This window comes from Hydra viridissima, unplaced genomic scaffold, assembly GCF_058129835.1.
Source record: "Hydra viridissima isolate aposymbiotic clone 2 unplaced genomic scaffold, HvirCarnegie_v1 scaffold_14, whole genome shotgun sequence".
NCBI lineage: Eukaryota > Metazoa > Cnidaria > Hydrozoa > Anthoathecata > Hydridae > Hydra > Hydra viridissima.
Genome location: NW_028324313.1, coordinates 2,069,480 through 2,194,854, shown reverse-complemented (window position 1 = coordinate 2,194,854; position 125,375 = coordinate 2,069,480). Strand labels below are relative to the sequence as shown.

The 125,375-nt window shown below is 29.1% G+C and overlaps 10 protein-coding genes, 2 long non-coding RNA genes and 4 pseudogenes across 25 annotated transcripts; 5 read left to right on the top strand and 11 right to left on the bottom strand.

Annotated features, from left to right (window-relative positions):
• Positions 1–5,895: 5,895 nt before the first annotated feature.
• Positions 5,896–9,774, bottom strand: LOC145192905 (uncharacterized). Of its 3 annotated transcripts, XM_090072289.1 has the most exons (9): positions 9,636–9,774; positions 9,388–9,462; positions 9,154–9,219; positions 8,014–8,107; positions 7,707–7,739; positions 7,374–7,436; positions 6,890–7,146; positions 6,222–6,444; positions 5,896–6,126 (listed from the first exon to the last, which is right to left on the bottom strand). In XM_090072289.1, the coding sequence occupies exons 1-9, from the start codon at positions 9,684–9,686 to the stop codon at positions 6,011–6,013; spliced, it is 978 nt and encodes a 325-aa protein (XP_089928415.1). In that variant the 5' UTR covers positions 9,687–9,774; the 3' UTR covers positions 5,896–6,010. The 3 variants fall into 3 exon arrangements, with proteins under 3 accessions (XP_089928415.1, XP_089928416.1, XP_089928417.1); XM_090072290.1 differs by lacking the exon at positions 9,388–9,462 and having other exon boundaries at positions 9,636–9,723; XM_090072291.1 differs by lacking the exons at positions 9,154–9,219; positions 9,388–9,462 and having other exon boundaries at positions 9,636–9,734.
• Positions 9,775–11,980: 2,206 nt separating this feature from the next.
• On the top strand, positions 11,981–14,270 carry LOC149878782 (uncharacterized; annotated as a pseudogene).
• A 41-nt stretch (positions 14,271–14,311) lies between these two features.
• On the top strand, positions 14,312–18,483 carry LOC149878781 (uncharacterized). Of its 3 annotated transcripts, XR_016447081.1 has the most exons (6): positions 14,312–14,505; positions 14,979–15,084; positions 15,285–15,385; positions 15,732–15,856; positions 16,963–17,172; positions 17,285–18,483. It is a non-coding gene; the product is annotated as an uncharacterized LOC149878781 (long non-coding RNA). The 3 variants fall into 3 exon arrangements; XR_016447084.1 differs by lacking the exon at positions 14,979–15,084 and having other exon boundaries at positions 17,285–17,729; XR_016447082.1 differs by having other exon boundaries at positions 14,982–15,385; positions 17,285–17,729.
• A 2,370-nt stretch (positions 18,484–20,853) lies between these two features.
• Positions 20,854–23,430, bottom strand: LOC145191935 (uncharacterized). The gene is made up of 2 exons (XM_080069070.2): positions 23,241–23,430; positions 20,854–22,662 (listed from the first exon to the last, which is right to left on the bottom strand). Exons 1-2 carry the CDS (start codon positions 23,428–23,430, stop codon positions 22,196–22,198), a joined length of 657 nt encoding a protein of 218 aa, XP_079925196.2. The 3' UTR covers positions 20,854–22,195.
• A 3,850-nt stretch (positions 23,431–27,280) lies between these two features.
• Positions 27,281–28,778, top strand: LOC149878780 (endonuclease V-like). Its single transcript, XM_090071722.1, has one exon. It carries the CDS (start codon positions 27,339–27,341, stop codon positions 28,236–28,238), a length of 900 nt encoding a protein of 299 aa, XP_089927848.1. The 5' UTR covers positions 27,281–27,338; the 3' UTR covers positions 28,239–28,778.
• Positions 28,779–35,027: 6,249 nt separating this feature from the next.
• LOC145193528 (uncharacterized) lies at positions 35,028–42,703 on the top strand. 4 transcript variants are annotated; one of them, XR_016446970.1, is made up of 10 exons: positions 35,028–35,467; positions 36,043–36,091; positions 36,273–36,376; positions 36,578–36,677; positions 36,786–36,862; positions 38,622–38,721; positions 39,479–39,554; positions 39,768–39,843; positions 41,043–41,114; positions 41,284–41,351. XR_016446970.1 is itself a non-coding variant. In XM_090072054.1 (9 exons), exons 1-9 carry the CDS (start codon positions 35,190–35,192, stop codon positions 42,209–42,211), a joined length of 1,347 nt encoding a protein of 448 aa, XP_089928180.1. In that variant the 5' UTR covers positions 35,030–35,189; the 3' UTR covers positions 42,212–42,703. The 4 variants fall into 4 exon arrangements, 3 of the variants coding, with proteins under 3 accessions (XP_089928180.1, XP_089928182.1, XP_089928181.1); XM_090072054.1 differs by lacking the exons at positions 39,479–39,554; positions 39,768–39,843 and adding an exon at positions 41,714–42,703 and having other exon boundaries at positions 35,030–35,467; positions 41,284–41,352; XM_090072056.1 differs by lacking the exons at positions 35,028–35,467; positions 36,043–36,091; positions 36,273–36,376; positions 36,578–36,677; positions 36,786–36,862 and adding an exon at positions 41,714–42,703 and having other exon boundaries at positions 41,284–41,352.
• Positions 42,704–46,396: 3,693 nt separating this feature from the next.
• On the bottom strand, positions 46,397–48,556 carry LOC149878779 (sodium/potassium/calcium exchanger 5 pseudogene; annotated as a pseudogene). Its single transcript, XR_016446981.1, has one exon. The product of XR_016446981.1 is annotated as a sodium/potassium/calcium exchanger 5 pseudogene (transcript).
• Positions 48,557–53,228: 4,672 nt separating this feature from the next.
• On the bottom strand, positions 53,229–59,786 carry LOC145192910 (neurexin-1-like). 2 transcript variants are annotated; one of them, XM_090071780.1, is made up of 8 exons: positions 59,227–59,786; positions 58,436–58,662; positions 57,813–58,019; positions 56,009–56,114; positions 55,306–55,456; positions 54,936–55,053; positions 54,474–54,577; positions 53,229–53,863 (listed from the first exon to the last, which is right to left on the bottom strand). In XM_090071780.1, exons 1-8 carry the CDS (start codon positions 59,736–59,738, stop codon positions 53,600–53,602), a joined length of 1,689 nt encoding a protein of 562 aa, XP_089927906.1. In that variant the 5' UTR covers positions 59,739–59,786; the 3' UTR covers positions 53,229–53,599. The 2 variants fall into 2 exon arrangements, with proteins under 2 accessions (XP_089927906.1, XP_089927907.1); XM_090071781.1 differs by having other exon boundaries at positions 58,436–58,659.
• A 2,937-nt stretch (positions 59,787–62,723) lies between these two features.
• On the bottom strand, positions 62,724–68,366 carry LOC149878778 (uncharacterized). Of its 2 annotated transcripts, none has more exons than XR_016446908.1 (3): positions 68,217–68,366; positions 65,125–65,234; positions 62,724–64,579 (listed from the first exon to the last, which is right to left on the bottom strand). It is a non-coding gene; the product is annotated as an uncharacterized LOC149878778 (long non-coding RNA). The 2 variants fall into 2 exon arrangements; XR_016446909.1 differs by having other exon boundaries at positions 62,724–63,684.
• Positions 68,367–70,668: 2,302 nt separating this feature from the next.
• LOC149878777 (uncharacterized) lies at positions 70,669–84,726 on the bottom strand. Its single transcript, XM_090071726.1, has 13 exons — positions 84,404–84,726; positions 84,073–84,227; positions 79,072–79,165; positions 77,990–78,076; positions 77,586–77,832; positions 76,877–76,968; positions 76,417–76,578; positions 76,034–76,204; positions 75,347–75,508; positions 72,137–72,295; positions 71,776–71,955; positions 71,515–71,678; positions 70,669–70,931 (listed from the first exon to the last, which is right to left on the bottom strand). The coding sequence occupies exons 1-13, from the start codon at positions 84,431–84,433 to the stop codon at positions 70,853–70,855; spliced, it is 1,782 nt and encodes a 593-aa protein (XP_089927852.1). The 5' UTR covers positions 84,434–84,726; the 3' UTR covers positions 70,669–70,852.
• A 2,712-nt stretch (positions 84,727–87,438) lies between these two features.
• Positions 87,439–106,174, bottom strand: LOC149878775 (intraflagellar transport protein 140 homolog). 2 transcript variants are annotated; one of them, XM_090071219.1, is made up of 34 exons: positions 106,084–106,174; positions 105,379–105,539; positions 104,457–104,678; positions 104,079–104,209; positions 100,290–100,417; positions 99,983–100,158; positions 99,420–99,508; positions 98,955–99,061; positions 98,586–98,713; positions 98,412–98,504; positions 98,087–98,197; positions 97,903–97,981; positions 97,612–97,703; positions 97,406–97,533; positions 97,162–97,303; positions 96,706–96,853; positions 95,610–95,737; positions 95,319–95,406; positions 94,974–95,017; positions 93,691–93,851; positions 92,285–92,362; positions 91,266–91,446; positions 91,056–91,139; positions 90,865–90,971; positions 90,699–90,794; positions 90,091–90,367; positions 89,849–89,922; positions 89,588–89,642; positions 89,245–89,427; positions 88,961–89,161; positions 88,602–88,814; positions 88,272–88,438; positions 88,030–88,171; positions 87,439–87,845 (listed from the first exon to the last, which is right to left on the bottom strand). In XM_090071219.1, exons 2-34 carry the CDS (start codon positions 105,520–105,522, stop codon positions 87,660–87,662), a joined length of 4,383 nt encoding a protein of 1,460 aa, XP_089927345.1. In that variant the 5' UTR covers positions 105,523–105,539; positions 106,084–106,174; the 3' UTR covers positions 87,439–87,659. The 2 variants fall into 2 exon arrangements, with proteins under 2 accessions (XP_089927345.1, XP_089927344.1); XM_090071218.1 differs by lacking the exon at positions 92,285–92,362.
• Positions 101,017–103,374, bottom strand: LOC149878776 (uncharacterized). Its single transcript, XM_090071220.1, has 3 exons — positions 102,840–103,374; positions 101,352–102,742; positions 101,017–101,041 (listed from the first exon to the last, which is right to left on the bottom strand). The coding sequence occupies exons 1-2, from the start codon at positions 103,366–103,368 to the stop codon at positions 101,352–101,354; spliced, it is 1,920 nt and encodes a 639-aa protein (XP_089927346.1). The 5' UTR covers positions 103,369–103,374; the 3' UTR covers positions 101,017–101,041.
• Positions 106,175–107,114: 940 nt separating the features above from the next.
• On the bottom strand, positions 107,115–108,729 carry LOC149878774 (uncharacterized; annotated as a pseudogene). The gene is made up of 3 exons (XR_016446801.1): positions 107,921–108,729; positions 107,555–107,791; positions 107,115–107,411 (listed from the first exon to the last, which is right to left on the bottom strand). The product of XR_016446801.1 is annotated as an uncharacterized LOC149878774 (transcript).
• A 200-nt stretch (positions 108,730–108,929) lies between these two features.
• LOC149878773 (uncharacterized) lies at positions 108,930–110,610 on the bottom strand. The gene is made up of 2 exons (XM_090071217.1): positions 110,454–110,610; positions 108,930–109,601 (listed from the first exon to the last, which is right to left on the bottom strand). Exon 2 carries the CDS (start codon positions 109,371–109,373, stop codon positions 108,930–108,932), a length of 444 nt encoding a protein of 147 aa, XP_089927343.1. The 5' UTR covers positions 109,374–109,601; positions 110,454–110,610.
• On the bottom strand, positions 110,602–119,909 carry LOC149878771 (uncharacterized; annotated as a pseudogene). The gene is made up of 3 exons (XR_016446800.1): positions 119,599–119,909; positions 111,073–114,965; positions 110,602–110,966 (listed from the first exon to the last, which is right to left on the bottom strand). The product of XR_016446800.1 is annotated as an uncharacterized LOC149878771 (transcript).
• On the top strand, positions 116,068–119,056 carry LOC149878772 (uncharacterized). The gene is made up of 3 exons (XM_090071216.1): positions 116,068–116,693; positions 116,849–116,912; positions 117,002–119,056. Exons 1-3 carry the CDS (start codon positions 116,251–116,253, stop codon positions 118,835–118,837), a joined length of 2,343 nt encoding a protein of 780 aa, XP_089927342.1. The 5' UTR covers positions 116,068–116,250; the 3' UTR covers positions 118,838–119,056.
• Positions 119,910–125,375: the final 5,466 nt, after the last annotated feature.

Genomic DNA, 125,375 nt, shown 5'->3' with positions numbered 1-125,375 from the left:
GAAATATATTTTTGCTCTGAAATTATTTAAACCGATAATAATAATTAAATTAGAAAATATTTTGTACAAATCAATGGTATATAAAGTTTCTAACCTTAACCCTAACTATCCCATGTAAATAACATACAACTGAAAAAAAATGTGACTAACTCAAAATAATACTGATAATTCATGTTATTTTTCTTTGTTTACTACAAAAAACATTTAAATAGAGTAAAAATATAATGATTATGGCGATAGATGCAATTAAAGACACGGCCTTAGGTACAAGGATATTGAATGGCGATTTGTATAAGATCAGATAACTTTATACAAAAAAAGATCAACTAAAAAGCTCAAGAAGATTTCAGAAGTTTTCTTACAATACATAAGAAATCTGTAAAGATAAGTCCAAACAGTGTATGATTTTTTTTAGCAACAAAATTATGGTCAAAGAAACAACACATCGGTAAAAGGTACAAAATATAAAGTACTTTTTGAATACGCTAAAAAATAATGTTTTTGTTTGAATGACAATAAAAGTTTAATTTACGCGCAAAATATGAGAGTAACAAAAATGTTGAATGGTTTAAATTGAATAGTCGAGTCAAAAAACGCTCGGAAGCAAAATGTGGTCAGAACGGCCTTAATCTCTCTCTGAAATTTGTTTCATACGTTTGCACTGGAAATTTTTTTTTTTTTTCAGCTTTTCGACTAGTTGTATTTTAACATATTCACTCATTTTGTCTACTCTTCTGCTAACTGTAAAATTGTAAGGAAGTATAATCATTATGTTTAAGAGTACGATTGAGAGCTGTAGTATGAGCAGTAAATAGAGACCTTTATATTGCTCTTTATTCAATATTTTCCTTTAAAGTTTTAAACTTTTTAAATTTGAACTAACTTATGCACTAAGTTTCATGTTCAAATGCGCCTCAAGAGGATCTCATTTCATTGATTCGTTAGTCAAAGATTCCCAGTGAGCACGCCACGAACTATAAACGTTTTATTCACGTATTTTATTCGTGTTTCCAAATAAAATACGTGAATAAAACGTTTATATTTCGTGGCGTGCTCACTGGGTTTTTTGCATAATAGACAAAAGGTGATCGTTCATCGTGGATTGCTAGTATAAAACTAAATATTAAACATTCCTTCTAGTACTGACGAGTTTTTCTTCCTCGCACCGCTTTTTTTGTTAAAGGAATAGATTCAAGATTTAAAATTAATCTTAAAATTAAAAACTTAAATTGAAATATGAGTTAAAAATATTTATACATTTCTCCAATCAAACTTCCCTTTAGCAACCAAACTTCCCCTCCCCTTCATCTGTTAGACATGCGTCTCACATTGGGAACCACTGATTTAGACTGCCTATTAGAGATAGAGAATTTGGTAATCAGTGGTGAGGTGGAGCTTATAAACAATCTTGAGCCTACTTTTTGATGAAAATTTAATGATACAAAAAAGCGATTAGTTATTTGATCATTAAGCTCCCTTCATACCATGGGTATGGGAAACGAAAATCCAACTTTACGTTTGTGAAGCCAGTCACTCAATTTACTAGAACAGCTCGTGCAAATATTATGTCTTACTTGTTTTATCTTGACATCCAAGGTACGATTTATAGACTTTGGATAGATATTCTGTAATTTTACGCCGTTGACCAAGTAAATAAGCCGCATACAATGATTCTTTCATTTTCTTAGTTTATTGATAAATAAAATTTATCAACAAGCCAAGAAAATGCAAGAATTATTGTGCTGAACAAGATAAATAAACTGCATATAATAATTCTTACATTTTCTTACTCAAAAACTCAAATCTGAAATGAGGAATAATATTATAAATTGCTACTAATCTTAAAAATTGTTGCATGTCATCTTAGAGGATATATTTGAAATTAGTTTAAAAACTTGTATCTGGGCCACACAAAATTAAGCCTGATGAAAAACTGTTGTTGACCAATATTTTTAAGACTCGTTTTGCATACTTTTAAGTATTTAACTTACTTTTAATACAATTAAAAATAAAGGCTTTTAAAAATACCCGAACTCATTATTGTGACGTCACTTCTAAAGAGAAGTTAATTACCTTCTGAGAAACTAAGTTGTAGTGTGTGTATAAACTGCTGTTGTTTTTGTTGTTGTTTTTTTTTTTTTTTATGGGGGTGGGATTGGGAGGTTAACTGCTGATTAACTTCTGGCTTCAAGCGAGGTATTGGTGTGATACGGTCTGAGATGAAGATATTTTTAAAACCAAAACAAAAGCCGTGAAAAATATTTTGTTGTTATTCATAAGAATTATCAGCCATTTTTTTTCTTTTTAATCTTTTGAACTTGTTTTTTGGAGATCCAACATTAACTGTTTCACCGCTTTGTATATCAGCTTTGTATTGCTGTAGGTCAGCTTTGTTGAAGTCCACTGTTTCATAGTTGATCTTTTTAACATCTTCATGGTTATAACTTTCTACAACTTCCTCGCAGTTGTCCGCTTTTTCACCTCCCTTACAATTACATAAGCAACATTTCGTTGAGTAGAAGTATTTTACGGTATATCCCAGTATGAAGCATGATGTCAAGCATGCGCTCGCCCAAATTAGAAATTGTTTGTCCATACGTAGACGCGCTTCATGAAGAAATTTATATTGGTTTAGTAATATTCTATATTTTGATGACGTCAAATAAATCACAAAGTACACAACGATTTGAATATGAAATTGCTTCTATTAAAATTTCTTTCAATAAATGCTTTCTTTTTGCTGAGAACTTTTCATATATTTTGTATTGGAAAAATATTTTAACGGTTCATGATAAAATTAAAGCTAGGTGCCAACCAACCTAAACATCCTTGAGAATTAGATCCACTTTGCTCCCAGACCACTACGCCACTTACCATATCCACATAAAAATTTTAACATATTTTATCACATAAAACGAAGCACAGTTTTTCACTTTCCTCAATATGATTTGAGAATAATGTCAATGCGATTACTCTTCATTTTTGAAAGTTATTTAAGTAAATCTTTTTAAAGTTTGAGAACGAGAATCTTTGTGAAAATAATAGTTTATCGTTGAGGTAGCAAAATATCATATATGTGTGTGTGTGTGTGTGTGTGTGTGTGTGTGTGTGTGTGTGTGTATGCATGTATGCATGCATGTATGCATGTATGCATGCATGCATGCATGTATGCATGTCGCATGCATGCATGGGTTCCCAGGTGGATTTCAATTTTTGAAAAAATTTAACAAAATTTTAACCTTCAAATTTTAAGCAATAAAAAACATAAAGCTGAAATATTAATCGGGCTACAGTTAGATGATCCCATGTTCATACTGTTCATAATGTGCTGGAGAATTTTGAAATGTTTCACCAGGAAAATAGTGGAGGAGAGATCAGAGGTGTTTTAATTCAATATGATGGAGAGATTAGCTAAATTTTTAATAAGAAACAGCGTCCTGTAACAAGCGCAAAAGCAAAATGCTTGAAATATTTCTGATTACATCTAAGTGCATCTTCATGATTTTTATACTTCACAAAATATGAAACTAACTAAACTATTATACCTATACAAAGGTCAACACGCTTTTCAGCTTCGTTTTATTAATGTTGAAATACCCATGAAAATTTATTTTACCAATAATGTTATCTTTATCAAAATTTTTGTCTACAACTTTAGAGTCTGACGTACAAGCAAAATTTTGACAAGATTTGAAATCAGAGCACAGTTGATTTAGTCAAGAAATAAATATGTCGGAGCCTAAATATGTCGGAGAAGCATACAGCCTTTTTTTACTTGTTGTCCATCGTAAATTTAATAACGACTGATCAATTTTAGCAATTGTATTTACGGATTGTAAAATGAAAGTCTATTATTTCAAAATCTTGTGGGCATTTCTTAATATTTAAATCAAATGCTCATGAATCAAAATCAATATATTTTGTATTGAATTTTACGAAAGAATTGTGTTTGTGATTGGAAAATAAAATGCAATGATCACAGTATAGAATAATAAAGAAAAATTTCGAAAAATTTTTTTTAAAAAAAGAAGCCACTGTATGTTTAAAACAAAGTTTGTTTGAATATGTAACTATTTCAAAATATAAAAAAAAAAAAAAAAAAAAACATTTAATAAATTAAAAACAATCAATAAAACTTAATTTTTGGTCAACTTTCTTAATTTTTAAACGTTTTCTAAATTTCATTTCTTAATTTTGATTTATTTATAATATTTTGACAACGTTTAACAAAGCGTTGGAATTTTTTTTTTCGGTTTGTTTTAGATTAAAACCAAACAAAACATTGAAAAGAGCATTCCATATTGGAAATTTCAAATGCAGTAGCAAACAAATGGGAAAATGTGGTATTAAGTTGTCAACAATAATTTTTAGGTAGAAATATGTGGTAAATATTTACTCATGTAAATATAAGAACTTGTATTTATACGGAAAAAGACCATCATTTTTAACCATGAAGCTATAAAAATTTCTTATTTGAAACTTATTATCTAAAGCATGACCGCAAAAATATTATTTTTGAATGAATCATGATGATAGGGAATAAAGTATGCTCCAGCTTACATCCAAATTTACAAATTGTATGATATAAAGAACTCTATAATTTTGTTATTATTACTGCATCTGGAATTACTCTATATTTATTTATTTATAGAAAATTGTTTCAAACTCCTGATTCAAACTCCGAATATAAGAGTTTGAACCAGGAGATTGAACCTGAAGGTTCTTTAAGAGACAACCTATTGCTAAAAGACAACTAGCTCTCCATAAGGAAAAAGTTTTATGTACAAAATCTCATAGAATCTCAAGTCTGTTGAAGTGCAATAAATTTTTTTCCTGTGTTGTTGTTTGTACACAAGAATTTTTTTTCTATATGCAGGTTACAAAAGTTTATTTCCTTTAAAGAAAAAAAATAATTAAACTCTTAAATCTCCACAATACTTACGGAAAAAATCGTTTTGATAACCCAACCCTTAACCAGTGGTTGATTAAATATATATTTTAATCTTCCGTTTAAAACAGAGATGTAATGAGGAATGATTATTTTGGACCCTTACCTTACCACATTCTACAGAATTTTTATAGACATTTGGGATTCTATTAGTCTTATAAAACATCGTTAGGATATGATCAGAATTGAATTTTTTATCCTGGATAACAACGTTCTTATTGAAAATAGAACTGACGCTGACTACAAAAATTCTACGAAAAAAACCCTGTTTGCAAATTTGATTTACAAATAAGAGAAAGTTGTTTTTAGTAAATTTCGTTAACGCATCGCAGCAATCCCTATTAAACTCAATAACGTTACAAAAACCATTACAACTTCCGGCTCTTTTATCTGCACCATTACAAAGAAAACCAATTGTTAAATACTTCTTATGCAACCGTCAGTTGCGACTGATGTTATTTAGTCTTACAAGATTCATATCATCCAATGAATTTTAATTTCAACAGATGTAATCTCGCGTTTAAATTTCAGCAGATTTAATTTCGCATTTGTTAAAAGGTCAGAAAGGTCTTGAGTAAGAGAATCTGCAGTAAACGAAAAGTAATAAGTAGAGAATCAGAAATGAAAATCGATAGAAAAGAAAGCTATACATACGCTTCATACTAAATACACCAAGTTTTTGAGAAATTGGAATACATTTAAAGGGAATTATTTCATGCAACAGCCAACTATTCCAGGATAAAATTGGAATTTTTACATAAAAAGCTTCACAGAACTATTGAAACATATGGCTTATAAAAAGAATTCTTTAAAAACTTTGTTAAGTCTATAGAATTTATATATATAGATTCTATTGAGTTTCTTTAGCCATTTTACGAACTTCAAAGAAAAACTATTCTTTATTATAGTTTTTCTTTAAAACCAGATGCGCAAAATGTTAAATTCAATTTTATGGTAAAAGCACAAGTGCCCTCAACATAACATTTTTCAAATGTTTATATTAATTACAATAATGTTTATATTTATGTCAATGCTGATTATTTGAAAATTTAATAAAATCAGTCAAAGTTGCTTTTTAATCTTCTTCATCTTCTCAATTTTAGAAGCAATATTCAACTTTGACATGATAGCTGTTCGCACTTCCTTTGATGAAACATCCATTATCTGAGAGGCACAAGCTAAATACAAAAAAACAAAAAAAAATAATAATAAGTTTTACATTAAAAAAAAAAAAAAAAAGTTAAAAAGAATTTTAAATACTACAATCAAATACCAATTACAGCATCAACTAAATCTTCACAAATTTTTGGTTTTGCTTGTTTGTCTGAGTGAGCATTACTCTGTTTGCCAGATAGACTCACACTGCTGAGGTAGCTTGAATCACCCACTAACGATATCAACAGATCACTCACATATCTATTTATTCCATGCTTTCTATTGCATGCACTGAACTTTACATGATCAATGTATATATTGTGACCAGGCACTAATTGTTTCTAAATTACAAATCAAATACAAATATTGTTTCTAAATTACAAATCAAATACAAATATTGTTTCTAAATTACAAATCAAATATATATATATATATATATACACACACACACATATATATTTTAAGAGCTTGCAAAAATTATTGATTAAAAAATATATCAAAGGAATGGTGTCCTAACAACTATCTTTTAAAATCCAAACTTAAGTAACCAATACAGTGTTCTAAAATACAGTGTTCCAAAAATAATTGATGACAAAATTGTCAAGATATTGTTTTTCAACAGGTATAAATTTTAACAAAAAACATTTTTAAAAAAATGTTGCTTTTAAATACATTTTAGATCACTTTTAAAGAAGTTAAAGTAATTTTAATTTAAAAAATATATATGCCTTTATTTTGATTAACAAATAACTGATTGAATTGAGTCATAATTAAAAGATGTCTTACTCTACTAGATCCATCTGGGTATGTGGGTCTTTTCCATTTAGGAATGGATAAAGAAGTAGGTGTTTGAGTGTCCCTTGATTGAGGGATTGTATTTAATTTAACAAAGGAATCATTGAGCTGATCTGAAACTGGTGATGAATTAAGAGTGTGACTTTTTGAAATATGATGTGATGTGGAAGAACAATCATGCAACTGTTTAATTGCATTAGCCAAGTCCTGTGTTGATCTTTTCAACAAACTTAATGAACGAACAATTCCTAAAAAGAATTACTTGAATAGAGCTCATACTATAGTTTGTCATTAGGTAACATAACATGAAATACATTTTTTCATACTTCAATGTTAAATCATAGGATTAAAATATGAAACACAAAATTTCAGAAAATATTTTTAAAATAATAAAATATTAATATGTTCCAGTAGTACATTAGTTGTAAAAACTAATGTGTTAGTACTATGCTAGTTGTAAAAATTTTGAACCTACGTTTTTCATAATCGCGTGGCTTTTTTATTGACGCATCAATGGAAGTGAGAAGATTAACAATTTCTAAATAATTAAACATTCAAGAGATTAAACATTCAAGAGCGTTCTAATGAGATCATTACTTTAGCCTACACATTGCTAAGAATACAATTTTTAAGTCATTTCTTCAATAATATGAATCAAATCAGTTCTCCAAATTATAAAAAAAATGATTTAAATCTTAACATGTAAAATGTATTAAGAACTCTTAGAAACTCAATATATGCAATCAATTAATAACTGTGCTACAACCTTTTGAGTTCATACAAAACAAGAAAAAAAGATTTAACTTACTACTTTCATTACATTCATGCATCTTTAAATCACCTGAATGATATAAGCACATACATGCATATACATGTATTTGTACAAATATTGTATGTATGTATGTATGTATGTATGTATGTATGTATGTATGTATGTATGTATGTATGTATGTATGTATGTATGTATGTGTGTGTGTGTGTGTATGTATGTATGTATGTATGTATGTATGTATGTATGTATGCATGTATGTATGCATGTAGGTGCATACTTTAACTGTAACTTTTTAAAATAAAGATGACTAACAATTAAAAATTTAAAGAAAGTATAAAAGAACCTGCAGTTTTTTCTTGCAATTGTGCTCTTAAATTTTTATTTTCATTTCGCAGTACCTCAAGATCATTTTCTAATTTAGCTATCTTTTCATCGTTCTAAATGTAACAATTAGAAAAATTAAATAAAAAAAATATAACAATTTTTTTTTTCTTTGAAAGAATACCAGTTAATTATACTGTCATATGAGCAAAATTTAAAACTATTACTTATTTTTACCGGCGCTACTCGACTTTCTCCCCCCCCCCCCTAATTTTATGATTGATTCTGATAGAGAATTTTATGCTGATTAAGAATCGTATAAAAACATGGGTCTCAAAATCAATGGAAAGTGCTCTAATTCGAAGTCAAAGTTGTAAAAAATCCCACTAAAAACCCTAATATTCGCCATTTTTTTTCAAAACGCTTTCATTTTTAACGAAAATTAATTACCGTTACATTGCGCAATAAACAGACCTGGTTTCCATAAGCCTTAGCATTATTATTTTAAAGTATTGTAACGAAAGTGTTATAACGAAATGAAATTAATGGAAGATTTCAAATAAAGGTTGAACGTAGAATGTGAGAATGTAGAAAAATTGATGAATAATTATTATTGTATCCTACGCTGGTTTTTTTCATTAAAAAAACGGTTTGAAGGTTACATTTTCTAAATTTTACATGTGATAGAACAACTATGTACTAAGTTTCATAAGTTCTTCTTTTAGGAAACAAAACTGTTGAATTTTTTTTTTAAATTTATTACAAAAGTACATTACTTGCAATATAGTTTATTCTCTAATAAATCAAAAAACGGCTATTTTCATTGCCACAAAAAATTGTGCAAGATAAACATACTTTAACGAATTTTTTAACGTAAAAACCATGCTATTAATGTTTTGCTTTTGTCAGCTAAAAGATCATTAACTTAGTATTTTCAAAATGGCGAATATTAGGGTTTTTAGTGGGATTTTTTACAACTTTGACTTCGAATTAGAGCACTTTCCATTGATTTTGAGACCCATGTTTTTATACGATTCTTAATCAGCATAAAATTCTCTATCAGAATCAATCATAAAATTAGGGGGGGGGGGAGAGAAAGTCGAGTAGCGCCATTTTTACCTATACTTTGATTCAAAACATTAACCTATTTTAATTAACATACTATATTTCTGATCACTTCCTCAACACGAAGCCGTTTGGTTTTTATACCATTTTTGCCATCAGATTTCTAAAATGGGTTTCAATGAATTGTTAAATTATACTTTGACAATAGAGATAAATTTTTAAATTTCTACATCTTAAGAGCATTTTCCTTGATTATGAGTGAATTTATATCTCACTGTAAGTTTAGAAAGCGTGGATGTATTAGCTGTTACCGGTACGTTAAATCACAGACCTGAATTGCTTTTTGTAACGACGGAACTATTTTTGCAGAGGCATTTGCTTGACTATTTATCGCGTCCAAATCATCCTCAAAATATATTTCAATCAAATATAATTTTTCATTTTTTATTATGATCAGTAAGTTTGTGTGAAGTTACTAAAAACAGTCATATACACATGTAATTTAAGTATTTTATTAAAAAATTTGGTTTGAATATTTAAAAAAAAATTTTTTTTAAGTTACACAAAATAAATCCATACCTGAATAGAATTATGCATAGCAAAGTTATAAATTGAATATTCAAAATCCATTACCAAGTAAGACTTTTTCTAAGAGATTTTCTATAAAAGTACTAAAAAACAGTAAACCCAACATCATTATTAACATAATTGTAGAACCCAATATCACACACACACACACACACACACACACACACACACACACACACACACACACACACACACACACACACACACACACACACACACACACACACACACACACACACACACACACACATACACACACGCACACACACACACACACACAGAGATACAAGTACACACACAGATACACATATATATAAATGTATACATATATATATATACATATATACATACATACATACATACATACATACATACATACATACATACATACATACATACATACATACATACATACATACATACATACATACATACATACATACATACATACATACATACATACATACATACATACATACATCTCTTTCTCTCTCTTTATTTATATGTATATATATAAATATAATATATATATATATATATATATATATATATATATATATATATATATATATATATATATATATATATATATATATATAAGAGAGAGAGAATTCTCTATCTGTGTGCGTGTGTGTAAAACTCAAAGTTAAGTTAAAAAGTTAAAGTTATATAACTATTCTAAAGCAAAATTCTAATGGATTATTCAACATTATTATATAAAATGCTCTACAGAATTTCTATAGAATATTATTCTATGGATCCTCTTTAACAAAACTGCTATAGAATTATCTTTACCAATACAATAACCATTCAATAGAAATTTCTTTATTCAATTCTATACAAACTTCTATATAGAATATTCTTCTAAAGAAGTTCTATAGTAATGTTCTAAAGAATTTCAATAGAAATTTTATAGCAATTCTATAGCAATTTTACTCAGCACAGAAGTTTCAAAAAACTTTAGATGATAATTAGTTTTATTAATAATCTGTAAAACCATTTCTTTTTTTTTTTTTTTTTCTTTTTTCTTCTTCTTTTTCTACTTGTTTTTAGTCTCTCAGTTTATTCAAATTGTGAAAAGTGTTTTTAAAAAATATATTTGTCTTATTTTGTACATTTACAATTTTTTTAATGTTTTAAAACAACTTTGCTAATGATATTTTTGATTGATAACGAACTCTTAAATTGATAAAAAAAAAAACTCTCTCAAAAATCTAAACGAATATTTTAATAAAGAAATTGTCAATCTCGTTCAGTGGCTTCGACCAAATAAAATCTCATTTGATATTTAGTGAACAGAATTGTGGTATATAAGACGCAACTTTATCAAAGAAACAAGAGTCTTCCAAAATTCTTTAACTTCAGAATAAATGGTCAAAAACTGTGTTTGTCTAGTAACTTTTCTTGGTGTTTTGGTAGAGGAGAAAAGCACGTAAGTCACCTTACTCTCAGTCAAGCCGCTCCAACGGCATGTTAGCCAAAGTTCAACACTATGTTAACTTTGAAACGTGACTATCCATATAAAAATCAATTTTCGGGTCACAGATGCAATATGCATGACAAGTACTGGGTACAGTCCAAAACCGTCTGTACTACTAAAACTGTTTCACTTCATAATAGAGCAATACGTTCATTTTTACCAAGAAAATTCTTAAGTGACATCCCGTATTTTACATCCAATATTTTTCGTTTCTATAACTTAATTCAGTTTTTAAATTGTTTTTTTTTTTTGTTTGATTTCAACAACACGGTCTCCATCAAACCGTATTTCGGAACTAGTTTGATAATAAGATCAACCTCCCTCTAAAAAAATAAAGCATTGATTTGATGACGATCACTGTTAACATTGTGTAGATATTAACGATCAACATTGATCAACCATACATGGATGTTACTTCAACGGCAATTTCTTTAACAACGGATCAATGTTTACTTCTAAACACTGTATGATTACTGTTTACTGCTATTTTAAAAAAAAAAGCTATTGGTTGCGTGTTGAATCAACATGCCGTTTACATAAACCGACAGACGGCTATTAGACGGACTTGATTTAGGAAAATTCATCGGATTTTCTTCTCTGTGTCTTAAATATTAATGGCAAAAGATATTAGCAAGGAAAAATTTAAAAGTTATATTTATACGTATTGTATGCAATGAAAGTAAGATTTGTTTTATGAAAAATACGATCATTGAGAAATCTCAGTTACTACAGTACTTGCAATCACAGTTCAATAAAAAAGGTGATCAAACCCAATTGTTGGTTAAATACAATTAATATGTAAATTATGCCGGTAATAAAAAAAAACGTTGGAAAATAAGTTGATTACATATTTAAGCATGACAAACAGTGTGCTTTTCTGTTTTTCATAACAATCTTTGTTTGTTTTTTCAAGTATTGACATATCATGTGTACAACATGTGTAATTTCAGAACATTACGGGGCCACTCATGCTGTGTAAACGGGAAAAAGACATTTAATACATGTTGTATTTTAAATAAATGATATATTTCACATTTTTATCCAAATGGGCAACAAAGTTTTTACCTCATGTTTACTATTAAGTTTCCATTACAGTACTATGTAAATGCATTACATAATTTTGTTTAATGTGATGCATAAATTTTGTTTAGTGTGATGCATAAGTTTAATGCATAAGTGTGAACGACAGAAAAGTATGTTTTTCTCACATTCACAATTATTCATTAAAATTGCGGCTAAATTAACTAAATTAACTCGAATAAATATGATTGTCTATTTTTTGATCAAATCAGATGTTTAATTATAGTGAAGATATATCAGATATCAGCAAGAAGCAGAAGATGCTTCAACGCTGAAAGGTTTTATTCTCATAGTTTTTCTTCCTTATAATTTTGTTGTTACTTTAAAGAAATTTCCATCTGTTATGAACCACTTCATTTCATTTTGAAGGCATTAGTTCCATATCTGCATTTCACTAGTTGGAGTTAATAAGTTTCTTCAGTGTCCATAGTGCTGTTCCATTTGCTGCTATTTCATTTCCAAATAACGCTGGGGTTGAAAAGTATATATAACTTACAGATAAAACATATTTTAAACTATTAACTTAATCGAGAATAAAATAATTTCAGACTTATCAAATACTTTCAAAATATGTAACTAGTAAGTTTCCACTAATTATATTCTAAATGTATTAACTTTAGTTTAAAGAGGAAAACTTGTGTATTCATTTTAATCTAACTTTTCTTTGTCTAAAAATCCATATTTGTTTTTATAATGTCTTTGTAAGTAAATATTATTGTTTTTGTCTTTATAATTTTGTGGAACACAAGTTTCTATATTATGAGGTTTCATGTATATTGCTTAAAAGAATTATAGACGTATTGTCCTAATAATATTATTTAAACTAAATTTATTCTGCAATGATTATTTTGTATTAAGATATTATTTAGAAATGACATTTATGTCTAATAAAATGATGGTGTTATAGTTGTATGGGGGACTGTATATTGACAAATTCAAAAGAAAAGTAAATCAAGACTTGATTACTATAAAAATCATCTACAGATAGAAATCTTTTTTAAGTGAAATGTTATTGGAACTCTCTCAAATACTGATGTGCTTTATGTTTTTTCTTTATGCTATGTATATTATTGAGTTTGTATAAAAATAGTGATCCTCAAACTTCTACAAAAGATTTTCATATGAGTTTTCATAAAAATGCTGTATAAAAGGATAATGCCTTAAACAATCTTTTAAATTACTTCAGCAAAATTACTCCATTTCTACTAAGATGCAGACATTACAAAAGTCTCTTCAAAAAGTTGATGTACTGTGTTAGTAAAGGTGATTATATGTATTTTGGAGTTAAGAATTCAATTGAATATTTTACCTCTGAATCAGTCGAAATAAAGGAACCTAGGAAGGACCTTAATGATTTTGTTCTTCAATTAAAAGAATTGCAAACTGTTGGATGTAAACACATGACTACTGAAGATTTTATTTATGCAAATGCAAGAGTATTTGTAAAGTGAATTATAGAGCATAGTGGCTTTCATAACCATGAAAATTGCATTTTATTGGAAACAACTGCTTCTCTTTGTACTGCTGTGGCTTTTAAAAATAATTTGCAAAAAGGTCACCAAGTATGAGCATCTTTTTCCACTTGCAATTAAGTTTTCCAATCATGAGTAGGTTCCCACTGGAATATATGTACCTTAAATGTCTAGGGGTGGTTAAAAAACTTCTAATGAACTGATGTAAAGACTCTGATGTATTAGAGTAAGTCAATTTGCTAAAGGAAGTATTTCAAATGAATTGATAAATTTACAAAGTTGTACATCATCCAATATTCAATACAGAACATACTCTTTAAATGAGTTTGACAAGTGGAAAGTAACAGAGTTTGAATTCTCCCTTCAGTATGCTGGACCTCCTGGGTTAAAAGCAAAAGTAAAAGAAGTAATTACGTATTCTTTGTTTCTCATTCAATTTTTATACACATGCTGCTTTCTGAATGGTACAAAATGAAGTACTACTGGCCTATGCTAAATAATTACTCAGTTGGTCTCTTCGAGTTGTGTGAATTTTGTATGAAGAAATCTTTGACATACAATTTTCATAGCATGATTCATTTAGCAGATTGTTATGTTAACTTCGTCCAGTTTTTTAACTAATTGGGTTAAGACTTTAACCCAATTAGTTAAAAAACTGGACGAGAGAAAAAAATTTAATATTTTTCTCAAACAAAAGAATGGTAAAGAAGTTCCTTGCAGAGTGACAAATAGCAGAATTAAATCAAATATGCAAGAAAGTCTATTTTATTCAAGATAAAAAGTTTGTATGAAGAAGAGGAATGGAGATAGACACATTTGTCTCATCAGGGTAAATAAATTCTTAAGAATGTGCAGTTTTTCAATGTTTTAAATGACGTTCCATATATTTCTCACAAAAAAATTCATGATATACTTGTAGATTTTCGAAAAGCTGCTTTGAGTTGGAGGTAAAGATAGATAAAAAAGCATGATAACTCTTGCTATTTTTTTTAATATTAAAAATAACAACTGTTGCTAATTTTCAACTAATTTAAAAAAAAAAACAAAAACAAATTTGTTTCCAATTGGTCTGAAAGCGCACAGTGTCAGGAGTTACTCAATCACCTGATTTTATTAGATAGTTTAGGCTCATTCATTAACTTTGAACCATAAACAAATCGCAATTAGTTGGTTGAAGTAATTTACCTAAATAATATTTATTATTTATACTATGTGAAAAATATATTTATTACCTTTTGTTGGTAAAAGTTATTGCAGAAGCAATTCACAGCAACATGAATTTATTAATATAATATATATTAGCAGTCATTTGTTAACCAACCCCATTTTGAAAGGCGCTTAATAAAGTGTGATATTGATTTACTTGAAAGAAAAAGTCAAGGCGAGCAATATTTTCAGAGGTAGAGTGGTGAGTTGATATTTGATTGGTAATAATTTAACCTTTATGGACTTAAAACAAATATTGATCAGTGAAGCAATTTTTTGCAACTTGAATGTTAAATTGATATTTGTTCTTTAACCTTTTTTTGTGATATACACATCTGTTTTTTCTTTTATAGACTAATTGAATATTCTTAGGTGATGTGGATAAATTGGTTTTTGCTTTAGGAAAAATGTTGTTGAAAAATAAGCTGTGGCCCGTGTTAATGTCTCTCTTGTTTTGTCGAAAACAGATTTTAAAATATACACATTTTGTCGTATGGCAGAGGGTAAGAAAAGTTTATGCATATTTTCTAAACATCTGTTTGACTTTAACTTTGCACTATGTATAAAATAAGAATGAGATACAAGGAATTTCAAGGATTCTTGCATTTGTGATGCAAGTATATATATAGCTATATATATACTTGCTATATAGCTCTATAGCTATATAGCTATATGTATACTTGCTATATAGCTATATAGCAAGTCTTGCCCTATAGCTCTTTCACAAATTCTTAATATCTGAATCGAGTTTATAGCTTAAAATTCACTTACACTTAATAATTTTGCTTATCGCAGTCTGCCATTTAAATTATATAATTGTTTAAAATAATTCTTGTAATTTGAATTTAGATGCGATTTATGAGACAGCATCACGGAACGAAAATCATTGAATGCTATTTGGGAGTTGTAGAATTCTTAAGACAATGTAGAATTCTTAAGACTTTCGGTACGCAGTGCAGCTAAAAGTTTTAATGGTAAGACACTTTGCAAATGCTAAGCCAAATTCTTTATCTCTATTCCATATGTAAAAAAAGAACAAAAAATCTAAAATTGAAATGCAAAATTTTGTTGTTTTTCACGGTTTGTCAAGAAACAAGCTCTATATCTATGCAATGCCCCCTTTTTTTTACTTGCCTTTTGAGTTTGTTTTGACTTACTAGATGTCCTATTAACAGTTTGTTTAAATTGACTAGTCAAAAGTTTTTACTATCATTTAGAAAAATAAGCTGTTTTTAAAAACTTACGCAATATATAAAAAAAATGATGAGTTGACTTTGAGAACCCTGTTCATAAAATTAATCCATTATTTCTACCTAAATAGTTACACTTAATTTCATTCTTAACTGTAGTTGCGTCATTGTGTAATTCATTGTGCACAATGAATATGTAGTTCAATGACTATATATGGCTCGTTGTGCATAATTCATTGTGCACAATGAATTTAGAAATGATATTTAAATTGTAAAAGCGGGTGAACATGATGAGAAAATATACAGCAAACATAGAATTTAGTTGTCTCGATATTACATTAACCTCTACTATTTTTTCCTTGTGCATAAGTCCATGTCTTATTATCATAATTACTATAGAGTTTAACTGATATTTATTAAGTATAATTGAATTTATAAATAAATTAATCAAATATTTTGAACTCTAGTAATTTTGAAATTATTTTAAATAACTTTAATATTTTTAAACATCCTAGATTAGCTCTAGGACAAGACAACCACGAATGTTTTCACTGGGACGTATTTATACTTACTCTACAAGTGAAATGCAAATTTAAAACATTATCTTGATAATGCAATAGGAAAAGTACTTTTAAAAAATTAGCCTGTAAAGATTTTATATTAGTATAGCATTATGCTAATGCTATAAGAATGACAATCCGTGTTGCAAAACTGTGCATTAAGTGCCATTCTGATAAGTAATATTTAATCAAAATATTTCTGATGGTATTAACCAGGTGAGAAAAAACCATTAAAGTATGTTCATTAAATGTAACTAAGGCATATAAACAAATGGTCTTTTTATTTATTTTTATATCTATTTTCTAATATTATTTTTTTCTGTAATCCAGGAGCAATCTTGCAAATGGATACCAACAGTGACAGTGCCTAACGATAGCAATCCAAGCATCACTTTCCGGCATCTTTACAACTAAAATGATGTTTGTTAAATTTAAAATTTACTTATGTAATATAAAAAAATGCACTTAAATCTCAGAACCCATTACAGATGCAATCGTCAAGCTGTACCCTTTTGTCTGACATACCACACTTGTTTACAGGTAATTAACTATTTTAAATATATACTAGAACATTTGTGCAAAAAACTTATTGTACTGGTAACTAATAAACAATATTTTACTTCTAGATTCTAAAATTCTGTTATCATCTTAGATTGACTGAAGGAATGTACTGGTGAACTCAGCAGAATATAGAACTTTTGTTAAATTTTTTAAAAGACCAACCGCTTGGTTTACAGCAAGCGAAACGAGACCAATTATTTGGTGGTAGGGATAACTTTCATCTCAAGCTTCGGTCAACATTTGGGATAATTCACACTAAGACTAGAAATAGGCTTCATGACAGTAGAGTTAAAAAATTAGTTGCAATGGCCTTTTTTGGGAGAGCATTACCATATCAAAATAATTCCTAAAGCGATGTTCATCTATGTTGTTCAACATAGATGAACAACATAGATTTTCTAAAGTTGAAGGAGGTGCATATTTAGAGATTAAATCAATTTCTATATAAAAAGAATTAATTTAGAATAAAAAACAAAATGATGCATTTTTTATTTCTTTAAATTTGGAAGAGAAAGAAACCAATTCTCCCTAACAAAGTTTTTGTTTTTGTTTTTTCAACAAGTAGTCATAAGTCCAATCCTACTTTTGATAGTTTTGAGTCTAATACTGTGGAAACAAGAGATGAAGAGAAATACACATACACTTACATAAAGGTAAGCAAGAAGTCCAGTTTGACTAAGTAAAAGAAAATAAGACCAACTTTTCTAGCAGAGATAGATTCAGTAACCACCTTCAATGTCATTACCAACTAATTGAACCCATAGACTACAGAGAGTGGCTCTACTTACAAAAAGTTAAATAAAAAGTTTGAGTTTCAGCTAAAAAGTTCGGAAAGGGGTTGAAACCTGATAGGCTTCTATCCAGAGGATTTGTAATATGCTTAGGGAACGATTGTCTGCAACTACAAGCTAATAAATATTCAGCTGATGCTTCAGGTTGAAAGAGCTTATAATAATTAAAGCTAAACAAATTTCTCCTGTAAGAAGGCCTTATTTACATTTATCCAAAATTAGGGTTTTGTTTAAAGTCAAATTTACTCTGCAAATGTTGTTGGTTACACCAGTGCGTAACTGTTCGGAGGAAAGATCGTTTTCAGTTCTAAAGAAAGTAAAGAACTATTTAAGATCAGAAGGGAACAGGTATAATTCATTATCTCTGTTGTACATAGAGTCAAAAGTAATTCAATCTGAGACTATAGATTGACTTCCTTTGTAGAGAAGTAAGTTCTTGGCCTGGCAAAAAATCTTATAATTGTAAATGTAAGAGTTATATATAAAAAATTGTAGTTGGTACTTTTTTCATATTTCATTTCCTTTGTCATGTCTCGTTTTTGTTTAAATCTGCTTGCATATTTTCTGAAGTAGATGAAAAACAAAACTTAAGTTTGTTTTTTGTTAAATACCAAAAAAGGGGCCCAATACTTGTCACTCCTGAGAGGCCATGCATTTCTAAGTCTGGGCCTGAACGACCAAGGAAAAAAATAATAATTTAAGCGTAGCAGTCGAATAAGTAATCAGATTTAATGAAATGCGCAACAGCAAACTTAATAAAAAATTATTTGAAGATAATTTCCTTTATATTTATATTTTCGTTTAATTATTCGAGCTGAGCAACAATAAATATCAGTCTAATAATAATTCCTCTGAACCTCAAAACATAATTTCTTTATAACTTAACTAATTTAAAACTCCCTCATTTTTATATTTTTGAATTGGTTAATAGCATCTTGTTAACGAATTTCGAAAATTTTATGTCAATATGTTTTTCAACTTTTAATTTCTGTTTCAAAATAAGGCCGCGGCAGTTTCAAATTGATACTTTTTGGAACTTAATTCCGAGTATGCGAGCCAACAATTGTCAATTATGAGAAAAAGTACAGCTTTTTCTATAGTCATAATAACAGATAGTCTGGCCAGTTAAGTTTTTTTTTACAAGACTCGATTGTTTTCAAACAATAGAAGTTAAAATTTTGAATTTATGTTAAAATAGTTAATTTATCGTGCCCAGTCTACTAACTGGCGCACAAAAATCTAAAAAATTGCAAACTTTGGAGAGAAACATTCCACTGATTCTCTTATATTAGATCTAGAATCAGACGTTTTTTTTTTGAAAAAAGTAAATTTCTTAATGATGTCGATGCTTTTGTTACAGAAATTGAGAATGGAAGCGTTTCAAACAACTTAAACTGCCAGCAATTCGTGAAAAAATGCAAATCAGAGAAAGGACCCAAACGCCACATAACAACACATCACTCTAAGATTGACTCTTCAACACTGCTAACAAATGCAACAACTGATATTAAGCGTGCGTGCACTGCGGAGCAGTTCATAACTTTCATTAAAAAAAGCATTAAATTTGTGGAAAACGATCTTTGCTACCCTCCATATATCAGAGATGAGCTTTCAAGGAACAGTTTCTCTGAAGATGATGCAAAGCATTCATTTGATCTAATAAGGAAGTTATTGAAAATTTTAATGGTGGTGCAGAAGTTTTTTATCCAAAATTTTACAAAGTTGTTGGTCAGAAAGGTTTTATGAGAAATTTCACAGATAAAACCTCAACTCTTGTAGGATATGACCTTGCAAATCACATTTTAGCTCACTTAACTATGTCTAAAAATGCCACCTCAGTTTTAGTAATTGATGATGAAATTAAGTTTACATATAAAGAATTTTTAATTGAATAAAGAAATTTAATTGAGTATTTGGGTTGGTATGTTTTTAGTACTTTTTATTGAAGGATACATTATTCAAAATGTTGGCAAACCAGATTTTGTCAAGAAACACTCTTAATTTTGTTGGCTGGTAAAATTGTAGAAAATGATTCTAATTATTTTGATGAGTGTAATCATGATACTAATAAAAAATTTACTAGTTTAAAAAATTGAGGTGGTCTTTGGTCTATATCTTCTGATGCTTTGTCACTATTTAAAATAGCAGAAATAGCATTCAGAAAATTAACAAAATTTTTAAGTAAAAATATTGACTGCAGCAAATTGACTGCAGAGTTGCTTCAAGATGTTGGGGTTTTATCTCACTTCTAAAAAATTTGCAATGTTTCTTCTACCAAAGTATTTAAAGAAATGTCTTCTAGACCATCTTTTAACTCTTTGTATTTGTGTTTACTCATTTTCCTATTCAAAGGACCTTGTAAACTTGCATAAATTCAAGTCTAAGAACAAAAGAACAAATTCATTAAGAAAAGAAATCAAGAAAGGAACTTTGAACTCCACTAAATAGTTTAGATAAAAAATAGACATTAGAAAAGGTTATTTTCATAGCCACAAATGTCATTAAAAACGTATTGTTGCATAGGAACTATATTGCAGCATGATGGAGAGATGCAATTATTAATAAAGTGAAAACCAAATGAAATTAAAAAGTTTTTATATTAAGTATCAAATGTTATATAATTAAAACATGTAGTTTAATAGTTACATAGCTTTATTATTCTATTAAAATAATTTTATTAAAATAATTTTGCAATAAATAATGTTAAGAATTTTATTTTAGTCTCCTAGAGAATTTTAAAGATTAACAATGTACCTTTTGGTGCCTCAATTACCACTTACCTTTAGTTTCCACAAGCAAATTACTCTAATTGTCACATATTATCCACATTGTAAGACATGGTGGAAACAAGAAATTAAGTCAAAAAATCTTTTTATCTCACTATTTTATTTCTTAACAAAAAATAGTATTCAAGACTTGGAAACCCTTCTTGCAAATACTAAGGACAAATGTGTGTGTGTGTGTGTGTGTCTACACACAAACACACAATTATTTTATACAAATAATGCCTTCATAAGGTTTGTGACTATGAAAATAGCCATTTTTAATTTGCTTCTTTTGATGAGTTCATTTTTTGTTCCAATTTCGACGTGGTAATTTCTCTTTGGTAAAGGTCTTTGGTTCAGGATTATCATCAAGACTATTAGTTCCTATAATTGGTTTGAAAGTACATTGGTTTCTTATCATATTGTCATTATAGCCAATATCATGTAAAGATGGGTTATCCTTTCTTCTTCCAAAGGCTCAATGTTCGCCAAAATAACTGAGTGAACAGTAATACTGATCCCTTCATATGTTTGCCAAGATAAAAACATATTCCCCCGATCAGCCTTAGTGAGATTTCTAGGTCTTTGATCTATAGACAATTTTCAATCTTCAAAATATTTTAAAAGACTTCAGTCAACCATATTAACCTTTCATCATTTATCAAAGAAAATGTCTTGAAAAATCGATTTTAATTTCAGTGCAATCTGTAATATTTTTCACACAATCAAAAAAATCATTTAGCATCTATCAATATTCAGCAGTTCTAGAGGTTTCAGCTGGACAAAATGCCTTTAAAGCAGTGCTAATAGATGAGCTTAGTATTTGAGCTGCTAATCTTACATTCATTTTGGAAAATGGGCTTAACCTAATGTGTTCTAAGGAGAGATTTGGGCAAGTGTGAAGGCTACAGTTTAGATCTTCATAAAATAATTCAGATATGTGGTTCCACAAAATGTGATTATCAGTATTCCACATATATTTTCCTTTACCTGATGCAGAATGAAGGCAATTTCGAGCAGTCTTTATCAAATGTGGAGAATCAGCTATAAAATATATATAACGATCATCATCAGCAAATTTATTTTTGATGCGATAGGTAAAGTTAATGTTTGTGTTAATATCTTGTTCTTCTGTCATATGAAAATGCATGCTAAAAAATTTGCGATTGCATGAGGCACCATCACTTGTTGTAGCAATTACTTTAAGATTACATAAAAGTTCTAAAGTACTGACAGCCTCCCAAAATAAGAGAAATAATTGAATAGCTTGGATGTTTGTAGTAGCAAAGTTTGCAAAACTATATTTAAAAGGGTTTACAATACCTCTCACAAGAAAACCAAGGATATGTGTTGCAACTTTATCAACTTAGTTAAGAGTTGCATAGTTAATATTAGTGTCACCAAGATCAACAAATCTAATAAGATCACCAGAATTCTTATCCCAAATCAAATTTTCTGAATTTTCATTTCATCAAATAAAAGAGTGATAAACCATTCTTGCTCAGAAAAATCCTTTACCTTTAAACTTAATTTATTGGCAATTTCATGGTTAAATCCTCTTTGTGGTTGGATATAGTTTTTGTAGTCTCTTAAATGCTTATGACTTGGTAAAATTACAAATCTAGAATCTGTTTTTTCATTAAAACGAATTTCCTCATAAGCTGCAGGAGACTTTGCAACAAGACCTAAACAATAGCGAATAATCATTGGGGGTCGATAATGAATTGCCTGTTTTGAAGTATTTAAGTATTTTTGCTGCTCATCCCAAAATAGCTTCATAAATGGAGTGACTGTCCTATAATTCTTTGATATGATTGAAACCAAGTCTTTGTGTAGATCATCACTGACAAGATGAGAGGATTTACTTAATTCCTGTTGCATTTCTTTTATGTTCTCTTTTAGCAAAGTATTTTCTAAACAAGAACTTTGTAGGGTTAATTTTAAACATTCTGGTGCAGTTTTAGAAATTGGAGTTCTAAGTTTAGCTGGAATAAGTAATTTATCACTATTTTTTTAAAAAGATATTTTTTCTTGAGACTGAAGACATTGGCATGCCTTACGAATTTCATTCTTAGTAATAATAACTTCACATGAAAGAGATCGGATATGTTCTGCTTGATTTAAAGGTAAAGAATAACTATTAAATTATTCAAACTTTTTAGTATAACATGAAGAAAATATCCACTAATTTATTTATAATACCAGGGCATACCATTAATGATAACAAAATTGAAATAAGGTTAGAAATAGTTGTATTAAACATTGATCTTTTTAAATGCAAGTATATTTCATGATTATATGGTAGAAGCCAAAAAATATATACGAATAGTAAATAACAGACTATCATCAATCTAAATTTTGTACTTCGGAACAGTGTGCACATTATCCATCTTACTCAATTTTAAAAAGGTTTCACTAGCATTTATATACCAGTCAAGTTTTTGAAAGCTAATACGTTTAACCAATTCCTTAAAAGACTTATATGACTTACTATTAACTGCTTCATCTGATATATAAGGAAAAGCTGATCTCTTTAGGGTTGTAGAAGAAGCTGATCCTCGTGCTTTGGGAATAAACAAACATGAAGAAGGGCATGGCAATAAAAAGTTTTTAACTGGAAGATTTAATGTAGGTAGTGAACCAGTCTTGAGAGTAGTTTTATTTGGATTGACAATTAACATGCTAGCCTCGTAATACTTCTCGCAAATAAACTATTTTTTTTTATTTGGGTCTTTAGGCTCTCGTCAATTACTCTATCTTTAGTTATAATGTATATAAGTTTTTTTCTCCATTCTTTGTTGAAATCATCATCGATGGATGGTATCTTAAAAACTGAAACACATTTATTTCTTCGAGAAATACCACAACCGAAAATGGAACTATTAGCACCAGATATTTGCAAAAACCAAGGATAAATCAACAACCTTTTTGTAAATATTATTCTTAAACGAGTCTTTGTTTACAGTGTGCACTAGTTAGTAGACTGGGTTCTAAAAAAAACGCTTACAATATGATAAGCTCTTCAACTGGCCAAACTATGTATTTTATGACAGCTTTTTCCTTTTTTTTTTTTGAAGTTCAACTACCCTAACTTGGATTTTTTTATATTTGATATTTCAAATTTTTTCTAAACCGTAGCGATTTGTTTCAAAGTTGACAGATACAGCCTTGTATAATATATTTTATTGTTACAATTAAGATTTTTAACTACAGCTTTTAAATGAAAAGGTAAAATACTTTTCTTGAAATGTTACGTTTTTTAATTAGCTATATTTCAATGAAACGAATTATCTGTAAATTTTTCTGTTTTCTTTATTTTATTGTTCTTATTATAAAGTTAATTCTAGAGACCAGTTATTATTTTATCTTTTTTCGCTCATTTTTTATTCATTCAGAAATTTTGTAAACATGAGCAATTCAACCAAGTTAAATTTTATTTTTTGAAAATGTGGAGAAGATATAATGAAAGACTCAGTTGATGTAAATAAATATTCTGAAAGAATTAAGAATTCATTTTATGTAAACACCTGTATTGACAATAAAAAAGTTCACCTACCAAATATGTGTAGAAGATGCTCCACCATGCTCCACCAATCAAAAATAGCTTAATTGATAATATACCAAAACTAATGTTGCATTTAAACGCAGTTGACATAAATCCTGTTTCAAATCTTCATTAAAACTTATGGAAAGTTGAAGCATTTTTAGTTGTTTGTTTGTTTTATAATATAATATCAAATAACAGAACAAACTTTATTTTGAAATGAATTATTTTTAGTGGAAAAAAGAGTTTTATTTTTGGTTATTGAAAATTTTTGTGCTCAACATAGAATCACACTTTCAAGGAGAAAAAACTTATTGCTATATATTGTGGGAAAAAAAACAACAGTAATTCATTAAGCAATTGCAATATAAGTTCTACATTCTTTTGAAAATAAGAAAATATCTGTGCATTTTTTCAGCCCAGAGCCTTCTAAAATTATAAGTTCTTAAATACATAGTTTGTTAAACTCTAATTTGGTAAAAATGCTCTAAAATTATCCTAGATCTGTGCATTTTAATGCCTAAGATGAGTGATCTTGGATTGGTACAGATATTCATGATAAGGCAAAGGTGTTGAGTGAGAACATTGTTGTTTTGTTCTGCAGATATGCAACATGCTGCAACTATGAATTCAAGTGAAACCATTATTAGAATTTATTAGCAGATTTAGTTGAAATTACATTTTTTAAAAATTTATTGTCTTGTTTTATGAAATTTACTCTCATTTATATTACTCTTGCAAGGGTTATTATAGCTATTATTTTCTTTTATTTATTGTTATTGGAAATGGAATGGGCTATTGAAGAATTCATGTGTTACTTTCATTAAAAATATCATGAGTCCATTGCGTCAAAATTCATTTGTTGGAAAGTCATTGTGTTAATTTTATAGAAAATTGAAGGTTTGGGTCTTGATATTTTTGGAGAACAAGGTGTAGAAACCATGCATCCTGAGTTTAACAGTAGAAGGAGCAAAAGAGCCTCTTGCCATCTGAAAGAAATACAGTGACTAAAAAGTATTCTGTCCAAACACTACATCAAAAACTCCCCAGAAGCTTTGAAAATCAGCCCAATTTTTAAAAAAGGATAAAAATCATGACACTTTTTTAAATTTATTGTCTTTTACTATGAAAAGTGATAAAGTTCCATTTAGAAACTGCTATGATGGCTTAAATGGTTAGTTAGTTACAAATTTCTAAAACAATGCAAAGATTTTTTTAATGATTGCAATTGACATGAGCTACTAAAAATGCTTCTTTTCTAATGATTACAACCTGCCAATTTCCAATTATTTTAGGTTTTAGAAATGAAAAATGAATTGTGTAAAAAGTAGCAATCAAATATGCTTACTACTTTTTACACAAAGAAAAAGCTTACATTTTTCGACTACAGGTATTAGGTAAAGTTAAGACGTTTATATTTTTACTGGTTATCAAAATTAAGTTAAATTTTATTAGAAACAGTGAATACATGAAACTACCTATTGTATATGTTCATCAAGAAAAACTAATTTAGTAAACAAATTCAAAACGTACAAAATTTTCTCATTAATCTTGTCAACAATGTCCCTTCTGCTTTTCTAAACTATTCTTTTTTATTCAAGAAAAAGATGTTTTAAACAATTTTAAAGCATCAGCATACATGCATTGATGGACTTTGTTTACCTGCTCTGCAGTTTAAAGGAAAGAAATTTAGTTGAGAGTGTAGAAATTGAATTTGTAAGTACCATTGATGCAAGCAAGATGTTTGGAGCCCTGCATAAGTTTTTCTTCTACTTTTTTACAGTTAGCTTCTTTGTTCTTTCCAAGAAAGTTTGATGTTGTTGCATTAATGCTATCCACACAGTCTTTTCCTTGCCATGCAACAATCACATAGGAAACACCAATCACGCAGGAAGTAACAATACAAAGTGTATTGACTCTAAAGACAGAAACCACTTTTAGTGGTCAAAGAATTTTTTTACATTTGATTTATAAGATGTGGTTCAGCGCATTAATGGCAAATTTGAGTTATGTAAGGCTATAGCCTTACATGACTCAGATCTTGAGAAAGAAACTCAGGATGCTTGTAGTAACAATCTAATAGCTATTAGTGAGTTTTTTTCTCACTGGATTCAACTACGAAAAATTCAGACACTTCTGGAATTGATTGTTCTTCATCAGATACCTGATGCATTGTAGTTGAAATGTTTGGATACTGCTTAACCAATTTTTTTCTTTTAGTAAGACTTTTGTTAAATAATAATTACTAACATGACCTGTTGGTTCTCTCTGAATGAATAATACAAAACTTATTTCTGTTCAACCATTGGTTAGTCTTGATCAATATCAAATATTTATATGTTTGGTGTCCAAAAATTTTGAAATACAGCAAAAATTATTTGCCTTTTTTTACACAGATCAAAAAGTGTTGAAGTTAAATATGGAATACAGTATTTTATTTCATTTCAGCCAAGGAACTTTCCATATCTGAAAAAAAAAAAAAATGGATTGGGAAGGGATGTGCAACCCCAGACATTTGTCATTTTTCTATAGTCCTTTTATCTTCTAATGGTATAGACAAAAGTGGAGCAACAAGTTGCTAAGCATCATTACTCAAAGTAGGGTTAGTAGATGCTTCACTTAAAGAAGACATTAAAAATCTTTACTATTTAAAAGAAAAATGAACATATTGATGTTCATTAGTTAACATGTGGCTTGTATTTTTTCTGCTAATGCAATTGAAATGTCTTAGAATTAAAAATAGATATTGATTACAACCAAGTTATAAAGTTTTTGAAGATCGCTTTTAGTTAAGTGTATTTGGATGGGTTTATCGATCATGAAATTTGTAAATATAGCTCATTTTTAAATGTTAACTCTATTTTAGATGTTACCTTAATTTTATTTTGCAATTGATGCATCAATAAATAAAATAATAAAACTTAAAAGTTAATTTATTTTAGATATATTTTTTTTATATGTAAATGTTTTTCTTTTTTTTTTTTAGAGCATATAATACTTAAAAAAATGTTTTGAAAATTTCTAAAAAATTTTTAATCCATAAGTATGGATGTAGAGGATGTTTTTACTGAAAGATGTTTTAATGGAGATCTCTCAATCAAGAACCAATCATATGCTGATCAGCTAAGTTCTGTTGATCCAAAATTTAAATTATTAATAAGTGAATGGATTAAAGAAAGAGACTGCTTAAAAGAAAAATTCAAAGATTATGGATTCAAAAACTTCCCAGAAAAGAATGCATATATTGGAGGTGTAGATATTTCCTTTCCTACAGAAAAAAAAGATTTAGTTCATGCTTGTGCGTCTATTGTCATCTTAAGCTATCCAGATTTGAAAATTGTGTATGAAAATACTGAGATCGTTCACCTTACTTCAATTTATATTCCTCAGTTTTTAGCCTTCAGGGAGTTTGAACCAATTAAAAACCTTTTTAATCAGTTAAGTAAGTCAGCACCTCAATTTTTCCCGCATTTAGTTTTAGTTGATGGTAATGGGGTACTTCACCCACAAAAGTTTGGTTTTGCCTGCCATCTTGGTGTTTCATTGGATATACCATCAATTGGTGTGGCAAAAAAGCTTTTTTGTGTTGAAGATTTGCAAAACGATGACAATTTTAAAAAAAAGATTAAGTTACTTCACAAAAAAGGAGACACATTTGAACTTGTCAGTAAAGGCTTTACTTATGGAAAAGTTTTACGAAGTACTGAGAAGAGTACAAATCCAATTTTTGTATCTATAGGCAATAGTATTTCATTGAATACTGCAGTAGAAATTGTTAACAATTGTTGCAAGTTTCGTGTACCTGAACCTATTAGACATGCAGATCAGATTTCAAAGGAATACTTGAGGAAAAATTATGCTGACCATGTTAAGACCTGTAATAGTTATGATGAATTAAATAAATATTTTAATGAAATAAGTTTAAAATTAAGTAAAGAAAAGTAGTAGATATTTTTTAAATTATAAACTGCATATGTTAAATTGTATATGTACAGCTTTTTGATCTTCTTTTCTTTTAAATTCTTAAAGTTTTTTTAGTTTTTTTTTTAGTGTTTTTATTTTTCAGTTCTTGCATTTGCTTGGATTTATTTTACTATCAGGTTCTTGCATTTTTTAACTTTTTTTTAAAGTCAGTTAACTTAAATAATAAATGTAACAGTAAAATGTTAAAATGTTTGTTTAAAAGATTACAATAATTATTGTAAATAAAAGATTACAGTAATTATCGTAAATAAAAGATTACAGTAATTATCGTAAATAAAATTTAAGAAACTAGTACACTTTAATAATTTTTTTTTTTACATTCTTTTTCTAACTTTTTTAGTTGTAAATGTAGTATTATTGATTTTTTTGAAAAAATATCTGAAGATTTTTTCTTAAGTTAAACGCTCAGTATGGTGATACAGCCACCGTACTCTAGTTCGCTTTTGCTCTTTTTACTTCAATCAATATTCTTCCCCACTCACTTTCGTCGTAGGTATTTGATTTGTCCCTTGATTAACTCTTATACCTTTGTTTGATCATAGAAAAAAAGTTGAATTATTTTAAAATTTTACTTTGTAAATGTAAGTTACTTTTACAAAGTAAAATTTTAAAATAATTCAACTTTTTAACTATGATCAGTTTTGTTCATCAGTTAAAGTTCTTTCTAAAACCATTCTAAAGCCTCTTAGTATGTCGCGTAATTTTATTTCTGCAATTTTCATTTATGTCGCTTTCATATCACTGAATAGATGCATGTATTATGACCGAAGGTGTTTTAAAAGAGTAAGGAAGAGGGTGTTATATTGTCATATTTGGATTTAGTTTTTTTCTTATGTGTTAAAGAACCAAATTTTTTTTGGTTCTTTAAAACGTAAAATTGATTTAGCTTTAACATTTTAGTCGCGGCGCTAAAAGCTATTGTACCATTCTCCCTCCTTAAATAAAGCCCAATGGGTCAAAGGTAAAAAAAAAAAAAAAAACAGTCTTTCATATATGTAATTAATTTCATATATGTAATTAATTTCATATATGTAATAGACTTTCATATATGTAATTAATGCGAAACGTTAATCGTTGGCTTACTTGTAAAACCTATTTCTATGTCCAAAAAAATTTCTTTTAAACAAAAATTAGAAAGTTTATAGATTGTTTATACAGTTATGATTTAAATATTATTGAACATTAAGTATTAATAAAAAAAACTGCGATTAACAAAGTTAGTATTTAAAATATCCCTGGCGTACTTTTAAGCAAGCTATACTATGCGAGCCATATCTTGTTAAACTGCTACCATTTGTTTCGATCATCCACCATCTAGAGAATTACACGGTCTACAAATGGTATCGTGTAATTCTCTAGTGTCTCTATACAGGTGTGTTGATTGATTTGACTTTTATAGATACAAGCTACTCACACACTAGCGTCTCTATACAGGTGTGTTGGTTGAATTGACTTTAATAGATGCAAGCTATATTGAAATAAAGAGCCTCAAATACTAACACTTCTTCCACCACGTTGCAATCTCAGAGCGATAGTAACTTTAATTGATACATTTGATTTAAATGGTTTAAATATTTAAATGATAACATTGATCTATAAAGTTTATGACCTTAAGGTTTCTGGATGACATCAGATGCTGCCATTTTAAATTTTCAGAGCGTTTCTGACGCAATACTCTAAAATTAACAATTTACTGCGGTATTTCTCTGCTGCAGATTCCGGAGCCATTTTTCTAACATGCTATCTGCCCCTTTGTTGCTCCGCTTATTGCTTTTTAAACCATTATAACAAAATGTAAAAAAAAATTTTACTGACAGCATTTGGTTTTAACAAAAAGCTAAAGCACAAAGGTGAAGAGATTAAAAAACTTGTTGAATGCGAGTACTGTAAAAAAAAAATTTCAAAAGCCAACAAGGACACACTGTGCAAAGACTTGCTTTTCATGGTAAAATTATACACAGTATAAGCAAAGAAGATTGTAAAACTCTAGAGCTACGAGTGATGTAAAGTAACGAAGAACTTTACTGTTCGTGAGTGAAAAATATGGTCGATAACTAACCAACAATATTGCTTCTGCAAGACCAAAAAGTGAAGGGGGGTAGTAAATTACCTGGTAAGGCGCGCCATCAATATACTGTTGTTTTTAAAGCTGAAGTAATTAACGCCTCCGAAAATGCGTCAAATCAAGAAAATATTGTAGGATCGTTTGGTATAACAAAGGGCCAGATTTTTAGGTGGCTTAAAAAGAGAAAATCTATCTTTGAAGATGCTGCATTGTCCCATCGCATATTATTTCTTAAAGGAAGGCTTTCGACGAAATATCTACTGCAATTATCAAGGAGTTTTTATAAACGGTATTAAAACAGGATATTGTTAACTTTTTCTGCTTTAAAGTAAAGCTAGAAGGCTACAATTGAACATTCCTCCGAAAGTGAAAGTGAAGTATCATGTGCTATTCCATTTTTTACAGAATAAAGAGTTAAGAATGAGATCGAAGCAAAGGAATAAATGGAAACTTAAGAAAAGCAGGATGTTAAGAACCTTTTCTGACACTATTACTATTTGTATGTCGCATAGAGATGCGACATACAGATGAAAGTGCGTAAGAAAAGGTTTTAATGAGTTAAGCTATGACAGAAAATGGGGACGCTACAATCAGTGCAAAGATGATGAAACGGTCTTGCCATTTATCGAAAGAAAATTTGATAAATATTTCGTTTTGCTAGACAACATAAAGGGAAAGATGCAGGATATAATTTTAAAGGTACTGTGGCTAATGCAAAGGGACTGATTTAATATGGTCTATCTAAAGCCGCTGATCTTAGGCAGCCAGTTGATGCAAGATACACTGCCACTCTAAAGGCGCTGATTGCCATTGATAGTGGTTGGATACAGATAATCATTCAAATTGATGGTTCTGTAATGGTAAGCCCTAAACTGCAAAAGAGCGACGGATTTTGATTTCACATTTGGCAGGTGAAGCTTAAAAGTCTTTAAACTCTGCCAAGTATTATAAGCAAAGATGGAAATACTGAACAATATCTGGGTGTTTGATTACTTATGATGGCTCAGAAGAGTCCATTATTAAACTGGATATCCTCAACAATTATAATGTGCTCCTACCATCCATTATCAATCCTACCAGTGAACAACCTAAAGAAAATCACGCTGATGTTCAACCGGCAGAGGTAGATCCCATTGCTATTGATGACAATGTCAATGAAACTTTTCCAGATGATCCCTTTTTTGGTTATATCATAAGCATATTGTAAGCCTCTTTGTTCCTTGAATAAAACATATCATAACCATATTATGAGACTTTATTATTTTTTTGCAAATTTCACAATGCTTATATAAAGAAAAAACATAAGGTTTTCCTCAAATATTTTTACTTTTTTTTGATGTTTTGAAAAATGGAAATAAATAATCTTAAAACGTTTTTTTTTTTTGAAAGCGCTGTATATCATATTAAAATCATATTAAATGAAGACAAATGCTTTATTCAAAGTGTTTTTCCTTCGGCTTTAAACGATCATCAGTAGCAACATGTAGGACATCCACAGAAAAACTTTTTTTATTGATTATTTTAAACTGGAAAAAAGAGTTTGTAATACAATGTTGATTGCGTACAAGTGAATAAATTACTTAGCTTTGGTCTGCTGATGTTCCTTAAAGATGGAGTAAGCAAATGTCTAGTTTTAAAGAGTTCGGTAAAGATCAGAAGAAAATCATGGAAATTGTCTTTTTAAAGAATACTAACAAACATACTTTTTATTTCTATAGTAGATAAATTTTGGACTTTGGAAATAACATTTAACTGTTCCCAAAATGATGTTATTGATCATGTTTTTTCAAAAGTTTTCTTTAGTTAAATTAACTCATTAAAATTAATGAGTTAATTTAACTAAAGAAAACTTTTTTGGAAAAAACATTTGAAAAAGTTCTTTCCGCAGTGTTTTTATCTAAGTACAATAAACCTTAATGTGAGGTTAAACCTTGGTAACCTCTTATTAGGATTTAGTGCATTTTTAATACACTAAATCTGAAATTCTGGAAAAATACATAAAACAAAGTTAGTCTATATTCCACAATGTTCTTAGTTACTGGCATTAAGGTAACTCTTCCCTTCACAATGAAGACCTTCATAATTGCAAGAATAACTTGGAAGCCCAAAAACGCTTTTTTACACATTTAAAATCTTATGTCAGAATGAACTTCAGTTCTTCATGTTTGAGGGGTGCTGATAAATTTTGAATACTATCATTTGCTTCTTAGACATCTTCTACAATAGAAGGAATGAAACATCTTTTCACACTAAATACCTCATACAAGTCCGAAGAAATTTAATGAAGTGAAACCTATAAATGCAAAATAACAAAGCTAATTATGCAAAAAAAAGAAGTCAAACTATGTTCAATTTTTAAAGCTTTATGTACTGATGTATTTGTTTTAAAAACAGTTGACTGTAAGCTTAGGTATCATTGTTGAGGTACCAACTAGATTGGGGTAAAAATTTAAATGTGCTAGTTTTGAACTTCTTTTTGAGATGCTCGAAAAAATTGAAAACTTTTTCCTGTTGACTGAAAATATGGACTTTATCTGGAATTACATTATGCAATTTAGATAAAGTTTTAGCTGTTCGAGAAGATTTGAACTTTTCCGGGATTTGACCGACAATTTGAAACTAACTAATACAAATATTGCATCATCAAAAATCTGCATCATAAAGCAATCAATCTCATCTGAATATTCCTTTCCATTGGTTTCCATAGGTACAAATATTTTGATTACATACTTGTGGTAGAGTAAATTTGCATCCACTTCACCTTGTGCACTTATTTTAAAAATACACTTGTGCACATCTGCCATTTCACCGACGATATTTTTTGATATGTACTGTGTCTTTAAATACTTCCTTTAATTTTCGCTAACTTTTATTAGTGTATTCTGGCCCACTGTGTCACTCTAAAAATATAATTTGCACAAAAATAATCTCAGACAGTTGTAAAAAAAAACCTCTCATCACCAATTTCTTGAAGCATGCTGATCCTAGAGAATTTTCAGAAAATGTTAAGTCGTTTTATTTTATATTTCATATAAAGAATACTGTTTTGACTAATGTTCCTATAGAAATTTCAGGAAACATCAGATTATTTTCTTTTATACTTCATTTTTTTAATGCATTTTGTTTTGGGTAATCCTGCAGTTAAGCGGCGTAAAATCAATATATTACTAAGCTTTAAGCGCTTAAATAGCTCTTAAAATGTTTATAAAAACCAAAGTAGATAAATTTCAAAGTAGTTATTTACTTGTTTATGTTTTCTTAATACGTTTTTGTTTTCTATTATTATTATTATTATTTGTTTTTATCGTTAATATTTAATTATTTTATCATTTATGTTGTTATTATTGATCTATTTTATTTTTGTTTATATAGAAATATTTGGCGCTACTCGACTTTCTCCCCCCCCCTAATTTTATGATTGATTCTGATAGAGAATTTTATGCTGATTAAGAATCGTATAAAAACATGGGTCTCAAAATCAATGGAAAGTGCTCTAATTCGAAGTCAAAGTTGTAAAAAATCCCACTAAAAACCCTAATATTCGCCATTTTGAAAATATTAAGTTAATGATCTTTTAGCTGACAAAAGCAAATTATTAATAGCATGGTTTTTACGTTAAAAAATTCGTTAAAGTATGTTTATCTTGCACAATTTTTTGTGGCAAAGAAAATAACCGTTTTTTGATTTATTAGAGAATAAACTATATTGCAAGTAATGTACTTTTGTAATAAAATTTAAAAAAGAATTCAACAGTTTAGTTTCCTAAAAGAAGAACTTTTGAAACTCAGTTCATTGTTGTTCTATCACATGTAAAGTTAAGAAAACGTAACCTTCAAACCGTTTTTTTTAATAAAAAAAACCAGCGTAGGATACAATAATAATTATTCATCAATTTTTCTACATTATCACATTCTACGTTCAACCTTTATTTGAAATCTTCTATTAATTTCATTTCGTTATAACACTTTCGTTACAATACTTTAAAAAAAATAATTATAAGGCTTATGGAAACCAGGTCTGTTTATTGCGCAATGTAACGGTAATTAATTTTCGTTAAAAATGAAAGCGTTTTGAAAAAAAATGGCGAATATTAGGGTTTTTAGTGGGATTTTCTACAACTTTGACTTCGAATTAGAGCACTTTCCATTGATTTTGAGACCCATGTTTTTATACGATTCTTAATCAGCATAAAATTCTCTATCAGAATCAATCATAAAATTAGGGGGGGGGGGAGAAAAAAAAAGTAGCGCTGAAATATTTTAACTTTTTAATTTTAAGATAGTTGATAGTTTAATTTTAAATTGTTTTAGATTAATTACTTATTAAAGTTATAGAATTTAGGACACTGCAGTTGTTGAGGTTGCTAATATGTTTTTAAAAGATATGTGGCTATGGAAGTAGCCGTTTTATTCGTTAACTTAATGTTAAGAGGAACACTTATATAGACGAATATAGACGAATTGTTCAATGCAAAATAAACCAATAAAACTAGTTTGTATATATATATATATATATATATATATATATATATATATATATATATATATATATATATATATATATATATCTGTGTGTGTTTTAATTTAGATATTTATGAGATATTATTTAAATGAAAAAATAAAAAAAATTACCAATGATTATAACTTTTACTTTTTTATTGTATCATGCTTTACTTTTGAATTTAGTTGTTTTTTTTTTACATTTCATAGGGCTATTTAGAGATTAATTGTTTTCATTTTCACTACCAAAGTTTATTCAAGCAAAAAAATTACTTTGTTTATGCCACTTAGCTTCAGGATTACCATTACTTTGTGCTATTTTTTGTCAAACTTCTATAAATTATCAAGATGAGTAACAAGCATAAATACACCAGCAATAATTCTGAAGAAAAAATTAACAAATTAAATGCTGGTGCAATGTTCAAAAAATACAAAGAGGATATTAAAAAATCAGAGGGAGCTCTGGCATCAGAAAAAAGTAATTCTAGTCTATCAAAACAAGAAAGTATTAAAGAAAATGTGAAGAATGAAATCCCAGTGGTAGTTGGCAAATCCTTTGCTGAAACATTTTCTTTTTTAAAAAAGACAGATTTGTATGAATTGCCACCTCAGCCAAAACCAGCTGAGTAAGCTGCTTTTACTATATTTTTGCTTAGTTTTGCTTTAGATATTTTGGGTAGTTATTATGCAAAATATGATGAAGTTAAAATGTTAACTTAAGATAATGTCATAGTAAAGTCTTTCCATTGTTTATAGTCAATTTTTAAAATTTTTAAGGTAATATCCTATAGCTATTAAATTTTTTTGTAGTATAGATAAAATCTTTTGCATTAAGTATAAATGGCACTTGCAACAAGTATAACAGTTGTTTATTCCATGATGTGTTGTTAAAGTAGGCTTATGAATTTCATAGTTTGCACCAATAAGTGTCTCTTATAAGTTACTGATTTACCATAATATCTTTCATTCTTGTTAAAATCTGACTTTATAATAAATTTTGGTTTTTAAAAATATTTTTTAAATCTAAATCTAAAAATTTAAAATTCTAAATCTAAAATTTTTTTGCCAAAAAATATTTATAAAAATGTTGGGATTTTTCATTTTCACTGTTAACAATTTTTAACAGTTTGTATAATAAAAGTTACTTGAAACTTATTCCAAACCTTTTAAGTAAACATTAACTTTTTTGATTTTTATTTAGAGCACATGTAGCTAAAAACAGCAATGCAATAATTGTAAATCCAAAGCAGGTTTTTGTTGTTGTTGTTATTTTTGACTTATAGTTCTAAAGTTACAGGTTTTTTGTAAATGGAAATTCAGATGAATTTCAAATCAATAGTAGTTCAAAAATAGTATAATATTTTTTTTGAATAAAATTTGTATATTTTATGCTACATAGGATCTAATCATAATGTACATTTTATGTTGTAGAGAGGTAATCCTATTTTAAAACATGTTCATAATATCCCATGGGAATATGGTGAAATTGTGGCTGATTATGAAATTGGGAAAACAGCTTGTGCTCTTTTTTTAAGGTAAGTTTTTTTAAAAGTTTTGTGAATAGTGTTTAAGTATAAAAGATTTTGAAAAAAAAAATCTCAACATAAAAATTTTCAAATTCATGTGGTCTTTGTTTAATATACATTGTTTTAGAATTTTAAATATTACAGAATGGACTTTTTTAAATTGCCTAATTATTACTTATTTCTTACTTTTTTTTCTCTCTCTCTTTTTAGTTTGAGATATCACAATCTAAATCCAGATTACATTCATGAAAGATTAAAGTTGCTTGGCAACAGATACACTCTACGTGTCTTACTTGTTCAAGTTGATGTGGTACATTTTTAAAACACTACCAAATCAATTTAAGCATTTTCAAAAGTTTGTTTTTCTGACCTTCTTGCTTCTTAATTCCCCATGTTTAACATCAGGGTTTTTTTGCAGGAAAACTCAAAGTCAAGTTTGAAGCAAATGGCAAAGATAGCTATACTGGCTAACTGTACATTAATTCTTGCATGGAGGTGAATATTTTAGCAGATTTTCTTTCCAATTTTTGATTGTTCAGTTGCATAGTATTGTAAAATAGGGTGACTTGAGACAAATTATTCTTACCTTTTGTGTTTTAAAAAATTGTGGTTTGTCCCAAAGATAAGCCAAATTGATATTTTTTAAAAGAAAAAAAAAATTATATACATAATAAATAGTTGAAAACAACAAGCCTTCATATATACAGAAAAACATAACAGAGTATAGTTAATAAATAAGAAGCCATCTTTATATTACATACTTATTTTACAAGTCACACTGTTTTAAAATTGTATTTCTGTTTATTGGAACAAGTACACATGCATTGAAACTTGAGGTTAAGTTTGCTTGACTAAAATTATTCCAGATTTTGTTCATCAACTGTGCAAAACTATCTTTTTCTGGAGCTTTTTCTGGTCTTCTGCTCTGTCAATATCACATGCCACAGTTTCTTTAGTGGTCCAGAAAAATAGAACTTTTAGAGCTTGGCAAAGGGAGTGCTGGGGAAGGCAAACAAATTTATTATCATTTTCAAATTATTGAATATTTTCAATTGAAAAGTGTAATAAAAGGTTATCTATGATAATAACCTTAGTCCTTTCATGTTCTCTTTACAATGGAATAGCTATAGAATTGAAATCAACCAATTGTGAAAGTATTTTTGATCAAACCATTTGTTTTTGAAGCGATTAATTGAATGCCCTTTTGGCCCACCACAATACCAAGTTGACCATATATGTTGTGCCTTGTAAACAATGCAGACAGGAAGAAGTTCTTCATTTGCCATTCCTGCAAATATTACTGGTGTACTGCTTTTTGTGTAATTTAGAATATTTTCTTTCCACGCTTAAACATTAACTTTTGGTTACATGGTTCATCTATCATGTTGGTCTCATCATAACTCAGTAGATTGCTAGGTGGCATGGATTGTCAAAGTATGGATTGATAACTTCCACACTGACACTTGCTCTATTACTCTTGATATTCTGACTATGTCTTTGTCTTAGCATTTAGCTGTGTCTGATCAGGAAATCTTGGCCCCAGTCATGTTCAGGTTTATAGTTGAAATTGTACTTTCTCCTTATTTGTTCTGTCTAAGTAAAATTACACAACAATGTGCAAGACAATTGTTGAAAATGGAAATCTTCACTCAGATACAGCAAGTAAGTATTCAACAAGAGCTGCTTCTTCAGTTTCTAAAAGGATTGCTTGGTCTCCTGGTATCAACATGTTGTATTTTTCAGTTTATTCCAAGTCACCTCATATTATCTCAAAACTATTAACATAGTGCAGTTGTCAAAAGGTTTTAATTGAGTTATAAAAGTTAAGTATTTACTGATAAACAGTAACCTCATAGTGCAGATCAAGTGATACAGGAGACTGAACTGATTTTGCTCAGTTTATTTTACTTTTTTTTTTTTTCAAATCACTCAAATACAATTTGTTTTGAATTTTTAAAAATTGATTGGCTATAATTTCATGATATTTATTGATTGTAAGCTTCATTAAACTATTTTTTTTTTGTTTACTTTTTACTATACAAATATTGTTTTATGATTAGTATTTTTACTTTAAGAATAAAGAATTTAAATAAGCATCATTAAAGATTTATTATATAATAAAATTAAAAAAAAGATTTTAGATTTTCAAAATTTTGATCTTATTTTATCTTTTCATTTTTTTTATTTAACGTTGCTTTTCTCTTTTTTTTTTAATGCAATTGAGTGTGATTAATCTAGTTTAAAAAAATTATAGTGCAGAAGAAGCAGGGAGATACTTGGAAACCTACAAGACGTATGAGAATAAACCAGCTGATATTCTCCAAGAGAGAGTTGAGCAAGATTATTTATCTAAGGTTAATTTTAAAAGTTATGTTTCTTAAATAAACATGCAAGTATAGATGTTAAATGCACTCATACACAAACATACCTGGTATTTTTAAAAAAATGGCGACTTTGTTTTTCTTAAAGATTTTTTACTTAATCATCAATATTCATTTTTCCCCTTTAAAGTAATCCCAATCAATTATAATGCACTTGTGCCATTGCTTTTTTTAATGATCAAAACCCTTAAGATACAAGTTTTTTTGTATGGCCTTCAGCTCTTTCACCAAAGTTGTCTTACATACATACATACATACATACATACATACATACATCCATCCATCCATCCATCCATCCATCCATCCATGCATGCATGCATGCATGCATGCATGCATACATCCATACATTATCAGGAACTATTCATACTATTTATAATTTCTGGGGCACTTAATAATCTATTTCTTTTACTGGTAGTAATTCTTCTGTCTTCAGTAGCAGAGGTAATTCACTGCTATCCTGATCCTGATTGATCACACTTCCGGTTTCTTGCTTCTTTAATGTAATACTCCATACAATTGATTTTTTTTACTGTCAATCTAGTTATTGCTGTCATGTTTTTACTGGCAATTCACATTTTTTGCCATCTTTTATTTTAAAATATCAACTTAAAATACAACAGTAAAAACAACAAAATTGCAATTGTTATTAAGCTTCACTCTGGCAAAACTATACCATTACTAACCCTTTTGAAACGTAATATGAAGGAATAGTTAAATGTTTGTTTCCTAGCATCTATATCCTTAACATGAACATTGGTCTTGGTAAATGCGGAAGTTGGCATGGTTTATTTAAAGAGGATATTTAGGTAAAGAAACTGTAAACACCAACTTGAGATAGTATTTGTTAAAGTTATAATTTGTTTTTGGAAGTTTGAGAAGTTTCCCACTAAGGCATGTTAACTTTTTTTTTCTGATTCCATGATTTTTTCAAAATGCTTTCCCTTAACTACTTGTGATTACGTCCTATCTTACTTCCACTTGTCAATCAAAATATTATTGATGATGACATCATTTCTTAGGAGAGATTTGATGTCATTTAGTAAACCATTCACAAGAGTTTTGATGAAAACTTCGGCGAATTCCATTGAAAATCTGGTAAGTTTAATTAAGTTCTAGTCTCTTAGAGACTTTTTTTTTGCTTACCATTCAGTTTCTTGAAAGAAAATGCAGAGGCTGCTTATTAGCCTGAATTGCATAAAAAACACCCTTTTCTATATGAGTGTACCTAAAATATTTAAATAAAATTACAGTAAATCATCTTCAGTTTTTCTAGACAACATTTTATTGCCTATGGGGGATCTGTAACATCAAAATCTTCTTCAGTTAGTTCTTGCTGCTCATGATCAATCTTCTTGTTTCAATTGACAGCAACTCTATCCACTGAAAAAAAAAATGATATGCTTCATTTAGACTGAATTTGCATATAGATTTGGCACATATGCTAGCAATCAATGTCAATCAATGTCTCTCAATGCCAATCTTGTGAGAAGATCTTATGCTTTTCTTTTTATAGAGAAGTCTGTTATTTGATTTCAACTTACGAATTCAACTTAAAATTTATATCTTATGGTTGCAGGATCCACTGCAACCATAAGATTTTAAATCAATATTAATTTGCTGTGAAACGACTTTGGTATCTGCACTTTGAACTAGCATAAATGAGATAATAGTAGTACTGAATAACTTTAGGTCAGTCATTAATAATTCACAAGGACCACTGCCATTTTTCTTTTACCTCAATTTCATGTCATATAAATACTTAAATTTTGGAATTTTTTTTACACTATTTGGTTATCTATAAAGTAAGCGTATCAAATTATTACGAGATTGTAAATTCTAACTTTGGTGTAGCATTTTGATGTGTATCAATTATAATCTAGCTGCTTTTGATTGACTGCTGTTTCACTATAATCATTTTATTTAATGCTGTATATATTCAAAATGAGATATTTTGAAAGAAGATATGTAATGATGACTTTAGAATTTTAGGTTAAAGTTAAATTAGTTGATTAGTTTAACAAAATTAGTTCTTAATTAAGACTTAAATTTTCAATTCGTGAGCAAATTTTCATGAAGCATACCTAAAAGTTGGTGGTGCTATTGCTCAGCCTTACTTGCTATAAAAATTAATCATACTTTTTGTTTGATATAAAACAAAAGTATGATTAACTCACCCAGACGCACATACTTAAGATTGGTTCAATGTTTATTTATATCTTTTTTTACCGAATTAAATGAACTTTTTTTAAGCTGGTTTTTACCACATTTTTTTATACATTTCTTTATTTTTTTAGATGCAAGATGTTTTGACTACTGTCAAATCAGTTAATAAAACAGATGTCATCTCTCTACTATCAACATTTAAGGTTTATTTGCTAGAACACAAAATTTCTTAGAATTCTACACACTTTTTTGTATTAACTGGTTTTTTGATTTCACTGTTTACATAAAAGTAACTCTAAAGTAACAACAGGATAAAATTACCATAGCAAACATTCGTTGATTTTTTTTTTTTTCATTTTATTGTGTTTTCAGTCGCTGAAAAAAGTTGCAAACGCAACCATCGATGAAATTAAGCTTTCCCCAGGTTTCGGTCCGCAGAAGGTAATGTTTGTTTTTGATGTTTGTTAAATTTTCTAATATTTATATTCCTACTCAGTTGATTTTAACTATTTAACTGTAATTACTATTGTTTGGCTAACAAAATTAATTGTCTGGCTGACGAAAAAAAATTGTCTTGTTTAAGAAAAAAACTGACCCGGTGTGGCTATTTCCTTTCCTTCCAAAATGTGACTAGGATTGCAGGCGTTTTTAATTTCTGTTGACTTAAGTCTATGAAAACCTTTTTTTTTTTTTTTTTTTTTTTTTTTTGTTGAAATTCAGATTTCATAAACTAAATATTTAGAAAGATAATTTTGGCGCATTTTTGTTAAATTTCTCAAAGAATTATTTATTTGTATTTAAGGCTCAACGTCTTTATAATGCGATTCATGAACCATTTAAACGTGATCCGAAAAAAATTATCTTAAAATCACCGAATAAGCAAAAGAATGTACTCACTGAAAAATCACCCTGTAAGTTGATAAAACCTGGATTGACAGAAGATCTCGTGGAAAGTTGTAATAATAGTGCGGAAGATATTGATCTTGTAATCGAAACTGTCGATAACTCTATACTTAATAACAACGCTAATATTCCTCAAGCTCAGCCCAAAAAATATTCCTATGAGTCAAAGAAGACAGTTGAAATAAAGAAAATAGATGATGTAAAGAAGACAGAAGATATAAAGAAAACAGACGGTGTAAAGAAAACAGACGGTGTAAAGAAAACAGATGATACAAAGAAAATGGACGATGTAAAGAAGATGGACTTACTGAAAGGAAACGCGTCAAAAATCACACATACCACTGTTATTACAGATGAGGATTATCAAGAATTGGTTGCTGATTCCGATGATGAATAAATTTCAGGGAAATCTCTGCTAATCGAAGTTATCGTAAAGATAACGAAAAAAAAAATGCTTCAATCGAAAGAGCAAAGTTGGAATAGACTTTATCGGGGTGCAACAAATGAGAATTTCGAAATCTGGTTTCAAAACGAAATTCTAAAAGATTAAAATTTAAAATGCGAAATCCAATTTTAGGCGAACTGTTATAATTTTCTTAAATTGTTGATGACTCTAATCTTCCAATTACGCGTCAAGATCAAAAAATTAAGGTAATTGAAGATTCTTTCGTTGCACTAGTGCCTCTACATTCTTTCCTAAAAACAGAAAAATTTTAATTGTTTTTGACCTCCTAGAGATGCTATTTGTAGAAAGGTAATGATATTGTTAGCTTTGAATATTAATCGAAGATAGGTTTTTTAAAGTGATTCTTCACGACAAATACCTAAGAAGCCTTTGCTTCATTTGTAAGTATTTAATATGAAAATTTTGAAATATTTCTTTTTTTTTTTTTTTTTTTTTTTTTTTTTTGCCTTCTACCCAATGAAACTCTTGCGTTTTTTAGAATCAAACGTCATGTAATATGCTCTATCAGAAAGATTATTAATAGTGTGTTTTTATTATCAACACAGTGTTATTGAAAAAAAAAATTTTTTTGATTAAAAAAAAAGCTTAACAATTTTAAACATGAACGCTGAAAATTAGTTGAGCCTTCAAATGGTGACAAACTATTTTCCCTTCACTTTAATTGTCCAAAATGTTCTGCTAATCGTTAGATAAGGCATACTTTTTTCTTTGAGTTTTTCATACTATTTGCTTCCTAATGTTGCTCAATCGAGCAATCAACCATAAATTATTTACAGCAAACACCTTTTTTTTTATATATATATATATATATTTTATTATATTGAATTGACGATCGTGTTTCCGAGCAAGTGCTGTTAACTGCCGTTTATTTAGGACTTCAAAGTTGTGTATCTTTATAGAGACATGCTAAAAGATGTTTAAAATTTTACTGTAAATGATTCCATTTTTGTTAAAAGTGATCAATTCAAATACGTTCTTCGAGCGATCTACGTTTAAAGCACTTGAGATGTCTTCCTCACTCAATTCCAAGTACTTTGCATGACTTTTCCTAAATTTTCTAGCTGGCTGTTTTTGTTTGTTTTGTTTTTTTATAAGTAACTCCATTCTTTGCCATATATAAACAGAAACCTGAGTGAAAATGTAACCAAATCTGTAGAAAATGTAAAAGCAACCTTCTATTATATGAATGTAATTTAATTGCAGCTCTAAATTGAGATTTAAAGTAGTCTATATTTGTTTATATGTGGTCTAAATTTATAAAAATGGCTGTCAAAATTCAGAATTTATAGCATTTTAACTCTTAATATTTACTTAATTTTATTCGGCAAATTATTTTGATTCAATATATAACAGAATTATAGCTTAATTATCTGAGATTGCAGCTTTTTCGATCCAGATGATTCCGCAGGTGAATAATTGAGTTCCTTTCTGGAAATTGAGCTGGCTATTCAAGAATTTCTTTGAAACTTTATGAGAACGATTTTACTCATATATCACTGCACAGGCCAGAAAACTCCGCCCTCACAATATAAAAGCGGGATTGAGTTCTTATAGTTTAAATCTTTAACATAGTATTTTGAAATAAAAATATTCAAAATTTTAAAAAAGACCATAAAAACAATAAAATAAATACTTTAAGGCTTATAAAATTATGAGAAATTATTTATAAGTGAATATCCTCAAAAGTGATTTGAACGAAAGAAAATCGAAGAACGAATTGTAAGAACTGCTTCCAAACCGCAGTTAAGAGTTTATTCATAAGCCATTGGGGCGACCATTAAAATAAAATCGACGATTTCTGACGCGACAATGGCGGGTTTTACAGCATGACGACTACCCTAAGCACATTGCAAGAAATGTTAAGCGCAGAGAGTGAGAGGGTTGTGTAACATTTCAATAAAAATATTAAAATTTCTTCTTCGCAACTTCGTACTATAAAAAGTAGTACAAGTTACGAAGATGAAATATGCTCTTTTGTGGAGATATGCTCTTTTGTGGAGATATTAAACGCGTAAGCCATTCTTAGAACTTTTAAAGTCTACTAAAGAGGCTACCACGTGTTTTGATACTTGTTCATCGCACACAAAAAGTATTGTTGTTCTTGTGGCACGAGGCAACGAAATTCACTTTCAACTCATAAATTGCAGCATCTTGATGTTGGTTCTTTTAAGCCTCTACAAACATACTATCATCGATAGTATGATAAATGGCAAGGAAATCATCCTGGGAGAATCTTTATGGAATATCAGTTGTCAATAGTTTTCAAGAATACGCATATAAAAAAAATGTGACAGTAGAAATAGCTGTATCTGCTTTCAACAATGTGCCATTTGGTCTTCAACAAAAATTTCCGGAATCTGATTATACAATCGCAGAAACAATTGATGGACCACTGAGTATGTTGTATTATAGTATAGAAATTTTTTAAAAAATTTTATTGACAAAAAAAGAACAAATTAATATTATTTGTAACATGCCAAAATAAGGAATTATCAACGCAAATAAGTAAATACACAAATTATTAAAATTATTAAATATAACTGGTACATGGTCAAACATAACAATAGATATATCTTAACATAAATTACAACATCGATTTCGAACAACTTACTCCTGCCTGGAAAAGGAATCATCTACTCCTGGTGCATGTGAATTATCTACTGATTAGTTTTATTTTCTACTTTTTAGTTTTAACACTCTATTCAAAAGCACCAGTTAGGACTGGGGTTAAGAGAAAACGCTTTTTAGAGTTTTCTGGTATTCTTAGGAAAAAACAGGTTAAAAAAAAAGTGGAAAAATGGGCCAAAAAAGTAAAACTATTAAAAATAACTAAAAATTGCCCTTTTACCCTTTTCTTCATTTTTTTTCAAACATTTTAAATTCCTTTTAACTTTATGTTAAGAATTAAAAAATGTTTAAAAAATTGCTGATTCTAAAAGTACTAACCTAATTCATATTATAAGATCAATTTAAAATTTTACCTAAACAAATATGCAAATTTGTGCCCAACATTTTTACGTAAATTAAATGTAATTTGATTGGCAATTAATGGTAAATATTATTCATAAGTTTACAAATGGTGAAATTGATTGTAGATGTAATATCAATTGATATTAATTCAAAAGATAAACACCTTAAAATTTTAAACTTTTTCATCTTTGAAAACCTGCTGTTCTGTCTTGACTTATTGCCTAAAATGGAATAAATTAGGTGGCTATATTTATTTGTGTTTCTTTAAAAATTGATTTTATAAATTTTACTCTTTTGGATACTGAAGACATAATGTTATTGATAGGCATTTCTTGGGAATTAAAGAAAAAATCATTTTTAGAAGAAAAAAAGCTTTTGGTATATAAATTTGGGTATGTCTGAGTCCAATTCATAAAAAAAGGCGTGATTCATTTTATGTGAGTATGTCTATAAGAAATTTTGTAATTTTGGTGCTAGTCCGTACTCGGTGTATGTCTACGGATATATATCAATAAAAATTCGAAATTTAAGTCAAAAATAGCCATAAAAGCTTGGTAGAGTTAAATAAAATTCATTTAACGCAACCTACCCTATTATTAGTCTATCATTTGTCAACCTATTGTTTGTTAAGAGTTTGTTAAAGATCCAAGAGTTTATTGAAGATCTAAGAGAGATTGTTTTATAATATAGATGATATGTTATCAATAATTGTGATCAATGATCATAAAAGGAGTCAAATGGTACCAGGTTTTTGAAACATATTTACTGACATCATTAATATTAATTTACCTGTCATTGACATCCCAAAAGTAAGGAGAGTTCCAGAAACAGTTTCCAGTGCCCCTACAAAAAATATATTAGCCCTTAAAGCGCTCAGTTACACTAAAAACACTCAGTCTTTACTGAGTGACCGTAGATGTACGAAGCCACTATTCTGGCCATACGCAATATAAATTTTGGGAACATGAAAACACTACTCTCAGGAAAAATATCTTTTGATAAAAACCAGTTCGTTTAAGATTTCTATTTCTAGTTATGAGAATGAGACCGTAATGAGTTAAAACACTTCAAACTTGAGTTAAAACACTTTAAAATGAGAAATCACTAGGATCAAGTATGAAATAATATGATTGAATAAGCTAAATATGATTTGAGTATGACTTATTTTAAATTTCATGAAGTTTAAAATAATAATGCTGTGAGGGGCTTTACATAACTAAATAAATTTAAAAAAAAAAGTTTCAAAAATATAGCTAACAAAATATTTAAAACAATTTCACTAAATATATATTTTTTCAGAAACGCACAGAATTGAAAAATATATCACTCTTTTATTATTTTGTTAATAGAAATTTTGTTCTAAAAAAAATTGAGCAAGTTTTGATTTGTCATCGGTTGAGCATCAAGCATTTTAAAAAACAGCTGAGTAATCTCTGACTTCTGCAAACACATCTTGAACCTTCAGGAGTAAATAGATACCAATGAAACCTTTTCAAATTTTTTGTTCATTAGTGGTAAATCTGGTTCGTATAGATTTACTAGATTTCAGGACTAGAATAATTACTGGAACCTTATTTTTTCAAAGGGTTCCTTGTTTTATTAGATTAGACGGGAAGGAAATCTTCAATCTGACACGGGCATGCTAAAAATTCGATAAGAGTTGCAAGTGATATAAAGACTATGTATATAATTAGAAATATAATTCCTATTTTCAATTCTAATCTCCAATTGTTCAAATGGATTGCCACAATTGTGAACACGATGGAGCCGATTAAAAGGAGAGTTGAAATCATAATACTCTGAGATTGGATGACTATAAAACTGCCTGGATCCATGATTGTAGTTTTTAGTAACCATGGTAAACCCAAACAAAGCATATCAAATACGTTCGATCCAATAGCGTTTGATAAGGCCATATCAGCCATTCCTTGACGAGCAACAATAACTGATGCCATGACATCTGGTATGCTTGAGCCAGCAGCTAAAAACGTCATACCCATAATGCAATCAGGTATATCGAATGTGTCTCCAATTATAACAACCATCCAAACAAGAATATAAGAGAGAAATCCCATCCACATTACGGACATCGCAAAAGTTACTAAAAACCATTCAGACCAGCGCTTCTTGCAGCATGGTGGTATCGTGATATAGAATAAGATCATAACAGGAAAGCCTAACAACCACACAATTTTTGCAATGCAACCCTCTGGTATTTGCAACGGGGACTCTTGTTTATGCTCAAACTGTCCGAGATCGTCTATCACTGAGTTGTTACTTGATGCATCATGATTTTTTGGTGCGCCATCATTCTCCGGTGGCTTTAGTAAATCATCCATGGTTGTTTTTGAAGTCATTGTCATCATTTCTGAGTCTTCGTCCTCTAACTCACCACATAACTGTTTTGTAGTGTTATTAAAGACAGTTCCGAGTTCTTTGTTGAAATAGATAATTACTATGTAAAACATGTAAACCAATACGAACAAACACGCTTCATACCAATAAACGCGCCTATCGCGAATTGTTACTGCGAGCGATATTGTCCCGAGAATATAAACAAATGAATCTCTTAAGAGCGGCCATGGGGAAACCCGTGCGGGAATAGTTGTAACCATGGCACATATTGAAACAATAAACAACGTGTTAAATATTGTCGAACCAACCACAGTGCCCAACCCAACATCTCCAGCACTATCAGTGAAAAAAATCGAAACAATGGATATAAATAACGTTGGGGCTGACGATCCGATGGCCATAAAAGTTGCACCGGCGACATCTTTATCCATTTGAAGCCGCAAGCAAATGTGGTATAATGAAAGTACAAAATAGTCGTCACATACCACTGCTAATAGACCAAACATGTAAAACGTTACGGTTACATGAAAAATAATGCCACCTTTGTATCGTTGTTCCTGGGTCATAAAATCTGGAGGAAACTCATCCACCGCTCCTTTTGCTGGTTTGCATTTTTCTTTTAGACTAGGCTCGGTCTCGGATTTTTCGGTCTCGGATTCGGTTTCAGAAAGCTTTCTTGTAAGAAAACCTTGTTCTCCACCATTTTCTGTCAGGGAATGATTGTAGCGAATCAAGGCATAAACGCAGAATAAGAAAGCAATGAAAAGTTTTGCACCGAAATTTTGGTTGATCTTTAGTCGCAACCTCATGATGATAGCTCTGGAATTAGGTATTTAAACGTTGTGTGTTTTAATCCTCGTTACGATCATCCTCTTTAGATTCACCTTCTGGCCCCAAGCAAAAAATAAATAATCTAGAAAAAACACCAAATCTTCTTCGGCATTTTAAATGTTTGTTTTCTACCGAATTCGTTTAAAACTCACGCTTCAATGAGCGTGTACGCCTAACCCGAATCTATTCAACTCGATAATTACTAATTTGGTGAGTCTTCAGGAGTTGCTTGACTATAATGATTTATTCGCCACTATTTGCGCATCAGAAAATTGTCGTGTGTTTTCCTGTTTTTCTATTTAACGTCTGCTTTATTAATCGAAAGGGCCGTTTATAAATATATCATTTAAGATACAAATCACTTTGGAATCACTTCTTATTGTAATAATTCTCAAATCACAGTTCTTTAAAAATTAACCACTAAAACGTGCATAACGAAGCTGTTTTTCTGCAGAATTAATTTGTTTAAAATATTTTGTTTGGATTTTTGTCATATTTTTTTACAGCTACAATTACAGTTATATTGAGCATTCCCCGTTTCAAAAATTGAAACAGTGGCCGTGTGTTTTACAAACTCACCACTAACAAAATTTAACACGCGCAACTAATGGGTTTAATTTATTCCACGAAGCACAAAGTGTATTAAACAGGATTTCGGCTTGCGCTTTTCCCTATTAAAATATCATTTTAACTGAAAATTTGTTGAAATCTTTAGCTGCAGAGGACGTTATAAATTCACCATCACGGCTAATTAGTCTCTAATAGCTAAACACCAGAAACTACCTTAATATATGTCTATTCGAAGACGTTCAGTGAAATCGATCCCGAAAATAAAAATTTTTTTTCTTCTCTTTGTTTAATCCTAAAAAAGCAAGTTCTAAACAAATTTTAAAATGATCTTTTTATAGCAACAATACACGTTCAAAGTTTGTCCTTTGCCATCCGTTTGCTAGCAAGTTATTTACCTCATTTAACTATGCCTCGTTTATCTTCACAGAAAGATTACAGTCAGAAACCAAAGCTAAACTGAATATGTTTTGTATCATTAATTTATCCTAAAGTTCTGTTTTCCGATTGACTTTTAAACTGACTGGTGCGCTGTGAGCTTCTTTGCAAAAACCACAAAACTTTAAGGAAAAAAAGCATTTTAAACTACAAAAGTGAGAATAACCGATAGAGTTTTAGAATAATCAGAATATAAAAAATGCAAACATGCTGGTAAAGCATGGTGATATAGTACGAAATTTATTAGTTGCATTATCAGCAATAAAATTTCAAATCAATTTTAGCACCTTTAAACATATGATCCTGAAGGGACAAATTATTTGTGATGTCAGAGGCATTTCTTTAAAAATTGAGTGATATGTCGATTTCAATAACAATTTGCTGAAAAATCAAATGTGATATTTGAGGTTAAAAATCAAATTTAGTTCAACATTAAGGAGGATGAAGGTAAAGTTTTTCATTGCGGAATCTCTAATAAGCCAATCCCTAATATTGGATAATTTTATATCAGTAAACAGTGCAAGGTCTCTTTTCTTAATTTATAAAGTTAATAATTTGTTATAATATTTATTGTCAAAATTATAATCATAATTATCATAATTATCATAATTTTATTAGTAATTTCCAGTTCTTTTTTTTTTTTTTTGATTATTTGTTTTATATTTGTTTTATATTATTTTTGCATCTTTAAATTTTTTGGTCTTTCTGCCATTTAGCTGTTGTATAAAATTCCTGAGAGGAATATGTTTTAACAATTTTGTCTTCTTTCTTATTCTCTGTTCATGATGGTGCTTCTCAAAGTTTTTAATTGGGCCTTCCACTTTGGTTTTAATTAGCGATATTCTGAAAAAAAATTGCTATTCTAACACATTTTATTGTTGGATTAAAATCTTTTTCTAATTTGTACTTCTCCATTTGTTATGTAGCTGCATTTTCCTATGCAATATTTTCAGAAGAAAAACTTTAATATTAATTAGTTTCTAAGATAAATATCGTAAAATAAAGATTTTACAATGTCAATAAAAAGGCAAAACCTTTTTATACGAGAGATATTGTTGTTTTACTGAGGCTATTTTCGACATTTTTAAAGCAAATGACAAGCCGAAATTCGATTGTTAATTTAAAATTGCTTTTTAATGTGCGAAACTACCATTCAAGAAATTCTCCATCAAAATCAATTAATTATTTGTTGGTTTGATGAGTGTAAACGCAGACGTATGGCCACAGATGAGACTGAACACAAGGGAAGTTCAAATGAGATAACTACGCCAGAGAATATCTAAAAATGGCTCAAAATTTTATGTACAACTGTATAGTGCAGTTAGAGGGGATAGCTGAAACTCATTTTAAAATATCCAAAGACAGTGTATGCAGTATTTTGCAGGAATGGGCACGCGTGTGACAAAATAAAAAGGATTGATTGCGCTGGTGTGTCAAATGAATGAAACATGGATCCAACATTACTTTCTAGAATAAAGTCAGTAGTCAGCTGAGTTGAAAGCAGCGAGTGATAGACATCTAAAGTGGCCAAAGACAATGCTCTTGTTTTTTAGAATATTTGAGCCTTAATAATTATCAGTTCTTAGAATCTTAGATTAACCTGGGAAAAAGGAAAATCTATCCTTTACTTATTGAACTGATTGAAGGATAAATTCAAAAATAAACAGTTCTCTTTCATCAAGACAATGTTTACGATGGTAAAACTAAACGAATTAAAGTTCTGATTGCTTCCCACCCACCTTCTTCTCTGAATTCGTCCCCCAGCAACTATTTAGCATTTGCAAATCTCAAAAGAAGGCTTCAGGAAAAAAATTTGTTACTAAAAATGAAGTTTATTAGAAACATCGCGTTTTTTGGAGGTCTTGGCAAATAGTTCTACAAGAAAACCATGGAATGTTAGAAAAGTTTTGGAATGAATTAATCATTCTTCAAGGAGACTCTTGATTAAATAAAGTCAAACTTTGTAAAGAAAAAAATCGTTTTAGAAGGTCTTTCCCAGGACTTTTGACCAACAGAAAAAGTAATAACAAAGTTTAAACTTTTCCCCAAAGCTCACCACATTTTGCTTCTCGACTTTAAAAGATACAGATGGGTTGAATTAAACGTAATTACTAAAAAGTGGTGAACAAAATTTATTAGATACAAAGATAGTATCTAACAAATTTATTTAAAGTATATCCTGAAATAGGGACAGAGACTACAAAAACCAAAATCCTATATATTATGATTATTATTATTTTTATTATCTCTCTCTCTCTCTCTCTCTCTCTCTCTCTCTATATATATATATATATATATATATATATATATATATATATATATATATATATATATATATATATATATATATATATATATACATGATAAAATTTTTTTTAGGTTTTTGATTCCCTGTTTTACTTTAAAGTGGCTGTTTTTACGAGTTTCAAACCTTTGCAAATTTTTATTTAAAAAAATCTACTATTATTCCTTATTAATCTCTAGTTGTTTTTACATGTGACTCTACACGACAAAACCAGACAGCTTGCTTAATTTATAAAATGGATTTAAATCGGGTTAAAAGCCAGACAATCTTTTATTTATCAATTTTGGCTTTTTTTTTCAGAAACATCAATAAAATTATTATTCTATAAGTTTGCTATAAATAATTTTTAAAGAAATAAGTTAAATATGTAAAAAACTATATTTAAAATACATATAAAGAATTAAAACATTGTGTTATCGACCTCCGTTATTGACAAATTCATATAATTGAGCTTTGTCGTTGTCGTTTTATTTTTAAAAAAAACCGCTAAAAAAAGAACTTTTTATAAGCTAAAATTATTTGATCAGTATGTATATATGTATGTATGTATGTATGTATGTATGTATGTATGTATGTATGTATGTATGTATGTATGTATATATATATATATATATATATATATATTGCGATGTATAAAAATAGTAAAAAATAATAACTAAAATAACCTAATGCTTCCGCAAACAGTTACCCGAATATTTTTATTTTCAAAAATTACAAAGCGACGGATTTTTAAATAATTTTAAGGGGGTGAATTATAAAAAGAAACAACGCAATCGTTAATTAGTTTTATTGCTTTTTAAACGAAAACCAACTTAAAATGCTTATGATTACTGATTGGAAAAACTTTTCTTATAAGTTGTTACTGTTTTAAAAAGCTTAGAAATAACTTTTTCTAATTATATAATTTGAATTAGTTTTTTGATAATTCGTCTGGTTTTGTTGTAAAGGCTCACATAAAAAAATGAATGTTTATCATAAAATTCCGTCGAAAATCCTTAAGAAGTTATTTAAAAAGTGACTAAAAAAATTGTTTTGTGCGCCACTTTTTTAACGTGTTTTCTCTTGAATAACAAAGGAAAACGACTTAATAATTTCTTATTTTGCGCGACAGGTTTTCGGAGCGTGATACATTTATAGAAAACTTCGCGAGCATTCGTTTTTCACGAGGAGCAAACATCGTCAGGTTAAGAATTTATTATGTTCTATGTCCCATTTTAAATTTTAGGGAGAAATTTTAGTAATACTTTTTATAGTAATAATAAGTTATAATAAAAAATAAGTTGTATTTTAAAACAGTTTCTAGAAATAAATTTAAAAAATAAAGTGTTTATCAAAAGTCATCATAACTTATTACAATCAATAGCTAATTTCCTCCGAACGTTTAAAATGGGAGACAGACAAAATAATTCTAAATTGACGACTTGTCACAAGACGGAAAGCGTTTAAATGAAGGATTTGTAAAAATAAAAAAAGAATCTTGAGTAACATTTACAAATAGTATTCGCACGAAAACGTCTATTGACGATTCCTGAAAAAATTCATTTTTATAAAAATATACATTACAAAAATGTAGATATAATTTCATTGAACAAAAGATCTGTTTTAATGTTCACTTAATTGAAGGCAGGTAGCCTGTACCTAAAAATTATTCAACTCCTAATATGGAATGAAAACTCTTTTTTTTCTTTGTTGAACGGTTCAGCTCTGTTGACGAGCATTCCAACTTTTAACGCATGCGCACAAGTTACCTGTTCCTCTTTAAAACTTTACATGACAATTTCTGATGTGGGAAGAAGTGCAGTTCTCTCCATAAGAATCTAGTTGATCTCTATCACATTATTAGCTCTTCGAAATTACACTAAACGAGGCTGAATAAATCCTTGTTTATGATTTGCTTTATAAATGACTACAGTTTCTTGACTAGACTTATGATTGTTGAGTAAATTATTGTTTCCATGGTGCTTTGATAAAATTATCTCGCTATATCGTTTCTTGAAGCTATGTACAATTAAAGCCATAGCCACAATTAGGGCTATGGATCCCACTATTATCCCGATGATAATCCAAGTTATTATTTGCTTGCTTAACTTTGTGGATGTTTTCTGATGAATGAATTTCTAAATAAAGTTTGAAAATTAGAAATGGTACCAAAAAAAAAATCTTGAAAAATGATCAACGAAGAGTGTATGTGGAAATAATCTTAGCAAAACTGAAAATTTACAAAACAACTTTTTATAATCATATCAAAGTAAAAAAGTCATTGTCAAAGTTGTTTAAAAATTCAATATATAGGTACTCATGAATTCAGAGTTAAAGTCACTACCAAGTGATAGTCAAGTAATCATAAACTCATTATCAAAGTAATACTCAAAAAGCTGTCATTAATTAGTTCAAGTTAACTGACAATCCAGTTGCTGTGGTAACCAATAAACTATTGTCAGTGTCTATGCTTTTTAATCTTCTTGGTTCATATATAATACATATACATATATATGACTATATAATATATAATTACTCATCATAATTATAGAATAAATATATATATTTCATATATATAATTATGTAATATAAAATTATTTAATATTTATTAATAAATCTACATAACTTTAACATATATAATTATAATGTAATTTATAATCATTTAGCATGTATATAAACAGATTAATAAAATGGTGTAAAGCCTTAAATATAATTACATATTAACAAGCTTGGTGACAATACACTTACTGGAGCATACTGTGCTGTTAATTGTTCAGTTGCTTCAAATGGTTTAATAGGAGTAACATTTGGTTGGTATGGTACAGCTGATCCACTTTTACTAAGTACGGGACCTTAATAAGAATAAAAAATCTCGTTATACGAAGTTGGGATTGACAAAAAAAAAAATTAAATAACAAAATAAAAGCATGGGGAAGGAACTCAAAAAAGAAAGATTGATCCAAATAAAGTTGTCATGTTTTCTATAACATAAAATAGAAAATATTCCTAATAAAAACAAAACGTAAAAACTAATCAAGAATAGAAAATATATTTATCATTAGTGTAAAACTTGTGGTCAGATAAATTGTCTCTAGGATATTTTAGACTTTTTAACAGACAGTTTGATGTCTGACTTTTCTTTTAAATTTGTTATTTTATTATTTTATTGTTATTTAAAGTTGGTTACTTTAAATAGAATAAACAAAGCACCTGCACTGTCTCTGGTTTGAATTACTTTAGTCTTGACCACATCACATCCACTCTTGATATTACCAGACATTTGAAATCGACTACTCTCTGTATTTAGAGATTTGTAAACAATATCTAGCTGATTTGGAGAGAAAAAAAAACAAAGTAAAAGTATATTATTTAATAATAAGTTTAATTTTATCTATTATTTTATTTTTTGACTACATTTAAAATACCTTAACATTAATTCATTTTTTGACTACATTTAAAATACCTATATTTACAAAATTTTTATTTTTATGGATGGTTATTTTTTGCACAAATGTAAAACCTAAATGAACCTGATTACTTTACGATATTTGTAAAGTTATAAAATATTTGGGATGAATACCTCATTAAACAAGACCTCTTGTAAACAACCAGTGAAATTTGTTTGGCTTTTGGAATTCATCATCACAACAGACATAGGTAGACCACCAATGTAAAGATCTTGGATGTTAAACTTACTAAACATTCCTGGAGTTTCACTTTGAAGCGAATATCTAAACATAAAAAAAAAATTGCCAGATATATTTTAGAGTAGAAGATCTAAAACATGAACTAATACTGCATACATTAGAATTGCAATTAACAACTACTATAATAATTATTATTATATAATAATAATTGTAATATTAACAACTATAATAATAATAATTATATAATAATAATTCAGTATGTTTATTTATAATAAATACTTAGTAATATAAACTGCTAATAATACAAAGTAAAAATTTGAGTAAAACAGGCTGAAAATTTGCAAGATATTTAATTTTGAAGTGTTTTAATGTTTTTGTTATCATATTTATGCTTTAAATTTCCAATTTTGATGAATTATTTGATGCAAGAATTTTATGCTGATGCCAAATCAATTTGTTTAAATAAGTATATGTATGTATGTATGTATGTATGTATGTATGTATGTATGTATGTATGTATGTATGTATGTATGTATGTATGTATGTATGTATGTATGTATGTATGTATGTATGTATGTATGTATGTATGTGTGTATGTATGTATCTATGCAAGTATACAGAAACTAGTTTTTATACCTATTATCAACAGTTAAGGAAAATTGTCTTCCATTTCTTTTTACGTATACCAAATGCCATTTACCATCATTAAATGATATATCTGCAATTTCGAGTATGAAGTAGCCTAAATAAATAAAAGGTTTATTTATTTCAATTCACAATAAAAATAGCGACAATATTCAAAGTAATAACAAAACTATCGATTGATGGACTATGATCTTGAGTAAAGAAGCTGCCTAAATACTAAATATTGAATTCAAATCAAGTTTAGTACTCCAAAATTTATAGAATTAATTGAATTTTCTCAAGAAAGTTTTACTTTCAAAATCATGAACCTTTATTTTATCTTTAAAAGCAAAAATCAGGTTATAATTTATCTGTTAGTACCGCGTGTTCAAAAATGTTTTTTCGGAAAAAAGTTAAAATTACATCTTTTTAAGGATGCAGCATTAGTTGTTAATGTCAAGGAAACAATATCTCACTACGGGGGAAAAGGTTCTTTTTCCGCAAATATTCGTCACGGTCCTCTCCAACAAAAATGTAACATTTTTTATTAAGGGTTATTACGACTTAAAAAAAGTAAATAAATATATTATATTTTACTTTCAATTTTATGTTTAAAGTAACCTTTTAGCAACTTACAAAAACAAAGTTTTATCTAATTAAAAAAATTTTTTTTTGGTACAACAATCACGCTTTTCATACTTTTTTTAAAAGTTTAATAAAATCTTAAAATTTCTTATTTGTTAGGTTTTTTTTTGCGATTAGAATGTAGTTTTAGTCCTATTACCTTAATGTTTGAAGGGAACTCAAAGTGGATTGTGATGTGTCACGTTTAAATTCGTTGTTGACGTAATATTAGGCTCGCTCCTTCTGTGCGAATCAAAGCGGTGTCAAAATGTCTAATACCATTATATAAGATTACAAATTGCTTGAGCTGGCTGAGACTTTCGATCCAATTTTTCCAAAAAATAATTAATTTCTTATAGAATTATTTTTATTGCTCTAAAATTAAACACTTACTTTATAAATTACTTTGTTCAAAACCATCTTGAATCATCTTGACTCATCCTTTTAGATGGTTTTGAACAAAGTAAATATTTGAATCAAAATGATATCTTCAGATATCTATTTTGATATCTATGATATTTTTAGATCTCTTTTATTTACAAATACGCAGCGATAAATACTCTTAGATAATGGCTAAGACAAAAAAGCTACCTAAGTGATTAACACAGTCGATTACAATAACAAAAGCATCCGATCCAATAAACAATAGGACATCTAACTCTCAAGTTGAGGACTGCATTAGTAATTTTGTGTCAAAACTTGTGAAAGCAAGGTGTTTGTATTAATCATCATAGTTATTGTGTTTGATCGCACAGATAGCAATTAGTTTTTAGCGAAAAAAACGATTAATCAATTCTTAGAATTCTTTTTTAAAAAAGAACGGATATCGACTGCTGCCAGGTGAAGTTTGATAAAAGAGCAGAAATAGACTGTTGCCAGGTGAATTTTGATAAACACGGTTTAACAGCGCAAGAAATATTTAAATTGATAATAATTAAATAGTTTTAAATAAGATTTGGATTCAAACAAAAAAGTGAAGCTGAAAAAAATTCATATAACAATAAAAAAAAAAGTGCGCAAAGAAAAACCTTGTTCTTCTTAATTACATTTATCTATTTTAATCCCGCCCCCGAATGTAAATATCATGGATGTCGCTATAAAAAAAAGTAAACAAAAAGCAAATGTGTAAATGACAGATTGATAGGGAAAAAAAATCAAGCATAAAATAGATAAACAAAAATGGCTGGCTCACCTCCTCCTAAATCCATACTCATCCTCACCAAACCACAATACAACTCAATCATCATATGATCACTTCTGCTATATGCAGCAAATAGTAGGCCATCGGCAAACTTTGTCCTAAATCTCATTGTAACTATGTTGTCAGTGGTGGATTTAAGCGGGTCAGCTAAGTCCACATCAATGAAGCTCTGACCATCAAACTGTATCGATTCACGTTCTAATAAATAATATAGTTTGTATAATCAATATAATTATATAATAAATTAATATGATCATTGAAATTAATATAAGCTTATATAGCATGAATGTATACATATGTAAATACTAAACCTAAACGCGTGTGCAAAAAAAAAAAAAGAAAAGGAAGAAAATGAGTAATATTTGTGTCAAAACGGTTGGTAGACTTCAAAAATTTTTTTGAAGTCTACCAACCGTCTTAATCTTTGAATACAAAATTTTACAACTTAATTTCCTATCGACCGAGTTTATTTTACTGCTAAATTTTCAATACCAATATAAAAAATTTTCGTAATATTAATGTAAATTTTGAGCACATTCATAGGAGTAGCCTAAATTTTGAGTTAAAAATCGGTTATTGCACAAACCAGAGATAAAAAAACTTCAAAAACTGACCTTTGCTGCAGTTACTGTCATAATACCCGGTTCCAATGCAATTGCATTTTGCAGTCGTAAAATAATTAATACACTGCCCATTGTTTGCGCACGCAAACTCCGCGCATGCATCTAGACAACCATCTTTCACACCAACAGACGATAAAAGGGGATCATCAAACTCTTCCCAAACATCATAACTATTTTTGCCTTTGAATTTAAAGTCCTCAACACACCCAATAAATCTGCTTCACATAAATAGTAAAGACAAAAGTCAGCATTTAATAAATTTGCACAATTGTTAGTCGATTGATTAGTAGCTTAATCTTTTATTTTTATTTTTATTATTATTTTTATTAGTTGATTTTTTTAGGTAGTTCAGGTAAATAAGTGGTATATATAAGTATTATTAGTATATGAGTTGTATTGGTATATATGTATGATGGTATATATGTATTATTAGTATTTGTAAATTGTGTGTGTATTAGTGTATATAGATTATTAGTAAGATTAATAATAACTTCTGTTAATTAAAAATCAAGATTAGCACATCAGATCACTAAGTTAAATCATAATTATGGATACCCTTTCTAAAAATCTCTAGTCAAACTACATATTTATTATTAAATACATACTTACATGTAGTTTGCATATATATGTACATACAAACATATATATGTGCATATTTGTATATTATTTATACTTTTATATTATATATACATCATACAAATATAAATTTTTTGTATAAAGTGTAAAGGCTAACTAATTTTTTTTTAAACAAATCTAAGCAAAGCATTTCAATAAAACTTTACCTCGGCATAGCTAAAACAGCTCCATCAACTAAACTGGTTGCTATCTGATCAGATACTCCTCCAACGTAAATATCGGAATTCAAATCTAATTCATCGTGTTCTCCATCATTTATCAAAATTTTCTCAATTGATTTATTCAATAAAATGATTGTCTCCCGATCGTTTCTCGTTATATTAACTTCGTGCCATTTCAGGTCATTTAAATTTTTACCGATCGAAACGGTTTTTTTCGATTTGTAATCTTCGGAACCAGTCTGCACAGTAAATTCTAAGTCTCCTTTTGAGAGCTGCAGTTTTATAAAACTTTGTGAAGTGGAAAGTTTTGTTTTACTATTATCACTATAAAGAAGAAGCCCGTGTGGGCTGCTAGTTTTGAATCTAAACGTTAAGGTCCCAAAACGATTCGCTGGCCATTGTTTATATTTTATGTAGGATGTCTTTAAATCAATAAAGGTATATCCCTTTACTAAAGTCCATATTGATGCCACAAATAATATTGTTAGTGAATGCATTTTTTTTTTTTTTTTTTCTAAAGTTTTAAAAAAACCAACATCAAACTAAAAAAATATAAAAAATGGTTAAAAATCTTAAAATTTAAATAATATTCAATTTTTTAAAATTTGTTCTAAATACTCAACGTCATACAGTGTGAATACCATATACATAAACACCTATCATTAAAAATGTGTTAATGGTTGCTAATTTCATGAGCGAGAAGTTCATGAGGAACTTTTAAACATTACGTAGAAAACGGTATGTAATGTTGTCTTACGGGGGTATTGATATTCGCAACAACCGTTAAAGATACGTCTTGGTTTCATCGATTGGACCTCATGGGAATACCAATACTCAACTCTAATTTTCTTCAAATGACGCGTTCATTGAAATAGAAAAATGTAAAACACTTGCAAAAAAAAATGCTTGAAAGATAAAAGAACGCAAAAAAAAAAAAACAACAAAAAAACATGAAGTCATCCAAAACCTTCAAACATAATGGCTTCGTAAGCTGCGTGAAATATTTGGGTTATGCATTTATAAAAAGATAAAATAAGTAGAGAGTTTATTTAAACATGAAAAAGATAAAAAAAAAAAAAAAAAAAAAAAAAAAAACTTAAAATAATTTACCGAGCTTTAGAAAACCGCTTTTTACAATTCGAAAGTCTTTACTTACTTACGGTTACCTAGAAGTTAAGGTAACTCTTGTATTAAAAAATAAATTATTAAAATACTGAATTCGCTACATGGAACGAATTTATAAAAAGGATGTTTAGGAACAGCAGAAACTGATAAAATTTGAATCAACTTGTTTTAAAAAAATCTGATATATCCTGGGAGGTTGAAAGTCCCTGGACTATTTTAACTGCACCTGAATCTCAAAGATATGAGCCAAATTTTACTTGATTAATAGTTTCACGGAACATAACTTGTGTCAGATCAAAATTTTATTCGTGTAACTTTATCGAATACAAAGTAGTCGGCTCATCAATCAAAATATTTTATTCCATAAAACAGAATCAAGAAACCAACAGATGTTTCAAGTCGACTATAAATTTCGTTTGTCAAGATGTTTCCACCTGCTAATTTTTTCTCGTTCTCTCTCCTCTTTCTCTCTAGTTCACCTGAAGTTCTTAGCAACCAGATATATAAAAGAAATTTCATCAAGTTTTTGTTGAATGGAAAATCTTGTCCAACACGTCATATAAGATATATATATATATATATATATATATATATATATATATATATATATATATATATATATATATATATATATATATATATATATATATAATATCATATCATATATGACATATAAAGTTAAATAGTTATATACACTTTCATTCATAAAAAAGATAGAAACTAGTTCAAAAAGAATACTAAAGATCAATTTTGTAATAATATATTAATTCTCTAATTTTCACCGAAACGTTATTTAACTAAATAAACATTAGAACGTGATACTTTATGCATCTGTTACACGAGATTAAAAATAAAAAGAGTAACACCGCGGGTGGTTTATTTCAAGAATTTTAAATAGGGAGAACCCCCCTTTGATTTTTTCAAATTTATCTGCCATTTATAATTGTATTAAATGAAACTGAGTTTTAGAAACAAAATTAAAATATTAATGTGTTTACATCTTATGTTAATATCATCATAAAATTTTAAAGTATAATAAAGATAAAACTTACGCGTTGAAAGTCATCAACTAAGCGTGCATTTCAAAGAAAGTTCACTTTTAGTCCGAAGTAACTTGAAAAAATCAACTCCACTTATCAGTAGGTGACAAGTTATTTTAAAAACTGATAAAGGACAGAAAATCTTCTAATCGTAGGCCCGTATGCGAATGTTAATTGCCAAGGGGAAACATCTTGACGAAGGAAAGTTATAGGTCGACTTGAAATATGTTGGTTTTCTTGGTTCTTTTTCATAGAAAAAATTGTTTTGATTGATGAGCGACTACTTTGTATTTGATAAAGTTACACGAATAAAATTTTGATAGCACGTGATCATCAAGAAGATAGAACGTAATCATTAAGAAGATAGCTCGTGATCACCAGATAAAAGAGAAGAAAAGTGGTATCCGTAAAACTAGGCGTCTCCGCGTGCAAATTTTAAAATACAAAAAACTTTTTAACTTCATTTTTTCATACTTTAATGAAATAAAATGATCTGTTTTTCTTAAAATTTATTATTTCAAAAAAATAATTTCTTTTTCTATATTAGCGATTACTTTTTATCTAGCATTTAAAAAAAGACTCGTTTTTTTGATCTGAAATAATGATCCAAAAGTACGTCAAAGCTCGAAATGAAACCATCAACTCACCATCACTAGTTGCGTCGTATAAATAAGCAATATTTAAGATTGAAGTAACGATGAAGGGACAGATAAAATTCACTTAAAATTTAACACATACTGTACTGCATCAATATTATAAGTATCAATCAAAACATCTACTCTTATAAGTTGACATTATTTTCAAATTGGACACTCACAATAACATGAGTTCACCTTGTCAAGAGTCCGTCAGGCGGCAAAAGAAAAACTGTCTTTTAAAATAGCGTCAACCAAATCGTAACTACAGGACATATGCGATATACAAACGTAATATCATCTCTGTCTTATCCGGTCATAACGAAGTTTAATATCTATTCAAACGAGTCACTTCAGTTCAAATCAGTAATTTTTATAAACATTTAATACATAAGCCTTTAAAAGAGATTAAATGAAATATGCATAGAGGAATTCAAAATGTTTGTATCTAAGTCTTTAAAATTACATATCTTGGTGATAAGTAATAACAGCAATGGTAATTAACAAAAAAAAAAAAAAAAAAAAAAAAAAAAAAAAAACAGGACTGTTTAATAACAACAAATTTTAAATTAATACATAGATTTCCGAAGTCCCTCCACCCCCCCCTCCTTCTCAATCAACAACTTATCTACACGTTTACAATCTCCCTTACCTTTATATCTCCCTTACTTTTAAACCGTGATAATTACTTTATTGATCAAATCAGCTTTGCAAGTTTGAAGTTAAAATCTTTTGGCGTTGCAAAACCATAAACCGTCTGATAATTTTTTTAGATTTAGCAACGATATGAAAACAATGCAACATAAAATGTTGTTGTTTGCTCGTTTCAGCATCGCAAAATAAAAAAGGCAAATCTGAATTACTAAAGCAAACTTGAGCCTTTTTTAAAAACTAGTTTTGATACAGGAAAATAAATAACAAACCATTAATTTTTTTTAAAACGAAGCAATTAAAAGCATTATTAATGTAATTTAAATTTTTTTTCAAAAACCCTAACAAATATCAGCGCAAAAAAAAGATAAAAAATATTGATGGAAATATGCAAAACTCTGATATAACCGAAGATTAAAAATCAACCAATCGTTTTTCATACACGTGATCCTAATTAATTACAAACGCTCAATACACAAGCTTTAACTTCTAGTTATATATGCAGCTTTCATCCTATAAACTTCCTTTTAAAAATGTAAGAAATATTGTTAATCATATTTATGTATTCAAAATACTAAAGGTATTAAAAAAATTTTATTTTAAAAAATGAAATCAATCAAAAATCTTAAATCTTACGTCATTTGAAATTAGAAATCGTTTATAAAAGTTGCTGATGCATCAAAATTTACCTGCAAAACAAGGTTTTTAAAATTTGTGCTAAAGATGAGATTAGAACTAAGCTAAAGAATAACAAAGCTTCATTTTTCATATTTAAGTCGAAATCTTTTACAATTCTTTGCTCGCAAATATCTAATTTGTATACGATTATTGTTTTGTATTGGTATATAAGATCATCTTAAGCATCGAAGATCTTGTTTTAGCTGAGAACTTAAGAAAAATGTTCACAATGCATACACTGCTGGTGACTTCCACATCACTCTTTGTTATAGGTTGCAACTAAAGGGTTTGCCTAATTCCTTGAATTAGATACCCTGAGTTAAAACAAGCTTTATATTAATTAAACAATAAGAAAGAAAATCAAAACAGAGCAATAATAGAACTTTTTAATTTGTAAATGAACACCGTTAAAAGTGCGATGCAAAAAAATCTTCGCTCGCCTTTCAGATTTTAATAATTAACGTTTGTTTAAATATTACAAACATTATCATTCATTTAGATAGATATTTTAAATTAAAAAAAAGGATTCAAAAAAATTAGGAAACGACAATGATGACTCTTACATTGACGACCGATGATGACGACGATGATGAATAATATTGAAAAACTTTATAATTAGTTTTAAGAACGCGCATAATTAATATAGTTAATATATTTAATATAATTAGACTGAATCTAGCCTCTTTGTAGTCTATGAAAACAGCCGCTGGTTTTTTGTAGAAATTAATGAAGATCCACTGTGCTTGAAAGACGCGCTTATTAATCACGTTTTTAAAGTATGGGCGACTATGAAAAGCAAATGCCGACGGATATAGAATATCTCATTTTCATTGAATAACTATTAATAAAAATTGTCATTAAATTACTAGAATTAAGTATTATTACTATTAATAAAAAATGGCTGATGAAAATGAGAAATTCTTCTCAACTTTTGTTCTTGTTCTTTAGTATCGGTGTAGTTGACTTAACTTTTCGCGAAGCATTTAAAGAGTTTTTTAAAAATTGTAATCCTCAGTCATAATTATCATCATGATTACCAATTTAATCATCGTGATAATCTTTATGATCAAAATCATTCCCCAAACCACTGTCATCATCATCATTTTCTTCAGTATCATTTTTATCTTTCACCTCACGTATTCAATTTTGCAATAGCCTTTAATTTTTAATTTTACGGTTCACCGAAATCGCCGATAAATATCAAACGAACTACCGATAATAAGAAAATTTTTATTCAAAGAAAATAGCTATTGAAATAAAGGTTAAAAAGAAAACAATTGATGCTCTCAATGAATATAGATAAAAATCTGATAGATACTCAGTCAACACAGGAAATGAAACAAAAAGCAGCGCGTGGACATGTGAGGCGTGCAAAAAATAGAAGAATTCTTTGAATTTTAAAAATAATTTTTAAGTCAAACATTCCTAAAAAAGAATGAAGAATGAAGAAATTAATACTTACGACAAAAAAAAAACAACAAAAAAACAAAAAACAAATACAAAAAAGTTTTAAAATATTGTAAATAAAATATCATAAAAGGTTCCAAAATAACTAAAAAAAAAAGATAACTATAAATGAAAACAAATTATAAATTAAAATAAGAAATAATACTAATAATTTTTAATATTTTTTTCACTCGTTTGTCTTTTCATTTATTTCTCAAATTATTTATATAAAATTTAACCTCCTCACTTACGATTTCCAGCCCGCTAAATAAATACTAAAAAAAGAAGCAAATATGTTGATATTTTACCTTCTCAGATGCCGCAGGTCAATTCGTCATTTACAAAGCCGTATTTCTCTTTTAAAGTACTAATTTACGTTTAAATCGTAGTTTAGTGTGAATATTAGCGTATACGTGATCTAAAAATGTTGTGGTTGCTTCAAATATCTGAGTAACAAATTAAGCAAAACTGAATATGAAACAAAAACCCATTCTATCTGCGACTATCAGCAGTTGCGCATTTAGCTAAGCAGCTTTTAGATTTTGCGCTGACCTGCTTTACGGTTATAATAGCGAATTAAATTTTACCGCATTTACAAGCCAGCAAGAGCTTAGATAGATGGCGTTCTAAAGATTAGGGACGTTGAATTCCGACTGAGTGTTATGACTCTTGCTCATTCAATATTTTCATGATCACGTTTCATCATGAGCATGTGAAATTTTATCTAAACATTTTATTTGCTGTTTTTATGGTTATTATAACCTTGTAGGCACTGTGATGACCTTGTTTGTTATTGATTACTTGTCCAATATCCGCATTCCGTATTAGCGCGATTATAATCAGTGTAACTTATGCCTTAATGTAACTAGATTACTACATAATAATCTTGATTGGTATAATTATGATACTTTTAGTGATTATCGATGCATCATTATTTTAGCAATTAAAACATCAAACTATGAATGAGCTCGTCATTTTATCATAGTAAATCTTCTACATATAGTTATCATCATTAATCTACCAATATAAAGTTATCGTTATTACATCATAATTTTTTCTTAGCTAAAATTGGAATTTAGGAACAAATTTAGAAAATCAACTGAAGTTTTTTTTTGTTAAAATTCGTTCAATCTTTCCCTATAAACTCGTTAATTCTATTTTTTTTTTAATTTCTTTTTCTCTATTGTGAACTTGAAATGTATTTGATTTCGCTCAGAAACATAACGCTTACAAAACAATGGAAATAACAAGAGTTGCAACATACAAGAGATCTTACAAAGCTTACAAAACAATGGGAATAGCAAGAGTTGCAACTCTTCACATACAAGAGATGTATATTTAACTTGAAAGGCTACTTTTAAAATGATTTCTCGCTCGACAGCTCAATAAAGTTATCCTTTGAAACTACCTATTGCTTTATGATAATTCTAGAAAATTTTAATAATTGTTTTAAGGACATTATTGTACAAATGCTGAATATTAAATTGCTGCAACAATGTATATCGACAGTATACAGCGTCAGCATACATCGACAGCATACAGGGCAATTTTTTAACGAAATGACATCTTTAACCTATTTTTAATTTTCTGTCAATGAACCCATTTTGTTCACAAACCAATTTATCTGCTTACATTAGTTGCTTTCTAAAGTCTGCAGACTGATAGATTTTCTCATCCATTAACAGTTGGTGTTTAGTTGTCCGATTTCCGTACGCAATTAGTTCTAATTTTTGTATGAATAGAATTACACACCCAAGATTACTTGTTGAACGCAAACCACTCATCGTTATATAGGCCGATGAAGATTTTTTACGACGATAAAGATTTTTTTAAATTTTAATTTGAAACTTGATTAAACCATTTAGAAATTAGAAGGGATTGAAACTGACCCTGTGGATTACAAATGGTACCATTACAGGTGTATTCTTTCTTTCTTTCTTTCATTCTTACTCTTTCTTTCTTTCTCTCTCTCTCTCTCTCTCTTTATATATATATATATATATATATATATATATATATATATATATATATATATATATATATATATATATATATATATATATATATATATATATATATATATATATACAAACACACACACACACACACACACACACACATGCACACACACACACGCACACGCACACACATATAAAAATTATAAAATTAGTTAACAAATATATTGCATCCTTTTGGTAGATATAAAACAAATTATTGTGTCGTCGATAATTTAAGTCAGAAAATGATATTTATAAGAGTTCTGCGAAATGTCTCGTCAACAAATCAAATTTTTAATTCTCAAGTTTTTAAATTTAGTTATTACATCTTTTTCTAGTGTTACAATGTAGATAAGCGAGACAAGGAAGTTAACATAGAGAAGAGAAAATTGAGAGATAAACAGTTGACTTTCATAAAGGAGACTCAACTTTTGTTTGCTACTAAAGAGACTTTTGAATGCGAGTTTATATATAGTCGCATATTTATAACTTCTCCACTTCTTAATCGAATCATTTTTAACTCGATTATTTATAATCTGCAATAACTTTATTAAAGGGATTATAAATTCCGAAACTGAGAAACTATTCAAAATAAGTTCATTGCATACTTCAATTGTTAATTTAACGTTTTGGCAAATCTCTATTAAATTTTTAGCAAGATTTTTATATCAGTTCTAAGCAGAATTCCGAAATGGACACGCTGTTCATAAATTTTTGCGTAATAATCTTAAGTAATTGGCTTGTGAATCTTCAATGAAATTCAGATTAAAAATGCTTTGTTTTCACAAAATTTTATTTGCTGGAGCTTAACATTACAAAATGTCAATTATACCTACAAAAAAATGTTGTCAGCCGCTCATCATTTCTTTTTGATATTATTAGGACCCTAAAAATCAACTAAACACAATCAGTTTTAAACCTAACAATATAACTTTCCTATAGTACCATTAGAACGGTTCCTTTCGCAATATTCTTTTCTAGAAGCAATGAGATTTCTGACGATTCCTGAGTTACGTCAACCGAGGATTAAATGAAACTCTTCTTAAAAAAATTTAAAAACCATTTTTATTTAGGTATTTAAAATTGACAGCGGAAAAAAAGTTTACTGTTAAACAAGTTTACAAGTTCCCCCTCCCCCCACACCCATGTCACACTTATCAACATTTTCCCCACCCCACCCCACCCCATTTTGCGTCCACCAAAGTTTTCTAAATTATCCAGATAAATTTTTGTACACTTAAAATATGAATTTCAGTAATAAATTTAAATAATGAGTTTGTATGTGGGTTTCAAACCCTTAGCACGAATTTCTGGTTTATAAATCGCTAACACCTTTTTTGGTTTATCAACCGTAACCACCCAAACAAAAAAATTTACAATAATGACATCTGAATAGAGTTTACCTGTTTAAGAGCGTTGATCCAGTTAAAAGGTTTTAGCAAGCTATCACCTCCACCATCGTATTTTTGCATTAAGAAGGAAAAATAATGCCGACGCTTATTTTAAATCTTTTCTCTTCCCCCTGATAAAAGATTAATTTTTACTTTACAAAAACGAACATTTTTGCTTAGAAATTATTAAAATAAGAAAATCAAGTTTTAAAGCATTTTTTTGATACTATGCCTATTAATTATGTGCATAATTAATGACATCAATAATTAATGATTTTTTTTGTGCACAAAATCTTCGAAATTGATAAGAAATCGCATCAATTTACAAAGAGAGGGCGATAAATTAAATGACTTCAATTAGATTATATGAATTGCGTTTGCTTTGCATTCTCGTTAGATTCTTGAGAAACGATACACCAATATTTATAAATACTAAAAATTTTCATTAAAACCATCTTGGTTTTAGGTAATGATATAAATTTGGCAATGATTTTGAAATGTTGAAATTTTTAAAATATCCGCAATATTTTACATTACAATACTCTTATTTGGAAACCTTTATTTTTATCCTTTCTTAGTCTTGCAATTTGATTTTTCTTGTTTCAATCGCAGAAGATAAAGTTCACTAAAAAGGTCACGCAGATTCTATTTTATCCTTTCTTAATCTTGCAATTTGCTTTTTCTTGTTTCAATCGCAGAAGATAAAGTCCACTAAAAAGGTCGCGCACATACTATTTTATCCTTTCTTAATCTTGCAATTCGCTTTTTCTTGTTTCAATCGCAGAAGATAAAGTCCACTAAAAAGGTCGCGCACATACTATTTTATCCTTTCTTAATCTTGCAATTCGCTTTTTCTTGTTTCAATCGCAGAAGATAAAGTCCACTAAAAAGGTCACGCACATTCTATATTTTCTATAATTGTTTGCTTGTTATGATCAAGATTAGATTTTGCAAAGTTTTTCTCCAACGACCAATATGTCTTCTCTGATAATAAACCAGCTCTTCAATCGCAATATGACCAAACAGCATTATTGACGCAGAAGAGGTAATTTTGAATGGTTCAGATTTTTTGTGACTAATTATCTTGATAAAAAATAATGACAAAGTTGCATGGAGATAATTAGTTGAATATTGACTTGCCAGTAGATTGCACATTCAATTTATAGATAACGCATACACAATCTGAAAAAATGCAAATTGTGCACGAGTTTAGTATAAATAAATAATATTCAACTAATTAACCAAAATAATAAAAAACCTAATAACAAAAATGATTTAAAAAAAAATTGCTATCCACTAACCAGTCAACACTGATAAAAATACATAATATTCAAACTACAGCTAATTGAAAATCATTTGTGCATTTCTCCGCAAGCTAGTTCTTGAGTTTTTGTTTTGCGATAATATTTAGTTTGATATTTTTTTTAAACTTTGAAATTATTAAAAACACAACTCTGTTTTTTTTTTTTAAAAAATACATAAGTATTTGGTACTATTCAAGGGCGTACAAAAGCTCTTGAATAGTACCAAATACTTATGTTTTTTTTTAAAAAATACATAAGTATTTGGTACTATTCAAAAGCATGCAAAAAGCTCTTGAATAGTACCAAATAGAATCTAATGATAAAGTTAAAGTAGCAGACATAGATCGCTCTCAGTTGGTCACTCAAACAGTAACAGTAAATGAGCATAACTTTTTAAAGATTGCATGAGTGGTTTACCAGTCCATTCCACATTTCTATATATTCTTGAAAAATTTGCTTCATGTTACCTCCCAAGCTCCCATTGCTCACCTCGAACCTTTCACAAATAATAATATATGAACTACACTTTTCTTTATCATAGAAACATTCCAAAATTATTTTAAAAATTTATTCCAGTTCTCCCTATTTTACGACGATTCACGGTATGAACAATTTTGCGAACGACGAAATTTCCATTTTTTTAAAACCGTTCGAAAGACTCGTTCATCCAATTTTACGACGATTCTTGGTTTGAACAATTTTACGAACGATGAAATTTCCATTTTTTAAAACCGTTCAAAAAAGTCATTCATCCAATTTAAACCTTTTTTTTTTCAAAAAATACATTATTAACTTAGCCCTTCATCTACTTTGTTGTTGTTGGATTGAAGCTAGATCATGTCTTGGAAGAATTTCGGATAGATCAATTCAAAAGATCAACAAGAAACCATCAAAGATTTTTTCAAAAAGAATTTCTTACACCAAAACAAATATTATGATTTTATCTGAACTTTTAGCCTCTTCATCACGAATATTCAAAACCAATTTTTTTTTTTTTTTTTTTTTACTGTTCACAAACTCAACCTGGATTTATATTCCTTATCACGTGACTTGGTTTAGTGCTCTTTGTTTTAAATGCGAAGCAAGAGCCAAAAAAAAAAAAAACATTTCTCATGAATTTTTTCAAAAAAATTTTGAAATTTTTTCATAAAAAATGCAGGTTTTTTTTTTTTTTTTACAAATTTTATTTTTTTACATTTTTATAAACAAATACAATTTAGAAAGAAAAAAAAAAAAGATTCGGTTTATTTGAAGTCTTAAATTATCCCTGAAATTCGTTTTTCTTTATCGTCCGTTCGTTTTTCCTAACTATCTACAATGCGGTTGGTCAAAACAATTAATTCACTACTCTTCTAGATCATAATCCACATCGTCAACTCGCTCCATTCGACTTCGAGAGCGCGATGAAGCCTTTGATCCGAACCTAAATTTCAGAAAATAATGAAAGATGTTGTAATCACAAGTCCTTTACACACTGAAATACCTTTTCACACATTTACGTTCCATAAATTATTAATGCGAGATGTGTTAATCGCAATGACGTAATTAAAAGCAAGAACATACGTTACTATCAGCCAGCATAAAATCAGGGTTTCTTTAAAAAATAATTTTTAGATAAATTTTTTATTTTCATGTTAAGCAATACATCAAATGTGATTTTTTTTTTAAATTTTATTTCCAACAAAATGTTGCCTAGACGAGCTGCAACTATTTTATAACCAGTTTTTGCATTTTTTCTAACAAAACCCCTCAAACAAAATGAAGAACATTCTGAAATGAAGAACATTCTTTACAAAACCTTTACATTACAAAAGTTTAATTTAGATTATCAGAAAGATAAACATCTAATAAAATTAAAGTAATCCAATATTGGATTTGATGATCATTGAGAATTTGATGATCATTGAGGAGGAAAAGTTCTATGCGATTGAGTTTAAATTTTTTTTTTATTTTTCTCAAAATAAAAAAAAATTTTTTTTTAATTTTAAACATTTCGAGTTACATACGCGTCCTTTCGAGTTAAGTCTCTTCTAAATTGGTCCAGTTGTTCTTCCTTTTCATCGACTTCACTTTGCAAAGAAGACTTAGCGTGTGTGAGACGAGTAATAGTATCAGCTTGCTCTTCATTTTCTCGTCTCAAATTTTCATATTTCTTTAAAACTTTTTCTAACTAAAACAAACAAACCAACAAGCGATTAAAATTCGAAAGGCAAAGTTTAAGCAAAATAAGATGAAAAGAAAAATTTAAATTATCAAAGCAGAAAAACCTGGCTTTTAGCAGCTTCCTCTCCATCTTTTGTTTCCAACAAGTCTGCCTCAACATCTCCAAGGGTCTTTTCTGCTTTTTTAAGCTGCTTGAACAGACTCTCTCTCTCCTTCATTTCACTCTCTAAAGCCAGCTCTAACTTAATCAATCTTTGCTCTAACGTAACAGCATTCTCCCGTAACTGTAGTGACGGAAGCAAAATGAAAAATCAATGAAAGAAGATATTTATAACGGCTTATTTCATACATATTAAAAAACGTTGCAGTACAAAACCCAAAACTTTAAAGTAATAAATCGCTGTTAATTATTTCAACGCTCTTAATTTTTTATTTTTATTTTAGGTGACGAAAGAATATTCAAACCTTTTCGCGATAAGTTGAATCCAGCATTTCTTTGCTTGTTTCTAAATCTTTGTTTAGCTTTTCAAGACGACTTTTGGCTGCTTCATTATTCCTGATCAACTCTTTTTGCTCTGAGAGCTTGCTATTTGCAGTTTCTAGATCTTTAGTTAACTTCTTGATCTGATGTTTAAAAAATATCAGATAAAAAAACTCGAATTGATACAGGAGGATAAAGTAAATTTTTAAAAAGGCCAGGGGGATTGAATCACTTAAAGCATTTTCGTAATCATAAAAAGAGCATCAAACAATACTTATGCTTGATTTTTTAAATACAATCAACTCAAATCAGTTGAAGCCACATGAAATCACATGAAGCCAAAGGTTCATCATCAAATAGAAATAGAAAATCAAATAGAAATGGTTCACTGACTAATTAAATCCTTTATTATATTTTTTAGTGTTACTGGCTAAGGTAGCGCTTGTCTACAATTATGGTGGCCACAAATTACACTATTGCATAAATCAATCGGTAAATAGGAAACATGATTATCTAGCCAAGTAAATACAAATTTTAATTGTAGATTTTACATGCTTTTACTAAATGATGCATCGATGTAACAAAAGAAGTTTGTCAAGGCTTAAGGATTTTCCATGTCAATACATCCTGAAGACATGAAAAATCCTTCAGCCTTGAAAATCCTTCAGCCTTGAAAACCATAAGAAATGAAGCGTTCCTAAAGTTTACCTAGGGAAACACAAACATAGCTGTAATCAATGTACCTTGTTCTCATAATATCTTCCCTTACAAGATTGGTGCTGATTTTTTTACAGCTTTATCTGCAACTCTCTTTTCAGGTTTACAGTTACATGTCTCATCAATACTATAGATGTTTTGGCACTCAAAATTATAATACTTCATAACTTCAGTTTATCAAGGAATAAATTGATAATGACAATATTTATTCTTTACCAAAATGTAACTTTCAAGAAAAATTGAACATCAGGAGTTGGAGGGAGTAAAATCTGTTGCATAGATAAAAATGTTACAGGAGATGCAAAGACATGGAGTAAGCTTAAACATTGAGTGTTTATGTTTAGAAATTATTTTAAAGACCTTTTGTTACTATTTACTACCCTTTTCTTATGGAGTGGCAAAAAATATTTTACCATTCCATAAAAAAACCATTTCAGGAGAATTTAATTGACTCGAACCATTTTTGTAGCTTTTTTTCATCAACTGCTAGAAAACTTGCAAAAGTAATTTTATATTTACTAACATTACTTAAAAACATTCATCATAAACTTTTATAAAATCAAACCAAAGGATTTTTTTAAAACATATCTTAAGAATAGATATAGAAAAAAAAGCTTAAATGTCTAAAGTGTAATAAAATTAGTGGGTTGGACAGAACTTCACCAGGTTTTTTAAAAGATAACACCTCTATTTTAGCTAGGCATTTAACCATTTATAATCATAAATGTATCTCTGAAAACAGGTTAAATGCCTGCTGTTATCCCAATACACGAATCAAAACAATCAAATGATCCAAACAATGAACAACATCTATCCTACCTATATTTTCTAAAATAATATAGTGATCAGTGCATTTCCAACTGAAGGTATATTTCGAACAAATTATTCTATTATACTATGTCCAGTTTTTTTTTCTTAAAAGAAGATTGTCTGAATTAGCTGCAGCCGTACTTATAGACCCATATAAAAAACAAGTTGATCAAAATAAAGTATTCAAATCTGTCTTTTTTGATTTGTCTAAATCTTTTTACTCTATTTTAATCTATTTGTCTGATCACAAAAAAATCATAGATAAACTTTATGCTTGCAGATAAAGAGCAAACAAACTTGACTATTTACTTAACCTTAAGCAATGTTTCTTTACTATTTATTTAACCATAGAGATCAATGGCGATTTGCCAGATGAATGGTCAATAACTTGTGGTGTACCTCAAGGATTTATCTTTAATTCTTTTGCTATTCTCAACTAATCCTTAAATCCATTCTTTTTATAAGTAAATGTTGCTGACAAGAGCTTTATTTAGATTTCTGAAGATGATTATATAAAAATTGTAAAAAAAGTTAATTGAAGATTTAATTTCCATAGCTTATTATTTTGAGATCAACAATTTTTTAACTAAAAAAAAAAAAAGAAAAACTGAAAGTATAGTTTTTGGAACAACTAAAAAATTAACTTAAAGATCTTGACTTGTTTTACAAAACGCAAAATATAAATTCCATAAACCAATACAACATACTGCGCTACCTCAAACCTCATTTTAAATGAACTTAGATTCAAAAGGTCAAACCCTCAGAAAGCAGAACATTTCAAATAATTAGGCAATGGAATTTAAATGGAAAAAATATCAAGCCAAAGTTAATAATTAAAATGATAAAGAAAAAAGAGCATGAATTCTTGTTCATGATTGTTTAACTGATAATTTATGCAATAAATTGTTTAACTGATAATTTATACGATAAATTGTTTAACTGATATTTTATGCAAAAAAATTTGTTTAACTGATAATTTATGCAATAAAAATTCTATAACTATTTTTCTTGTGTTAATCATACCAAGACCACACAAAATAATAAATCAATATCAATTTAAACCAAAGTAAGACTTAAATATTCTCAAAACGGTTTTTACTGCAAGGGAGCAAAGTTTTTTAACTATTTACCCACAAATGTATAGATAATAAAACAACAGGAAAAAATTTTAAAAAGTGATTCTTTTATTTTACCCTTAGTTTTTAAGTTATTTTTTTCTTTTTTTTTTTAAACACTATTCTATTTGATTTTTAACATTTTTATCTATTTTGGGTTTGTTAGAATTTTCCTTTTATTGTTTATCTTGTCTATACATATTCTAAGTTTTTAACTAATTGTTTTTATCTTGATTTTAAACTATTATTTAATTTATTATTGTATTTTAACAGGACATTTACAGAAAGCAGTTATCTCTACTGATAAGCTTACTCTATAAATATTCATGAATAATAATAATAACATTTGTATAATTAAAACTAGTAGTTCTTGATGACCTTGTTGGATTTCTGATACTAAGATTTCAGTACCTCTTCAAAAAATATGAATACCAGTCATGTCCAAAAGAAAATTACCTCCTTCTTATTTTGCAGAGAGCCCATAATACAGTTTTTATGTTTTTTCATAACATTCTGATAAAAGATAAACATACAAGTTTTAAAAATTCTTACATATTGCTCATTATCATTTGCAATTGCTTTTTCTTCTGACAGTTCTTCCTGTAACTCTGCTAACTTAGCTTCAAAATTCTTTCTCTCTGCAGCAATAGCAGTTTGATGCTGATTTTTTAATGCAACCAATTCACTTCTAACTTCTTTCACCTCCTCTTCAACCTGATGAAGATAGCAAAGATAATAGAAGATAATAGAAGATAACAGAACTTAACAACCTTTTTGTGCTCCTATTTACATATGATTACTGATGAATAGAAATCAGTTTTAGAAATAAGTTCTATAAAATCTTTTTTCTTTTCAAAGGCAAAATTTAAAAAATATATTTAATTTCAGAAACTGATTATTAACAACAAAATAATTTTATTTAGTGTAGTCATTACAAAATGGTAGAAACACTTTAAAGCATCACTTGTGTGACTATGATTACAGTTTGTATTAGGAAAAAACTTGAACTGACGTATGTACAACTTTATGTAGGAACATTTCAAGCATTAAACTAATAATTTTTTTGGAATGAGATTGATCAACTGATTGTTTCATTTTACAAACTATTCACAACATTTTGTTGCTCTGAAAATTTACTTATCAACATAAATTATGAGAATAACATCTTACATGCAAGTTTGACCGTTGTAAGTTTGACCATTTAATGTACAACAAAAGTTAAAAAATTAAAACACTTACAGCTCTCTTCAGTCTTTCAAGAGACTGAACTTGTTCAACCAATACAGTGTTCTCTGCTTCAGCACTCTTCATCCGCTTTTCATTTTCTAATGATTTTTTGAGCAAATTGTTTTTCACTTCGTTCATCTCAGCTAGTTCAGCTTGTACTTCCTTTAACTGGCTTAATTGACCCTGTCAATTTGATAAAATTAAGAAAAGAAAAGGATTATCAAAAATAAAAAATACTGTTAAGTAACCAAATAACTAAGTAACAAGGTTATACCAAGTAACTGTTTAGGAATAATTATTTTAAATAGATTAAAATATATTAAAAAAAAAAAAAAAGATTACAACAATGAAGAAAGAACCAAATTAAACTATGTTTAAGCTATGAATTAATTTACTTGGAGTTTTCGAATTAATTTTTGTTGTTCTTCTCCCCTGTTGTTAGCTTCATCACATTCTGCAGACAGAATGGCAACTCTGCTTTCCAAATTCTTTTTGGCAGTTGCCAACTGTTCAGAACGTTTCTTTTCTTCCTCTAAGGATAATTTCGAATCTCTCTCCTAAAACAATTTAATTGAAGCTTTTTTTAGTTTGGTCAAAACTTTTATTTATTACAGTTTTAAAAGCTTACAAATAAAATTATAAATCAATTTATTTAAACTTAATATAATTTTTATATATATTAATTTTATGTTATTGGCAGATAAGAAATTGCAACATGCAAGTTTCTACTTAATGAAGTAAACTAGAAATTTATCTTTTTTATCTAACTATATTTATATAATATGCTGAGTATATTTAATTATTTACACATATATAATCTACATATTTTACATAATATATGTAGAATTAATATACCAATTTAGAAAGACTGCTCTTGGCTGCTTCCAATTTTTCATCTCTGGCTGCCACATCACGGGTATACTGCTCTTTACTAACCCTTGATGCCTCTGGAAAAAAAATTCAACAACACATCAATAACAAAAAAAGGATACTACTAATGACTCAAAATATGAATAACAAACCTGATTTTTATTTATTGAACTTTGATTTTTGCTAAATTAAAAATTTTTATGTAAAATCACTTTACTTATCACAAATAACTTTATCTATTAAAGCTAATTTACTATAACTTTATTTTAACTGTTTAATTTACTATAAAAAAAAAAAATATAAATCATTATAAAGGTGCATTTAATAATAAAGCATTCCCAAATGCATCATCAACAAAACTGCCAACCTTGAATTTTTTTTCACATTCTTTTATCATGCAATTACAGAAAGAAACTCTGCCTAGCTCAGGTTTGGTTTTAATTGAAAAGTTACTCAGTTACTCACTTTATCCATTTCAACCCAGGGGTGCCTTTTTATCCACTTTTATTGATACTGAAGTAACTGACATGGATACCTAGGGAATAGTTTTTGGAACTGTTTCCTGGTTACTGATGTCTTATGTCCATATTGCTATTAGATTTTTTTTTTTTTTCATATTTCTAGGATTTTAGTTTTTTTTAGAAAAAACTTTGAGGCTTAATTCACAAAATATTTTTAAAAAAAGTTTCTTTACCAGTAACTGCTGCAAGATTTGCCTCCAGTTTATGAATTTCATCTTCCAACTCAGAAACAAGATTTCTTGACTCGTTGAGTTGATTCTGCAAAGAACTTTTTTCTTTTTCTGAAGCAGCATGCAAATTACGAGCATTGTCTCGACTATTTGTCAAAGTTTCAATACTACCCTGCAAAACCTTTTTAGATAGCTCCAAATCTGCTACTTGCTTTTCATTTGCTCTTTTATCAGCTAAAACTGCTTCTAACTATAAGAAAGTAATTAAAAAAGAACTTTATCAATAAAAATTGCATTGATTGTTTACATGAATATAGAAATAAAAATAATAATAATTTTTATATTTATACAAAGATCAAATTTTTTTTTTTAAAAAAAGTAATTTTTAAAAATATAAATGGTCATACTTTTAGTTCTATTGCATCATATTTTTTCTGAAAATCTTGTTTCTCTTCTTCAAGTTGTGTAGAATATTTCCTTTCTTCTGCTACTGCCTTTTTAATAATAAAAACATATATGCAAATATGTGCAAATAAAACTAGTCATAAAGTTAATCCTGCATAGAGAGCATAAGTCAAACAACATCTACAAAAAACATTTTTACTTTTGTTAAATCATTCTCAAACAACTTTACATTAATCTCTTCTCATTTCTTTTTAAGTTATCAGACATTAACTATGTGTAGTTACTTTTAAAACTCTAAATCAACTTAAACCTGCCTGGCACTATGACTGCACATGTATATTCCAGGTTATATTTGATAAATTACTGAATTCTTTTGAGACTTTATATAGGATAATTCTCAAAAGAATTCAGTAATTTATTAAATATAAGTGGGAAGGTGCATGTACAGTTATAGTACTTTTCATGTAGTAGTGGCCTTTTGTCTCACATAACTCTCTAAGATAAATATTTATATTAGAGAGTTATAATATTTAGTTAATAATATTTAGTTAATAAAATTCAGTTGAAAATTAAAATCAGAAAATTAATGCAAAAAATGGAATATTAATTTAAAAATATTTGTAAATATTAACTTAAATTTTTTTGGCCTGAATAAGTACATTGCTTAAAGTGAATTTATTTAAAAACATTTAAAACTTTAAAATATATGTGAAAAAATTTACTTACAACAATACTATAACAAGTTACAACAATTTGCAACAATTTTACAACAGTATTTCAGTTTTGTTCCCTTTTTTGTAATTTCAGATTATGAAAGGAAAAATGAGAACAGTCTTTTTTGATTAAAATGTGTATCGATTTTCATTTTTTATCAAAGCAAAGTCATTTTTAAATCTTTCAGTCAAATTTATGAAGCAAAACAAAGTATTATTAAAAGAAAAAAAAATGCTGTTTCTACAAAATGATCTGTTCCAAATTCAATAATTTAATGACTTTGCTTTGGCAGAAATTAAAATAGAATCCAATTTTATTTTAAAAGATAGTCTTTCATAACTCAAGATGATAAATAGAGGATTATTCATACCTTAGTTTGCTTTTTTAGTTTACTTTCAAGATCTGAAATCTCGGTTTTCTCTTGGTCAAAAATTGCATTAAGTTGGTCGACGTCACTTTGTAACCTTAAAAATTAACTTAAAGGTTAACTACATTTAACAATAGCAGTTTTTATAAATGCAACACAAATCTGAGTAACACAAAAATGTATGACAACAGATCAAGCTAACCTCAAGAGTTATGACAAAGTTAAAAACTTTAAATTCTATAATTTCAGTTGAGAGAAGGGAGCTTAAAGCTTAGTTATTCGGCCCTACCCGATTTTGAATGGAGAATTTAATGCTGATTAAGAATCGTATAAGATTTTGGGTCTGAAAATCAAAGTAAGGCTTTTATCTGCAGTTGAATGCAGAAAGTTGTTAAACTTGGGAATGTCCGAATCTCAATAGGAATTGAACAAATGTTGCTCCAAAAGTGTTTAGGCACCGATAAAAGCCAAAAAATCTTTTAATGACCTGATTACCCCAAAGGGTAATACCCGATAATGCCGATAAGATCGGGTAATTGAAACTTTTCATACCTAACCTGACTCAATCTTTCAGGAAATTAAATTTCGGTTACCAGCGGTAACCGAAAGTTATTGATCCTATCGATACCAAACCCGATTACCCGTTAAAAAACGGTACTGTTGTCGGGTATTCTGTGAAAAAGGTCCATTTAGTTCAAAAATAATTGATATTTCTAAAAATTTATTAAAAGAGAGAAATATATTCTCAATAATCATAATAATCTTTTGCTTTTTAGCAGTTTAATTTATTGCTTCATGCTACTCGAGCAATTTGATTGGCAAAGTTACTGTATCACACCCTTTATTTGAAATGCTCGACTCTAATTGGCTGTTACGAAAAAATCCAGGGTAAGCCAAAACCAGCAAAAGCTATTGTAAAGAATAATTGTGTGTTTTCAAATTATTTCTTTTTCCGTTTCATGAAATTATGTGAGAAAGGCTGTAATTTTAAAATTAAAATCGTGCGTAAAAGAGCAAAACATTTCGAAAATGTTTGCTACCCAGTCAAGTGCTCAGTCATTTCAAAGTCTAAGCGATTTTGATACTTAAAAAGAAGAAGAAGGAAGTGAACTTCAAAAAGACATTCCAAAATCTTTAGATCCGCCAGTTCATCCAGATGAACACGAAGCTGAAAAACCAGATAATGCATTGCTAGTTAATTTAATTTCTTTGTTTTGTGTTTGTAAATTTTACACAAGGTGCTAATTGCATTTAAGCATTGCTTTAAAGTTGCAAAGAATCAAGAGATGTTGAGAAGTATTCAAAGTTTTGTTCAAAAATAATTTTAGTTATTTTGCCTGACTTTTATTCCATTTGTCGTCTTAAATGGCCGCCAAACACGGAAACGTTCCCATACTCAAGGAAGTGAGAAAGAAGGTGCACGACAGGTTTTCGGGTATCAAAAAATTCAATTCACGAACGGGTACCTGTTTTGGTTCCTTTATTATCTTTGCCCGTTAACCCGATCGATCTTTGTTTCGGGTGTTCGAGCTATCGGGTATTAAAACTGCTGACTTCCTTTCATGAAATTAGGTTAACCCCCCGTAAAGTTTGGTTTTTAGTTTGCGTTTCATATAAAAAGGAAAATTTCAAGATAACTTTAAAAAAATTTTTTTAAATTTTTTCATATAGTCACTTATTCTGTTATAAAATTAAAATTCACTAGAATGAATCACATTTTTTTGATAAGAATCACATGAAAATTTCTTAATTAGACAATGCTGTTAATTAAAAACTAATTGCAACTAAAAACGTTGTAATGAAAGGTTATTTTGTTTTTCTGTTAACAAAGAATTTGTAACAAATAAAATACAAACTTATAATCAGTCATTTGAAATAAATCGAACTTTAAAAAAAAAATTTCTACATATGAAGTTAGAAAATTCCAAGAAAAAAAAATCCAGAGGCGTGGCTAGCTCGGGTGGCACCCAGGGTGGAACCCCCGCCTCTTGTCCCGTTCGATTAAACTCGTTAAATTTGTAAATAGCGATTTCCTTTCCTTTAATTTTTTTTTTTCAAAAAAAGTAATACCAGGAAGAAAGCAATTTTTTCAAACAACTTTATCCCCATTCCGTATCAAACTAGTTTAACTTAGGAGAAGTAAACTACTTAAGTAACTTAACTTCAAGTAAGACTTCTTTAGGAAAAGTATGACTAACGCTGCCTTTATATTGCAACAAGACGATGGCTTCATAAAGTAATATGCTCTGAAAATTATTACTATTTTTTTTTTTTTTTTTTTTCTTTTTTTGCAGAGAATTGTAATGACGCTTACCTTCAAAGAAATTAAAACTTCATTTCATAGCCAGATTCACAAACTCCGTCAATGATAAGCGATTGAATAATCTGACTTACAAACAAATAGATCATAACTCGATAAATAAAAATAGTCTCATTATCTAATACTAGCTACTAACTTGAACCCATGATATGAGGACTGAGAACCAATTGGTAACTATTTTACCACACGAGCTTTGTGATGATTTTGTTTGTGTTGGTGCACCCTCATTAAAAACATATAATAATTTAGTTTTAACAACATGTAGTTTTTTTGTAACAACTGCATATTCATTTCTGATCTCATATGCGTATCTTTGTTTGAATAACTTCATTTAGGCGACTGTATAACTATAGCATTCAATTAATTTTCATTTTATTTACACTTGTTAAATCGTAAATGTGCAGAGAACGTAAACGTGCTGAGAACGTGTTCTATCAAACCCAATAGTATTTGTTGTGTATGTGGAGAGTTAACTTTTGCATCTCAGCATCGAAATTTCACACCATTGATTGAACAAAGCTAATTAGACTATTTTGAATCCTGTAGGGCATCAAGATAAATCCTGGATTCCACGTAAATGTTGTGTAACTTGGGTGAGACTCCAATTAGGTTGGGCTAAACAAGAATCAAGATATTTGCCATTTGCTTTACCAATGATTTGGACGGAAACCAAAAGATTATGTAAGTGATTCTTATTTTTGTTTGACTCAAGAAAAAAGCAAGTCACAAAACAGCCATGTCAAAACACAAAACAGCCAATTCAAAACTAAGAAAAATACACAAAACAGCCAAGTCAAAATTAAGAAAGAATCACTCTGTTAAGAAAGTGTGGCCCATTTCGTGAATCATTTACTCCAGACCATAAAAATGTTAAAAATTAACCTTCAGTGAACCCTGATGAGATACTTTTATCGCCGTTACACACCAAGCTCAGCCTGATAAAAAATTTTTGTAAAAACTCTGCCTAAAAATGGCAGTGGATTTTTGTATCTGAATGAGAAATTCACCAAACTCAGCGAGGCAAAAGTTAAAGAGCGAATATTTGTAGGTCTACAAATATATATTGTAGGTCTACAAATACAGAAACTGATAAAGAATAAAAGTTTTGAAGAAAAACTGAATGATCAAGAAAAACTTGCCTGGAAATCTTTTTTAAATGTTGTCCGAAATTTTCTAGGAAATTATAAAGCAGAAAATTACAAATACTTAACAAATGAACGTATACTATCATATAAAGCTTTCGGATGTAATATATTTTTAAAAACTCAAATGCTGGGCTCTCATCTGGATTCCTTTCCGGCAAAATTGGGCGCTATGAGTGACGAACAAGGCAAGTGGTTCCATTAGGGCATTTCCCTTATGGAGAAGCCCTATTAAGGGAAATAGATTTCAAGCTTCCTAGCAGATTATTTTTGGAGACTTAGAAGGGACCTACCAGAAGCCAAATATTCACAAAGCTCATAATTCTTTATTGTACATTAGACAATAATTTCTCTAATTGTATTTGATTTTTGTACTTTTTACGAAAAAATTTGTTTTGATATCACAAGGACGTGTTAATTTTTATTAATTGATATATTATTGTTTTGTGGCTCTAGTACACTCAAGCTTTAACATTTGTGACAAAAAAAAGTTAAAACTTTGTTAACCAGTGCAATCAGACTAGTTTAAGCCTGTGGGATTTGATTCTAAGAAAACACCAAATGAAACTATAATTGAAACATTAAATCAGACGATTACATGTATAAATAAGTTTTTTTACATTAGTAAACAATTCCCATAAATATTATAGTTTTGGAGTAGAAGAGTGAGCAAGCCACACAGAAAGTACTTGGGAAAATTTGAGGGTTAGGCCATTTTAGCTTTCAATCCTTCATTTTTTTCATATTTTTCAGAAACTCTCATAGCCTATGAGCAATAAATAGGGAAGTAAAAAGAAAAAATCTGGGGAAAAATTTTTGTATTATTGAAGTTTAAAAATTTACAATCCCGGTAACGAATTGGATCAGTTCTAACCCCTTTATTAGCAGAAAAGTCTGAACGTTGTTGACATTATTAAAAAGATTGTACGTTTAACTAAAAGTTCCAAAATAATGGACTTCGCTGAAAATAAAAGTAAAAATATCTCTGGCCTTGTTTTCAGTTTGAACGTTGTTTTCGATTTATTTTAAATGTTGTTTTGATTAAACAGCAATTTGAGCGAAAATAATTCGGGTGCGTACACGGAATGAGCAGATGTCACCATGGTAATATTTCTTTTACTAACATTATCGATTATGAGATTTGAGTTGTAATCTGATTGTCTTTTAAAGTATTTTATTGCGCGCTTATTTATTCTATGACGTTAACATTCATTGTCCGCAATAAAACATTCATTGTCCGCAATTAAGGTTGAAACTTGCGTCTTAAGAGTGCATAGAATCGGTATAACATATAGAATCGCGTACTATTTCAATTATTCTTTGATGCGTATTCATCAAACAGTTATCGAAAACTAATTTGGAGTAATTAAATTATATCAACAAAACAATATTCAGAGAAATTGATAACAAAAATTTGCACCCGAAAAAAATTCAGATACAATTAGAAAGAAAATTAGATTTTAATTGGGTCAATGGCTCTTTGTTGCTCTGATCAAGTTTGAAACAAAGCTTCCCATAAAAGAATCGGACTAAGTTTCATACCTACGTTTTTGCTTCTGCAAACGCTCAACTTCTGCTTGAAGGGAGCTTTCGCTGTTTCGCAGATCATTTAATTCTCTCTTCTGCTTTGCAATGAGCTCTTCAGCTTCTTCGAGTGCTTCTCGAGTGTTCTCTGCATCTCGACGATACTCGTCTAACTATAAACAGAAGATTTGTTTGTTTTATGTTACTTTATGAAATAGTTACCTTAAACATGAGGTTTTTTAAAAAAATAACAATAGAAGATAAAAAATGAACAGAGTAAATGAATAGCAAACAGATAAAGTAAAGAAAAAGTCAATCAAGAGCCAAAAAAAAAAAAAAAGTTATTTACCTTAGCAATCCGTAATGTTTTGGTAGCCATTATATTCTCCGAGGTTGGAATTATGAAATACAACAAATAAGCTTCTTATCGCTACGATGGATCCATTTATTAGATTACATAGTCGAACAGTCAACCATGACCACTTAAATATAATTCTTTGAGCGATCTCAGTTGCTTGGTCAGAGATTATCTTTGCATTAAAGTTTTAAAATAAACGTTCAATTGCCTTATAAAGACATCAATAAAGACATCATATTTAACCAAGATTAAATGTAATCAAATATTAGTTAGTGAAGAACGATACCAGGGTGCCGTGCCAAAAAGTTTCATTTGAACTTTTTTTTGTAAGCAATAGTTTTATGCTCTTTAATCACAATAAATTCGCAAAATGTATTACGTAAGGCATTAAGTCATTAAGGTGGAGACGATCGATGTTTTATGAACCAAAGTGATGCGTCACTACTCGAAAACAACAACAACAACAACAAAAACTAGGCAAAACAAAAAAAAGAAAACAGCTGTTGGTAATGAAGAAGAAGATTACTTGAAACCGCTCCTTAGCTTAGTTAAAACTGACATTTTAATTTTTTTTTTTTGACAAATTCTTAAAACATGCCGTAATTGAATAATGCAAGCAATAATGCAAGCAACAATTCAAGCGACGATGCCGCATAATCAAAATAAATCCTTTTCTACATAAAGACGAGACGAACTTCAGCTTTAGTTTTTTCTAAAATCCGTTTTATTTAAAAAAAAGACAAATTCGACATATTTGTATTATTTTGTACAAATGCTTATCTAATTTGATGGTATGATGATCATTAAAGTTATTTTATGTGGCATTAAAAGTTTATTGGATTACAAGTTGACGATATCTAAAAACGAATCAGTATTTATTTTTCTTATCTTGTTCAACTTCAAATTTCTTCAAGCGATTATTCAACAAATGAATTATTTAATTGCTGAGTTTAACTTTTTTTTCTTAGTTGTCATATGATTTGTTGCAGAGACACTTTTTAAATTTGTTTGAAATAGCTTCTTCATAAGGGTTTGGTGACCATTATATATGGGTAAAAAAACACGCGATTAAAATATATTGAGACTTTAATGGGAGCTCAAAAATTGCTAATTTTGTGGGCTGTACGTAGGGTCCGTACGTAGTTGAAGATTATAGTTTTTATCCTAACACTTAATATTTGAAATTCCGCAATTTAAATGAATAAAAACATTTGAAAAATGATTAGTTTAGATTCTATTGAACTATTAACATTATTATAACTATGAGAGTGTGCATTAAAAGTATAATAACATGATTTAATTGAATATATTTGTTAAAGGTTTTTGCATAAAGGAGTACTCATCGATACGAACATCCTTTCCATAAACTGAACTTAGTGATTTTTTGCTAAAAAATTTTCAAGTTATCACTTGTTGATGAGAGTGCGCACATGACTCAAAACAACAAAAAATGGCAATAAACCCCTCACAACTTTTTTTGTAAATATAGTGTCCTTTTTTTAACAATAATAAAATTACAATGTTTATTTATTCAAAAGTAAAAACAGTTTTTTCATAAAACTTATGTTTTATTTTTTATGGTTAAAAGAAGTTAAAAATTTTAATGTATTTTCAAAGAAATCTGAAAAATGAGAGATTTTTATTTATCAAAATGGAGACATATCCACATATATACCAGAAACATTTTGAGTACTTTACATAATTTTCACTTTACACTGTTTAATATTTTGTGTTATTAAATCTTTGATAATTCGCGAGGTTAGAATTATTTTGTTCTATCTCCAAGTTTAAACGTTGGGAGAAAGTTTTTGATTTTTTTCTAAAAGTAAAGTTTGTTTAAAGTTTTAGTTTTTATTTTTAAAGAAATAATAACTTATGCGTTAAATAATTTATACTTAAGCAAATTATTTAGAAAAAGATTTATAAAATAATGCGTATTTTAAAAGTTATAGTTACTAAAATTAATAACTCATTTTCTCCCAACTTTTAAAATTGGAGATAGAACAAAATAATTCTAACCTCGCGAAATGTTTTAGAGATCAAAAGAAAGTTAAAGACGCTTTGGATAAAACCTCTTCTTTTAACTATGAGTGTAAAGCAAGCTCTTGATTTAAAACTGAATAATGACCTCAGCGATAAACAGTTTTTAAATGATCAAAAACCTAGCCCTTGCACACATTTTTATCCCCCCCCCCCCTTGCACAATTTTTCTGTGGAAAAAGTTATATACTGTCCTAAAAAATTTTTTTTCCTACGATTTCAGCTGCTACCATTTTTATTGCTAAACCTTTGTTTATATAGATGGTAAATTAATACCAGTAGTAGCAGCTGAAATAAACGATAGCAATTGTGCTAGAAGCATATATCAAGTAGAGTAATGAACCAAAGTGTTGTGTATTGGCTTAAAAGTTCTAAAATTTTAATCAAAATTATTTTTTACGCGTGAAGCCAAACCTTAGGAGCGTGTGAACGCGTATGCACACATTATACGCATCAAAGGTGCGCGTAAAAAATAACAAGTTTGAATACTTTGACCCAAAGTATTCTTTAACAAGTTTGAAAACTTTGACCCAAAAAACTATCATTTTCACATATAATATGTTTATTTACAACTTTTATAAAATTTTATTGAGTTTTTGTCGTTTTTTGATCATCCTGAGTCGCTGTGCGCCGTAAAAAACAGACCTTAATAGTTTGAGGTTTACCAGTTATCCAGGGCAAATAAAATATCTCACTAAATTCTGTTTTTTCCTCATTATATTGAAATTGCCTTATCGCCTATGAACATTGAACAAACGCACATCTTTACATAAAATTAATGCAATACGTTTAGACGCGTTTATAATTAAGATTTTATCTTAATAGTGAAGAGATCGTGTTAGAGAAGTTCGAGAGGAAGTAATCTTAAAGATTTTAATGGCATTTGGTCAATAAACTCTGCAGATTGCTCTGAGAGCAACTCTTAGCAGGGTTTTAATAGGATCAAAGCCAGAAAAGTGTTTAAAACGTCATCTATCAACATCTGTTAAAAATCACTTTAGTTCTTCAGTTAAAATCTTCTCTACGCGCCATTTTCTATTTACATAAATTTACAAACAATTAAAATTTACAAACAATAAAATAAATTTAGAAAAAATTTCGAAAGTTCGATTACGAAATTCGTCAACTTCTTCTGTTTCTCTATGAGAAAAGAAAAATTCTCATATCTTGGACAGCTGGACGAAACAAATATTCTTTACAGCTTCTCCTAAATGTAGCCATCTTCCTCATCGATTACTTCTTCGTGCTCCTTTTCAACTTCTAAGTTCTCATTCGCTGATGACAAAGATATTCCGAGCTCTGTATAAACTTTTTGAATGTATGCTTTGCGAATAAATTGGTCGAGCTTTAGCGTCGGAGAGCGTTTTTGAACATCTTCCATAACAAGATAGGCCTGATGGAAAATTGAGTTAAGACAATAAATTTAGGCGATAAATTTAGAATAATTAATTTGCTCTGTAATTAAGTTAAAAAATATAAAAAAAAACATCATTAAAAAAAATGACAACAATGAGACAAACAAGAGGACGACAACTAAAGTTTCTTGTAATTTGCACATAAAAAATACTTTTGCGTACCTTTTTGTAGTTACGAACATTTACAAAATGTTCGATTAAAAAAGAGTAAATGTGTTTTAATCGGATTGCTACAGCTACATCCGGATCTTCTAAAAGCAACTCGCAAGTGCTGACGCTTTCTTCTGGTGTGCTGCTGTATTCTCTAAAATAATACAGCAACTTTTAGTTACGGTGTGTTATATTTACAGATAAAAGAAATATATTAAAATACGAGACTTTTTTCCAAACTCAAGGAAACTTACTTTCGTGCGTGAATATACTTTTTCATGAGAGACAATTTGGCTTTGATTAAAGCAAGTTTCTCTTCCTGAGTAGTTACATTTTTAACTTTTGCCTTTGAAAGACACTTGTAGGACTCTGTCAGCGCACCAAAGGCTTTCTCATAATTTTCAAACTCATCTATTTCAACCTAAAAAAAAAAAAAAGAAGCTTAATGATGCTTTTTATAGGCTTCCACACAAATCAATATTAAGAAAGTAAAAATAGAAAAACATTCAGACTCATTTTAACACTTTAAAAACAGGGGGAGGGGAGGGGGGATGGAGAAGAAATTTAAACCATTAGAAACAAACCTGAGCGCATGACTCGTAAAATGTTGACAACGATTCAAGAGCGCGCCCTTTAGTATAAAAGCTTATGACATTCTTTAAAATTTCTGGATCATTCTGCCAATCTAAAGACTGCAAGTAGTTAGCAGCCATTACATAAATTTCTTTTTGTCTCGATACACCAGCGAAGAACACAATTTTTTCTGTATCTCCAGATTTTAACAACGCCTTCATTGCCTGTTAAAGAAAACACAATTAAAACCAAATTTTTCGCATTAGTCTAGCAACAAAAACACGAATATAGCTTAAACTCTTCGTAATAGTCTCGTAATGAAAATCAAGAAATAAATGATTAAGGTGCGGTAAAAACGAAAAGAAATCACCTTCATCTTGTTTCCTGCTTGCGTAAACTTTTTGGTCGCAAGATGGTAAGAACCTTGCTTATAAGCACATTCTCCTATTTTTTCAAGTAAGAATGAACGGTATTTTGCGTCAGGATGCTCTTTAGGAAGAGACATTTTTTCGGCAATTTCTTCAGTTATTTGTATGTGATGATCGAGGCACATGCGTAAAGCTTCTTCATACTAAACAAGAAATAAAAGTTACGCAAAACAACTTTAAGCAAGTTTCTAAAGGTTTAAAAAAAGCAATAAAACTACCTTCATACCTTGTGCGAAGCAATAAGAAGATTAACTGCTTTATCAAACTGATCATGCTCTATGAAAAACTCGGTGCATTTGTGTAACACTTCAGGATCCGCATTTTCATCAAGATCTTCTGATATCAAATGGAGGGCACCAAACTGTTGAGAGCTGAACGCAAGATCAATTGCTTTTGAAACACTACCACCCTAAATCCCAAGTTTCTTAAGTTTCAAGCACAATTTTTTTTCTTTGTCTCTTTAACTCTTTACAGAAATAATAAAGAGATAGAAAAAAGATAGAAAGAGATATAAAAAAAATAAAGAGACCTAGAAAAAAAAAAGATATAGAGATAGAAAAAAAATCTACTCTGTGGAACAATGCAATTGCTTTATCTTCCATTCCTCCCTTTTCTTCAAAATATCTTAAAAAGAAAACCATATCAGGTGTTCAACAATTTATTCAATTTTTGTGCCTGTAAACAAAGTACTACAAAAAATAACTGTGGAAGAAACGACTTTTAACAATATTCATGTTTTTATAAAAATGCACAAAAGAAAAACAAAAGTTTTTTCTAATACCTTTAAAAAAAAAAAAAAAAAAAAAAAAAAAAAAAAAACTAGAGGATACTTTGCACAACTGAGCATGTCCTCTTGAGTACTAAGCAAAGCTAAATTCATCAACTCTTGATCCAGCTCATTTTCCTATTAAAGATTGCTCTGATTTATATAGGTGACAATGATGATGAATAAACTTGTTTTTATCATCTTAGACAGCATGTGGTTTATAAATGTGCTGTGTCAAGTAATTTATTTAAGTCAGAAAAAATGTTTTGTTTGCATACTCTGCTACTTTAACTAATCAACCATTACCTTTGCTAAACGAATGGCATTAGAGTAACATTGTGCGCGAGAAAAATAATGTATTGATTTTTTCACATCTCCAGCTATCTCAAACTGGCGTGCAAGATGATAACATGCTGCCTTGTCTCCTGTCTCTTGACAAATCTGTTCTGCTTCTTTCATATTGGAGCAAAAACAATTTATGCGCACCATAGAAAGATAGTCTTCAGATTGCTTGTAAAAGTGCAATGCATCTTCCATGTCACCCAAACTCTCAAGGTATTGAGCCCACCATTTCAATAACTCCCTTAAAAAAAGAATTTCTATTTTAAATTTTGAATTTGAAACCTTTAATCATTTGCGCAAGTTTTGTAAATAATCTAAGTAGTACAACTTTAAAACTGTGTAAAGACCACCACACTATATTACACCACATATATTTAATAATGTGTTTAAACCACCACAAAATATTATTATACTGCTACAAGTTATTATTGTTATTATTACAAAATCTCTAACAATCCTACAATAATATTTTAAAGAATACATACTAAATAAGAACAAACAATTAAAGATCCTTACAATAGTTATAACAACAAGAGTATTAGGTGGTTTAAATATGAATATTTAGTTTGTACCTATCTTTTCCCTTGTGAATGTACGCTTGAAGTTTGTCTGGATCATCCATCATCATTCTAGGTACTTCAAAGCGAAAAGTTCCAGACTTCTCATAACTAAATTCAACAAGTTTGTTAGATATATACTAATATACTTTATATGTATGCAAGTACAACTTAAACATACTTTTCAATGGCTTCTTTTTCATCACCAAGATCTTCAAGGTATTGTCCAAAACAGTAGTAGGTGGTTCTCAAATGAATTCTGTCATGCATTTCAGCACATTTGATAGCCTAATACATCAAAAATACTTAAGCAGAATTGATAGAGCTAAAACCAGGAAGTTCTTTTTTAATTGTTCAATAACTTAAACTAACCTCAGTCCAATTATTTGAAGCCTGATAGAAAAGGTTGAGGAGATCAAAGCGATTACAACTTTTATACAACTGCTCTGCTTCATCCTTATGAAAAAATTCAACCAATACATAGGTATATATGTATGTATGTAACGTAATGTAATGTATGTAGTAAAACAAGTTAAAAACTTTCTTGTAAATCTTTTTTGAGATTAAAATACATTATCTTACATGCATTCCTACTTGTATGGCAAGCATAGCAACATGGGCATCAATTTCTAATTCTGACAACTGAGCATCACGAATTGCTTTTACTGCAGCTGCATTGCCCATATTACCTAAGCAGACAATTGCAACATCCAGACGCTTTGTCTTAACACACATTCGAGCCATGTTCTCCCAAACAGAGGCGCTAAAAAGAATTTCATTTCTAACATGAATAATCATTAACAAAGAGAAAAAAAAAGTGAACCAAGAAAATATTGTCCATACATACATACATACATACATACATACATACATACATACATACATACATACATACATACATACATACATACATACATACATACACAATGAAAAAACAAAAGCTTGATAAAATTTTTTAGTAAAACAAAAAAATACCATTGATTCTTCAAATTCATAGATTCTTTTAAATCAAAAAATAAATTTAAGTTTTTACATATAAAAATACTTTTTGATGCGTGAAGCAACATTTTAGTTGAGCTACCAACATAAACATCAAGAAGTGGAAGCAGAATTTCTGCTAGAAATTAGTTTTTCAGAATTAAGAAAAAGTAATTGAATTTCTGCTAGAAATTCAATTAGTTTTTCTTAATTCTTAAAGATCTATTACATACCTATCTGATATTTTTGAACATTTATTCAAATGCTATCATTCTATGATATTGATAAAGTATTGAACAGATACATTTTCAAATGTAAGGTCATTTTCACATTTTCACAGTGAGAATGATTAGCAGTAGAACTCTTACTATCTTTAGATTGATTTGTTTAACAAAACTGGATTAATAAATAAAACTGGAAACATTGCAATAGGTAATGTTTTTTTTCGGGATTAAGAACAAAAATATACTAAACTTTTACCCTCTATGGAACAAGTAGCATTACACTTTACATTTACTATACATACCATCTAAAAATCTAAACTATTAAATAGCTCATTATTACATTTCTTTAAACTTTAACCTATGTATCTGTTCTAAAGCTTATCTAAAAATATATTTTACCGGGCTTCTATATCATGCCTAATCTGCATATATTCTGTGAAAGGGAGAGTGTAAACTTCTAAAGATGTGAAATCTAAACTATATAATTTATAAACATTTAACAAGTGAAATTTAGCAAAAAAAAGAGATTATTCAATACTTTTGATTTCTACTGATTTAAAAAAATCTTTTAAATTAAAGAAATCCTCTGCCTTATATTAGGTACTTGAGTAAGTTTCTTTTTTATGTAAAATAAAAGATGTCTGTTTAAAGAAAGACTAATTTTTATTAAAAGTGTTTTCATTTAGCTTTAAACTTTTCCTGTCTTTCAAGTAACAAATGGATTCCCCTAGGAAGAAATTGGTTTTATCAATTGACCCATTTTGTTATGTTTTATAAGAATTGAAGTGTTCATCAGAAAGACCATGCTGTAACAAACAAAATGAATGGTTATTTGCTTTTTTTCAATTGTTGCAGCATGGTCTTTCTGAGGAAATGGCAGGTATGGTATCACATTCTACTTGACTGTTCTTTAACCACTTTAGAAAATGTGTAGCATTATCATGTTGAACAATCTTAATCAGGACGTCTTTCTTTTAATACTTGATTTGACTAATTCTTCTTAATAACAATACCAGTTATAATTTCATGGCAATTAATTAGCTCATAATAAACTACACCTTTTTGATCCAATCATATGCACAACATGAGCTTATACTTGTAAATATTCCTCTGTCTAGGTTTATACCATGATCTCTTTCTTTTAGGGTTATTGTAAAGAACACATTTTTCATTTCCAGCTAATATTTTGAGCAATTATGACTTTCATTCATGTCTTTTAAGCAATAATTTCCCAATTGATAACCACCTTTGAATGTGTAATTCCTTCATATGATGTGGAAGCTAATTTCCAAATTACTGAATTAGTCACATTGATTTTTATTGCTTGCTTATGATTTCAATTCTTCATCTTTGAATTTGACATCAAAAATGATGTTTTTGAATAGTTGGAACCATTTAATAAAACCTCTTTTTGATTAAGGGTTGTTACTATGAATATCCATGAACACACTATAGGTTTCAGCAACATATAATATGTAACAAAATGTATTGTAATAAAATTTCTTGTGTTGAATTGTTGGCACATAAGTTGACATTCAATGTAACAAAACAAACATTTGTCGAAAGAAACAGTGAGAGAAATAAGTATCTAAGCATTTGTCTGAAATTATGTAACAATTCATCAAAAATAAAACTAAATTATTAAAGTTTATTTATAGTGCTATCAGTAAAAGTATTATCAATTTAATTGCGATTATCATTAATTACAACCTTGATTAGAAAATGATGGAAACGTATTCAAGTACCCAATAGATTGTCTCATATGTAGTATATTTAATCATATCAAAAGAAAATAAATAATTTACCTTTTAATTGACTTAATTGCTTTAAAAGCTTCATCCATGTTACCAATCGCAGACAAATAACTAAAGTTCATCATGGCTGTTTTGGTTACCTGGTCACCATTCTCCAATTCTGTAAAGTCACGCATTGTTTTTCTAGCCACACATTGTTCTCTATGCTGGCCCTGTAAAAATTTTTTTATAAAATCTGGATGTCAATGGTTCAATCTATTTTTACATGCCCAAAATTTTTAAATTTTCCTAAAAATGTTCTTATTTATTTAAAAAAAAAAAAACAAGCAAACAAAAGAAATAAAAAAGAAACAAAATGGAACAGTTTTTATCTGCAATTCTAACACTACAAATAATAACCTGAATTCATAAAACTCAAATATCCTTAAAAACAATATTTTGCAGTTCAGAAAATAAGAAGTGGAGCAATATTTTAAGTCACAATAATATACACTTTTGCAGAGTTAGTAAAATGCCAGTAAACTGCAAGTTGGGAATTGCAAGATTAAGAGTTTTGATGTCTTTTTAAACATGAAATTACTTGTTAATTTTTGTAAGGAATATAAAAATGATCATTTCATTTACACAACATTTCAATGTTAAGAATTAAATTGCAAGTTTTGATTAAAATAAAAAAAAAAAAAACTAACTAAAAAAGGGAGATGTATAAAAAGTTGTTAAAAGAATGCTTTGCTAAATATTTATCATTTGACAATTAAAACCATTTAACTAACGAGTGTTCAGAAAGTTTTTGAGGTTAGTTTTGTAGCATTATAACTTTCTAATTTTCATACTAATTCATTTAGGCAAAAGATTTCAAAACTATGTGATTTATGCTGTAAACTTATTTTTTTTTTTTATTTCGTTTTAATTTCATTCTATCTGATGTAAGAATTGGAAGAAAAAAAAATATATATATATTGAACAAAAATCTCATTTGAATTGCTTTCTTTTTATGTGGCATCTTTAAACAATATATTGCTGTAGCAAAACTATCAATCAGTTAATATACCAAGATGAATGTTTGGATACTTCTTTCACTTTAAAATATCATTTAAACAATTATGTACTTGACCCTGTAAGGTTATATTATTAAAAAAGGTTGCAGGGTCCAGCTAAATAGTTTGAATGTTGGATTTTATGATGCAAAATTCACTAAATGTTTTTTTTATTTTTAAGTCTAAAAACTTAGTAAACTTAATCTAACTCCATATTGAAAGTTAAAAGTTAGAGCTACTCCCTTGGTTTAATGCAAAATTAGCCTATTTTAATTCAGCAATAGATATTAAACATACCGCTTGGATGAAGTAATAAAATGGAGAATCAATTCCCAACAAACCTAGCAAAAAAAAGGAATAAATAGACATTTTCATACAAAATCACATTAATTAAAAAAATATTCAGCAGATTTAATAACATTAATTTTACAACTAATTAAGAATTTAAATATAGAGTTACTTATCTAATTAATACTTAATACAAATAAAATTATCAATTTAGTTTTTTTTCTAATAAAAAATCATTATACCATTAATATTTATTGAAAATAGAATTATTTGCATTAATATTTTTAAAAAATGAAATAAATAATATTTTAAATAGTTATTAAGAACAAAGTTAAAAGTAAATTAAAGAAGTACCAGTATAGTTTGGATCAGCAACAAAATGGTCTTGAACAACCAAACCATGATCAGGACAGCTAAACATGGTAACAATTAATGATAAAGCCTAAAGTAAGAAAAAAATGATTTAAAATTAGTCTTAAAAATTAGCATAGATTCACTGTGAGTTGTATGAGGATTAAAATATTATGAGTCCTATGAGGATAAGAAAATAAGATAAGAGAAGATGAAGTGAGACCTACGTGGTGAGATATGATAAGGTGAGATATTTGAAGAGATCAGAAGACCTACAAGAAAAAAAAAAATTACATTTTCATGAGTATTTGTATCTTTCTCATTAGTTGTTCCACCTTGTTTGATAGTATTTATTCTTATCGCCTCACATACTAAAAGCTTTGGCTCTGTAGAATCCCAGAAGATTGACTTAGGAATAAAACCTAAATAACATTAACAACTGCATAAAAAGAATATAAAACCATAGCAATCAAAAATAATGATGACAATGAACAATCCCAGTCCATTTAATCTCTTCTTCTGACAACTGAACATTTAGGGTTGTCAGAAGAAGAGAGTAAATGGACTGGCATTGTTAGGGTTAAATTAAGGAACTGATAAAAGAAACAAGATCTTTTATTGTTTAAATTCAAATAAAAAGAGTATTTGTTAAAGAAAATAACAAACTTAAGTCATTTACATGTATGTATGTATGTATGTATGTATGTATGTATGTATGTATGTATGTATGTATGTATGTATGTATGTATGTATGTATGTATGTATGTATGTATGTATGTATGTATGTATGTATGTATGTATGTATGTATGTATGTATGTATGTATGTATGTATGTATGTATGTATGTATGTATGTATGTATGTATGTATGTATGTATGTATGTATGTATGTATGTATGTATGTATGTATGTATGTATGTATGTATGTATGTATGTATGTATGTATGTATGTATGTATGTATGTATGTATGTATGTATGTATGTATGTATGTATGTATGTATGTATGTATGTATGTATGTATGTATGTATGTATGTATGTATGTATGTATGTATGTATGTATGTATGTATGTATGTATGTATGTATGTATGTATTATTCAGCTTTTTTATATCACCTTTTGGCTTAAGTACTCTTTTTAAACAAAAACTTAGTAACATTTATTTGTTTTATAATAGTGGAAAAGAGAAAAATGTTTTTTAAAACAGTGAAATAAAAATTAACTTTAAAAATTTAATACAATAAATATAAACAACTGTAACCAGTTAACTCAAGTTAAAAAGTACTGATTAGAAACAATGCAAAGTTTGAGATCTTATTTGAAAAAACTAAAGTAATAAAACAACATAAAACAAATAAAACAATAATAAAAACATAATACATAAATTAAGACCTTTGATATGAGCTGTAAGCTGCTGTTGTGTGCAAAGCAAGTCATCAATTAACTCAAAATTACTTTTTCCAGTATCAAAATTAAAGGATTGGACCGTATCACTCTCTACTTCCCATATATATAATAGAGGACTTGTGATATAGTTACTCTGGTAAAGAAAATGATACTTTTATTAGAAATATAAGCAACTGATCTGGGATTATAAGTATGGAAACAAAATAGACATTCCAAATCTTTACTAGAAATCTTCTTTGAAAATAACCTTTACTAAGTACTTTACTAAATAGGGGTATAGAACTATTGCTTTTTTAAAGTTTCTGCAAGTTGTGTAAATTGCAGGAACTATAAAAGAGCTATTTTTCTTAAAATCAAAGGAAGCTAAGGAAAAAATTTGTTGTGTCAAATTTTGTCAAAAATTGTTCAAAAAATTTTTAATATTAAGATTAATTTAAATACATTTTGAGACATGATGGCAATCTTGGTACCATTGCAATTACACTTGACTAATCGAATGCAATTACACTTGACTAATCGAATCATTTCAAAGTTAGGTATACAATCTTCCAAGTACTTTGTAACACTGACTTGGCGAGCCTCTCTAGAAAGAAATTTGAAGAAAATAACCACAAACTTATGATTTGTTTCATTTATTTTTTTATATTAAAACTGTGGAAGTATGAGAAATTCAAATCGAAACTACCTTCGAGATAAATCATATACTTTAAGAACACCTCTAGTTGTTGCAATGGCTATATGAGATCCACAAATATCCAAATCAAGTGGATTGCCTTCTTTTTCCAAAAAAGTTAGTTCTTGTTTTACAGTACCCTAGAAAAATAAAAAAACCTGAAAAAAAGTTTGATCATTTAAATGGAAACAAAATTTTATAGAAAAATTATTTTTTACCTGAAAGGTTCTAATTGATACTGTGTGTGAATCCACCAAATAAACATTTTGCTCATATACTGCAATTTTGTGTGAATCACAATTAAAGCTACCTACATTAGGATATTATGAAACTCATACTAACATGATAGAAATGAAGACATCATTTCAAATTGATAGATGAACAACAGCACATATACAAAAAATTTTTACTTAAGAAAAAAATTTTAAGGCATAGACAATAAAACCAATAAAAAAGTTTACAATTAATAAAGCAAACCATAACCAAAAACTGACATTAAAAAAAAGGACCTGCAGATCTAATAAATGATTTATTTTCATGTATCTCATAAACTGCAACTTTTTTGCCATTCCAAATTGCAGCATGATTCTAAAAAAAGCAAAATTTGAATAAAACCCAAAATTTTATTCAAGTATATGAGTAGTATGAAAAAATTTGTGCACAAGAGAAACCTTATTATTATATTAAAGTTACCTTATTATAATGCACACCTTTTATGTGCATATCTGTTTTTAAATCTTCAATATGAGAAGATGGAAAAAATTTGACTAAAAGATGAGAAGGTGATACTTGAACTACAGCTGTCTAAAATTAATGAAGAAAATTAAAAACTTAATCAACAATAATACTAAATTCCTTTTTTTCAAAATTCAAACAACTTTAAGTAAAAACCCATTTAAAGAAAATGTTTCTAAACATTAATTAGCCATGTTTTTTTTTTTTTTATTGTAATTGAAACCTTTTTTTACTTAATCTATATTTTATCTAAATTTTACACTCATATAATCAAATCACTCACATTTTCATTGAAATGATAACTCATAATGGATTGATTCAAAATTGTAACAGAAGATACACAGTTTGCAACTATTAGGCCTAGATTTGCACCCCACTAGAAAAAGTGTAAAAGTATGTCAACAACAATAAGTTTGGAGATTGAACAGATGCAATCAATATATTTTAATTGATTTACTTCTAGGTAAGCAACATTCCCAACAACATCAGACGGAGGCTGTAATATCCATAACGGCTCATCAGCTTTTATTAAGTTATATTTCCAAAGGGCAACATGGCCTTGGTCTGTTCCACCAGCAAGTGTACCTTGAAAAATTAAAAACACCAATTCTATATTCAAAAAATTTCATTTAAAACTAATTCAAAGATCAGGGATCTTTTCAAATTTTCTAAAACTTTCCTGAGTTCCTGGTCAGTCAGAAAACCTGAAAGAAAGTCTGAATTCTTAATAAAGCAAGAAAAAATTTTAAGGCATGAATAATAATAAAACCAATATGATGAATCTATTTTTGAAATTTTGACATTGAGACAAGAAAATTGAGTTTACCTAGAGTTTGGCTGTATGCAATGAAGTTTACACACTCATTTGCTTTAAACCCAAGTGCCACATCAAGGTTCAACACAAAATTCTGATCAGTTTTAATATCTAAAAGTCTGTGCAACAATTTGATTTACAACTAACACATTAATTCCAAACAAGTTCAAAATTAAAGTGATTTAATAACAATTTTAAACAGTCAGGGTTGAAAACAACAAGCAGTTAGTAACTTTAAAACTTACCCTTCATCCAATCAATTTAAATAATTTTTCTTATGAAATATATACTTTTTTAAACTAGATATTTAAAGATTGTTGTATTAAAAAAATCCTTTTTTAACAACTAAATTTTATATTTATCCAATAATGATTTGAAAGCCACTGGTGAACTATTTAATAGAAACTGTTCCTGCTATTTGCATTTATAATGCTAATAATAAACTTAATGATATTAATAATAGCAACTAAATTTTACCGAACTATGGGACTTTTGGTGGATATGGCAATCAGCCCAGGTCCAGCCCATGTTACAACCAAGTTGATAGCTTGTCCACTTATCTTCACCTAGAAAATAAATTCAATTTCTTTAAGAGCTATGAAAATGTACTTGTGCTTAATCTTCTGAGATCATGATCATGATCTCATGATGATGATCATGATCTAATGATGATGATGATGATCTCATGATCATGATCATGATGATTCATGATCATGATCATGATCATGATGATCATGATGATCATGGTCATGATCATGTTCATCATCATCATCATCATCATCATCATCATCATCATCATCATCATCATCATCATCATCATCATCATCATCATCATCATCATCATCATCATCATCATCATCATCATCATCATCATCATCATCATCATCATCATCATCATCATCATCATCATCATCATCATCATCATCATCATCATCATCATCACCACCATCACCATCACCATCACCATCACCATCACCATCATCATCATCACCAGACAATATTTTTAAAAAAGAATATAAGATATAAATGTGAAATTTAACCTTAGATATCTCTCCATAGCTACCATCTGGCTTTAATGAATGTTGAATAAGGAATAAAGCATCAGTAACCGTGACAACAATATCTTGATTCTCATAGTATAGCAGGTACAGTATAGGAGCATCTACTTTGAAGCACTGCTTACATTTGCCTTTTTCATCCAAGAAGTAAACATTACCTATTTATGTTAAAAAAAGACAGCTAAAATATAATAAAGGATAAAAAATGATATGCATATAAATCTAAGTTGAGAAAAATTCGTTTGCAATTCTTCAAGATAACAATTTTAAAAACAAAAAGTAATTGTACCATCTTTTGTGGCAATATACAGTTGTATTCCTTCACTATTGGTGAAATTAGAACTTTTGTCCATATCAAACAAATCAAGGGCATTTTTATTGCCACTAATGGCAGCCCTTGCAGCAGCAGCAATATCTCTGAAAAAAAATTGTGTTAATGATATTAACAACTTTTTAGAAAATATGTAAATAAGCTAAAAATAATTATTCTCCATTATTATTATTTGCTCTTTTGAGCAAATAAAAATGCAGGAGGAATATGTTTATTACTAAAGAATAGTAATAAACATATTCCTCCTGCATTTTATGAAATTTTAATAACTGTTTTTCATGTATAATTAATAAGGTAACACACCTGTCCGGAGAGCCTCAAAACATAAAAGTCATGCTCAAAAAGTAAAACCAATTGGGTTTGGTAGCCCATACATCCATGTTTCAAAAAATAAAAAATTTGAAATCATCTGCCTACGTCCTAGGAAAAAAAATGACTTCGATTTTTTAGATTTTTTTGTTCCTTGCTTTATCGCTCGGAGAGCCTCAAACCACAAAAGACACACTCAAAAAAAAGAAATAAGTAATAAAACTTATATTACTATTATTGATATGCATAGTCTATACATAGAGGCTTTAAAAATAAAAAATTAAGCCATCAGTCAATGTGTAGGAAATCATTGTTACTTTGAACTTGTCAGTCATTTTGACCTTTCTTTTAATGGAAAAGATTTCTTTGATCACCATTTTTTCTTTGAATTTGAATCATTTCTAAACTTAAAACATTGTCACAAAATAAAAAAACTATTAAAGTAGTGTCTTTAAGTAAACTTTGGCAAAGGCTGTTTCAAAATTCTAAATACTATAGGTTTTATTTACTGTGGGTTTTTTTTTACAAAATATAATTACACGCAGGTTAAACAAATAAATATTTAAAAAGATTTAATCTCATAAATAAATTTTTGAATCAGTTTAAATAAATCCATAGGTATTTTCTCAGTTGATTTTTTTTTGTCACAAACACTTATTCTAAAGTAGCAAGGTTTCAATGTTCATTAAAGATGCAACAGATATATTTTACCTAAATGTGCTTGCTATTGTATTCAACTACACATCGTTCAAGCCAATTTCCATATTGTGGATGTAATTTTGAATGTTTGTATCTTTGCCACTGAATAGAAAAATCGTGATGAAGAGCTTCTAAAGATTGTTCACTGAAAGGACCAAGGGATTTTTTCTTCATTCTGATAAAATCATCAATGTGAAAAAAAACGATGTGCGCTTTTGGGGTCACACTTAAAAATCCTAGACTTAAAAAAGATGTCTGAAATTCTTCGATTTTTTTTTCATATTCCTTGTCAAGGACGTTTCCAAAGCAAGCTATAACAACAGCACTGAATTTTTTGAATGCATCAATGATGGCCAAAACTGATGAATCTAGGTTCTCTAAGAGCTGATCTATCACTTCAATATTTTTCAGGAGTTTTTGGCAATCATTGCCAGCAAATTGTCCGCCATGATATGGTTGGATTGTAATGTTGAGTCTTTTTGGCCACTCATCTGCTTCTGGCAATGCTTCTTTTAGTGCTTTGAACAAGTGATTTACTATCCCAATAAGCAGATGAAGTTCCATTGGGGGAATTAGTTCAAAAATGAATTTGCTTGGATCAGCTTTTAGAAGCGGTTTATGGACAACATTGTTGAAAAACTTTGCCCTACTAATGTCACCACCTTTTGAAAGAAAGTCTGTGTAACAATTTTGAAGATCAGACAGCGTCCTGAGCGCACCTTTTTCAGCTAAGTTCTTTGCTTCACTATCACAGTATAGGCATGGATGTGAGCTAGAGTGACATTGCAAACCACATAAAATGTTAGCAACTTTCAAGTCGCAAGAAACCACAAAGTCTACATTTTCAGGTTGAACAAGCTCAATAAAGGTTTTGATGTTGCTGTAATTCTCATGTAGATCCTCTGCAACTGCAATTAGAAATTGCTTTTTAACTCCACTGTCTTTTAGAGCTCGAGAGGTGACAATTTTTTTTGAAGGTGGACTGCTTGAATCATCTTCATCATTCATTCTTTGAAGACTTACTGTAAGCTTTAGGAAGCCTCGACCTCCATCAATCCCAACTTTTATTAGATGACCTGCTTGAAGTTGTCTCTTAAGTGAAATTTCTGCTAGAAAGTCAGAGAGATTTTTGCAGTGAACAACTGTGTACTCTTTGTGTGGGATATTTTTGCCTGATGATGCAATTGTAGTTTTTGTAAAAAAATTTGTAAGTTGCAACCCTGCTTCATGAAAATTTGCTCGATAGTTTGGCTCAAAAAGACGCGATTTGGAAACCAAATTTAGTGTTGTTGCAAGTTTTTTGACTCCAATATTAGACATGCCTGTAGCTTGCTGAATTTGCACCAGGTCTTGGGCACTTAACTTATACTTTTCTGCAGTTGTTGACTTTGAACATGATGCTCCTAAAGACAAATTTTAAAAAACCTTTTTATGAAATGTAATCTTAGAACAGACAAAATGGGACCATTAAAAACAGGAAAGATACAAAATTTAAGTTACCAAGGGTAACAGGTAATGGACGACCTCCCTCAGTCACTGACAGCCTGATTGTCCCACCTGACGATGATTCTTGACCTTTGATAGTTGCAGAGGCTATCTGTTCAAAAACTTTTTTGTTTTCTGTTAAAATTTCTCTAAGGTTTAAATTCAAAGAAGTAGAGTTGCATTTATGAGGTAAGCCTTTTCCTAGTGGTGACAAACAATCTGAACATCTTTTCAGAGGATTTGTGGGATTTGAAGGTGTAGAATTATCCAAAGGATGTTTTTCAGTCAGTTTCAGCTTACCAATTCGGCAAATCAGGCAGTTACAGTTGGAACCTCTTGTCACAGTCTTGACATTGATAGTTTGAAAATTGTAAAGAGTAGGCAGCTTGACAGATACTCCTCTTTCAACCCTTCTAAGTTGATTTCTACACGTTCCACACATTCCAGTTGGAACTCTAGAGTCCAAAAAGTCAATGTCTGCTGAAAAAATGTTTTTAAATCTCTCAAAGGCTACACCAGAAATTGATGAACTGCACTTTTTCATACATACAACACACACTGTTTTTCTACACTCTTCATGAGATTTGGCTCTATTGGGCATTTTGAAAGAGTCCAAGTAAAGTTAAAATTACAAAAAGTACTTGTTTGTGTTTTCATTTGGTAAAGCACTTATTTTATTGTCAGCAACTAATAAAAAAATTTATTTTTTTACAGCTTCCTTATTTCACTATTAAATGGAATATGTAACACTGTAATATTAAGTACTAAGCAATAAAATGGACAAAGCTATTCAAAAAATATGGGCTTAAAAAACATTTAAAACACTTCGCTTTTAAAAGAAAGCAAATTAGCAGGTAAAGATACCCCTAGGGTTATGCAATTTAAAATGGATTAGCAATAAAAGCAATCTAGTTTCATTTTGTTTATTTTATATGATTATTTTTTATCAAATTTTCTTTTTTTCTAGTGGTTATCTATCAAATTTTATAGTTATTCATAAATAAGTATCATCTTTACTTCCTTATGCCTTTAGGAAAGGAGCCAATAATATGAGAAAGTTCAAAGTCATTTTTTTTCCTTGGACGTAGGCAGATGATTTCAATTTTTTTATTTTTTGAAACATGGATGTATGGGCTACCAAACGCAATTAGTTTTATTTTTTGAGCATGACTTTTATGTTTTGAGGCTCTCCGGACAGGTGTGGTAAATATTGCTATGAAAAATTTGGAATAGAAGCATCATTGCCAAACTTACGTTGAGACATCTGTAACACCTGTTGATTTTAAAACACCTTTTACAACAGCTGATCCCAGTTCATTTTTAAACATAGGAGACTGTTGGAACTTGCCACGTTGATCAATTTTCCAAACACACACTAAACCTGCCTATATAAAATTAACTTTCATTCAATAACAAGGCATCTTCAGTTTTTGATGCAATAACTCCCAAGTGTTTTATCGAATTTTTAAAATATTACATATTCATTCCAAAAATTAAAAAGTATGACCTCTTCATTAATTGATTTAAACCACATAACATTTTCATACTTTACATTGCAAGATACTGGCTGGCACTAATTAGGCTTGCAAATTCAGGAAGAGTATAATGCACACTAAATCTTTATGTAAATACCTGATCTGATGTAATAAGCCTAGATCCAGTTCGATTCCAACAAATGCAAGTAATCTCTGTCAAATGAAACTTTGGAGCTTCATTTAACTCTTTGTTGTGCTCATTCCACAAAAGAAGACAACCATTTTTCCAACCATTTGCCAGTATTTTCCGATTTGGGTGCCAAGAAAGTTTACTTACAGCAGATTCTCTTTCAATTTTAGAATTTTCAACTTGTTCTCCCTTTTAATCAAAATTAAAAAAAAAAAGTATTAAATACAAATATATCTATACCTAAAGATATTGGCATAAATAAATCTAAAAATTTCCTATATTGTGGGATGAGAATAAATTTATCCATACCAAGACTGAATTTTATCATTAGGGAGATTAGCTTTGAGTATATATAGATTAAATTAAAGTCTAGATATAGATCTTTTTTTAATATCTAACAAACACAAAAGTAACTCATTAAGAAAACTTGGAAATAATCATGAATAATTTGTTTAAATAAATCTCGTGACAATTTTTATCATAAAAACTGGTGAACTTTTATTGTTGAAATTCACTTGTGACTGCTGTATTAATCATCTACTTGTTTTTACACTTGATGGTTTAAAACATAGATTAATTTACCTCTCTTATTTTCAAGTACTAATTTTATAGCAATTTGATAACTCTAGGAACAAATATAATTAAAGAAACTAACAATCTCCTAAGCTGAGAAAACTAAACTGAGAAAACCCAAAGGAACTATTATGGATTTAAATTGAGACCATATCAAAGTAATCCCAAACCATACTATATATTTTAGATAAATTGATTATTGTTTGCCTCTGATAATGAATTGATGTTAACTTAATATAGGATTTTTTCCAAAAAGATTTTTATAGTTTATTTCTATAACAAAATTTAATTACACAATTATAAAATAACAACAAACCTCATCTAAATAAAGTGCCACATACCCCATGGAGCCTTTATTGTATGCAACAGCTAGCAGAGAAAAACTGCTATGCCATGTTGTTATGTTGCACTGGCTGTCCTCATAGTATGGCAAGATTTTATAATCAAAATAAACTGCCATGTTAAGTTAATGTGATTCTGAAAGATAAAAAAAGATTTTGCCTCAGCTTTAGGAGGATGTGTTAATTAATAAGAAAATATGTACACATTTAAAGGGATGAAATAACATATAGTTGTGTAAGTGTATATACATTTATTAAGTAATTATTTTTTAAGTTAGCAAGATTTTGAAAATTTCTTAAGTGTACTACAGTTTATATTGTCCAGGTAAGTATTAACTAGTTAAGCAAATTTATGAACTTGTTTATTAATAATGTTGTATAATGAATTAGATGATACAAAAAACTGTTTTTAGTTTAAGTTACTTGTTAAACTCAAAAATGAAAAAGATTTGATTTAGGCTTAAAAAATCTATGGCAGGTGGAGCGATAAACAGGTGCAGATATGTATCAAATTTAATTAAGATTAATTTCAGTACCTTGCATTTAATAGAAATTTTCTATAAGATTTAGTAAACAAATTATTTTTATACGTATCCTATAATAAAATTTTTTTTTATAAATGCAATAAAAATCATGAAAAAATCTCTTTGAATTACTATTTATATTTAACAAACATTTACCTGGGCATTAACTTAAACTATAATAGTAACTTTTTTTCTTGCACACTGTATAAATTTCCAGCCGCCATCACTACGGCGTAAATAACAAACTTTTTAACGGATGCCGAATTAAGGCATTCATTTATTTTACGTCATTTAGTTTATGGTTAATAGCCATTGTCTGAGAAATGTAGGCAAAATAAGCAAATTTTGGAAGTGATGTCTTCAAATTGTACTCATTTTTAGATATTTTGTAAAATACAATGAAAATGGGCCACTGGTTATTTTTTTTTCAAAAATTTTTATTAATTACGGAGATATTGGGTCCCAAAATTTGGCCCGTTTTGAGAAAATTTTGCGCATGGAGTGCAATTGCTACTTTGAGGAGTAGTTTTAGCAACATGAATATGACAGAAACATTTCTTTTTAATTTTTTTACTAATCTGGGTAGGTTTCTACAGTAAAAGTAAAAATTCAACATGATTACATTTTCAGTTGTCTAGAAATCGTGGTCCGAAACCCCAACATTTGAACTTTTACCCTAACTTTGAGCTCTAATATCTCTTAAGGCCAATACTTGCACGTAGTTTTTTTAGATGTTTTTGAAAGACACTAAGACATACATTGATTTTTTGAAACAAAAACCATGTGCATGCAATGACCTGGGAAGGAGTAACCTGCCAAAAATCACATTTTGCGTTCAACGCGCTTTTATAGATTGCCCATAACAACTGTGGCCTTAGGTCCACCATAAACAGTATTAGTTATTTATTTTCCTTAAATATGCATCTTCCAATATATGAAAAAAAATCCATGTGCTCTGGTGATAAAAAGCCTACAGAAGTCCAAGAAGTAGCCTTATTTTGCCAATTTTTTAACTAAAAAAATACTCTAGCAACGGTATAGATATACTTAGCAACGGCTACTTTACAGCCTTATTAATTAGTAATGCTATTAAAAATTTTAACTTGATACTTTTTTATAAAGGAACTGTACAAGAGAACTTGAAAAAAAAAATTTTTTTTTAACTTTATCAATCAAAGAAAGAACCATTAAACTTCAAGATCGTTTTTTCCGTTTAAAACTGATGGGAAATACAGTTTTCTAAGAAATAAGAAAAATATATAACAAATTTATTAATGGCCGATCTGAATCTCCACGTTGTCAATATCGTCTTTTAAGAGTGAATAATCACCTTTTTCATTAGTTGGTGTTGGTGCATCAATCTTACAAACAACGTCAAGAGACGAACATTGGAGAATATTTTCTTTGGTTGGCCACTTGAAGCAGTTCTTTCCAGGTGTAACAGAATATTCCATACAAGAAACATATATATCATCATCATTGACCTAATGGTTGAGGTAAAGTAACGTCTAATCATTGCTGCTTCCTAAATATTCCTTGAAATTAGTTAATATGGTTAATAAACCAATAATTTTGTAATAGATCTCAATACACAAAAATACAATATTATAGTGTTAAAACTTCTTACATTTTTAATTATTGCAGGATACCATTGCATAAAGTATGGAACAACAATCCAATCACCAATTTGAAAATCAGCTGCTAACTCCTTTGCAATCAACTGAATATCATTGTTTAAGATGATTCTTCTTCGTTTTCAAGTGCGTCTTTCATATCAACAGTTTCATCAATCACATCATCAGTTAAGTTAACCTCTTCACAAAAAGTGGTTGCCAACCTTCCTGTTCTTTTTTGCTTACTCCATCTAAAAAATTACACTTGAAGGATAAAGGAAATTGCTAAATATTTATCTCAAGTCCCAAGAAAAGAAAAAGTCACATTTTTTAGCATACATACTTTGGGTATTTGTAAATATACAAGTTAATTTACTTGCCTACAGAATAATGATCGAATTTGTTGAGTTGTCACATATTCACATGGCTTTAACATTGTCCTCAGCTGTTGGTGAACTTGCTCTGGATTCATTTCCTTCCCAGATTCTTCTCCAGCCATAAACATCTGCATTAGCAATGTTTTTTGCTTTGAAGAATATCTAAATACTTTTCTTTTTGGTAATGCCCATCCAGTGATGGTTGTGAAGTTTTCAATCCCTTGTTTAATGATAGAATGGGATAATAGCAGGTGATCAGAAGAATTAAGGTTCGAATTTAGGTTCATTTTGTTGACATAGGAAAGTCTTGCTCTGTCTACCATAGATTTTGCCACAGATTGAGAAGTGTGGTTTTCTGAAAGTATATGCTCTGCTAATAATTCAGTATCATAAAATGATTCAGCACAACCAATTTGTGTACAAAACTTAAGAGTGTTAACACTTCTATCAACACGTTTTTTTTTGGAAACTGATGGCGCAGTATAACTTTTGCAAGTTGAACTATAGGGCTTAACAATTTGAACTGAAGAATGGAATGTCACATTAGTATAGTTCCATTTTTTACCTTTTCCAATTCGGAAGTATCTCCACATTATCATGTGATCAGAGAAAAACTGAAAAGAATGATAGCTATTAGTGCTGGGAATCAGATTTGTTCCTGATAAAGTAGAAGCTTTGGAGTCTATTGTAATTACAGCGACATCAGCATTTTGAATTCCATTGCCATAATGAAGAGCCTCATAAATATCTTCTGCAGTCAACATATTGTTTCCAGCATCAATAAAACTCCTTATGACACATTTCGCTCCTGCTGACTCTCTGTCACATTGATCTTTTCCACGTGACGGCTCATTGTAATCATACCTTTTAAGAAAGAATTGTTTTGCTTTGCAAACTTTGTAAAGAGCTTCTAAGTAGAAGTTGCCATGATAAGATGATGCATTATCTGACTTAGCATAAAGGTTTTTTAAACAAAGAAAATCATTTCGAACTTTGGTTAAAACAACATCAGCTAAACAGAGTACATCAACAAGGCTTTGCTGACATCTATAGACAGCAGTGAAATAGACTTTTTTTTCATTTGACCATTTTCATGGAAGAAGAAGACATCAACATGTAGAGTCATTCCTTTCTTTCCAAAATAATCCTTTTGGCTTTCACGGAATTTAGCTGGCAAAAAACCTGGTGCAATTGCTTCAGCAAATATCTTCTCAAGCTGCATTTTAAATTTTTCAAATTTCTTCTTAACTTTCTGTTTGGTTCCTGGGGTTAAGTCTTCTATTCGCTTTTGCTTTATCTGAAAGGACAGTGGACTTGCTCTAAATGCTTCACACAAAGAGCTAGCTGCTTTTTTTGATTCTTCGATAGTTTCATCTGAAATGATTGTTATATCTGGAACATAAATGTCATCAGCAGGAAAGCAAGACTTTATTGGTGTTGGAGCTGGTTCTAACATGTCAATATTGTTACCTGTAGAAATACTTTTTAGATGGCTGAAGCAAAATACGGCTCCAACAGGAAGTGATAAATTCTTTTCATTATAAGCAGCAAGGGTGTTCAAAGGGATGGATCTAATTTTTGGTGCTTTTTTACCGATTTGAAATTCATGTCTTAAGTGTTGACAACTGTTTGGCTGCTACCAGCCAATACCAAAAGAAAAACGATGTAGATGTAGAGCCCCACTCTAAGCATAAAAATAGTTCAAATGGTGATACCAGCATAAAACTTGGCAAAATTGTTGTTAATAACTATACAAATTGATATAGAAAAGGACCCCACTAGTCAATGTCTTAGGTTTTGAGTTATGGAGTCTCCTATTTTTAGTGGAATGGGCTTAAAGAATTTCATTTTATATAGAGGGGGCATTAAGCATAAATAATTCAAATTGTGATACCAGCTTGAAAATTTCAGGATATTGTCTAAAAACTAAAAGAATTAAAAAAAAAAAAAGAGACCTCGTTCTAAAAATATTTTTTTGGTCCTGGGGCGACCCCCAAGTTTGAACCTCTTTATTTTATATAGTGAGGGCCAATAAGTTCAAATAGTTCAAATTATTATACTGGTTTAAAATTTTCAGGAAATTCTCTATGATTTAAAAAGAAAAAAAAAAAAAAAAAAAAAGACTGTTTTAAAAATATTTGTTTGGTCCTGGGGCGAATTTGTAGTCAAAACCCCTTTATTTTATATAGTTGAAACGGTTGAAAATTTCTGGAATTTGTCTAAGAACTAAAAGAATTCAAAAAAAAAAAAAAAAGAGACACCGTTCTAAGAACATTTCTTTGATCATAGGGGGACCCCCGAATTGACTGTAAAAAAAAAAAAAAAATCTTCAAAACTTATAAAAATTAAAAGCAGAATTTAAAGAAGAATTAACTTCAAGTAAACAAATATATCATATTATATAGAAGAGTAAGGCTAAAGAAATAAAACGAAATTAAACGGGTGGATAACAGATTTATTCTATGGATGAATACTTATTGGATTTGAACAAAACTAGTTTTTTTGAGGTAAGCTCAAATTTCTTCTAAACACTGACCAGAACACTCGCATAACTCCGTGCAGCTTAATCCTGAACGTTTGCATTTGCATTGTATTCCGCAACTTTTCTTGCATCTACATTTTATCAACTCAACGCATGATTTTGATGCCTCGGGTAGAGTCATCCATAAAGGTGTCATTGCGTTATTTATTTTCTTCCAACCCCATTTACTAACGTCCGGTAAAATCTGTTGTGGCACCAAGGATTGCCCCCATATTATACTAAATAAATATTTAAACATAAAAGTTTTTTATTGGAATTTATTTCATAAGTCCATTCAACTACTAAAAAAAAACCCTTCCTTGAAATACAGCTCTTTTTAAATGCTGAAAAAGTGCATCTGTTGTTGGTGGTAACCCCTCGCTCTGCCGTGACTTTTTAGTGAAAAGCATTCTTCGGCATATGGCAAGGTCATTAGTGGAACTTGTCTTATCATAAAGTAAAATAACGTAGCGCTCAAACTGCAGAAATACATCAGTTGAAATAACTCTAGTATTTGGAGATGACAAGCTAAATAATAAAAAAAAGAGCAGTCTACAAAAACACATTTTTAAAATTTAAGACTCTTGCAAATCTAAAATTATTGCCTTTTTATAACTATATGAACATAAGTTACCTGCAAAATGCTCTTATAATTTCTTCATCTCCATTGTTCCAGAGATTCCAAGCTAGTTTTTTACCCCGCCCTGCAAAGGATGACACAGTATCACAGCCAGTGAATGCAAACCACAATGAAACAGCTTGTGCTTTTTCACCTAACTTTTGAGCATAATAATGTATGGGAAGCCAACGTTTCAGTTTTCCAACTCCAAACTCTATCCAAAGTTGTTTGATACCCGTTAATTGTTTAAAAACGGAAATTGAGATTGCAACAATATCTGTGTCAACTGTCTGAATACAAACAACTTGGTGCCCACCATCAACAGCGTTTTTAACGTGTAGCAAAATCTGAGTGTCAGCTTCCTCGTGGTTACAAGGTGAAATAGATTTTTGGTTAAAATATTTGGAATTAGATAAAACAGTTTCATCAAATGTTGTTACTAAAAGTAAGTCAAATGTCGGTACTTGTACAAAGTTTGTTGCAAGCATTTTAAACAACTCATTTTTATTTTCATCCAATCGTAAGAACTGTGACCAATTTTTCCAAATAGGAGTTGAATCAGAAACACACACTCTAACTCCATTACCACGACTATCCCTGGTCTGGGTTTTTAAACTACATTCAAAATAACAGTCAAACACAATGTCAAATCTTTGTATTTCTTTATGTTTTGCTGATGAGATATTGATTATTTTGTCTCGAAATTCAATTTCTGAATACTCCTTGAATGTCTTCGAATTTACTGGATGAAATATATGAACAATTGCTCCTCCATCTAAGACTTTTGCAGTGATACCATCAGGAGTAGTCAAAGAAGGTGCCGAATATTCTTCAAGGCATTTAAGATAATCCGATTTATTAGTTTTTCGGAGTTTGCCGTATTCAGATATTGCTGGTGGATAAGCATGATTTTCATGTCGAAAAAAATAATCTAAATCTCCATCTCTATGTTGAGATGCAACGTAAAGTGATGCGAACATTTTACATTCTTCTTTGAGCATTACTGTTTTTAACCTTCCTTTTTGAGTGGCAAGGATTTTTTTCTCTCTAAACAAGCATAAGTTATTTTTGGGGATTGTCTTATATATTGAATCACTTCCAATTGTTAAACAATTCTGAATATAACATCTGGATGACTCAATACCCATTTGCTTAGCTTTTCTTACGGATGCTTTAGCTTCTGCATCAAGTAATGTCTTTGTTGATAAATTCATGAGAATGTCTTCTTCTACTAAAAATGGATTTCCAAAATCTTTTATAACTTCAATAAACCCTGATACATGTTCTTTATAATTTTTTTCAAAGGCAGGTGTATCTTCGTGATGATTTTTCTCATCATCATCTTTTTCTTCTCCAAATCTTTCTAGAAGCTCAGCAAGTAGTGGTTCACACACCATCCACTTCATCAATGCACTTGGGTTATCTAAAATGCCAATTGAGCCACCATTTCCCTTTATGATCTTATTGTTTTGTTCATGGGCTTGATCTGTAGCCATAGACGAAAAAGGGCGTCTTGTCTTTTGAAACGCGAAAAAACCTTTGCAGAACTCGGTGTAAACCTCAGGGTGTCTATGAGGTAGCATCTTCATGTCAGAAAGAAAAATTGGAAGCCATCTAGAGTAGTGCATGTGATCTAAAGCAAACATCTAAGGAATAACTTGTTCCAAGGCACTGACAAACATATTGAAATTTCCCATTCTGAAACTCTTAACAAGCAACAAGACTATTGCTTGTAACTCCATAGCAGTAAACCAATAGTTAAATTGGGTGTATGCTGTTCTTTGTTGTTGGATCCACAGTTCAAAGGAAATTGTAGATAGTTTTTCAAATGCTTCAGTCAATAGTGAGTATAAACCAGCTAATGAAACTTGAACTGCATACCTGGAGCATTTTACTTTTCGACCAGTTAGCATAGATTCGGCTCGACCAGAAGTTGTTATACCGGCTTTAACTATGGCATCACACCAACCACTGCCTTCTAACCAATCTCCAACCAAAGATAATGAGGCCATTTCTATGTGTAACCCGCCCATCATCATTAATAATTTATCTTCACCATATAGTTCCGGGTAGTGCCACTTGTTTACCTAATGCATACACTGGTTGGTCAGCGGTTATTATGGGGACTTGATCTGGGTTGATTTTTGCTAAAACTTTTTTAACTATGTTAAAAGTTTGTCTAACCATAGATGTCGAGTTGATAGATTCATTAATAAGTGGTAACAAAACAGAAGTATGTTTTGTTTCCTGGTTATCTTTTACTGTCTTCGAATGAAAAGCTGCCCAGGATATTTTTGCTGTTTCTTCTCCTTCTGATTTTTTCTGTAAAACTTTAAATACAGCTGTCAACCATTCTCTTGATTCACTTAAAGCGTCAAAGTTTTCGAACTGGTTGAAATTGATTGTAATGGATATTCTACATATTCTACAGAATGGTACATATTCTACAGAATGGTCTTTAGTAGGCTCTATTGTAGAGTAATATGATGGTAACTCCAAAATATTTTTAGTAACTTTTCCCGAAAAATCATAATCAAACTTCTTTACAACTAGTTCTTCTTCAGCATGTTGAAATATGGATATTGATGTTCCATGAAAAGATTTGGTAGCTGTACTAGAAGTTGGGTTGTGATCAATGTTATCAATTGCTGCAATTGTAAAAACATTTTCGATAAGTGAAGGAGGACACACGATGTTATTATCATTGTAGAGTTTACATAGTTGATTGGTAAGTGTGGTTTTAATGGCATCAACTCTTGTTTGAGGTACACTAACTCCAAACTTTGCTAAATTATTTACAATGCCTTTCTTTCTTGTTTTGGAATGTATATTTAAACCAACATATAATGGAAAAGGTGGAATTCTATCTTTTTTATGACGTATATATTTTCCTTCTTGTTTGTTTGGAACTTTTTTTTTTAAACAATTGTAAAATATGAGTTGAGAAATAGTAGATGCAACTTTACTATGTGCTGAATTAATGTTAACATCTTTTACCTCTTTTCCATACAACACCATTCTAACAAAGCTTTTTAATGTGTTTGGGATTAGTTCACTATCTAAACCATTCAAAAATATTGGAACATTATCAGTATCTAGGACTTTAAAAACTTGGTTTCGCAAAATAATTGCTGCTTTTACCAAACATAAACCCTCTTCCTCGTTTGTTAAATAACAAGCATCAGAAATAGCAGTTCCCAGGTTTGCCTTAAATGTCAGCAAAACTTCTTTACCTTTTTTAAATTCTCCTAATTCTGGTACTAGGTTTAAAATTTTTACTTTTAGTCTTGTTTTTTTTTCACATTTTGAATTTATATCATAACTCTTTAAACGATTGCAAAATAATTGGTATAGTCCTAAAAGTTGAAACACAGGAATAGTTGATTCATCTTCATAGCACTGATAGATATATTCCACTATCTCTCCTAGAACAATCCCATAAACAATGTTGTTTTCACTTTTAATTACTGGTTGGTCTTTCTGTAACGAACGCAAGCGGTTATATAACTGGCTAAGACACGTTTTATGATAATGAGCCTCGGTAGCTACCAGATCACCTTCACTCAGCTTTGCAAGTAACTTAGCATCTGATAGAAGTTCAGCACAACTGGGAACCTTTTTATCTAGTTCAAGAGTCATCACTTGACTTAGACTTTTGTTATCCACCTTCTCACACAAGAAACAATTTTCTTGATAGTTGTTGGCCTGAAACTTTGACCTTGTACCATGGCTAAGGATTGGTAGTTCTTCTGTCGTGTCTAATGTCTTTCTTCGTTTAGATGCTCTCTGGTAGTGATAGTTATCAAAATTTGTATAACATTTTTTGTGATATACTGCATTGTTGTTGAAAAGCTGTTGCAGCAAATCTTCGCACTGCAGTCTGGAAGTTAAATCAGCTGACAAACTACCTGTATAAAATAAATCACAAATTTCAGCAAAATATTACTCACTAGTTTCTTTGAATAATATAAAAAAGATATGGGGCATTAAAAAAAGGCTAAACTTTGCAAAAGAGTAACAAAACAAAAGTCTGGTTTAATACTTGGGAAAGTATGAAAGCAAAACATGATTATACCTAAGATCAACTAACCTATTCTCTCTCAAAAACAAATGTCAAAAAAGATGTATTACTAAAATAAATATATTGCTATAAAATAAATATATTGCTATAAAATCAAACCCATTTCTTTGAACTTCTCTAGATAACTAAGTAATGTCTTATATCCTGTGTCTCTTGGTGGTTTTTTGGATTTAGAAGGATTAACAATTTCGCAACTATTTGATGATAGCTCTTGACATATGAAGCATTTATCCCACTCAATGGCATTATTTGTTGTTGTTGGTAATTCATAACCAGTTGCAGCATTTACAAATTTAAAACTCTTCTGAGACATTTATTAAAGTTACTTATTTTGAAAGATACGTTTACTTACGAACAAAAAACAACTTAAAATAAACATTTTTTGTTTACATACATTGTTTGCAGTAACCTAAAAAAATTTTTAAATTATGTTTGTTATAAAACTTTTACAGTATGACCACGCGCATAATTTATGTCTTTATTTCAAGCCGATTTTACACTATAAGATGAAGTTTTTTCAGTCCATTTCTAAAAAAAAAAATCTCTATAACTCAAAACCTAAGACATTTACAATTGGGGTCCTTTTCTAAATCAATTTGTATAGTTGTTAACAACAGTTTCGCCAAGTTTCATGCTGGTATCACATCTTGAACTATTTTGCTAAATATTTATGCTTAGAGCCCCCACTAAGCCACTACCAAGTTAAAGTCAACACTCGGCTCACTTTGGGAAATGTACTATTTATATTCAATAAAATTATTTGCAATTTAAAAAATTTTAAAACTTAGTCATTATTTTGGGAAAAATAAAACCAATTACATTTTCATGGTTCCATTTAAGTATTGCGAAATAGGACAGAACCTCGCTTAAAATGTTATTTTCGCGTCTTAAATTTGTATAATAACAACAAGTTTGCCATTTTTAAATGTGTTTGGAAAAGGATACTTTTTGCGATGTTTTATAATATAAAATAATAATTAAAATCTAATACGGATAAAGTATTTATATTAGCCATATATTTTGCTTTTGTATTTATGGTATTATCATATTATATTATCTTACACAACAAGTATATAAAAAATCTTTTTCAGACTGAATTTAAATATTAAAAAATGAATGCAAAATGTGGATCTGGGAAACCAACAAGAAAAAGAACGCATAATATTATAACTAGACATGAAAGTGAAAGATATGCTGGGCAACCAAACGAACTACCTGTTAGTGACCTTCCAACATATAAACAGACTATTCAATATGCTTATAAGGTCGAAAAAGAAATGATTACAACTAAAAAAATTGATTCTCCTGCCATAGTTTTAAAAGTAAGTGAAGAAATTTTAAAAATTTGGAAAAAAGTGAATCCAAATCTTCCACTTATGAAGGAAAAACCTCTAAGAAATAAGTTACAAAGAACATTTCAAAAAGTAATTGCAGCTGAACGATCTAAAGCTTCAAAACATAAAAACAGTGTTCGTTGGTTGGAAAATAACCTTTTAAAGTTGTTTGACATATCAACATGCAGATGTGAACTTCCTCTTTTAAATTGCGATGACAGGTTTGAAGTTACATTTTCAAAAAACCACAATATTAAACAATATGTTTGTTCGCACAAATTTGTGACTAAACTGTCAACAAATTTTACAGCTGTAAAGTTTTTTTATTTCTTCTCAAATTATGGCATTATATTTTATTATACATATTACCCTTTAGAAATGTTCGATGCAAGGGTTGCACTAACAAGCACTATGTATGTCTCTGTGAAGAAAGCAAACAGGTGACTTTTTTTTTTGTATAATTATTTTTTATGCTTTTTATTATTTAAATACTTTCTCTAAGCTATAAAATTTTTTTTTTTAACTTAAGGTTCCAGTTCTAGAACGAGAGTATTTAAAGGATCAAAAAGTTAAGCGAGGGCCCTTTGGAACTTGGCAGATAGGCCAAATTGATAAGAAAGAGACAGCCAAGATCGCAAGAAAAAAAAGTAAGGAGAAAATTTATTTAACAAGTGACATGGCACTTCATTCAGATAATGATTGTATCAGTGAAACTTATGATGTAGAAATAGATAATAATGATGATTATAAAAATCAAAACCATGAGTTTTTTGCAAAAACACTGTGTAAAAAAAATTACACAGATTTAACTAACATTGCCAAAGCTGCTATCAGGTTCGAAGTTAGTGACGCTGCAACATCTGCCATAGCAACTGCTACCTTGATAGACTATCAAATTATAACTCAAAATGACAGATCACAAATTATCACTGAAAAAAAGATATTTGATACTAAAAAGCGTGTTTCAACCATGATTAGTGAAAAACATAGTTCAGAAGTTTTTCATTTAAAAGTCATTGGAGTAGATAGTAAAAAAGACAAAAATACATTAGCACATATATTAGGATATGATCAATATGCAGAACCTATTATTAAAAGAACAGTAAAAGATGAACATCACTTAACTTTTACTGCAGAAAGTGGACCTTTTTCTAAGAAATATTTAACTCATATTGAAATAAAAAATGGAACAGGAATTACAATGGCAACTGAGACTCTAAAAATACTCAAAAAATACAACAGCATTAGTAGTTTGGAAGCCATTGTTCTTGATAATACTTCTGCTAATACTGGTGCAGATAATGGCTTAGTTGTGACATTAGAAAAGCTTTTAAACCGACGAATCCATTTAATAGGATGTGTACTTCACCAAAATGAGTTACCACTTCGCCATGTCATAGCTGAAGTAGATGGTAAAACTAACGATCCAAAGAAATATAAGGGCCCTATTGGTCAAAAAGCTTCTGCAAGTGATTTGCATGATTTACCAATAATTGATTTTGTTCCAATTCATTCAGAGATTGATTCCTATGTAAACTCTAATATTTTATCTGATCTTAGTACAGATCAACGTAAACTTTACGAGTACTGTATTGGAATATCTAAAGGCTTTATATCTCCAAAATATTCAATAAAAAAACCAGGACCTGTTTACCATGCCAGATGGTTAACTCTAGCTTTAAGAATAATGATGGTTTATGCAAGATCGAAGAATCCTACAGATGAGTTGTGTACAATTACAAAGTATATAGTCCAAGTATATTGCCCCATGTGGTTTGCCCATAAAAGGTCTGGACTTTATAAAGATGCTCCTAGACTTCTTCATAAGACAATAGAGCTTGTTAAAAATCAGGCAGATAATATACAGCAAATTGTTTTTCAAAATCTTCAAGGAAACTCTTATTGCTGTCTTCAAGAAAACTTTTTATATTCTATGTTGCAAGATGATGAAAAAGATATAAGGGCTCAAGCTATTAAGCAAGTTTTGCACATAAGGCAATTAAGAGAAGTAAGTCCTGAAGTCAAACCAAAAATCAAAGCAAAATTAATTATGCCTATTAACTTTAACGCTTATACATGGAGTAGTTTAGTTGATGTTTCTTTAATTGAGGTTGAACCTCCAACTTCTATCCTAATTCCATCATTTGAATTAGAGAACGCTTTGCAGACTTCTAAAAAACCTATTCTTACAGATTTACCCAACAATTCACAGTCAGTGGAAAGGTCCGTGAAGCTAGTATCAGAGGCATCAAAGATAGTTTATGGTCAAGTAAAGAGACATAATTTTATTCTAACTAAAAACCAAAGCAGAGCAGAAAATAAATGTAATTTATCTAAAACTGATTACTTTATACCTTTTTCATGAGAAAATGTTTTTTTTTTCAATTTAATTTAGATCACATACCAAAGTCAGAGGGCATCCTTGACTTGACTACTGTCAAGAATAATTTTTTTAAAAATAGCAAACCTCTCTTAAACTTAACTTTGAAATCACCCCTGTGCAAAAAAACATGTTGAACGCAGTAATTTCAGAAATAAGCGGGGGCTAAGGCAGCCAGAAACAAAATTTAAATAAAAAAATAAAGTTTTAAGGAGGGGGGGGGGGGACTCTTGCCCCTCAGCCCTCTGTTTCTATCTCAGTGTTTAAGATTATGTGGTGAATATTCATTCCATAATATTCAAATATTCTAATGGAATGAATATTTGTATCAAAGTTTGTACTGAAGTATAATAAATATTAAAAATGCCATAAAAATGAATAATTCATTGAAAACAAGAGAATACTTAAAAACTTTAAAACTATTTCCCAAAATTGCTCTTTATCCAATAGGTCTTAAATTTTCAGGATTGTCTTAGAATAATATGTACAACAAATCCCAAAGTGAGCCAATATGATCTGAGAAAAAAAGTACATTTTGGTAGTGGCTTAGCCCCCACTAATGGTACGCACATAATGAGTCATAGCGTGAAAGATAAGCTTGTAGTCGGCTTTCAATCAAGGTTTTTTCATTCCACTGGTTTGTCGGTAGAAGCTATAAAACAGTAACGTTAGATTTTCCACCTATGGAGAAAGAAATCCTGTTTCTTTTAATAAAAAAGCAAATAATACTATAATATTATTCATACCTTTAAAGCATGTAAATGATTAGTTATGTCAGCAGTTAATTCAGTAACTTGAAAGATTCCATCTTTGTTCCAACGCTTAAAGGGACCACAAGAAGTCTTCTCTTTATTAAAATATATGCATTTCTCATAAGGACTGACTTTATTCTTGCTCTCTGACATATTTTGTTTATTGATAATTATTTATTGACTAATATTAAAATAATGCAGTTTTTACTAACAAATTTTAATTCTTCTACTGAAAACTGCTGAAAAAAAATTATGTTATGTAATTCAAGTAAACCATGGTATGTACCAAGTAGTCATTAAAAAAATGCCATACTAAGTCGGCAGTCATTTCGTCCCCGCAGTATTATCTCGTTCTATCTACAAATGAAATAAATAAAATGTTCTGTTTAATATATAAAATAAACACAAATATATATATATATATATATATATATATATATATATATATATATATATATATATATATATATATATATATATATATATATATATATATATATATATATATATACAATGTTCCACCTGATATAATATATTATATTAGATTGAACATTGTATTTATTTATATATAGTTTTTATTTGTTTTTATTTTAAGTGCTATATGTATTTTTTTCAAGTTATCTTGTACAGTTTCTTTATAAAAAAGTATTATATTAAAATTTTTAATAGCAGCACTAATTGATAAGGCTGTAAAGTAGCCGTTGCTAAATATATCTATACCGTTGCTAGGGTATTTTTTTAGTTAAAAAATTGGCAAAATAAGGCTACTTCTTGGACTTCTGTAGGCTTTTTATCACCAGAGCACATGGATTTTTTTTTCATGTATTGGAAGATGCATATTTAAGGAAAATAAATAACTTATACTGTTTATGGTGGACCTAAGGCCACAGTTGTTATGGGTAATCTATCAAAGTGCGTTGAACGCAAAAAGTGATTTTTGGCAGGTTACTCCTTCCCAGGTCCTTGCATGCACATGGTTTTTGTTTCAAAAAATCAATGTATGTCTTAGTGTCTTTCAAAAACACCTAAAAAAACTACGTGCAAGTATTGGCCTTAAGAGATATTAGAGCTCAAAGTTAGGGTAAAAGTTCAAATGTTGGGGTTTCGGACCACGATTTCTAGACAACTGAAAATGTAATCATGTTGAATTTTTACTTTTACTGTAGAAACCTACCCAGATTAGTAAAAAAATTAAAAAGAAATGTTTCTGTCATATTCATGTTGCTAAAACTACTCCTCAAAGTAGCAATTGCACTCCATGCGCAAAATTTTCTCAAAACGGGCCAAATTTTGGGACCCAATATCTCCGTAATTAATAAAAATTTTTGAAAAAAAAATAACCAGTGGCCCATTTTCATTGTATTTTATAAAATATCTAAAAATGAGTACAATTTGAAGACATCACTTCCAGACTTTGCCTAGATTTCTCAGACAGTCTCTTAAGCATCATTTATTTTACGTCATTTAGGGTGGAATGCAAGAACCGAACTTCAAATTTGAAGTCGAACTTCAAACGTAAAGTGCGACTTGAGCGAATGCACAAAGCGAACTTCAACTCAAGTCAGACTTGAAAACCGCTAAAAATAGACCTTTTTCAAGTCTGACTTCAAACCAGACTTGAGAGAGCAAAAATTCCTTCCGAATGCAAGAACCCAACTTGAAATTTCAAGTCAGACTTCAAATCTCAAGTCTGACTTGAACGGAATGCAAGAAGCGAACTTGAACTGAAGTCAGACTTGAAAAACGAGAATTTTTGAATTTTCAAGTCATTTTTTCAAGTCTGCTCCAGACCAATCTTGAAACCAAACTTGAAAAAAAAAACAGACCGCCATTATCATTTTGCTGATGCGTAACAAAACTTTACTATTACTATATAACTTATTACAACCTTTGCAAGTATGAAAATGAGTTTTTAACAAGCAAAAGTAGTTACTTGGGTATATTGACGTGATTAATTAAAAAATTACATTGTGAAAGTATATATGTCAATGAATTCATTACAGAAAACTGAATATTAACATTGCGAAAACGTGTGTCTTTTAAAACATCCTGTAACTCGTATGTAATGATCCAACATGTCATATTTTGATGCCGTTAGAAATGTTTATTAGCTTTTTGAAATGTCGAACATCCTAGCATTATAAAAGGCTGTTGATTAAGGCACATTTTTGTGATACAGTATAAAAGTAAATTCCATTTAGTAATAAATAGTTGCAGTTATACAAAGAGGTGATACGTGTAAAAGGAGTAAAAGAGAGTTCATGAGAAGTAGTTACAATTACATGAAGTATTAAAAAATCTTTTTTTTAAATGTTCAAAAATGAATCGGTATGAGCTGAATTTTAGAAGAAGAAGAAGAAAAAATAAGCCAAGTCACATACCAAGGTTTATTATTGACAGAGCTAATCCTTTAGAAGTTTACCACGGTATAGAATTTAAAAGGTGCTACAGATTTTCCAATAAAAACCTTTTTAATATTAGCTAATGACATTATTAACAACAATTTTAACAATCGAGGGTGCCCTCTTTCAACTGTACAACAACTGGCTATTGCATTTCGGTTTTATGCTACTGGTTCATTCCAAGTGAGTAGATATTCAAGAAATGGTATCAGAAAATGGCACCTTCTTATTGTAGATTTTACATTACGTTTTTAAATAACAACATTTTATACCAAAAAATGATAATATACTTAAGTAACAATAAATAAACTCTCTTAGAGAATAACAGGAGATTTGGAAGAGCTGAAACTCAACTGTTTGTCCAGTGGTTTAGAACATTTCAATTCAAATGGCTAACAAAAGATATCAGTACATAAAGTTTCCAACAGAAGCTGATTCTTTGATAATTCAGCAAAAGTGATTATAAGTTTTCATGGATATCTGATTTTGCTATTTCATACAAACTTCAAACTTTTCTTAGATAAAGAAAATATTTATATTTATCAACCATTATTTAGATTTTACCAAATTCAAAAAATCCCTTTTTTTACCGAAACAAAAAGGGATTTTTTTTTTAATGTTGTTCATGTTTCAGGTGATTCTGGCTATCCTTATAAACAATATTTAATGACACCTTTTTCTAACCCAAAAATGAAAATGAAATCAGATACATTTATAGCTTGAGAAGTACACACATGTTGAATTTTGTTGTTGAATATTGTTTTGGTATATAAAAAAAAAACAATACCCTTGCCTTAACATTCCCTTAGGAACAAAACTGCAAAATTCCATAGCTATAGTAATATCCTGTTTTGTGCTTCACAACATTGCCCTTCTACAAAATGATTATTGTGGAGGCAATGAAATACAAAATAGCAATGAAGAATGTGGAGCTAAAGCATTCATTAAAGATATTTTTGCAGAAACAAAGCAAAAGTCAAATTTCAGACTTAATTTTTTTTAAAAAAATTTGTGTCTGATAATGGATAAAGGGTCTAATAACAAAAGCATTATTTTCAAATATTTATACAACATATTATTTCAAAAGAATTACATTTTGTATTTCATAATAGTATTACATATGAAAAAAACAATTTCACTAAAAAATAAAGTGATAAATTAAAACATTCCAAAAACAATTTGGATCTGATATTGTTAGAAAATAATAATCCTCACATAGAATAATTCTGTTGTGTTGCTTTTTTAAAACTTTGTGAAAATTTTAACTGTGAAAATTTTCACAAAGTTTTGTTTGTATTGTTGCTTTTTCTGGAGAGAGTTTTTTTTTTATACCATCTATTTCTATTTGTTTTTGCATTAGTTCTTTATCAAGATCATGAATTTCATTATATTGCTTTTTTGTATTTTTTTTTATTAAGAGATTTTTGTTTAACGTTAAACTTTGTTCTTTTTCATGTGTTAATGAGCAAGATGCTATCAATGGTTTTTAAAAGTTTTCTTTTCTGTTTCTATAAGTGGCCCAATAATTTCAGAAGACCTGTCTCCATATGTGATCTCTATTGACTTACATATGTAAATGGTATACTTACATATGTAAATGGTATATATATGTGTAGGTATATATATATATGTATATATATATATATATATATATATATATATATATATATATATATATATATATATATATATATATATATATATATATATATATATATACACACACATAGTATTATGTAGTATTAGTATTGAGAAAACTAATTTTGTTTAAAGTAATTTTCTCAGTATTTTTAAAAAAAACCATTATTTTCATTAAAGTATTAGTAAAAAGATAAATAAAAATACATTGTAGTATAGTATCATCCCCAAAAAGCGTCAAAATAAGATTCTGCATTTTCTAGAACATTTCCATGTATTTTAATTCAAATGGAATCTGTTAAAATGGAGAAATCAAGAGAAATTGTCTTGATCACTTAAGTGGTACATATGACCAACCGTTGTTTACCAACAACTTAGGATTTGGAACTGAAAGTGCCAAGATGAATTTATTTTTCTGATGAAAAATACATAGCAAGAACTTTTTTTTTTTTACTGTTATTAACTTTTTATTTAATCGTATATTATACAAATATCATTACACGGAATTTGTTTCAGTAAAAGGTTTTTCCCGTAAAAAAAATCCATTACCGCTATTGGTTGCGAAGTGCATTTTCCGATAAACGCCCTAAATTCAACGCCTCGACTATTTTTCAAGTTCGACTTTCTCAAGCACGAGCTTGAAATTTTCAAGTCTGACTTGACAAAGTCGAACTTGAGATTTCAAGTCGAACTTGACTCAAGTTCGGTTCTTGCATTCCACCCTTAGTTTAAGGTTTGCTTTTTTAACGAATAGTAACGAATAATGTTCGAACTTCTACTTAACTCATTTGAAATAAGTCAAATTTAAAATAATTTATATAGAGAGAGACGTGTAAAGCTCTAAGATTCCAGAAAAAAGTTTCATGCTATTTTGTTTCAACCCTTCAAGACATTGCGCAGAATTCCTATTTGATTACAACCATTAATTTTATTTTTATTAACAGATTTAAATAACAAATGAATGTATAAACATAAATTTATCACATTAAAAACATTGCTGCTTTAAACGCATTAAGTGTTTTATTCTAAAAAACTTCAGATAGTTTTATTTAAAGAATGATTTAGAGGTTGGTTACTTTTCGTTACTAATAAAAACCGAAAAACCAAATGTCGATGCTTAAAGTATTTCGAGTGACAGCGGAGTTAGTAAATCAACTTAATAAAGTCGTTTATTTTAAGTACAGCGGTTTATCTAGCAATTGTACTCAACTGTTTATTGTTAGATTCGCATTAATGATCTCCGTGCGACGCAAATTTGGTTGCGATAAAGTTTCTTTGAATCAGCTTGCTTAATAAAACTCTTTTAAGCATGAAAACAATACGCCACTAAGTTGTTAACAAATCAACGGTTTAATACAAAAAGACCAAAACCTAGCAATTAAGATAAAAGGAAAAGGTTAGTTTTGCTCACATTGTCCTTAGGGGAAAAATATATACAAAAATTAAAAGTTTATTTAAAAGATATCGCAAGAGTTTAAAAAATGGTTGTTATTTGAAAAAAGATAACTTGCTCTAAACAATAAAAGCTGTAAAACAGAAAAATTTTAAATCCTGGAAAAAGTATCTGAAATTATCTAAAAATAAGTTAAGGGGAGCGTAAAAAAATCAAAATAACTTTTAATAATATTCTGAAACCTTTTTAAACCCTTTTAAATTTGATGTTAAAACTGAACCTCCTCCGCTTCTTTTCCATCTTTCCTCTTTGCTGCCTCCAGCTTTTTTTTTTTTTTT

Coding starts and splice junctions, on each gene's coding strand:
- LOC145192905 (XM_090072289.1), bottom strand. CDS start 9,686: ATGGATTTTGAATATTCAATTTATAACTTTGCTATGCATAATTCTATT. Junction 9,220..9,387: donor CGTTACAAAAAGCAATTCAG/GTCTGTGATTTA, acceptor AACCCATTTTAG/AAATCTGATGGCAAAAATGG. Junction 8,108..9,153: donor AGGAAGTGATCAGAAATATA/GTATGTTAATTA, acceptor TGTTACATTTAG/AACGATGAAAAGATAGCTAA.
- LOC145191935 (XM_080069070.2), bottom strand. CDS start 23,430: ATGTTAATTGTCAATCCAAATAAAACTACTCTCAAGACTGGTTCACTA. Junction 22,663..23,240: donor ATCAGATGAAGCAGTTAATA/GTAAGTCATATA, acceptor GTTCTTGTTTAG/AAAATACTTTGCTAAAAGAG.
- LOC149878780 (XM_090071722.1), top strand. CDS start 27,339: ATGGATGTAGAGGATGTTTTTACTGAAAGATGTTTTAATGGAGATCTC.
- LOC145193528 (XM_090072054.1), top strand. CDS start 35,190: ATGAGTAACAAGCATAAATACACCAGCAATAATTCTGAAGAAAAAATT. Junction 38,722..41,042: donor AGCAAGATTATTTATCTAAG/GTTAATTTTAAA, acceptor TTATTTTTTTAG/ATGCAAGATGTTTTGACTAC. Junction 41,115..41,283: donor CTCTACTATCAACATTTAAG/GTTTATTTGCTA, acceptor TTGTGTTTTCAG/TCGCTGAAAAAAGTTGCAAA.
- LOC145192910 (XM_090071780.1), bottom strand. CDS start 59,738: ATGCATTCACTAACAATATTATTTGTGGCATCAATATGGACTTTAGTA. Junction 58,020..58,435: donor TGACAGTAACTGCAGCAAAG/GTCAGTTTTTGA, acceptor ATTATTTATTAG/AACGTGAATCGATACAGTTT. Junction 55,457..56,008: donor TCCTTAACTGTTGATAATAG/GTATAAAAACTA, acceptor TTTTATGTTTAG/ATATTCGCTTCAAAGTGAAA.
- LOC149878777 (XM_090071726.1), bottom strand. CDS start 84,433: ATGGCTACCAAAACATTACGGATTGCTAAG. Junction 78,077..79,071: donor AACTAAAAAAGCAAACTAAG/GTATGAATAATC, acceptor ATTATTAAAAAG/GCAGTAGCAGAAGAAAGGAA. Junction 76,205..76,416: donor AATTAATTCGAAAACTCCAA/GTAAATTAATTC, acceptor TCAAATTGACAG/GGTCAATTAAGCCAGTTAAA.
- LOC149878776 (XM_090071220.1), bottom strand. CDS start 103,368: ATGAAAAAGTGCAGTTCATCAATTTCTGGTGTAGCCTTTGAGAGATTT. Junction 102,743..102,839: donor TCCATTACCTGTTACCCTTG/GTAACTTAAATT, acceptor ATTTGTCTTTAG/GAGCATCATGTTCAAAGTCA.
- LOC149878775 (XM_090071219.1), bottom strand. CDS start 105,522: ATGGCAGTTTATTTTGATTATAAAATCTTGCCATACTATGAGGACAGC. Junction 97,704..97,902: donor ATCATTTATTAGATCTGCAG/GTCCTTTTTTTT, acceptor ATCCTAATGTAG/GTAGCTTTAATTGTGATTCA. Junction 89,923..90,090: donor ATGCCATTCGTTTAGCAAAG/GTAATGGTTGAT, acceptor AATCTTTAATAG/GAAAATGAGCTGGATCAAGA.
- LOC149878773 (XM_090071217.1), bottom strand. CDS start 109,373: ATGTTAGAACCAGCTCCAACACCAATAAAGTCTTGCTTTCCTGCTGAT.
- LOC149878772 (XM_090071216.1), top strand. CDS start 116,251: ATGAATGCAAAATGTGGATCTGGGAAACCAACAAGAAAAAGAACGCAT. Junction 116,694..116,848: donor CTTTTAAATTGCGATGACAG/GTTTGAAGTTAC, acceptor ATTACCCTTTAG/AAATGTTCGATGCAAGGGTT. Junction 116,913..117,001: donor TCTGTGAAGAAAGCAAACAG/GTGACTTTTTTT, acceptor TTTTAACTTAAG/GTTCCAGTTCTAGAACGAGA.